Genomic DNA, 108,967 nt, shown 5'->3' on the forward strand with positions numbered 1-108,967 from the left:
TCGTGGGTAATAAACGCCCGTACAGAAGTACTGATATTGACGGCCTACTCGCAAGCAATTGCCAATCAATCGACCAATCAGATCAGAGAAAGTACTCAACTCCAATCGCGACTTGATTATCCATGTTTTCAAGTCTATAATCGTGGCGTTTACTTTCAGCTCTCATAAACCTTTTATGGTTACTTTGTTCCATTTGGGGAATTACTTTACTCTTGGTCTTACGTCACTTGATCAAAAAACGCTGAAATATCAATTGTGTGATTCCAAATGCTGACAAAACATCGTAACGAAATAGAGTACGAAAACTTCACTGATCACGGTTAAAATTAAATCTTTAGTAGGTGGACATCTGGGAATCATTTCACAGAGTATTCTCACCGAAGGAGGGCTAATTCTATTGTAAATTGAATGATTTAATGGTTAAGATCAAACAAGGATGGTGGCGTGGACCGAGTGTGAGCTTGGAACTTGGAACACTAATGATAATAATAATGATGATAATATAGATTTAATCATCGTAACTTCTGATTATAACTCTTTAGTAAAGTTTTGGAGAATGTCTGTGAAAGAGCTTCTACTTTCACATCTTTTTGCTCATAGTTATCCAAATAAAGGAATATTTTCAGGCTTTTGATCTTATTTCCTCCAAAAAATTTCCTCAACGAAACTCAAGTCAGCGCCGTGACTGGGGATGACATATGTGATAACTTCACATTCCAATTTACTCACCACAATAACGATAGCAATGGCCGCGGTGTGCAGACACAAGAGAAACTTCATAATGAAGGTAGACTGGAAGCATTTAGAGAGAATGTCCACTAAGACCGAGCGAAAATGAAAATTCGTGGCACATCTCGAAAAATCAAGATTTTTCATATTTTCTCTGAAGATACCCTATAGTGGCGTAAGAAACGTGATAAGATTTTTTTCTAGTAATATCCTTTAAAACCTCCATAAAATAAAATAAAAAAACCGTCACGAGCCAAAATGTCCTGAAAGGCATCCGAAAAATACGCGATTGGTACCTTCCCATAAAATTCGCCCTTTTGCATTCGCATCATAGAAAGAACCGTTTCGTGCTTTCAACATTGCTATTGAAGTCTTTGCAACTTGACTTAAATCTTACTCCACTTGAAATTGATATTCTTGTGAGAAAAAATGCTGGTCTAAAATGGGGTGGAAAAATTAGTTTCAGGCTTTTTACCAGCGCCGAGTAGGAAGCCTCTTAAAATAGCTGTTATCACAACAAAAGCGTGTCAACCGGAAGTCAACAAATAGCACATTCTCCACACCCGTAAGCAAACGATTATACAATTTTTACATTCTAATTAATCTATGTGGTCGTCAGTAATCCACATAAGATATTGACTTAATATCTGTTTCCGTGACTATTTTATCGCTTGTAGATTAGCCATCTCGGGTAGACATTAGTGTCACCCTGAGCCGGGTCAACTTACATGAGTTTATTCAATTTTCCCAGCTTTTTTTTTTTCTACAACTAACCTATAAGAGCCTTTACAGATCAAAATAATTTGTTTTGCTTCGAGTTTCAAAGCAAAGTCTCCCAAAATGCTCTTTACAGCATTCAAACACCATTTTTGCCGAAATCTCTTATGCAATCGTGATCATATCTGTTAAGTCACACAATGGTTACGAAATAGATTTTGCAACTACAACTTTTTTTTCTTTTCTGTATTAGCCCCAAAAATTTCTAAAAGCTGACTGAAAATGCAAATTCCTACCTATTTAATTGTTCATTTAATTATTATTGAGTAGATGATATTTTTATAAATTTTGTTAGTGATACTGATGTAACAGAATATGGAGATGAAAATGGAACTGAGCATGTCTCTTCAGTTGGTGAGTTCTTTCCTTTTTTAATGCATGAACACACTTTAAGATCTTATAGGCATTCAAGTTATTACTAACACCAGCGTACTCTGGCATAGAATATCACTATGTCTGGTGTCTTTTACTCTCAGTAATCATACAGTTCAGTGTGTGACACAGATTACTTATACTGCCCAGGATCCCATTTTCAGATAGGGCGATAGTTACCTCAAAATTAGAGTTGGGCATGATTAATACTCTTCTATGCCCTTGAAAATTAATGGTGCTTTTGATTGAATGAAAATTCCTGATATTGCAATTGTTTTTAAACATGCTTATACCGACTGATTGAAAAGGCTAATTTACGGAAATGCAATAAAAACAGCAGTGTGGCACACCATTTATGAAAGAGTTCTAGAAACTTACAGAAGAGAACTATCAGTAACAGTACTCAGTTGAAATAATCTGGTCATGTATTTAGCATGTTAAACAACCACAACCCTTTTTCAGATATTAATCTTACATATGTCATACATTTGTTCATTTTTGTTGTATTTTTGCTCTGTCATATAATGATGTTCATCTTTTTTCTTGTTTTTTAAGCTGTAGGAGGGTCTTTGTTGCCGCGTATCCCATTCGAAGAAGGATATCATCGACTTGTTGTACGAATCAACCAGATTGGACTGAAGGATGCCCATGTGTACATTAATCCATTTTTTTACTGTTTCTGTGAAAGGTAACGATCAATGATTATTATAATGCCAAGGTGGAGGGGATGTTAACTAATTCCTTTAACCCCTAAGAGTCACCATGAGCATGTAATTTCTCCTCTCAATTTCATCCCTAAAACACACATAGGGTCACAAGAATAAAGTAAATGATCACCAACAAAAGAAGTTCTTGATTGTTAGGTACATTCTCCTTACCAGCACCTTAGGAAATGTAAGGAGAACAGTATGGAGAATATGCATACTGATATTTAGGGTGTAAAGAGCTAACAAATAACTGCAGCAAATTTATATTGAACTATTGAGTGTTTTCTCTCTACAGATGCCAATGGTGTGAATGTAACCCCAGCTCAAGATACACCCACTTCAAACAGAGTTAATGGAAAGTTTATCAACTTTGATACTGATGTAGAAATTCAAAAGCCTATAGAGAAACTTCCAAGAGGTTAGAGTTGTTGTATTTTTTATTTTGGAATTCCATGTGTCTGTTGGGCTCTTTGTCAAAAAAAACATTGTCAAAGGGAGAACTCTTAAAAAAAAAGGAGAGAATTCCACCAATCACAGCTAAATAAGATTTCAGAAGAGGAAGTTTGATTCATTTCTAACAAATTCACTGAGTACCAAGCCAGTACAGTTTGTTGATTTGAAATTAAAAGCTCTGTTCTGACCAAACTTTTTTTTTTGAATGGTCAGTATTGAAAGGGAACACAGAAAAAAGGCTGTGATGCAGCATCTTCTTCTCCCCACTGTTTCACAAGGGAACACAGGGAAATTTGAAAGGAAAATGGTGTAGTCAATCAGAAGTCACAATAAGGAGCTTTTTCCGTACATCCCTTCAATTTGTCTTACATGGTTCTCACTCTGTACATGTTTGATTTATTCTGACAAATCCAGCCTTATCTGTTCTAACTTCCTGGAAGTTAAAAAATAATGTAAAACTTCTCCTTGCCATGTCAATCGAGCAGGTGATAAAACAAAGTTCTCAGGAGGAAGATGTTACCTTCTAAGGGCCTATTTACACGGTACGACTTTGTCGCATGCGACAAGCTTACGACAAGCTTACGACACTAATTGTTTCGTGTAAATCAAACCTACAACTCGCTTACGACTCTTAAGTCATGTCGTAGGCCTGTCGTAAGCTTGTCGCATGCGACAAAGTCGTGCCGTGTAAATAGGCCTTAATAAAGCCATAATTCTCCTAAAATTTTTTCAAGTTAAAATGTACAGTGACCAGAACAGAGAATCACTTGTTAGTTACTGGGCAGTTAAAACGTGTTAAGACTCCTCGTTGTTTTCACAATACAGGTACCGCAATATTCTTCGAGTTTAAACATTACAAACCGAAAAAGGATATTGTGAGCACAAGGTGCTTTGCTTTCATGGAACAGGACGAGTTTAAACCTGGTCCTGCCTGTATCGAACTGTAAGTAAATACGACTATTTGTTAACTGCATCAGGGACGCTTTCATGGTATAAGCAATCTTAGCAATCAAAGTTGACTAAAGTGTTTGTACAGACATAAGCGGTGGCCTTGAGGTCGTATTAAAAGATTCTGGGTCAGAGCCTAATTCCGGAATACTGTCTTATGTTCTTGGACTGGACACTGACAGGGATTTCAATAGCGTTTGCCATAAGTGGCTGCCGACGGTGCCTGAAGAGGCGGCTGAGCCCGGAAAAGTGGGCGTACAGCAAAACTCAAACACGAGAGCGGTGAGAGGTCTGATTAAGGCGGCGGTAGATCGAGGGTAACTGGCTTTCATTGAAAACCCTGCGCTTACCTTTTATTGACTGTGTAACTGTCTGTCTGTCTGTCAGTCTGTCTGCCTGTCAGCTTGTCTGTCTGACTGCCTTGTCCCTCTGACTTTCTGACTACCTGACGGTCAATGATTTCCTCTTTATCTGAATGTCTATCTTTCTGACCAACTGATTTTCGCCATGTTTATTTGATTGACTTTCTGACTATCTTAATGTCTGTCTGTCTAAATGTTGTGTGTCCGTCTGCTGTTATTGTTATCCTGATACTGCTTTTTCACGGTCTTAAACTGCAGGGTTCCTTTTTTTTTTTCAGCTATCAGAAACCAACGGATTTTAATCGCAAGAGGTTAAATCTATATACACAAAAACCGCTTTATCTTCACCTAACACTCAATGTCCTTGATGACTGATATCAGACAATAGATAGCATGCGAGTAAGCCCTTATTATTATCCAACAGCACAAAGTAAAGTACAAATATCTTGCGATATTGTACGGTCATTTGGACAGATGGTTATTTTGTACTGCAAAAAGACGCTTCTCTATTCACTTTGCTTTTCCCGCCATATAAGAAATGAGCAGAAAAACTTGGCAGAACAAAAAGCAGTTGAATAATAAATAACTTATTAGGCGTTTTGGTGTGTTGTATCGCTGAGTATCGTTACTCGTGGTTTGGGATTTAACTCGCCCTACGGGCTCGATAAAATACGGCATAACTCGTAAAATACTCTGTGATACTACACACCAAAACGTCTAATCAAATATATTTATTGGCGCTTAAGCACAAGCATTTTTTTGCCCGCGTGAAGTATTGAAGCGTTGAGAAAAGCGAGCCACGGAGGAGTCTGCAAGGGATCTGGTACTCATAATACCTCGTACCAGACCTCTTGCCGACTTCTCGCCTTACTCTGGGCCTCAAACGGGTGACGAACGCTTGTGCCAAAGCCCTAACAATGACGACCTGCTCGTGGGCTAGACAAAGATGATTTATTTCATTTTCTGAAACACGAGCAAGGAGTCAAAGGATTCAATATCTTTCTACTGAATCATACACATATACTATTAAAATTTTTAAGCGCAATCCTGATGCTAACCAAAACTATCCAAGAGTTTTTACAAGGGGAAGGAATCAAGCTATTTTTTATTACAAAGTGTGAGTAGGGTTTTTTTTTCTTTCATTGTTAACGCATTTTCGCAGAGAATTATTTTCAAAGTGGCTGTGAGCTACTGAAGCAAAAATTGATATTTGTTTCAAGTATCTATCGATGAGGGATTTAAAATACTCCTTGTCTTGGAAATTGCGTACCATTTGTATTACGGTGTATCAGTATCATAATTAATTACAACACTAAAATATAACTAGTTTACCACGATACAAAAAATCATTACCTGCCAGCGAATTCTAAAGAAATGTATTAGTTTTACAGTGTTCGCCAAGGCCGGGTTGTTTAAAGCTGGGTTAAGATAACCCCGGGTTAGCGTCAAACCTGATTTAGATCTGAAAGCTTTAGAAGAAAATTCAGTCGAATTCCTTTTTGTCTAGAATATGGCTCTTTGATGCTCTTATAAGAACACAGAAAATTATCCTAAAAAGGCTTCTGAATAAAGGAATAAAGAAACCTAGATTAAAATTTAACTTTGGGTTAGCGCTTATCAACATATTTCTTTAAAATCCGCTGGCTCTGTAATGAGTTTTTGTATCGTGGGAACTAGTTATATGTAGCTATTTTAAAGAAATATGTTAGTTTTACAGTGTTCGCCAGAAGAATTGAATTTGCCCTTATATCAAAGTCTTTGCGAGATAAAAAGCAAACTTAGTTTGAAAACAGCGAATTCCACAAGCACAGGACGAAATTGCAAGAATCCGTAAACGGAAACGTGGCGGAAACATGCAACTCCATGTTTCCGTTATGTTTACGTAAAAGTGGTCCGGTTCCGTTGTATACGCAACAACGGAAACGCGAGAAAACGTCACGAAACCGGTAACGGAAACACAGGTTATCCGTCGTATTTCCGGAACGGTTTAACATGTTTCTGCCACGTTTCCGTTTACGGATTCTTGCAATTTCGTCCTGTGAAGGATTATGAATTATTAGAGAAGAGGGTTCAATATTCATTTCTCCCTAGACCTAGAATGTCAAAATTATTATTATAGGTTTCATAAGAGACTGATGTGCTAAGTAAGTGGAACATATTATAAGCTAGAAATTGACGAAACAAATCCTTTGCTTCTCACAGGCTGGTACTTCAACGTGAATTAGTTACAAGTTTTTACACCGTTAAAATATAGCGCAAGTTCTTAGTTTGGGAAGAAACGTCTTGTTCGACATTGGAAAAGGAAATGTTTTAATGTTTTTAACATTTTAAGGGCAATTTATTTGGTAGTGAATGTCAGAGAAAAACGGTAAAAATCACGTATATTTCCTTATTATCTTAAACGTAACTTAGATTTAGAAACTATTTAGTAGATCGATTTATTTTAAAAATTGTAGTTGAAATCTATAATTGTAGATGTCGATGTATTTAGTTAGGAAAGTTTATTTGTTGGAAGAGCTCTTTTCATCGTATATCATAATTAGGGTTCTTATCATTATCATTAGAGACATTTTCGTTTGAGAGTCGAAAGTAATCCAAGATTGCATCGGTTTAACTCTACTTCGTTCTGTAATTGGTCCAGAAGGCTCGTGTCACTTTTTCAACCAATGAGATGCAAAAGTAACACCAATCATGACTTGGCCGCCCGCGTTTTCCCGCGCTTTAGGCAGTTTGGTTGTTTTTACCTCGAGTTCGCAGCGGCTTGTAAAGATCTTTTCCTTTCTTCTGATTGATTGTTGTGATTCCTTTTGTTTTGCTTTAACGACACGCAATCAAAGAGCACTCGATTGAAAAATAAAAGTTAGAAAGTGAGAATCACTCCTAGACTGGTCATTCTGTTTGTCAAACTTTTCATTTAGCTTACGCCTGCAACTGATTCAGTTTTCGTCCTTTGATAACATTGTATGCTTGGCAATTACTAAAGGACAAGACCAAAAAGACAGAGTCTAAGTTCTTGGGGTGTTAGTCAGGACTTAAGGCAAAATTCGTTTTTCATCAACGAGTCCTATCGATTAGCTTTTATCTGATAGAGATTCCTCTGTGAAAACTTTCTTCAATCGTATCAAATTGATCAGAAAGGTCTTTCGAGGAACATTGCAATTTCTCTTTTCAACCATTTAAAGCCACAAAACGTGCACATGAGGTTTTAGAATTTAATAACCACCATTAACGCAATCTTGTTAGCCCTAAATTTCCATCATGACAAAATCGAGTACCGTTTCTTCATTAATTGTTAACAAATTGAATATCTCAGTGACAGGTTTTAAGGAATCACTTTTTGAGGGTTTGAGGAAATACGTAGATTGCTTTTTCAATTGAAAATAAAAGAGAATGAAGCATCTTTGTATAAAACTTTCCACGAAAGATATTTATCCATTTACAGGTTAATAAAGGTAAAAAATTGCTAAGGTCACCAGCATCACAGTCGAAGTCAATTGGTTATTCAATTAGACTGAGTGTAATAAGATGCCATAAGATATCTTCCCTACTACCTTAATGCACATCTTTTGTTTCAAGCAGTCCTTTCAGCTTTACCATGACAACATGGGATATCAAAAGAAATTGAGAGGAAGTGAATCATGAGATCTATTAAGATGCCATGAATTCCTAGGTGGTTTTTGCGAGGATGGCAGATGACTTAGTCAAGATTTTGACCAAAGATTTGGGTCATATGGTTTTCAGGTGGAGCTGGAGGGGGGGGGGGGGGTCAATCATCGCCAACGGAGTGTTGGACTGTTTAGGTTAACTAGCTTGAGCAACTCACGTAAACGGAGGCACCAGAAGTCTTTTCAGGAGGTTCATTTCACTCTCTGAGACTCTGTCTCTCTTCTAATAATTCAACCCTGGGTACACGCTCTTAAATACCCTATCTTAAGCATATTTGGCCGTATGGGACAGCTAACCGTGGCAGAGTAAACATATTTTTTGAACGCTCACCAAAACAATCTCACGAGACATTCGAAATGAGCAACAAAGTACCTAACAACAAAACTCCTTGATTTAGATACGTTGATTCCTTAATCGTGAGGTATTTAAGATTCAGAAAATATGTAAGGCTTTTTGTAAGTAGTTGGAGTAAGGATATAGTGTTCAAGAGCTCCCTATTTCGGATGAAAACATATTACTTAGTGGCCTATTTGTCGGCTGAAAATGTTCGGTTGCTAATTTTTTCACGGGAAGAAGCTAAAACATTTTTGTAAAATATTTCCCTTACAGGTATTTATTAACTAACAGGTTGACTAGGACAAAAAATTTCCAAGGTCACAGCAATAAAGTCGAAATCAACTGGTTATTCAATCAGACTAAATGTAATAAGATACTTTAAAAGCTCTACTTTATTTCCTGTAGGTATTCACATCTTTTGTTTCAAGCAGTCCTTTTAGCCTTAAAGAAAGACTTTTTCTATACGATGACAAGATGGGATGTCAAAAAAAAATTGAGACAAAGTGAACCATGAGATCCATTAAGATTTCATGAATTCCTCTGTTGTAACTGAGGCGAAATAGATTATGTAATGTATTCTATCACAAAATCTTAAAAGCCGAGAAGAACATAACATAGTGAAGAGATCACAACAGCAGTCGAGATAAGCTTGGATAGTTGTACCCCTTTGTGACGATACGGTGAAGATGAACTTTCTTGGTTTTGCTTTCACCTTGGTGTTGCTTGTGGCAGTTCAGCTAACCACTTTTACATGGGCCGCAACGAATGTGACAAAAACCTCAGGAAAAGGTAAAAAAGCGTTCCCTTTATTTCCAATCCCTTTCGCACACGTAAACTGTGTTCATTGGATTAAGCGTTGCTCCCGAATAAGCGCTCTGGGACTATCATGACTCAAACGCGAGCGAGCGGGCAAAGTTTGTCTGAGGCACCCTTAGAACTTATTCTACGCGGAATTTTTTTCTCAGTTTCAAACGCTACAGTTCTTTATTAGACACACATTAAAGGTCGCTGGTTACTTTTACATTTTTGCAAACATAGAGCAAGCCTATTCAAGCGGTGGATTCTGTGTGGGTTGTTAATTCGATTCCGATAATAGATCTAAACTTAAACCTCCACATATTGATGTTTGATCGATAAATTTTGAACCATGTATAGACAAAATGAAATTTTGAGTAACAGTATCTGTTACTTGCTAAAAAACAATTTACAGTAGAACAAAAGAACTTATGATGGACTTCAATTTCAGTTTGGCGGAAGTTTTTTCTTCGAGAATTTTCTTAGTTATTACAAGCAAATCGTTGCATCTTTAGGAGAAAAGAAAAACTGAGAAATTTGGTGTACGCTCGATGGCCGAGCAAAGCGTAATTGAAAACTGACTTTTGTCTCGAGTTTTCATCTTTTTTAATTAATTTTGTGAGGATGGCAGATTACTTAGCGAAAGTTAGATAAACGTTGACTAAACTGTGGAAGGTTACGCTAGTCTTCAAAGACGCAAGTCAGTCCTCCAAAGAATTGAAAGAAAGAGAGAGCTTCCTTCCTAAAACTTTACGGTCATTTTTCAATCTTGGTCTTCATGGCCGATTAAACGTGTTTCAAAGATGTTTTCAAATTTCTCCTAACCGTAACAATACATCATTAATTCTGCATTAGGGACCAACAACTAACATTTATCGCATGGGGGGGGGGGGGAGGGGAGGAGGGAATGAGGGATGGAAGAGGGATTTTGGAGCCAAAGTAATATTTTTTGGGGGGAGGAGGGTTCACATGGTTTTCAGGAGAATGAAAGGGGGATCAGTCGTTACTTACAGAGAACAAAAGGAGAACAATAGGAAATTGATTGTAAATGAGTGGGGATCATTAGAATACTACACTACCCCCCCTCCCTCCCCGTACCCTCCTCTTTGCCAGGCGATAAATGACAAATGACCGGTTGATTGATTCGTTATACGAAAACTCACTTGTTGTAGAGATCATAGAGCTAACATGAAAATTATAAATGGTCCTCTACTGCATTTCTTTCAAGAGTATTTTACAGAAAGACAGATATTCTTACTCGAGGTCTAATTTTGCTCAGAAAAAACAATTAAAAAATACTGATTTATCAAAGATTTAAATATTAACTTTTATCATTACCCCTGAATGAGAATCGAATGGAGGAATAACACACGGATCCCTAAGGAGGTAGTCGTCATCTTCATCCGAATGAAGAAGCTCTATGAAGGATAAGCATCTAGCATGATTTTGAGAAATTTATGATAATATGAATAAATAGACAACCTTTTCTTTTGTCAAAGATTACGATGAGCAAGGAAAACACCTGAATGAACAACCAGTACGTCGCAAGTTATCAGCATGCAATCTTAACACATTCTCGTTGCATAATATGAGACCAGTCTTTCATGAGCAGCAAGGTGTCACCCTTCCCCTCTGCCAAGGCGAGTATTATGCCACTCTCCACGATAATAATTTGGGAATTGCACGTTACTCACTCTACAAGATTACCTCCGAACAAGCCACGGCAACCAAAGTACCAAGACCTGCAGGTGACCCATGGCAACCGAATCAGACGCCAGGTAAGTTAATTAGTGTTACTGTTATAATTTACTTTTTTGATGAAGAAATTTAGGAAAAAATAAAATCGTTTCTCATTCCACTGCTACAACGTCCGTTCGTTCATGTTGTTTTGGTCTTTCACGCACTCCTTATGCCATCGATAAGATGCTGAGATGAGGTTATGTGAATATTTCGTAAATTTAAAGTTCAAACACTTGGAAATATATACCTACATACATACATACATACATACATACATACATACATACATACATACATACATACATACAAACATACATACATACATACATACATACATACATACATACATACATACATACATACATACATACATACATACATACAAACATACATACATACATACATACATACATACATACAAACATACATACAAACATACATACATACATACATACATACATACAAACATACATACATACATACATACAAACATACATACATACATACATACATACATACATATATATATATATATATAAGCAGCGCAGAATTGGTATACCTAACGATGAACTCCCAGTAAGAGGATCCACAGGATACAATGTCTCGACGTGAATTTATAGTTAAGTGTACCATAAGGACGTAACGAAGAGGTCAACTCTTGACTGTTCTGGACGAGTTTTATACACGACGTTTCAGCCGTTCGGCCTTCTTCAGGTTAAAAATTAAAAATCTTTTCTGTTACCTGAAGAAAGCCGAACGACCGAAACGTCGTGCATTAAACTCGTCCAGAACAGTCAAGAGTTGGCCTCTTCGTTACGTCCTTATAGTACACTTAACTATATATATACATATATATATATTGGGTCTATAAGGCCATATTTTTGGACACCATTAGTACTTAGGGAGGGGTGAGGGAGGGGTGGGATGAAGTCTATCAGCACTGAAGGAGGAGTGGGAGGCAGAGTGTTATTACTCAGGGATGGGTGGGGGGTGGTTGTAATAGTAAACACTACTGGTTAATGGAGCTTTTACTCGATCTTGGTCATGGTTTGATGCTACTCTGGTTTGCAGATTTAATGAATGTAACCGAAGACGTTACAATTTATAGACCCAACGTTTCGACACTCCTGTCTAGTGCCTTCATCGTTTAGATCACCCCTGATGAAGGCATTAGACAAGAGTGTCGAAAAGTTGGGTCTATGAATTGTAACTTCTTCGGTTACATTCATTAAATCTGCAAACCAGAGTAGCATCAAACCATGATCAAGATCGAGTAAAAGCTCCATTAACCAGTAGTGTTTACTATTACAACCACCTCCCACCCCTACCTGCGTAGTAATAGTCCGTCTCTCGCCCCTCCCTGGGTAATAACACTCTGCCTCCCACCCCTCCTTCAGTACTGATAGACTTCATCCCACCCCTCCCTAAGTATTAATGGTGTCCAAAAAATAGTCCAAAAAATAGTCCAGTCCATATTTTACCCTATGCCATGTGGTCTTTCGGGAGGTGCCTGTCTACTAGGGCAAGGAATCTGTGTATATAGGTGCTGACGTTTTTGCTGAATGGGGGGTTGTACCAGAGAATGTTGTTCCGTTGTCTGTTTTTTCGGTTGTTAGTCGTGGGTGGTTAGTAGTAGAGTGTATCGGTATCCGCATTCGTCGATATATATATTTCATGTATATATATATATATATATCTTTGTTTTCTCATCAAAAAGAGACACGAATAAGACACTGATATATGTATATAAGGGCGTATATAAATATATACATGTATGTATTTTTATACAGATAGATAGACATAGATAGATAGATAGACATAGATAGATAGACGATAGATAGCTAGATATTAGCTAGATATACATTTCTATTATGCATCATTATTCTATCACCCCATTTTACCATATTAGGGCAACGGTACACGCAAAACATGCGACGGTATTACACTGCAAGTACAATGGAGCAACCATACGGACGAAAACAGGAGAAACTTGTGGGAAAATTCATGCATGATCGATAGTTTAATCATGTTGAGCAAATCAGTTCTTTGACTTAACTGAGCTCTTTCACTTACACATTTCGTAACTAAGATCGGGAGGGTGACAACTTTATTTAACTAGCGGATCATCCGAGAACAAAATTTCTTGACTAGTGAGTGACATCAGTGTACTTTAAAACTCTCTCATGTTCAGGGATTCATCAAGGAAGCAATGCATTGTATCGGGACCAACCAATCCAGGGTAGATACGAGAGAGGCCACCTCGTTCCTGTTGGTATCTTAAGTTACAGCACTGGAAGTGCTCTTGCCACTTTCACCTTCACCAACTGCGTGCCGCAAATTGCAGATTTCAACAAAGGTCAATGGAGAAAGTACGAACGGAAAATAAAGAAATATGCCCAGCAAACTTGTTCTTCGGAAGGCGGAACTCTTTTCCTAATCACCGGCATATCATCGGTTACATTTAGCAGAACAGGTAGTCATCCAGTTAAAACAATAGTCAAGAGGGTGGAGCCTATGAGGTGGTTCCACGACGACGTGGATGTAAACCAAAAGATCGCAATTCCAAACTCAATGTGGACAGTAGGCTGTTGTTTGAACTTGGATAACGAAGTTGTGGGAGCTTTTGGTGTAATGGGTCATAATTCTTTTCAAAACAGGATCTTAAATGTAGTTTTGATGTCCTCACAAACCGTCAAATCTGTTCAAAACACCCTTCGATTAGAGGATCCAACAATTAGGTTGTTTTCTTATGGCTCAGGTTGCTATGACCCAGAAAAAAACGTTAAATTAAATGAAATATGATTTAATTATGTTTCTTGAAAGGAGTATTGCTAAAATCCTTGACAGGAATCTTAGAGGCATCTTGCATGAAATAACCAGATTCATATCAATGCACAATTGTCATCATATCTCAGTTAATACGTCGCTATGATTGGTCAATTAAACCGGTCGTATTTCATCTATTTGAACCCCACAATATAATAAATATCTTAGTAATTCGTTTTCCTCGAGCTGTACTGTTAGTTATGAACTCGGTTAGAAAGAGGTGTTTAAAGCTTGTATTTCCATCCTTTGTGTTCAAAATTTGCGTTCTACTTTATCTGCTAAATAATCTATAGATTGTTACGAAGAAGTGGAATCAACGCGTCAATTCACTGTAATCTAAGAAATTAAACGAAATTTAAGGTTGCCCCAAACATTTTGTCGAAGATCTGATATCTAACTGTACATCATGGCCTTTACTTGTTCACTGGATTTTTTTGAGTAATTTCCCACTCCAGTTAAGAGGCTTCGTTCAAATTCGCAGGGAACCAATCCATATAACTTCCTAAATTAGACCTCTCAATAATTATTCCATTCGAATGAGACAAATCCCTCAGATCATTTTACTTGAGAGTGTGGGCCGTGATAAAATCACATGATCTAACTCACAGCAATCTTCAAATGAGTGCCTTAGCTCAATTGCCCGTGATGGATTTCTTTTGCCTCATTGCACTCCGCGATTGGTTTATAAACTTGTGCGATCGTATCCTACGAGCGGCTGCAGGCGAGCAGGCCCTCGATCATTAATGGCCCTGCGGCAGGTGCGTTTCTCCACCCACAAGAAGATTTGTGACGAGCCTGGGGAAATGTTTGCAGGGAGGGTGTGGCACTAATAATGAGCCTAGACCCCTTGCCTCGCTGGTTTTGTCTTGTTTTGTTTTTTCTCACGGCCTGATACTTACTTTGTCGTGGGTAATAAACGCCCGTACAGAAGTACTGATATTGACGGCCTACTCGCAAGCAATTGCCAATCAATCGACCAATCAGATCAGAGAAAGTACTCAACTCCAATCGCGACTTGATTATCCATGTTTTCAAGTCTATAATCGTGGCGTTTACTTTCAGCTCTCATAAACCTTTTATGGTTACTTTGTTCCATTTGGGGAATTACTTTACTCTTGGTCTTACGTCACTTGATCAAAAAACGCTGAAATATCAATTGTGTGATTCCAATTGCTGACAAAACATCGTAACGAAATAGAGTACGAAAACTTCACTGATCACGGTTAAAATTAAATCTTTAGTAGGTGGACATCTGGGAATCATTTCACAGAGTATTCTCACCGAAGGAGGGCTAATTCTATTGTGAATTGAATTATTTAATGGTTAAGATCAAACAAGGATGGTGGCGTGAACCGAGTGTGAGCTTGGAACTTGGAACTTGGAACACTAATGATAATAATAATGATAATAATATAGATTTAATCATCGTAACTTCTGATTATAACTCTTTAGTAAAGTTTTGGAGAATGTCTGTGAAAGAGCTTCTACTTTCACATCTTTTTGCTCATAGTTATCCAAATAAAGGAATATTTTCAGGCTTTTGATCTTATTTCCTTCAAAAAATTTCCTCAACGAAACTCAAGTCAGCGCCGTGACTGGGGATGACATATGTGATAACTTCACATTCCAATTTACTCACCACAATAACGATAGCAATGGCCGCGGTGTGCAGACACAAGAGAAACTTCATAATGAAGGTAGACTGGAAGCATTTAGAGAGAATGTCCACTAAGACCGAGCGAAAATGAAAATTCGTGGCACATCTCGAAAAATCAAGATTTTTCATATTTTCTCTGAAGATACCCTATAGTGGCTTAAGAAACGTGATAGGATTTTTTTCTAGTAATATCCTTTAAACCTCCATAAAATAAAATAAAAAACCGTCACGAGCCAAAATGTCCTGAAAGGCATCCGAAAAATACGCGATTGGTACCTTCCCATAAAATTCGCCCTTTTGCATTTGCATCATAGAAAGAACCGTTTCGTGCTTTCAACATTGCTATTGAAGTCTTTGCAACTTGACTTAAATCTTACTCCACTTGAAATTGATATTCTTGTGAGAATAAATGCTGGTCTAAAATGGGGTGGAAAAATTAGTTTCAGGCTTTTTACCAGCGCCGAGTAGGAAGCCTCTTAAAATAGCTGTTATCACAACAAAAGCGTGTCAACCGGAAGTCAACAAATAGCACATTCTCCACACCCGTAAGCAAACGATTATACAATTTTTACATTCTAATTAATCTATGTGGTCGTCAGTAATCCACAGCGCTAAAGAACTGCATTTTTAGATCCTTTGAATAAGATATTGACTTAATATCTGTTTCCGTGACTATTTTATCGCTTGTAGATTAGCCATCTCGGGTAGACATTAGTGTCACCCTGAGCCGGGTCAACTTACATGAGTTTATTCAATTTTCCCAGCTTTTTTTTCTACAACTAACCTATAAGAGCCTTTATAGATCAAAATAATTTGTTTTGCTTCGAGTTTCAAAGCAGTTTCTCCCAAAATGCTCTTTACAGCATTCAAACACCATTTTTGCCGAAATCTCTAATGCAATCGTGATCATATCTGTTAAGTCACGCAATGGTTACGAAATAGATTTTACCACTGGACGTCATGATCTTTTAGAAGCAAAACAAAATACCAAGAAGCCACACAAATAGACGAAATCTAACGTCCCATTATGTAGATATACTTCCAAATTATCAGTACACGCAATGGGAATGTACAGCAGTCAGCAAGTGAGTCCACAGGGAACTTTTTCATGCTTTTGAGAAGCATGGAAAACTGAGACAGCGACACACGTTTTCCCAAATGTGAACATAGCAACCTCTTATACTCGTGTATTTTTCTTTTTTCTTTTTCATGGAAGCGGCGTTTCACAATCGAACTACAAAAGCGTATAGAAAAAAGTGTGATTACGCGATTGTTAGACCCCGAGTTTTTAACTGCCCAGTGAGGAACGAGAAGCAGCTAAAAAAGGAAACAGAACATTAAATTACTAATTGTGGGCCATTAGCTGAACTATTTAAGAGGGCTTTCAAGGAAACGAACAAATTGACGACATTTAGGAAAAACGATAGCGACCATTTCATTACATGGACAACCTAGTTCTGAGATTGGGGTGGGAAGAAGAGAAACCCTGGGAACGAGGTTGCGACATCAGTTCATAAATGGTTCCAGTATTAGCGAAACGTATCTCACCTTAAAAGGCTTAAGAGACAGCTACTGGAACAAAATCGGAATCGAGTGAGAACAAGAGTAACCTTTTTTTTCCATCTCAGAAGCACATTTCATTAACACACTTCATTATAATCAGTCGTCGTCGTTAACAATCCTAGAGGGTATACAGGACGGCGACAAAGATTTTTTCCCCATGCTCCCGACGAACTTTACAGCATGACTAAATGAAAGTTCTGTTAGAACAGTTAATTAACATTGGCTTAGCCACTCATCCCTCAACGCTGACATGCGCATTCCTCGCAAAGCGACTGCAGCTTTTCGATGTAGGGCTTGTTGCGCCCAACTGTTACATCTGAAAGGTCAACATCAAAAGAATTCCAAATGTCCTTTAATACAGCAATGGAAAAGTCACTCATCTTCTTCTGGAACGCCAGCTCACACGAATTGTAGGCATCGTAAACAATTGGGTGTTTAGGTGTTAGCTCACAGACAGCTTCACTGACAATCTCATCCAAACCAGCCTCAAGTGTAACAACTTCGATATCGCCTTGCTGCTCGTCATCCACAAGGGTTTTCTTCAAGGCAAGACGTGAAAAAAAAAACCTACTTTTTGGTTAGCGGTCAGGAATTCGTTACTCTTAAACAACACGTTGCCAGTCGAATCCTTGGCACACATCATTGATCGTGCAATCGCTGCTGGATCTGCCTTACTTCTCCTCTCCAATTCTAAACTTTGCAGTCAGATAGGATTTCTGGTTTTGGGTGACTCACCTGACTTAAGTGCTTAGCCCATTACCTGTCTGTTTGTGTCACTTACGGGCGAGCTGACTGCTCCGACAACCGGTACCAGCGTTGGCTGTCCCTCCAGGTGCTCTGCATACTCTAATGCAGCTTTGTCAAAAAGCGTCTCATGCTCTAGCGCACGTTGGTGTTTGCCACAGTCTAAGTGTTACATTATGTAGGAGTGCTTCAGGAATGACTTACTACATCCTTCTTCTGGGCATGTAAACAGTGCCTCGTTTGCTGTTGCAGGCTCTTCGTCGGTTTCCGTCTGGTCTCTGGTGGCATGGGTTTCACTTGGATGTGATGTGGTAGTCCGCCCTTTCTCGACGGAGGAGAAAGAGCTTGGGTGCGCCAGGAGTATACTACCATTGACGGCAGAATATCTGGTGGTGGGATCTCAGCCTTTGGAGCAGATATCAGTTTCCCAGGTACCACGCCGTATGCTCTCCATACACGGATTCCCTCTATGGTGAGCTCTATATTTGAGAGTTTATTCACACCATCAATTTTGCAAGTGACCATTGGAGGGTTTGTGATAGACTCGCAGCGGGTGACACTTACGGATGCCACTCCACCGGAAGAAAGAATAGCCTCAACCATCTGCGCGAGCTTCTCGATATCGATGCCAGAGTGTAAGTTAATGTGCATGTGTGACTTTGTTAAGACTGCCTTATGATCACTAGCTCCTTTTCCACACTAGGGATCTGAAAAATCCAATCGTTGGTAGACCCGCTATGGTAGCAGCCAGCGTTGTCTTGGCTGTAACTGACTGTCTTCAGATCTGGCATGATGGTCTTGAGTTGTTTGATAACGTCCGCCATGACTGCGAGGACCGCACATCTGTCTTGAGTGCACCTCTGGAAGATGTGAGCGAAGGTTAGCATTTGAAGACGTTCGCTAACCTCTCTGAGGGCTACGCTGATGTGCCAAGTAATGCCACGTTTGCAAAACCAACCGGTTTGGCTTTCTCGGTATTTTCTCGGCAAATATTTCATAGCCCAGTATAACTAGCACTGATGACTCTTCTAATGACTCGAGGATATCGATCCTTGCAGCATCTTGATTTGAGGAGCGTACTATGTGAGCCCTCCAGGCATAGATGTTTGTTATAACTTGCTTTACAGTAAACGAAAGTTCCTCCTTGACTTCGGGTAGCAGGTTATCTGTCTGGGTGATCATTGCTGATTCTATTTCGCTGATGAGTTGGTCGTTGCGATCACAAGTGTCGTCATGATGATGGCTGCGCTGAGCTTGAAAGGCAAGCTCCTTTGGGTCGCTCAACGCAAACAATCTGCAGTGATCGGCCACAGTAGAACCCTGACACGTGTGAACCTATAATACACACAAAACAAATTACACACGACAGTTCACCAGACCACAATGCAGTGCTCATACGTTTTGACGGGCCTGGGTGCCATGTAATTAATATACACGAAAAAAGTAGTCATTGCGAAACTCTGAAAAGTAATGGAAAGAAAAAGAAACAAATTTTCCAGCAATATTTGCGATCTAAAAGAAAATTACAGGACAACTTTTTATCTGACAAAAAAATTCAGCTAGGCTCAGATTGAAGCCTACCTCTCTCGTAAAAGGGTATTTTCGTTCACATGGGTGCATGAGCTTATTCGGTAGAGAAGCACCTTCTACAAACGTGTATTCCGCCTTTAGAACTGTTAACGTGTTTGATAACGTTATAGAATGAATATGAAGAACATTTGCCTTGTAATCTCTTTTGAGGTAACGCTTTCCAAGTCGAAGGCGACTCTGTATATCTTTCGTCCAGCCCATCATGCCTTTTCCCGCGTCTCCAAGTCTTTCTTCGACGTCGGATAAGTCTTCAAATGCCTGCGATCCTGCAGAACTAACGTAACCTAAGCTTGAAGTGACTTTCAAACAGAGGCGGGACAAACAGCAAGGATACGCAGAAGCGTACTTCGGCTCAAGGGCTTGAAAAATCCTGTCACAGTCGGCCAAATGCCTTTCAGGAATCATCACGTTTGATATCTTTATAGTTTCTTTGTTGCTAAGCGTTATGGATCTTTCTCCGAATTGTTATCAAGGCCTCACTCGTAAGGACTTTACTGGTCCACCTCTTCCATAATGAGGTAAGGCAATGGCGTTTGGCGTCCGTAAATCGATAGTTGGTCAGACAAGGAATATAACGAAGGAGTTTGGTAAAGCGCACCTTATCTGCCATGATGGAAAGTATTTGGCGACGCTTCTCCCAAGTGTCGAAAGCCTAGTAACATTGGGCAAGTGCCTCCATCAGCGTCACGTCCACGCTGTCTTCATCAGAGTCTTCACCACTGGAGATCTGGCGGCGCACCACATCTGAGGAACACAGTTGCTGGAACGAGGGGCTTGCCCCTTGTGGTGTTGTCTTTTAATACAGCAATCACACCTTTTCCAGCTTTCCGTGTGTAATAACGCTTAGTTCTATCATATTCTTTTGTTACTCATACCATTTGGTTCAAACAATGGCTTAACATCAGTTTAAAATGATAGCATTCTCTTTTTTAGCTACATGCATGTGAAGTATATTGCATACACCTTCAAAACAGGGGCATTGAAATTGAAAACTAACGGTTTTATATTCCTCTTTTTAACTCGTGAATTGATATGAAATCTAGATATGATGTGGAGAAGGCACTCGCCCACTCGCTCGCTCGCTCGCTCGATTGGTCGATCCCTGTAAAATTTTTTTCGTTTTTAGGCTTTTGAGTGCATTGATAGTTTTTGGCGAGTAATAAACAAACAAAATGGCAACCTTTGTTGCTAAGAATGGTGGTGCGGTGAAAAAGAAGCCAGTGATAATCTTAAAAGAGTTTTTTTTTTTTCGTTTTAGTTTCAACAAGCGGCACCGGCGACTGGCAGGCGTGCGAGGATTCACACTGAATTAAGAGAACAACCTTCGTTTTTCATAAAATTGCAATTTACAATTCTAGAACTTGAAAACAATCCGAAGACTCATTAAAAATATCACTTACTCCGAAGCGCTCGGAGTTTACAGGTGTTCAAAAGCTTTTTCTGTTATGGTGTGAGATTGGGGGCAAAATCGATCATTACATTTCGTATCGTGTGTTTTTCTGTGTGTAGCAACAAAAGGTGCCGGCGTCTGACGAAATTACAGGTTAACACGAAAGTCAAATAACACATAAACGATTTTCAGTGAATTTTTAAAGAACAATTTTCTTTTAAGTTTCAAGACAATTTGAAGATTCAAAATAAATATTACATACTAAAATGCGAAAATTATACACCACAAAACTGATAAACAGGCCTGAAATGAAATTCTATCTTGTTCTAGATTATGCATTGCCTAGCACGCGACCAAAATCTACCCAGGCGGAAATCCAAAATGAGGGTGGCAGTCTGTGCTTAGGTATCTCACTAAAAACTCGTTCCCGTTTGTCCCATATGATAGTGAGGGAATCATTAATGTTTTCATAAGGACAATATTGCCTTGATTTTCCAAGATTTACAATGATAGACAGAAAAATTTCACTTTTGACCCACATTTACTTCCAACATTTTCTTTTGAACCAGAAACAAAAATGATGTAAGTTTAAAACACATGACATCATCCACCCTTGTCAAATGTAATAGCATGATCATTTCAGTTGTAATGCCTTCTTATCCCAACATTACTTTGTTTCTTTGCTGCATTAGCGAACACTGAACTACTGCTCGTACTCTAAATATGAGAATCAACCACAAAATTCCCTAAACCAGATAACATTAAACATAATCCAAAAAATCATGTAAGTCAACTGTCAATTCACGAGTTTGCTCACAGAGCACTTTGATTTTTATTTCTTGTAATTTTGTACTTGCACGTAATATACTGTTATTACAGTTGAATTTCAATGTTAAACGTCAATAAATGCCTTCCTATAAAAACACCTGTTAGGCAATAGTTCCACATCCCTCCTCCTCTTATCGTACTATATTTAAAAGACGCCCGGGGCGTTAATTAGGTCGTTTACGCCCCATCTCTCTGACAATCAATATGTTATCTAAGTGCTGTTTAATATCGACCTGTGAAATGGCTTCCTTTTTAAAGGGTTCAGTTTATTACAGTTTTTGAAATTGCGGTATGAGTAAAATCCCAACATTTCAATTGCTCCTTGACAGTTTTATTGACGAACGCTCTAGAAAATATTTATAAACATCAGTTTAACCGGCGAAGCTAAACCAAAGAGTCGAAAATAATATCTTTGTACGAAAACGAAAAAATGAATACATAATTAGGCCTCTTGCCTAAAAGAAAGCGCCATCGATAAAATTTCATGAGATCAAACACTTTAATTATCTTTTTTATTATCTAAGAATTGTTTTCTGTTAAACAACGTTTTGAAGGATTTTAAATAGTGGATTTAACTATCTGTGAAGTCGTTCTTCACCACAGATGCACGTACTTGCAGAATTTCGAAAAGAACATTTATAAAAGTAGGAACCAATCAAAATGCGGGCATGACTCAGTGTATTATATGAATTATTATATCACATAATATAATCACATAATATATACAGGGGGTATGCATGCCGAGCCTTCGAGTGTTGATAATAATGCTTTCGGTTAATGTACAATTTCACCAGGAATTATTTTTTCGCTACAGGCAAAAAAATTTTGAAGTTAATAGCGATGAAAAGACTTGTTTCATGCATAGGAGTGGTCACTTTTCTCAACAGAGTTAATTAGCCAATTAAGTAATTTGGGGCTGCCATTAGAGGAGCTGTCTTATTAATATTCTGCTGTTGATTTAATTTCACAAGGCTTGGATGCCTCTATTGTGGCTGGTTTAACATTTCCCTAAGATCTAATTAGTATTTCTCCCTACTGAGTGTCAAAAATTTCTAAGTAAATAAGTCGGGAGAATTTTTCATATCAAGATAATGCCGTTGAGCTTTTAAGCATATGTGTTCTTATAACCTTTTTACAAGTAACATATTGGAATCACAGAGAAAATTTGAATGGGTTACTACCATTTTGACAAGTATGGAACCTTGGTACGCGCGGGTTTCGCGCGCGCTGCGATTTCCACCATTAAGGATTAATCATAAATGCAGCAAGTATAGCAAGTGCGGCCAAACATTTTCATACCCCAGCAGACGGAACCAAGTGACAAACGAGATAGACCAAGCGATCAGTGCGTAAAATATTGACTGTGCACACATAAAACGTCGATGCGGGCAGGTATGATAAAATAATTCGAAGTGCCGCTACAATTATTATCATATCATTATCATATTATTAGCAACTTTTTTTTTTTTAATTCGCCTGGTATCTTCGTTAGATAACAGCTGCTGCGATTGTGGGTGGCATCTGTAATCCTGGGTTTCAAAGAACACAGCTGTGCCAATGTAGACAATGATAACTATGTGAAGGAGAAAGACAGAGGTGTTTATAGTACTAGCAATCACCACCTTTAAGTTTTTATTTTGATCTAACACCAAATTCTTGTAACTATTATACAAGAAAATGTGTAGTAGTTAGAGGGGAGAATTAGCAACTAGATCTTGGGAGTTCAAGGGTTAACAGCGCTCAATAGCAATCGCGCGTGAATATAACTGATGTGATTTCACTGTACCCCTCAAAAATGGCTCGAAACAGTTTTGTTGGAACAAATCCTACAACAGTCCCAGCGATCGTAACCTTTACATATACCCCGAAAATCTGCTTAATATATTTGTAGAGATACCATACCATTATTGCAGGATAACTGGTGTGTTGTCGTCATAAAATAGTTGCAACGAAATGAACTGAAATTCTGCGAAAAGAAAAGCTTTATTTTTAACTATTTGCCATATAACTCTGAAAATGAGTTCAAATAACGAATTGTTGATAGAGACGTGACACCGTGTGTCCATGTGACTCAAAATAAATTCAGAAGTTCCTTTTTAAACCCTGATTATAAAAGTTACGAGCACTGATCAATCACAACCATGTCAAGCAACAGAGGCCAAATGTTTCATGCAAATCTTGATCCTCAACAACTTTGATCGTTGTTGTTCTTCATACCGTTCCTTTTTTGACTGGCTGTTCAGTCCAGTCCATTCCATACTTTCGTCGGATGGAAAAGCGCGTGTCAAGAACTGACCTATGGCGCTCTTGATAACCAACTCCGGCGTTTGACTCATCATACGAACGGGTTTGCGGCCGGGAACTTCGTCCTCATTTTTGGCTGCGACTTTTGAGTACATCAAGAGGAATTCTCGAAACATGTTCACTTGAGCTAAGGTTTTGGCTTCGTCTCTCTTACGCACAATTTCGGGACATGACATCGCGGAGACTTTGCGCAAGATTTTTCGACTGGTTAAGTTTGGAACGTAACCCTTTGCGGTAGCTGGTCGAATGACTCTTGTCTCGTCCGTTTGCAGATCGACCTTGCGCCTTCTCAAAATTGGAGAGCTCAAGGTTCTCTGCGTCATTTGTGATACTGAACTTGTGCATGATCTTGCGGACGAAATACGCCTTGCAGATATTATTCCTTGCTCTTGGCGTGAGATTTTTCGAGAGCGTGTTCGATTTTGTCTTGAAGTTATTGGACCTTGGCATCTATCTACGCCCGAGGCAAACGTTGCTGCGCTCATTACTGTCTCTTGATTTACGGAAACTTTACGAGGAGTCGCCGATTTCACACTTTGGATTTCGCTGTTGTCCCCGACCTCTGCAACACTTACGCTTTCAGGTACTTGTCCTTCTTCGTATTTGTCAGCTCTCTCTTCAAGCGACTCGCCTATTTTGGGTTCAACATTAACCATTTCGTATCCTGATTCAGACTTGACAAATCTAACACTACTTTTTCTTCTTTTAATGATATTTTGTAGTGACTCTTTTAACTGTGGATCAGTAAATTGATTCAATACTTCCTTTTCATCGCACGAAATCTCTTCGGGAAGCATTTTTCGCTCGCCGACTCCACTATTTTCTGGATCTGAGCAAGTACTTAGAAATATCTCTTCTTTGCAGTTGGACATTTCGAATTCTATATTTGATCTACGCTCGCTGTCACTTTGTTCTCTTGAGCTTAAGTTTTCTGATACGTAAGCTTTCGACTGAGAATTCTTTCTGATAGTCATGTCGGAATTATCCTTACAACTGTTATCAATTGAAATAAGCGGAGTGGAAGTGGTCGTGTATCGGCTATAAACACTGGGCTTATTTTTTTGTGGGTGATTCAGCGTTGTGTGTTTTTTAGTGTTTAATGGAGTCTCTCGCGGTTCCTTCCTACAGTACTTTTTGTCTCTGTCAATTCTCTTGCTTCCTACTCCAGATACAACACTCGAAATTTTACCCGCAGAACATCCAAGCCTTCCTGCATCTGGTTTCTTTGACGTTAATTGACTATTCCTGTCACCAGTCTTGTGGCCTTCGATTTTCAACTGGCTTTGCAAACTTTTGCGCATAAAATTCATTTCATGAATTACTCCATGAGGGTCCTTTTTCGCTCCTGATGAAAAGACGTTATGTCTGTTTCCAACCTGGTTTAATGCCTCCAAAATGGCCGCTTTCTTCGCGGTGTTTGCAATCATCTTTTCACGGGCTAAGTTTAATCTGTCCACAACATTTCCCAATGTAATATTTTCATCCTGCAATTTACACTTTAAAGTGTTGGCAGGCCTTGGCTTCGTTTCCTTACCGTGTGATGTCATGATTTCCAGGAATTGAAATGGTTGAAGAGATTCTTTCGTAAACAGGACTGTTATTTGGAAATATTTATCATTGCCGTCTCGAGACTGAGTGTTAACTCTTTACTTTTCAAATTGTGTCAACCAACATTGATCTCAATCGATAAGTTCAGGTGTTGTAATTGAATGGTTTTTCTTTGTTGTCAGCTTTTACGTCGGTTGCTATACGCTTTGGAAAGGCATAGCAACTAATCTACATCAGCGCTGCAATTATCAAAACGCTTCCTTTTCAAACCAACGTAAATTCCTGACTCGAAAAACCGGATCTTAATCAAAGCTGCACGATTTCCCAGTCGTTACGTCTACGATAAATATTCAATGGCGAAGGAGTTGATGTAAAATTAGCTTCGCCCTTAAAGTGTTTCATCTAATTGAAGCTCATTTGCACTGTTTTTCTCTCGAACCGAAGATTAAGTCATTCAATTGTTCAGACATCGGACGGTTGTTTTCGTCTTTAATGCCTTTGTTATATATTTGCATTATTGGACAATGTGATTTTAGCATCGACGCCTTGAATGCTTTGTTTTCGCCCCAATTCTGGTTGAAAAGCTATTTACAGATGTTGAAACTTAGCATTGTTATAAACAGTTTTTATATACGCACTTGATCTTGCTTTTGAAAGTCTGTTTGAGAAGCTACTTTGCCTGCACTCATGGTTTGTGAAAATGCACGAGATTTTGACTGAATACGGCCCAAAGAAATTGCTTTTGACAAGTTTTTTGAAAAGTGATTTACAAGGTGTAACCGTTAAATAAACAATCGCAGTAATGACAACAACAAAGATGTCTTCGTCAGAGCAAATGGACTGACTTATTAATTTTCTTTTCAGTGACGTATGCCGATAAAAGTCGAAATAGCTCAGCAGTTTTCAAAATGGAGACTCTCCCGATTACTCCGTAAACTTTTTCAAAGTTAATCAGTTCATATTTTCTCTATGCCCTCTCAATTGATAATAATAATAACACAGTCTATGTTCTCGGGTCCTTATATGTTTTGGGCCCTTCTTAGAGCTCATTTTAACCTCCGCCTAACGGCTCGGGGTATGATGACTCTGTGTCGGGAGGGTACACTCAAAACATGTTTATGCCCGCGAGCATAAACTCTCTCGTTTTATTACCTATAATTATAAATACCATAAATATTACCTTCGAGGACTAGTTGTTTACGATATTGAAATGATGAGCTCCTCGGATTTTGGTCCGAATTTTCATTAAGCTCTCTTCTATTTGAAGAAATGCGGTACTTGTCGTTAGAACGATGCTCTGGACTTTTCATAAACTTGGATTTTAGAGCAGAACTGATCAAACCACGAAGCACGATTAACTTTTTATCGGAAAGCTTTGGTCACGATAAATTTTCACTACATGTGATTGATCTAGCTCTTTGCCACACATGGCAAAGCATCCGAACGGCAATCAGGAGGCTTGGGTTCGAATCGTCAATCGGGTTACTTTCATTTCGTTTCGTCACAAATGAATTTACATCTCTCCTCACGGCCAAGTCGTGTTCCTTGTTTAATGAGCGGACACTCGTGGCTGACAATTTTGTCTCCTTTATCCAGAAGTTTCAATAACTTTTTCCATAGGCGGCTACCGGTTTTGTTATAGGCGGCGGTGCAATCAGGCGAAACCCAAACACGGTACTGAGAGGCCTTACAGTCGGCGGTAGATTGCTAGTAAAGCTGGTGTTTCCTACTTTAATAACCCTTCGTTGGCCCTTTGTCCAACGAAGGGCCAAAGCTAGAAATGTCAGATTTGTAAACTCTTATAGTGGCAAATTTACATTATCAACTCAGTTGAGAGAACTAAATTATATTGCAATCACCGACACAGCACCACAGTTTCTTTAGAAACTTACCCCTTTATCTAGTAATGGCGTAGCTCACCATAGAGTTATCTATAGCACAGTGGCAGAGCATTGGGGTGCCAAGGCCGAAGATTAAGGTTCAATTCCACGTGAGAAACTCGGAAATTTTCTTGTCTCAGGTCCGTGTCAAAAACAGTTTTAGCTTTCTCTTTTCGAAGATCGCGCTTAGAATTTTTCAATCTTTCTTATCCCAGTTTTCAACAGATTTGGCCAAAATAGGTTCGAAAAGATCTTAGGACGCAATCAACCGCAATGACCAGCTTGCAAATTGTAAATAAACTGAGAAGTTTAAAGTTGTGGTTAAGTGTTTTGAAATGCCAACTTTTCCCTTTGTAAGAAACTGCCTCTTATTTACCCGTTACCTCGCTTGAGAACTAATGAATTGCTTCCGTTCTGTACAAGGCACTTTATTAACTGTCCAAGCCCTTTTGTTCGGAGAGCTTTGTACAAACAATAGTCGAAAAATCTCCAGAGTGATGCGTGTCAAGTTATGCAAACACGACTCACCATGTGTTTGTTTTCCGTCTGTCGTAGTAACGAGGAGTAAACAGTTTTTTACAATTTAGCAGTGGTTTTTAGAACTGGAGGAATATAGCTAACCTCAGTTTCTTCCTAAATTAAGGAATCTTTTGATCTAAGCTCGGTTGGAGTGGAAACTTTTCAAGATTCGTGTTACAGGCGTGTTTTAATTAATTGTTATTTCGCGTAGTTTGGTTTAAAAAATGTCATTTGACTTGCCGCAGTTTCAGCAAACTTTTGGGGAACAAGTGCGTGAAATGCGAGAGCCCAGTGAATGGATGGATCTTAAAAGCCGAGTTGAAGAGGAGAAATTCCGAAAATTAAGCGCCGACTTGGAAAGAAGACGAGTTCGAAGGTCTGTCTATTATGCCGAGGAAGAGAAAAGAGTTCTCAGGGAACTTGACAACTTACAGAGAGACCAATATCGATTTGAGCGCGAAAAACAACTCCGACTGAGGAATTCAATATCGTCCTTGTACGAAAAAGGGCATCCGGCGAACGGATCGCCAATAGAAGTTAATACTCAACTACCAATGGACCGAAAAGCATTTGGTGGGTCGGCGTCCCTTGCATTTGATCCTGCCGTTGAGAAGAAATCGCGATCTGCCAGAAAAGCAAGAAAAGAACATTCTGTGAGTTACAGCGCGACGGGAAAGGTATCAAAAAAATACTCATTGATCAACAGGTTTCCTTTTATCGAGGAAGGAGATGTACAGCAATTTTACAAGTCCTGCAAGTCTGCTGCGAAGATCGAGTGTCGGCGATGGGGAGAGGCTTGGTTTTATGCTAAAAATGAGCAAGAGGTATTTGTGGATAGCAGAAAACGATGGACTGCTGTTTTACTGAAATCCGAAAGAGAAAGAATGAAAATTTTAAGTAAAAAAGGTGCGGCATTGATGGATTCTGGGACAGGCGTAAAAACCCACTGTGTCGGTGATGAAACAAAAATTTATGGAGATACTGAGACGGAAAGCAATACTAAAAAAAGACAAGGAAGTGTACCTCCTAGTTTTAAAGCGAGGAAAGAACAAAGTTATGACAAGAATAGAAGCGTAGAAATCAAGGGAAACAAAACATTAAACTTTTATGAAGCTTTTAGTCTTCCACAAGCACACACGTTCAACACTGGAGAGAGTTCCGTTGACGAGACAACGCGAAACACAGACAAGTCGATCTCTGAGGATTGTCAAGAAGTTAGCATCAATTCGCTGCAACTGATTGCAGGGGAAAAAGTGGTAAAATGGGCGAAGAAAAGTCGAAGTGTTTCTTGTGAGGAGAATAGGAAAAAATTAAAGGAAACCTCAGTGATTCCGATGCCTGCTATTCACGAACTTGTTATAGAGGGAAAAAATTCAACTTCAGGAGAAAGTTCTAAAACCCTTCCCCGACGTAAACGAACCTTCTGTTTTTTGCCAAAGGTAACGAGGGAAACATGAAGTTTAAACTTCTTGAAAAAGGCGTTTGATTTTCCCGGTTATTTTATTTATCTTTGGCTAACAGGGGATTTTGAAAACTCTGAGATATTTCAGTGGTCTAACTGATAATTAAAAAACTTGACTGGCGTGTTTCGGGCGTACAAAGGAGTTATGACTGTATTCTTGGCTTTTATCTTTCTTTCGATTATTGATAGATACAGGTCAATTGATAGCTAACAGCAGCTCAAAATAAATGGGAAAATTTCCAAATATCTAAAAAGTTATCTGTGTGCGTCACAAAATTTAATGACATCGATTAAAATAAATATTTTTGTCGGAACTTACATAAGAAAGGGGTGGGTTTTAGTGCAAAGTTAATTGAAAAAAGTTTTTTCCCTAAGGTAATGTTTCTGTCAGTTTCGTGCTGGTTTGTTTGTTATTTATTTAGCGCTTTATTTCGCCAGTTCACTTACAGATGTAAACGAAGCGCATGTTAAGACACCTATTAACTTTCCATTCTTTTCAGTTTTCGGCTTCAAATTTTAATTAAAGATTTACATGCCTGGTTCGTAATGTATCTTGACGACGCACAGTTATTTTAATAGCTGAAATTAAGAGACGAAAATGGTACTTGAAATTCTGCAATTAGTTGTCGGAAGAAAAGAAACTGAATTGTTTAAAAGCACCTGCCACAGAGGGGGGCAAAAAAAGAAGAATAATCTACGTTTCCCAGTTCAAACTGAAGCAAGCTCCGAGTTTGCTAGAGAACTCGTTTGTGTACCGAGCTATAAACTTGGTTCCTGCTCATTTAGGGCATATAAATCGTGCAAACTGCTAGGATCACTGGCAGAGCACGCACCTGAAACTGAAATCGGAAAAACGTGGAATCTGTCTAAATCACACACCTGCCACTGAAATCGGTAAAACGTTGAATTTTGTCTAGAGCTTGCTAATATTTGGGTGTGCATATCATTAACAAGACCACGTTCAATTCAGCGAGCCAAGTGAGGCAGTGGTGCCATTCTAGACAAACTTTAAACTTTAAGGGAAAGGAAAGTAAGAATAAATACAAAACAAAACAATCGGCTACTGAAGTAACTGATTAAACGAAGAAGTGCGTCAAAATTCGTGTGTGAGTAATTTAGGCGGAATATGGTTCTTCTTTTCCACCTCACAAGGACATGAGCGTCGAATTTCTAGCATGCAGTCAGACCTACTCTCTTCTTCAATTAAACATTTTATTTGGCGAAGTAAGGTTCGAACCCTATTTCTCGATCAAATTTGCCGTGCCAAGTCTTAACTCAGGGATAAAATGACAAATATAGCTCACTTTTCTAACTGAGATTTTGACCAAATCTTACGTTGCCACAGCAAGAAGTTAAATTATTTTACTTTGCCTTGTTATAAATGAGTTTATGTATTTTCATTTGCAAAGTGCACAATGCAAGTGTTAAAAATCGATTGTAACCAATTTGAAAAAGGTTTAAATGGGCGTTTTCTATAAAGAAAGGTGAGGATTTAGGAAATTATCCTAACACATCACTCTCTTTAATTCAGCAAAAGGAAAACAAGACTTCAAATAATTTTTGCTTTCCATCAGGGATTGTTATGATAATTAGTTTTCTGCACTGGTGGCGCGATAAAAGTTTGTTTACGTCGATGACAGATTTCGGTGCATTAATTTTTTCCATATGCATGGCCTTGTTCCCTTAAGGCGGAATATGGCAATTATTTTATTTTGGTTCTATCTTTACACTTAATTTTTGGCAATTCTCCATGTGAAAAAGCCTTTTGGTTGTTGCCCTACCTTTGAACCAATCATTTAAATTAATGTTCCGAAACTCTGATATAAAAACAAATCTCAATTTATGTATTTTCTTCAGACTGTCATTTCTTTACCAGAGCACATATTGATGTATTCTTACTGTGCTTATGGCTCGTGTTCCTCACAGCTTTTATAGACTTAAGTGACGTTTGCGTTCAATTTGGCTTCGTCGAACGAGATTATGATCTGGAGGCTGTTCAGCTTGATATGAATATTTCGATAGGTGGTAACCTAAATTGGTCATTTGCCGTCGATGATTGATGTTAAGATAACAGAACAATGGGAAGGGAAAATGTTCATTGAAGCAGCTGTTCTTGCGGTTTGTTTCACGAACTGTTTCAACGACACTCTTTGCGGTGACTTTCTGCATCCACGTGTCCTTACACACATATCCGTGTCGATCCGTGGAACGTTCTGAATCAGCGTGAACGTGCGTTACTGGAAAAAGCGTTGAACGTAATACGAACCTCACACAATACAGGGAATGTTACGGTTTGTTTGATTATCGCCTAGGGCGGGTTGAATAAAGCATTCCGACCACAAACCAATCAGATTCTAGAAAGTGCGGAGAAAATGGGGAGGTCGCGAAATTCAAATACGTGCTATGAGTGGTACGAGATGTTAATGACAGTGTGAGTAGCGTTCTGAAAGCGCTCTACAAAGATTAGCTTTTTTTAATATTGTGAACGCATTGCAGCAAAAATGGACTACCGAGCTAATTGTTTAAGTATCTTTAACGTCAAGTGGTAAATTTTGAGTACACAGAAAATATATCAAATAAGAAAATTAAAGAGATTCTATGATCAGTTTTACCTGATAATAAGCTGAACTATTTCCTTTAAGATATTGGACTTTTCGAATTAAGTTTCTTATCAAAAATATCGCATTTTTGTTGAGCTTTTTGAATTATTTTACTTTGAAAACGTTGAAATTTCAAAATAGCCCGAGAATTTAAGCGTCATTCGTTTAAATATACCATGGTTTTAGCTTGAAGCATTTCAAAGGGGTTTGTTGTGATATTGTTGTGACTTGTTTGGATAAAAAACAAAATGAACCAAATACATTAAATATGATTTTTCATTTATTTTCATTTTAAGTTGCTTACGGGCGTATTTTTGCATTCATATACCTCTCTTATGAAATTTTCTGCAGCCCTTTTGTAAGTTTCTCATGTAAATATTTTAGTCCTCCCCGCTAAAGGAATATATTTAATACAAGTGGTAAAATGTAAGAAAAGTTTTTAATGGCGCACGCTGACTGCGTTGAAGCGCCGAGCTGGACCAGCTTACAGATTAAAGTTTCTGTCTCGCTTTCAATCTTTGTTGTTTCGCGGTTGTCATAATAATGAGAGGCATTAAATTGTTCTTCAGCGACAGGGGAGGTTGCAGTTCTTTCCTGCAGAGTTCCACCTTTGTCATGATTGTGAATTAATTTGTGATATCTCATCTAAAGCGGACCAAAGTGAAAAAGCTTATTTTTCTCAATATCCGCCAGAATGCCTACCGGCACAGGCGAAAGTATCCGCATTTGACTCCCCTTTTTAATTGTATCCTCTAGCAAGCCGAAACTGTCTCGAGTATCTCCTATAAACTTTATTTGCTTTGGAAATAACAAAAATAATTACGAACTGCGGGATATAGAGGTTGTACCCAGAAATTACAATTTTTTGAATCACGAGCGTTTGGTTTGTAAAACTTGTCACATCGAGAAAAAGATATCTTAGCTAATTGAAGACATGGTCCTTTTTTATGTATTGCCATCTCTGGCTCCGAAATATTTTAAGTTTAGCTTTAGAGACTATATTGATTCTTAAATGTACTAGCGAGACGGTTTTTCTGAACTTTTTTCGGCATCAGACTTGGCGTTAGTTCACTTTCCAATCCGAATCTGTGTCCTCCACTATGTCAATATATTCGCTTACTCATGATAGTTTGTCACCAGGTTAAAAGGAGGCAAAGTGAAACCAACCCTAAAATTATTCCGTTCGCATGGTGTCTGCTCCATGATTAAGAGAACCGCATTTTGCATCTTTTAATTGATGTAAGAAGCGTAGACTCGCTCTGCGTTTACCTTATCTTCGTCACTATCATAACATTCGCTTCGGCTACATGAAGTTCTGGATGCAAATTCTTGATCATTTTTAAAGTCATCTTCGTTTTCTAATGGAGTAGGATTTGTCGGTCTTTCCAAAGCGTCCTCAGTCGCCGAAAAAATCAACTCGTTACATTCCCCCGTGCTTCTCGAGCGGATGCGCGGGTTCGTTTCCGTGCTACTGCTACGACTCGGAGCTACACGTCCGTACGACGCGCGTGGCCTCTCGCGATCTCGAGGCCGAGCGATTTTTGGCGTGCTGTATATGTCTGGAACTTTTGGCTTGCCGCCGAGTGATGCAGGTTCCTCGAGCGCACGACATTCCTTTCCTTTCAAAAGCGTCGGCCTGCTCAGAACAATGTCGTCCCCCGGCCTGTGTTTTCGCTGGCTCCTGTGTGGGTCAAATTGATCCAAAGAATCCAGCATTTTGCCATTCAGTGGAGGGAGTCTTTTCAGCTTGTCACTGTTAATATTCAGAACCGGATTTGCTGGAGTTTTAAGCAGTCTTTCTTGCTCAATAATCAGCCTTAACACTGCAGTTGATTCTTCGTCATTAAATTTGCTCCGCGGTGGAATTCTACGATAGTTATCAGTTGTATTTTCCATCCTTCATCCGTTTTGTTTTATCACTCATTGCCAGTAAATTTTATTCATGTCGTTCTTTAGCCTGTGAAAGGAAAAATCTTTTTAATGTCAAGATGGTTGAAATATTGACAACCTTACGCCGGCAATTAACACTAATATTTTCTCGTGAAATAAAAAATAAGGAACTACTGAACCAATTTCCATATTTTCAAAATAAGTGTCAGTTAAAGATACCGAAGAACACAAAGTAAAAAACATGTTTTCTTCGTTCTGTGTAAAACTGTCTTATAGACTATAACCTTGCCATCATGTTTCTGTATGGCCCAAAGACAAGTTGAAAATGAAGGCAATTATAACCTCAGAAAATACCTGTCAAGTTAAGCTTATGCTTCTGAAGACGAAATTGGCGGATGAATTAAAAACGTGATGGTGACATTTCGAAGAGGATCTCGAGCACCGGTTTTATTAACACAAGAAATCCGCGGCTACGTGACCGAATTCGAGATGTGTAGTTTTAGTTGCTGTGAAAAGCGTCTCTTGAATGTTACATATCCTTGCTGGCGAATCGACTTTTGTGTGTCTATGGCAATTAGTTTTTCATTTACGCTGCATTCTTTGTCACGTTAATTAGGTGCAAAAAAACTCACCATGTTCAACGCTGTATGCTATTATGATCGAGACTGATCAACTTGACTCTGGATAGGATTCCCCTTTTACCATCATAAGCACTTACTGATAAAAGACGACATTTCTGCCGCTAGATATCATAATGGAATGACTCCTTCGATGTATGCGCTTCTTTAAGGGATCCCCGCAATGTTTTCAAAAACAAGCATACTGCGGACAGGTGCAGGAAAGGCGCCACACTATTTTTCTTACTTGTAACCATAGCGACAAAACAATGAGTCGCCGCTTTTTCCTCACAGAACTCAAAATTTGATCAAATTTTTAGCTTTTCGATAGCTGCAAAAGAGTTTTGTTACCACCATCGGGGGTGAAAATAAAGTGGGACCTGGCGCTGATTTGTACTGTTTTCGAGCGCTCAAAGGCAAGATACTTATGTGATGTGAGAGATTTGCAAAATTCAATTTCTCTCTTATGTCAAGTTTGTGTCAGCTATTGTAAACAACTTACGCAGCTACACAAATTTTGTATTTCTCGATTGATTGTTTGATGGTTAGTATAGCCTCTAACCATTAATTAAGTTCATGAAAGGGGTAAGGTAGTTGGAAAAGTAGATTTGAAAACCGTTAAGTTTAAAGGACAAGTTTCCCATGCATAGTTTTGTCATCTGGCATGTAATTTTCTGCTTCTTTAAAATCGCATCAACTAAAATCATATATTTTGGGAGCAATTACTGGATTACCATAAACGCTTTGTTTATCCTGAAGATTTTAAAATTTTTTAAATTCATTCCTTGTGTGAATTTCTGACGAGATTTCGCTTGAATAAAAATAGAACCTGCCGTGAAAGACTGAATTCTCAGAAAATGATCATGTTTCCGGAAAGAAATGCATTTGAGAAGGATCCAATTTCACTTTATGTCTGAATGGATTGTCTTTCCCTTCTGACAAGTTTCGCAAAAGTGGTAAATGTATATGTGTTTTAAAATAAAATTTGCTAAAAATTAGTTAAAAAAACCCCTGCTAAGGCACTTCCGTCACATAATTTTACCGTCGCGCTGTATGTTGAACAACTTTTCTGGAAGGTTCGAGGTTATTGCGAAATAGAACTTCTCCACAGGACATTGATATATTTCCCGTTGGCAAGGTTAAAAAAGAAAAGCAAAACAAACTAGTGGACTCCTTACCTTCAATAGACTGAGTAAATCAACAATTAGATGGAGCAGCGTGTTGGGAAAATTTTCATAACGTTCCGTCGCCAGCTTCGCAACTCCGCTGCTTCCACTTAAAAATTTCGGAAGACACTCCAAGAATCGGCGACTATTTTAATCTCGAATTGAAAGTTTAGTATGAATACTGTACAAAGGCTTTCCGGCACTATCTGATATCAAGGTCTGACTCCCGAGTTTGTATACGCACCTCTAGAAAGAGCCTCAGTTAAGCTGGATTGGCTTCGAACTACATCTACAGTCAAACAAAAACTATTTCATTGTTAGTTGTTTTGAAGTTTCTTTTGTTTCCACGGTATTAAGCGCTCAAGATTCAACTTCTTTTTGCCAATTTGATAGCTTACACGTAACTGAAGCGTTGGTTCTGGAAACTATTAAAAAAAGCGGAAAAGTGAGATATTCAAAGATTGCGTACATCGCCCCTGGGGTTGCTTTAGAGATCTGAATACATCCGTGAGGAGAATATACACAACATTACCAGCACTCATGAGCTAAAATGTTGTACGAGATAGAGTCGAGTTTGTAATTAAACTTTGGTCAACAACTTTTTTTTTTTACAAATTTTGGTCAATACGCCATTTTATCGCCTGCCAAGAAATACACAGAAAGGCGTTGAACTGAAGTACCTTCTGAAAGTTAAGTGTATCGTAGAATAAAGAAAATTAATTTGTTCACAAGAAGACCTGTTATCATAACTGCTGCAGGTTATTTTTTTCCCAATGTTCAAATTATTGGTTTTTGTCAAAGTTGCATAGATATAAAATATTTACAATAGTTTTTTTGAGATATCTTTTGGTAACTTTTCTGTTCTTTTAACATCGGGTAAGCCTTACCGCAGTCTTTCGTTTAATTTAGATTTTCAGATAGTTGCATGCCGCTTATTTAGTCTATCTTCAGGAAAAACATAGCTTTAGGCTAAGTTTTTCGATTGGAATCATTTAAGTGTACTTTCAAGGGTATTTAGATTGTCCAATCGTAATTCAAAGCACGAAAATCCCTGCTGAAAAATGGTGATATTTTTTTACTCTCACTCAGGATAAAATTCGCTGTCGGTCATTAAGTGGGAGCCTGCGGTTAATGAGTGAACGTGCGCGGTGCCCATATTTTTCTCTTGCTTAAATTTACAACTACGTTCGTTTGCAGAATGGATTATAACGAACAGCAGTGGCCGGCAGAATTTAGTTTGTTCCCCAAGAGGCCACCCATGCGCGGTGGTTACCACAAAATCAAAATAGTGATAGTGGCATAGACAAGGGGTGGATTGTTTTAAATTCTCTTTCAAACGGAAAATTTATGAATCTTTTCGTTTTAAATGTAAACCTAAGCCACTAATATTGAGTGAAATTTAAAAACAAGAAAGGTTATTTGAATAATAGACAATGAGTTTACATATCATGGAGGAAGGAACCAATTCATTTTCTTTTTTTTTTTTGAAGAGAAATCGCTTTTGAGATTTAACATTTGTTTGAAAAGAAAGAGAATACATTTGGTGAAACAATTACGTTTTTCTTAGTCCAGAGTTTAAATCGTATAAAGCGCAATAGCTAACTAGATATGTTTCCGTTGTTATAGAATGCAAATGTATACCTTATGGTATGCGTTGATGTCTGTGGCACGGAAAGCTCTGAAAATACGTTTTTTAGGTCGATGTTTCGAGCCTGAAAACCCACCTTGACCGGTGCTCTAATTTTTATGAAAATTGTCCCTTTTTTTAAATAAACTTTATCTCGAGGCCGTTATACATGACGCAAAAAGTCGACGAATACACTGTTCAATTTCTTGTAAAAATGAATGTGGCATCTTAGAGACACTATTGACGAAAAAAACTATTATTTCTTTGTCAATGAAACATCTTAACTTCTAATCAGTAAGATAAAGTATGTGTGGCAAAGTATTGAAATAAAAGTAAATTCAAGAAATTCCTCAGCTTACCTTAAACAATTCCAAGAGAACTATGTTTCAGCGGACATAAATAAAACCTCCTGAGAGAATTTATTCATTCGCTAAGACCAATCTATCGTTAAATAATTCATGTTGTATTTTCCGTGTCGAGTATGAAACATTAACTCGTATGTTCTAGACGTCAGAAGAGGTCATTAGTAGTGGAAAATCCATTAATTCAGACCTATGTTTATAAATAAAGCGAGGAAATAAGAGCTTCCCTAATGGGCCATCTTTCATTCGGTGACTTCTTGGCGCCAAACCAATAACAAAAACTACTCATGCTGCTCCTTTTTAAGGTTGAAAAAAGGAATATATAATAAAGGATTACAAAAAAAGGCAGACACGGTTTCATCACAGGTGGATGAAATTATAATTGAGTATGCTGGAAAATAGCAATTAGAAATGTTTTGACAACTGGTATGATAATTTGATAAAAGGCATTTTATAGCGGCTAAATTTAACAGCGTTATTTAATCAGCCTCATGAAAATTGTGTAGGAATAACGTTTCTTTTCACGCGGATGAGTTATGAATGTAGTCTCTAATAACTTTATCAACCAAATAGTTCAGACATTATCAAGAGTATTTCATCTGCTTTTGGACATTACCTATACAACCGAAAGACAGAGCAAAATTGAAACTTCTCGCTACTAAAATTTGTTTTATTCCTCTCCATTGCAACTCAAAATTAGTAAGGAATTGTTGTGCTAGAAATAAATTTTTTCATATTTACACTGAAAAGGCCATATATTATTCCAAAATTGTAAAATATTTCCTTATCATCAGTTGCTAATAAATTCAGTACGTTACCCCTCATATCGTCACGATTCACCCCTCTTTTGCCTCCAAGAGAAGGCTTATTTAACTTCTATAAAATTATAGGCTGTTTCAATTTCGAAAACTGAACTTCCATAAAGCGTAGTTTAGTGTGGTCGATCTATTGATGCTGACCGAAAGGAAAGTGGGCTCAGGTGTAAATGCTTCGTCAATTCATTGTGACATCGTGTATCGCGTACTTGAATCAGTTGAAGGAAATAATATCTGGCGTCCAGAACATAACTCTTACACCGTTGAAACTGGCTTTGATTAACTTCTTACTAACCGAGCGTGAGGGCCCTACTGGGGAATATCGTCCCGAAGTTCTTGGCAGTACGGACCGAGCGGAGCTAGGTCCTTACAGAAGCGACCGAGGGTCAACTTTCCCTTGTACGAATCGAGCAAGCGAGGTTAGTAAGTAGTAATATATGGCACTCGGACCAAAATTGTTTATAGTATATTCCGGCTTTTGCCACCAAAAATACACAGCACAGGACCGTTTCCGTGAAAACGGCCCGTATGCCAAAAAACAGACCGAACATGAACCAATCAGTACGCTCGGATTTACCTCAAGACTACCTTGCCAGGTAATAATTTGACTAATTGTATAGCGAATGTTTGAAAGAGTTATATATGTGAAATGGTTACTCACTCGTCCATGATAGCACGTAACAACCATTAAGAAAGGCTTACCAGATTTGATTTCATTTTATAGCGAGCGCTTGAATGACTTAATGGGAAATTGTCAGTCACTTGTCCATTACTTAAGTTTTGCATCGCTAAACAACAGCCTTATTTTGCATCTGTGCATGAAGCCAGCTGCACGTCTTCGACTTCTTTACAGATTTGGACTCGCATGTGGGTAACAATGGATTCGTTCATTTTCGCTTCGCAAACGCATTTAAAACTTTTCAATCAGATAAGATTACTTATTACTCATGATATTTAATCTGTAAATGACGGATTTATTGATAAGAGTTTCTTTGTTCAGTCTTTGTGGAACAGATTATTAAGCAAGAGTTTAAACTAATTGCTAATGTTGTCACATAACAATTCGAACAGCGACTAATCAAACCTTGTAATAAAAGTTTAAGTAGAATTCATTTTGCATATTAACTGAATTTAAAAGTTGTAAATGAAGATGGTGAATTTAAGCCTGGTATTTTAAATAAAATAAGATGATATTCAGTGAATATGCTCTAAATTTTTGACTCTGAATTAAGCGCTCGCTGACATGCAACTTCAAGTCACCATGAATTTTTCCCTAGGTTAAACGGAAATATTGATTAATAGTTTTGCTTATCGTTTTAGGCTCTTTAATCACTTTCAAACTCTTTTCTCGACAGCAGTTCATCCCTACTACCTCCATATCGTTATTTATAGATAAGGGTGGCGTCACAAAGCATGAGCGTCCTTCAAAATTTAAAGTTCACTTCGAATAGATAACCATAGAATTTACATGACTATCCAGCGTTCATCTACACTCAATTCTTCCTAATTGGCACCGAAAAACCGTTTTAGAAACTGTAAGAACGAAATTTTTGATACTCACAATGGTAGTATGACTCTTTTATCGGATAGCCATGAAAGTCCTCCAAAAATTACTAGATTTCCGAGCAAGCTTTCTTGATTGTCGTCCATGTAGACAATTCTCGTAAGTAAGCGCTGCCTTAACCAGAAGAAAACAAAGTTTACCGCCTCTGATGTACACCTGTACTATGTGATTAAAGTTAATCCCTTTGTTGGGATACCGCGTAAGATTTGTTGCAACTTCAATACAATTTTGCGGGCGTTTGCGGTGGGATACAATGAAGTAAATATTTCGAATTTCTTTGAAACAAAAAAGTGATCGCGTATTTGTTTCCCAAAGTATTTCAAGTCTCTATTATAAACGTTTTACCTTTTCACTTGTGAAATTTTTTTTCTACAGATAACGAGTGCATTTAATAACGTGGGGAAATTCAAAATTTAATTTTAATTATTTCCTCTATGACACACCTTAGTGTTAGGTTGTCGTACTGGTGTCACTTCCTACCCTGACTTGTTAACACTTCCCTTTTCTGTTTGTTCGGATGGTTGAATTAAGAATACTGTCAACAAAGTAGATTGCTTTTCGGATAGATATCACTATGCAGGTAACAGTGGGGGTAGCCAAGGAAACCGCCTTAAAAAGTTACACACTTCAAAGCTAATAGAACAATGGTTTTCGGGAACATTTTTTTTCAGTATTGACAACTCGCCGCGCATCATATTCAAAGTCAGCCAGTTTTTTTTTCGCACTGTCTGCTTTTAAAATGTATTTTCTTGGAAGTCATATTTGGAACCATTCGAAACTGTCTGTCACTCTTTAAGTTGTCTGCTGAACGTTATGTTACGTATATTATGCTGATATTTTTATCGAGTTTTCTTGTTATCCGGGAGCTGTAAACCAAAAGACAATAACGGGAATGGTCCCACCATCTTCTCTTTACAACTACATTCGTTTGCAGAATGGTAAATCTCACAGTGACGAGCATTTATCTTTTTGAGAATTCTCATTTTGTGTTCGATTTTGAGTTCGATGTTAATTTTTTTACCTTAGTTGAGATTCAACGTTTTCGCACCTCTATACCCCGGGTATGAATGCCGCCGACCCAATTGTAATGCGACACTGAACCCCCTGGCAACTTGTTTTGACAAACTCCCCACTGGAATTTTTTCTCACGTTTACAAGGCAGTAAAAGTTATGCCGTATGATCGAAAACAGATGTCAGAAGTTTGCGAAGTCGGTTTAAATTCTGCGTTGGATAAATTCGGAACTTTTTTAACGATGCGAGAAAATTATGATGAGAAATTTAATCAGATTTGTTGACAATAACCTTACCTCTACTCACCACATACTTTAATTTGCATTTTTAATCTTAGGAAACGCAAAAGCGGAGCACAAAACGAAAATTTACACAGAGTTCAACCTCCTAGCTTTCACATTTCTTTGACAGATCTTTCAGTTTGACGAAACGGTCACTTCTCCGTAAACTGTTTCCGCAAAATAAGCTGTAATAGCGCGCGTGAGGTCCAGCTTAATCAACTCAACGTCAGCGTTAGCTAGTCTTCAATTTTAATCAAATGAAATTGTCTGTGAATCGGAGTGATCCTGGGTGTTGAGAAAGTGTTTCCGCATAAACCAATGAATATGCAGGAAACTAATTTTGAAACAATAAAAAAGCGTTACTTGGAACAAGGTCGATTTTTGTAGGGGGCTTCTGATAAATCGTAACTTTGCATTCGTTGCCGAGTAATCCATCATTACGATATCTTTTCGTGTATTTTCTGCGATCAGTCGTGAAATTTCGCCAAATGATCACTACTAAGTTGGCAGGTATGCTGTCACTACGGCAATCACGAACAACAACAAAATAATATCTGGCAAAGAAATTGAATTGGCTGAAATAACAACAGCAGCAAGAAATTTTAACTGAAATGTGTATTCCATTGCTTTTAATAGGTTAAGTTCAACAAAATTACGCTCTGCTGGTGACCTTACCAGTATTAACCAAATTCACAGCAGTGTTTTGATAGGAAACATTGCATCCTTCGCCGCCAAGTTTGTCAGGTAATACCGTAATTTTGCCTCACCAAACAATCAGCGACAGCGTGAAAAAATTTTAATGCGGCTCCCACATGCTTCAACATGAAGACTACGTTGATACAACACCACTAGTTTATATAAAATTTAAACTTCCCAATCCGGCCTTTTTGATTTTGCAGTGAGTTTGGTAACCGTTGGGAAATTCTTTTTAAAAAAGTATCTAAAACTCGGTAGTAAGAATAATTGTGCATTGTTCCTTGAAAATGTTTTTGCTTTTACGACAATGTGGGTCACTCTTTAATTTAACTGAAGAGGCTTGCCTGGAAAAAAATCACGCTCTGTTTCAAGTGCTAGAAAAATCTCTGAAATAGACGGAAGTTTTTCTTTCTTTTGAATGCTTTGGCCTCTTCCCACAGCTTGCTGTGTTTGTCCCACAAGTAGAGTTTTTAATTGCTTTCCCAGACGGAAATTGAAAACTGTGAAAGTTAATTGAAATCACAACTGTTGTGAACATACACGCGAAGTCGATTGACAAGATAACATTGAGTTTTTAATTTAGCATTATTCAAACTCACGTCTAGAATCTTGACTTGTCTTTCGCACGTATTGGGGTCAAATGCAACCTTTTATAAATCAATACCTCAGCTCTTTTGTTCAAAATTAATTGTCGAAGCTCTCGAAGCACTCCCTTGAATCACCGTCTTTGTCTTACAGTTAATTGCTCACACGACTTGGATCAAAACAATGGCTTACCTTCGTTGGAAATTATTAACTCTAAAATTCATTAGCACGTTTTAAAAGAATGCAATAAAGGCCGAAATAACGGCAGCAAGAAGTTTAAATTTCATATAATTTTTAAAAAAGTATTTTTAAGTTACTCATATTTAACGTTTTTTTTTTTTTTTATCTCAATATTTAATGTTTTTGATATGCGTTTTAATAAGATACTAGCGCTCGTGGGCCATTTTAGCTAAATTTCTCTGTTATATCCAATCGTTTATAAATAATTTCTTTATTTCTAGATTTATTTCCTTTGGTTTGCGATTCCTATTTTATCATTTATGTGGTAATGAAAAATGAAATAAGAACTTATTACGTCGGCCATCTTCACAATCTTTTCTTTTATCGATATTATCTATACGTGTTAGAACTTGAGATGATCTGGTAAAGTAAACGGGCATAAACCTTTGATCTCATGGTTGGATCAAAAAGGGCTTAAAATGATGTCGCTGAGATTCACTGTGAACTGATATCGTTGTATTTCGGTCGGCAGTTGTACCTGCAAAGCCCTTCTTATTAGTCGGGTCGCTATAGCGAAATGCAATTTCAATGTCCTAGCCTACACTGTGAGCAGATCATGTCAAGATCTTCTCTGACAAGAAGCAAAGTAAGAGATTTTTACTGTCATCCAAAACAATGCAACTGACTCTGTTCACTGTAACAAGTAATATTGCGATGACTGAGCTTTACCTTCCAGGAATTAACGCAGATTATTGGTGACAGGTTCATATTATGAGAACAGGCGATTAATAATTGTTACTTAGCCGTGGAGATTATTATGAAGTGGACCTTGCCCGCTTTAGATTTATAAAGTTTCGAAACCTTAGAGACGCTGTGTGTTTCCAAAATTTTGGGTCTCTCTGGTGAATGTTAACTTAAATTAATCGACCTCAGTGAAAGAAATATATACTCAAACTTACCTCCTATTAAATGACGAATTTTTGCTCCTTTTTTCGCTATTCCCTCTTCTCTCTGGGAGATAGTTGTTTCAATATGCTCGTGTTACTACCTACACTGTCCTCAGCGTGAAGCTAAAATACCCAACATGCGAAGTTACTTCAGATTTTGTCAGAAAAAATAATACTTTTTTAATCTGTTGACTCAGTACAAAGCGGCGCTTGTCAATCTAACCCTGACAGCCAACATAGAGCGAGACAATGGTGAAAAGAAAGGATTTAGGCGGAAACTTTCGCTCTGTTGACATTTTCTGCGCGTTTTCATTAAAAAGGCTATTTTTCGCCCCTATTGTGGAGGGCTTCGAACAGGAATATTAATTGCGACTAAAACACACAATTAGGGTTCGCCAATGGCGAGGCGTAGATGACAGCTGTTGTCAGAGATCAATGGCGTGCGCGTTTAACAGTCAAATCCCGATGTTTTCTTAAGATTGTTGATTCAATTTACCTGCCGTTGCCAGCAGTCATCGTGGAGAGTCCGTGATTAGCAAGCGCTTGTGAAATCCTTGCCGTCAAATTCAAGCGACAAGGATGGGATTTTGAATTTCAAAAAAGACGACAGTTTAAAACTCAATAAGACCTGCTTAGCGTCTGAAAGCCGGGTAACGTTCAAGACGTTGAAGATCGATCAAGCAGAGCTTGATCAAGAAGAGCATTGTCATGGAGAGCGCAAAAATTCCCATGCGAGGTAAAGTTAAAGATGCCGAAGCTGAGGCATTGCTAAAATTGCTTCGACGAGAAAAGGAGTTTAATGATCGGTTCTCGGCGCCGCAAATTCATCAGAGGACTCCTTTACCCGCAATAGGAGGCAGTGGTAACAACACCGAGACACAACAAATTACAAGTTGCGACAGAACAAATGGAGCATTCCTGACACAAACATTTGAGAATGAAACTGGCTTCTCCAATTCCGACATTGGGCATAGCAAGGAGTTGGTTAATGACTCAAAATATTTATGGTCATCAAAACCAGACGTGAACAGTAATTCTCAACCTCCTTCGTCTTCAAAAGAGTTCTACATTCCCCCGTTCACGTGGAAAGGAGAGCAAAGTTCGTGCTACTCCAAACACGAACGACAAAGACATGGACGAACTTTGCCACCCCTTGAAATACCCGTTAGTCCCTATTCTTACCTTCCCGAACGTCCCTCGTGTCCTAGACCAGAATCACCGAAGTTCTGGGAGGATTAATTTAACTTCGATTGGAAACTTTCAACCCGTGCAGACGGTGAGCTTGGGTTAACAAACCTTGACGTGTTCAAATGTGTTTTCCCGATGTGGAACAAGTTTGTAATATGCCTGCTCTTTTGGCGAATGTGTCAAGTTCAATTTCCATCTTTGAATAGAAAATTCCGCTGGATAGATCTCAGCGCTACAACATAGTGTGAAGTTAATAAGAGTTCATTGCGACATTCTTTAAGAAGCAAACTCTCGTTGAAGGAAAGGGAAGGAAAACACCGCTGGGTGTAATTTCGCATATCGTCTTATGGATCTTTCAAACATCTGTACATAGATACATTGATATCTTATCATACGATAAAAAAGTCATATGTTGTGCGCCTCAAGAAGTTAATTAGCTTTCTTGGTCGGTACAATTCAAAACTAATCCAATTGTTGGATAACGTAGTGACATAAAAACATGGAGAACTGTGGTTGGCAAAGAACTCTCACTGGGTTTTGGAGTTTCGTGGGCTGAAATCAATATGACTTTAGCAATCTTCCTCTGGACACTTTTACTTGTAACAATGAATTCAGATGTCAAGATCTGGGTTATGAAATTTGTGGTTACAAGGATTTTGAACATGAAACGATTGACACTAATTCCCAAGAACAACAAAACCCGATAAAAAACCCTCAAACTCAAGTACTTGGAACCAACGGGTTCGCGAGTTTCCACGGCGACGTGATCTTGTTTTTAAACTAATTTTCTGGGATTGATGACTAACAGTGTCAACCGCAAAGTAACAGGAAACTAAAATAACAGGTACAATTTGTCACAAGACAATTCACGCGGCCATCCATCTTAAAATAAAAGTTACGACCTTGCTTTGGTCTCTCTTCAAAACATCAAGGGGGAAAGTTGAATCGGTCGCAACGGTAGTTTGAGTTCAAAGTGGTTAACTTCGCTAACTTTCTGCTAATGTGAAACTATATCCCCAATAAACGGTCATTCATTTCATTTGCTATTCTTGTTTCCCAGCACGATTTTACGAATGTTTACTTTATTCGAAGGGAAACAATTGGATATTTTTTCACTAAAAGGGTTCGATGGTTGGCGCAAGTTACGAACGCTGCACGTAAGGTAGTTAAAAACAAAACAAACAAAAGTTGAAACAAGGAATAAAAAGTCGAAAACTATAAAAGACTTTCAAAATGTGGGTTCTTTCAGTTTTGAAGTCGTGTTTGTGTTACGAGTTTCGTATGTTAATCGACCTTCACACGAGTTTCACATTTGCATAATTGAACTCGAGTTTGTTCGAGATCCTTGTGTAAATAATAAAACAAGTAAAAGCACTTGAGTAAAACCATTAATGGGTTGCAAATTAGTTTGAAATCAGATGTTGCAACCGGATAGACAATTTTAGAAACAGTGGGCAGTCATTTCTAAAAGCGAGACAGCTTTGCATCTGCCCTCACGAAAAGCCCTTCTATTTGCTTCTTCTTATCGTTTGCTTAGTTAATAAAACAGACTTACAGTAAAAATAAAACCACACAAGGTGTTTCTAATATAATTGCAATGGAGTGATACTAATTTACAGTCAGCCCTTTCCAAAAGGACGCGCAGTTTGTGCGTAGAAACATAAGTGAATACTTAAATTACTTGGCGAACACTGAGTGAAAAGAAATATGAAAGAATAACCTAGAAGTCCAATTCGCGTGTTTTTCGAGACGAAATTTACGCTGTCGACTTAAGCTTCCTTTCGTATTTTGTTTGAACTGCGAAATATCTTGTCTTAAACAGAATTAGCGATTTCGTGAGAATCCACTGAGGTTGTTTACTGAACTGAAGCCAATTATCAACATCAACTGTTTAACTGTTTTAAATGTGCCCTTTTTTGATGCCCGTTTTGATGCGCGTTGTGTATCCAGCGAAATTTGCTTGGTAGACGTTTGAAATTCAGTGTTCAACATTAACCCTTTCAAGCTGTTTATGCTGCGAAGTTGTCGCCGGCGTTGGATAGAGGACTTCCACGAACAAGGTGGTGAGAGAAAGAAAAAGTTGGTAACAAAAAAAATTTGATGAAAAGCAGTGTTTCTTTATGGTCGCCTGGTGTTTTTATTAAATAGCAAAAAGGAATGCTACAAACAGAAAGTATGAATATTATAAAGAACTTTGAAACAGTGAGGCCATTATACGAACGATCCGTGAAAACAAATTAAACCCGCCAACAGTTGAAATAATTGAGACGACGAGGGCTGATAACCGCTGATAGAACGCAAAACGGCAATGTAGAGTCCAAAATGAGAAAAAATGAAGCTGTGGACACCAATTTGATGTGGTTATCTTTTTTTTGCACGGAGTAGTACCGACTCTATAATTATTGCACATGGCGATGACCTTACAGCGATTTGTTCTTAAGAAGGTTTATGTATATCTTCGGTTTTCGATTGGCCGTTGACTTTAAGTGTGCATTAGCTAATTGCACTAAAGTCTGATCAAGGAGGCTTTTGTAAACAGTTTAAGGTGACACACGTGGAATTTAAAGTGAAAACATTAACGAACGGCAAATAAGTTGTAACTCAAAGCGCGAAAATAGTTAAATTTCCCTAATATAGGCAACCGTCCTGTGCAGGAAAAGGTGGTCGCAGCGGAAACAGCGACAAAGTTAGTGCGATGCTTGTGGAATGGGGACGACAATATTTCCATAGTAAATGAATAAAGGGGATAATTTCCTAAAGAAACTGTGGTGCTGCGTCGGTGGGAGAGTATAACAGGGTAATTTAGTATTATCAGCTGAGTTGCTAAGTAAATTGGCCACTGTAAAGGGTTTTAGAGCTGACATTTCAAACAATGCTTTCCTTCGCTCTGACGGAAGGCTAACGCTCGAAACGTAAGCTCTAAAACCTTTTACGGTGGTCGTACGTTATCAACTCAGTTGATATTACATAATTACCCTATTTCCGCAGTAACACTATCAACGCAAAATGGCGGCATTTTGAAAATTCCCATTGCTTGTTTTCAGCTTATGTTTGCAAGGGAAGAATCGTGGCATGCGCACTTATTTCCCTGCTGTGTCGTCGCAGCGGTTGAATGCTTGCGCGCGCATATGCGAATATTAGAATGATCGAGAATCTTTCTGGGAGGTCCAATATACATGTAATGCTTTCATGCCAAGCAACTTCACCAATCATTGAGTCACAGTGTTTTAAAAGCGTATAACTTTTAATAAGGCTCAAAACAAAGTAGTTAACGAGCAGAATACATTAAATTTGATAAACTTTGTGCACGAGAAGTCTAAAGTTTTCCTTTTCCCAACTTTTTCTTCGTCTCGCCGATTTCTAGGAACATTCAAAATTTGTTTTGTAAATTTTGGTTAAGGTGATTCCTCAGTTTTGCGCCGCGCATATTCTATTGCGCATTGAAATAACGTAATCAGGGGAATGAGCGCACGCGCATTTCGAGAATACGGTATTGTTTTTCAATCCATTTATTTTTGCGTAATTTCGGTGTACAATTGATCCCATTTAAATTGGGGAAATTAAAAAAAATTATATTCAAAGGGAAGAAACGATAGAGCGTGCATGAAGCCCGTCACACGAGGATACAAATTATGACCTTGAAAGGAACGACTCCAGGAACGTTTTGAGTCGTTTGCTTGACTTTCCTACAACTTAGATATCAAATTACTTCATACACTCGAGACTTTCTACTTATCAAGTTTTTTTTCAATTCATTTTAAAAACTTCCTGCTGCAGCTAATTGTACTCAAACCAAGTGCGTCGCTCACGTGTAAATTGAAAAATATGAAAAATGAAAAAAAAAAGTCTGAGTCAGGGACTAGGACCGGTGATGAAGACTGGGGCGAATTTAAGGCTCGGCAGCTCAGGGACGCTAAAGAAGTAGTTAGATTTGATTTCGAACAAACAAGTCTTCCTTTACTCTGAATAAACAGGTACAAAAAATCAAGGAATTGAAAAAGTGATTTATTTGCTAAAAGGTCTGCTTCTTCTCTGCAATAGTGGGTATCCATGAGCTTAATTGTTCAAAACATATGCAAATAAATGCTAATGTATTCCTATCATTTGCAGAAAAAAAATTGTTCATGGTCAATATTATCCTATCGCAGCAGCAAAATTATCCTATCCTATTGCAGCTAAATTAGGCCTGTTTCGAATTGTTTTATTGCTCTCTGTTGACCTTTGTGACAGATGTAGACCACATGTTCAACATTTTCGTCTTGTACGTGAGAAATGACATTCTACTACAGATTATGTCGGTAATCTATGACGTACAAACTAACAAGTGGCGTGAAATTCACAATACCACTGAAGGCTTAACTGGATCATCTGGTCTCACGTAATCATAATTCCTGGCTTTAGTAAAACACGTACTGGTCGGAACACCCATGCGAGCGCAGCTCATTGAAGATGCGAGTATCGTCTAGGCCTGTCCCGATTATGCTTGTAAAATGCAGGAAAGTTGCTCACAAGAAAGCAAAAATTGCGGAAACCTTGCCAAAAATCCAGAAAGTTTGTACCAATTTTTCAAAAGTTGCCGCCAAAATTTCTTGATCTTCTATGTAAACGTAGATTAAAAATTTTATTTTTCGTTATTCACAATAATTGCTAACATTGGTCTTGAAAAAAAGCTTGAAACTTAGCTTTAAAGAGTTTTTCGCAAATATTGGTGAAATTTAAGTATTCTTAAGTCTAATGGGATAAAACACATGGTTCATTTGACGTCCTGCCGAACGTCATCTTAGCCAATTATCCGCTTTAGTAATAGGCAAAGATCGCTATAGATCTGCGAAACTTTGTCAAGTGACAGATTATATATTAGTTTTTCATGAAATTGTTTACACGCTTGATATGTGCTCTTAACCCATATTTTTCTCAAAAATTGCTCGGAGTTACTGCTATCTCCACTAAATTTGAATCAACAATTAAATTGTGATATCGTCATGAACTGTCTTCCTCCATTATCAGATAATGAAAAGAATAATTGTTTTAGTGATGTACACACTCGCACACGAAGTTTCAAAACGAAGATATAGCGCACAAGATTTAGATTTGAGTGCTCGATCATTTCTTGCGATCAGCAAGCTGTGACCGATCCGTGAAAACCCAAACGGTACATGCGCAAAATGGATTTCCAAATCTGGTCACCATCCACTGATAATCTTGTGAAAAGCTGACGCACATGACAAAAATCCAGGCCCCGTCTTGATGCAGAGGACACAGGACGCGTCACAATAGAGCACCGCCTCATTAACCCATTGTTTACCTCGTTCTTTCGTCTTTTTGTTTTCTACTGGTTTATGTTAATTGTGTCTACTATATTAAGAAAAAGCCTAAATCCATAAGATGTCAACATTGATAGTTAGTTTAAGTTTTCGCAGGAGAATTTTTAGCACATTTTTCAAATGAATGTCGAATAAGCCCAGGATTGCTTCCGTCTTCGGTGTTAAAAACCAATCGCAGCTTGCTCACTCTCATTATTCACACGTGCCTGGAAACGTGAGGGAAAAAATTTTGCATAACAAATTACTTTGTAAGGATGACTAGCTCAGTCTTTTGGTACCACAACGTTCTGTCTGGACAACGTTTGAAAAGTAAATCTCACTCGTCCATGAAAGACTCATGCATGCATGAAAAGTTTCGCTTGAGTTGCATGGGTTGGAGTTTCCTGACTAACTTAAGAAAGACGTCTTAACGAACATTCTCTAAGATTGTAATGTTTAAATATGTTGCGTAACAAATGTTTTGCTTTGTGATTACACATAGATGCTTCTGTACTTTTTGAACGTTGCTTAACACTAAAATGAAACTTGTAAGCTGTAAATATTTTAGGTTATTTAACTCAATTGGAGCTTTTCCTGGTATGATTGTTTTTCACGATTATTTTGGTAATGGTTTATTTCATCGTTCATTGACGTTATTGTGATTTAAAAGTATAGAAGTGAAATGAAAAACAAAACAACTTTGTAACCAGTAAACTCATGCAACAAAAATCTCATTTATTTTGGATATTTTCATCTCTCTCAATTCAAAATAAGATATCTGACAAACAGTCATAATTCCTCTAATCTATAAAATCAGGAGAAACGAATGCTAGTGCTTATCGATACATGTGAATGATACACTCGTTATATTTTACGTAAGGTACATGCTATTTATTTTACAACTCAAAGTTCTTTTCCATTTCAGCAAAAAATATTAGCGTCAAACGTGTCAAAAATTCGCTTGCAAGACTGCCTTAGGTGATTCCTTTATCGAACTGGGTGGCGTGATCTCACATCAGTTCGATTAAATAAGTTGTTTGAACAAACTCGAATCTGTAAATATTTGCTTGGTAGTCCCTCAGTAATGCAATTTTACCATAATCAAACTGCAAAGTCCAGGGTACCTGTAAAGTGGCAGAGATAAAAGTGGCTAAGCAGTTTTTTTTAGTAAAGTCACAGAGTGTTCAAGTCCCGCTTGTGAAAAGCTATACGCCACGTTGAGTTCTCTTTGGCTTCCATAACTTTTAAGGGTCTACTCTGATTTATGATGTCCTGAGTTTGTGGGTCTACACCATTTGAAGACGTCACCATTTCTGCCGTGTTAGCTTGCTGTACCTCCCGTATAAGAGTGTTGTACAGAATTCTTGCCATCTGCTTGGATAGCTGCTCGGTAATAGATGGACTTCTTTTGCGTATTCTTGTCATTTTGTTATCTAATCGTTCTCCGGACGAAAACTTCATTTATAAATTGCCAGATTATAGATTTTTCTTGTGCTCTGTACCCTCGAAGGACTTGAAATTTGATTACCGAGAGCTTGTGTAAGCTGTTTCAAAGTTCCCGATGGAAGTTGTGAGAACTCTACTAACTACGGGCCACTGGTTTTCGGTTTTTATATCTGAATATTCTTCATTAAGCCCGGCCTAGTCGCGGCTCAAAGACATATTGTTGTCCACTTCCTTTCTTCTCTTCTTTGTCTTTACTTTAGAACAAAAGTTTGGACTTTAGACGTAAACAACTTTGCCGCCTGCATTAAGATCACTTTAAAAGGGCTAGCAAAGGACAATTTTCTCCCAGCTTGGAGATGTGAAGAAGCGAGAAAAAGAACCAGTATTTCTTTTACAAGAATGAAACTCTTACGGCCACTGAAATAAACATTGATTCAGTTTGGTACACAAGATGCCACTACAGATAACAAAGGGGTTAGTGAAAAAAACACGGATCACGCACGTGACATTTGCTGGTCATCTACTCTTGGGAAACCCATTGGAAAGATCTAGAGTGACGTGTACTACAATTACCCTCGCAAGACTTTCTTCTGCCTCACCCTGTTATTTTTTTCCTCATTTGCTGTACCGGGAGAAAATGATTTGTAATTACAGTTACCGTGGCATTTAAAGGCTGTCGGAGATTTGTCCCGGTTTTCGTTCGCTAAAGTGACAAGAGGTTTTATTACTTAATTTTCGAAATGGGATGCGATGCTATGGCAGTTAATGTTGCTTTCAACCTTCCAAAATCATTTATGTTTCAATAGGGAGAATACGTATTTACGAAAGCCCCTGTTTTCTGATTGGTTACGACATTAATTCCATTACACGCAACAAAACATAATATTCCATTGTAAACAAAAATTAAGACACGAAAACCTATGCGTCGTGAAATTTCACTTTACGCCTCAAATTTAAAAAAAAATTGCAAACTCCCCCAGTCTGTGGATGCATTGCCACAAAGGCTTGAAATTAAATGTCACTGAGAAAAGCCCTCAAAATGCATCCAGCACCGAGTTTAACCTTATTTTGCGTGGCAATTGTTTACTTCGATAAACAACGGGTGACGTGCGTCAGTTGCAACGTATAAAGCTTATTTTGGATTAAAGGAAAAGCTATCGAACATCAACTCTGCACGATATCATCGCGCTCAAACTGGTAGAACTAGCAGTTCTCATTGTGGTCCACACGCACGTACCAAACGTACGTTCACGACTATATACAAAAAAAAAAGGCAGCTTGAACTCTCTTGTTTAAAACAATTCATTACTGCACAGTGAGACGGTTGATTTTAAGTCCGGTACAGAATTCGAAGTAAGACATAGAGTTATGGATTCCTGAAGTAGAACAAGCGAAATCGAGGTAATATTGTGATGATTTCATAGAAATTATTTGCGCATGCGTAGAGATGTGGTTTTTGTCAGTGTGATCAGTTTTCTCTGGCGATTTTTCTCTCCAAAATAATACGCGTTTGATTAAAACGAATTTGCTAATAGAGATAAGAACAAATGAATTAACCGGTTTTCATTAAATTCCTCTCTTTTCTTATATTTCTTTTTGGAAATTATATTTCTTTTGCTTCCTTCTTGGTCTTTTGTGGTTTGCTTTGTTTTTTTTTTTGCAGGAGAAAAATTCTTATGCTCTTGACTTCAAAGGCCAGGGACTGTTAACACTCCATGGAAAGTGACCGTAAAATCTTTGAATAAACGAGGTAACCTGTAAGAGAACCTGTGGTGCTCCATCGATGAAGGGGGTGGGGGGGGGGGGGAGGAATGGGGGTTATTACAAGACAATTTGGAAAGCGGCTGTTGGGATGAAAGAAACACTCAGTTTTCTACAGTTCCTCCTTTATACAATGATAGAGAGGACTGTTTGCCTCTCTGTTTCCCCTGAAACCTCGTCCAAAATCCTCCCACTTCCTCCACCCCACCTCTAGGCGGTAATTACGATTGTTCCCTTCTAGTATAAATTTAGTCTCATGCGCATTGGATCCATAAATTTTATTTAACCATATTGATTACATTTCTACTTTTAACGTTGAGAGTGAAAAGTGACTTTTTGAAATGTTACTCGATGTCTTTGTTTCTGTTATGTTCATTTTTCACATTTTCTGTTGTTCCTTTTCATTCTCAGTATTTCTTCAAGTGAAGTCACATTTTATGCAATTCTCTTTCTCCTGGAAGTGATTACACGCAAATTCTCCATGCAGTAGCTATGCATCATCCATGAAGCAGGTGACGAGAAAATAAATACTTATCAGGAAAGGGGTGTACTGTTACCTCAGTGTCATACAAATTCTCTCCACTGATTTGCAAGGAAGTGTATAGCAATTATCAGAGAGAGTTACGAATTTGATCTCGGGATCCGAAGAAAAGGGTCAAATAACCGTTGGTAGCCTCTTATGAATTGTTATCTTCCATCGTTGTTTTGATGTTCCAGGCAAATCCGATTTTGTTCTCCTTAAGCCCGGACGGCATTTAATTTTTCTCACCGCCTTATCGTCTGGGCGTGAAGACGGTGCCGCTTTAAAGCTTGGCGCGGACTTTTTAGCATCGCTGATATCTCGTAAACTTTTGGCCAATTCTTGCAAACTCAAATTTGCACGTTTGGTAAACAATGGTTCCTTTATCGAAGGTGTGGGGGGATGCATTGTTGATTCCATTTTAAAAGCTGTTGTTGATTGTTGTCTCTGCGAGTGTAGTGTAGGGTTGTAAATACTCGGTAGCGACTTACACCTCGTCAGGCCGTTAAACGAGAAAAACTTGCGCCGCTCGGCGAGTTCGTGTTCCATTCTCTGGTAGGTCCTAAGCGGATTTGGCTTGTCATCGTCTATCGGAGTTTCCAACTCCTTTCGCAGCTTTGCTTCTTGGAGGTAGATCGAGAACAGTTCTTTCTTTGTCTGAAACGAAGTTTCTGAAGGCATTTGTGTCGTTCTCGAGGGAGCATTACGAGCCTCCACGAAAATGCTAGGAATCATCGCCGGAGCTAAACCATTCCTTGTTGAACACTTGCTAAAAACGAGCGAGTAGTTACGAACCCTCCATATCTGTGTTACCAGTAGGTCAATATCATTGGTATATTGCAGTCGATACGTGTTTCATTATTTAAGTAAACAACATTTACACATGTACCACGTGTTCAATTAAGTTCTCTTACAGGCTGAAAAATAATTGTTTGGAGTCTTAATCCTCAAGAGCATCTATTGTTAAAAACACATTAAATCATCTGCAATAAGTGATGGTACATTACGGACTTCATTCGATCCAGACAAAGAAAGCTATTGCGGTATAGCTATGCCAACGAGTTTTTGAAATGTCTTTGTACGGAAACCTTGCGAAATAAGGGCGGCGAATGATGTCTTCGAGCGATTCTTTGACCGCCTACTTTTAACATAACCAGGGGGTACTGAAATGGAACTACATTTTACCAATCTGTTGCCCGCTCCTTCGGTTATTGAACGAAATAAACAAGCTTTTAAGCTAATGAGTTGTTCGTTAGTGTTTTAGGGCATCTCTTTGTTTATTTTAGTAGAAACGGGGTTGATTATAGCCATTAGAATCCAAACGATAATGGTTTTGAGTAACGGTGGCACTTAGTAGTTTTCAGAGAACTGTTTGACCCAATATTAGGCATAATTATTTCACGGTACTGTTAAGCCTTTTTTATCCGCGTTTTACAAAATTATTTCTAATTTGAATAAATTTGCGGGAATTCAGTCTAATTAGTCAGAAAAACGTTTTAGAGATAACTACAAAACAAGAAGGTTACAAGGTCGACCTGGGATCATGGGAGGCTATGACACGATCTTCATCAAAAAGTCTAACATTTACACATGCCATCAGTACAAAGCTCTTTTTTTGACAACATAGCTGACAACTAAGTGAAATCTTAGCCAGAAGTAAAGATGAAGGGATAAAGATTTTGCAAACAAACCAATCAGGGCGCCGTTCAATCAGAAGAGAGGAAAATGTAAACAGCTAAAAGCCTTCAACCGCGGGAAAGTGCTAGTTACCAGTCGCGATGGGTTTCAGTTTTGAATCTGCTTGGTTGATAAAGTGAAGCGAGTTTTCTGGACCAATTTTATATAGCGAAGAAAAGCAAAACCAAATTAATCTTGGATTACTTTTGACACTGAAAATCTGTGTAATAAATAGTGTCAAATAACTTAAGGTTAATCATCTTGATTTTTCGACCTGATTTGTATTTTTTTCGAAAGGAAGGAGTGAAAGTAAGTGCGTGTTTTGTCAACTGCCTTCGATGCCCATATTGGAGAAGATCAGGTAACGCGCAAAGTGATGACTTCGTGAGCTATGCAATGCCAAAGCTCTCGAATGTGAGGGAAGTAGAAATAGTCTTCTGCTTAATTAAAGGAGAAGTAAGCATAGTTTTTATATTTACCACTAAAAAGTGTGACATCGAACGCGTTTTGAGACCACGAAAAATTTACCACAATTCCAAAATTATTATAACACGAGCTAGAAAACTAGCCCATACAACTTAAACAAGTCTCAATCCACCCTTTTTTTATCCTTTATAGAGCATTTTTGAATAATAAGTAGCCAGAGAAACGCATCCTTAAAGTACTCAAACTGGCGTCTTGATTTCGGCTGTTGTAGCGCGTGTGACCTGGTAACAGAGTTGTTTTCAAAATGGTGGCCTACCAGGTCGGTTCATCAGCACGCTTGAAGACAATTCTTGAAAAGACGATTTCTCGATCTCGGGAGTCTCAAAACGTGATGATAAGTTTTTTTTTAACTTTTTAGCAGCAGATATGAAACCACATGGTCTCTTGGGCATACTTCTTCCATTTTTGTGGTTCTAAAATTGCTATTCTTAAATTGTGGTCCTCAGTGCCTGTGGATCTAATTTTATTTGATTTTCTCAAAATGTTTATATTCGAGTCAAATGATTTTAAAAAAATCGAGAATTTTGGGCCCTCGTTTATTAGTAGTATAATTTCCCATTCCTCATTCCTCAGTCCTCAATCCTCTTCTTACATTTCCCATTCTCCACTACCCATTCTCCATTTACCATTCTCCATTCCCTACTCCCCACTCCCCACTCCCCATTCTCCAGTCTCCATTCCTCGTTTTCTCCACTCCTCGCTATCCATTACCCAGTCCCCGATCCTCATTCACGCTTTTAGTATCATCCCGTTTAAACTTGGGATTAGTCTCCCGTGGCGAAACTTTGAAAATCCGAAATGAAGTTCGAACTTTTGAGTTAATTGAGTAAGGATGATTCATGGCTTGGCTCGAATTATAAATCGAAAAGGGGAAAAATCATAAATGCACGTTCTCTATATCGTGGGCTGGCTGAATTTACGAATCAAATCACCATTGTACGTCATGCTGCTAACCACATGGAAGCTATATTCATTACCTGATGATCTTTACATAGGGCGGCTTGTTCGTCTTGTCGCTCACTGTTTGTATAGATAATAACATGATTTTGAGTGCAGTTTGATTTCAATTCGCACGAGTAATTTTTTTCAAAGACAACACGTAGGGCGAGTGCAATTTGTAGTCTTTGAAACAAGTGCTTATTTATACCAAATTACTCGAGAAATCGCGTTGTTGACCAAAAACCACGTGCAGGAAACCACTTTAAAACTCGCTCGCCGTCTGAATCAGACACTGCGAGCTACATACGTCGTGATGTGTCAGGATCGAAAACCTTTCAATGGATGGGTCAACTTAGAACCTCTCTTCCTCCCCCCCCCCCCCCCCCTCCCTCGAGATTCGCTCCTCAAATGAGGAGGATCATCAAATCTTTCATAGACAAAAATAACGCATTCACCCCTCCCAGCTAACGAGCTTGCTGATATTTTTGCTTGTATATCATTAAACAGGGAATTATATCAAAAACCGCAAAAATCCTAATCCATTTTGCATTTCGGATGTTCAGGTATTGTATCTTGGTAGGAATTCTTTCCCTCGCTACGCTTCAGTTCGATAGGAAGAGATCGCTGAAACATAAATCCAAACATGAAAAGCCACTTGCCACCTCATGTTGAAGGACTCTAAGTCACTCATTGGCTACTGCTTACTGCAAATGCAAGTCGGAAAACTTTAGACGAAAATTTTCAATAGACACAAATGGTGTCATGGCTCCCTTAAAAAGTGAAACACTCCGTGGAAAGCTGTTTTCGTGATTTCAAAGAATTTAACGTGACTTTCTGTCGAAAGGAAGCGAGGCCAAACGTCTTCGGAAGATTTCAAATCCTCAATTCTCCTAAGTTTACTCAGTGATTGAGTAAATTCAATACAAGAAAAGCGGTATGTAAGAGATGTACTTGAAGATTACACCGAAGAAAAGTTCAAACCCTCGTAGAGCAGCCGAAAGTTTCTATTTTGTAATTAATTGAGAGAAAACTTAACATACTTATGAAGACATCTTGACTGGAAAAGTACATCGAACAACAGATTTATGATAACAAATAACGTCAAATTAAAGGTATGTCATACCATCTGTGTTCTGCTAAACCGCATGATATTCTCATTATGAATACATTATCCACATTGAAGGATTACTGACTGTAATCTCGTAAATCTTTTTTTATTCCGATGTTACTCCCAGTTTTCGAATCTACAAGCCATGATCGTTTACACACGGCTATAGATTGTGCAACCTTTTTTAGGTGGTGACAAGGATTTAGAAAAGCTGAATACTTTATAAAACCTTTGAAATTTAATTAAATATCGCACAATTACTTAACGTGCAACTTACTAAACGTTTCAAAATTAATTGGATTTAAAGTTCAAATTGAAATACATCCTCTTTCGTTAACATGGTCAAAAGATTGCACGCTTCAATAATTAAGAATACCATTCTTTACTCCGTTTCAGTAATATACATCGACGGTTATTCAATAGAATTAACTATCTCCCGCAACACCTCTGAAGGAAAACAAAGCATCTTAATTCAAGCTTTGATTGATTGTCCTTTTATCTTGTAAGCCAGTCCTCTCAATTTTGAGGCCTTGTTATGCTACGTTGAAGACTTAATCGTGCAATAGTTGATTTTCAGAAACAAGAGTGTGTCTCTGGTTTTGCGTAATGCTATAAATATTTCTTCGAAGGAGAACGAAAAGCGATCTCTCTGCCTCTAAGACATACGATATCGAAATACTGCGAGTTCTAAGTCGAGTCATTATATTATTTACTAAGATGACTAACAAAGATGTTATGTAGAAATGCCAGGTTTGCCGTAACAAACTGGTTAGGATGAACTTGTTCTTCATGACTTTTCGGTGGCGTTACGTTTGCGCAGAATTCTTGGCTGTCAGAAATCTACCTGCAGACTTTCGGTGGTGCTGAGTTCAAGTTCTGAATATTTCGTATCCAAACCATTTGCTTCTCAAACTGAAGCTCGCCATGAAGCGACCGCAAATGAAGAAGTCATCCACGAAACTTTTGCGAGCGAATATTGTTTTCATAAGCCATGCCATGATAAACAAATGATTTGTGTTTACTCTTTTAATGGTGGTAAGTTGCAACTGTCAGTGACACGCTCATACTCTCTGATTCCTCGGCAATTCGCTGTTTACTGTGCCTCGTATGCATTTTTTTCTTCCATTGCTCTTTCTCCGTGTTCGTTGTAGCGTTCAGGTGGTTATTGTCTTTTAAGCCTACTGACGGCTTAACACATTGAGTCACGCGCATCTTGGCATTCGCATCATCGGACGAGAAGCAGTGTGGCGAAGGTCTTTTAGGCCGATTTGTTTTTGATTTGTTTCTACGTTTCCTTTTCTTCTCGCTCGATAACGGGTCGCTTGTAGCAACTAACTGAACTTTTCCACCATTTATTTGCGGTAATTTAGTAGAAACGTCCTTGTTTTTCTGCGAGTTTCGGAGTATTTCTGTCATACTTAGAGGGAGTTGACTGGAGGGGCTTAATTCAGGTAGACGAAGAGATTCTTCAACCAGTTCTTCGAAAGTTTTCTCAGCTTTCGTTTTAGTATTCTGTTTGATGTCCATCGTCGACAGCCCAGGTCTTGTGTGCTCTGAATTTAAGCTCATGATGTACTCTTGTTCTTTGCCAAGCGTTGAATGTACATCGACGCTGCTCTCTGAAGCGTAAAACTTGGTGGGGCGGTATATATGCAATGTAACTTGTCCCCAAAATGTTTGCACGGTAGAGCGAAATCAAATTGTCAATCTTGACAAATAGATCGCAGTTTTGTGGCACAGAGAACGCTGTTTATCAGCCCATAAAATAAATCTGGTCGTCTTCTAAGCGACGATTGGAGTGATAGTTTTTACAATGGCTGAGACGCGCTAGGATAGTTTCCTCTCTAAAGTGAGCTTACGAGCCGAAACCAAACACCACAAAGAATTTTATGAATTACAATTATTCAGTATTATGATAGTCAACTTCTCTTGCCTCTGACCTCTACATGACCTGTATTTCTAGTGTTGTTTGGGCTTCGGCCGATAGGAGCGTTAATGAGATCGAAATGTTGTACTAAAAGATCACAAAAACTCTAAGCTCAAATCATGTTCTTCGTATAACACAAAATTTGCGCTCAGTGGGTGACAGAACGGCCTGTTTTAATTGGGTGCAAAACGCATTTTTTTGTGTGAAAATTACCCACCAAGAGCGCAAATACAATGACGTTTAGTCTAATGCATTTCCTTATCTAGAATAAACAAAATGTCGTTTGAATGCTGTATGTTTGTTTGCGCCTGTCTAACCTTTTACACGGAGCACATTCACGTTAGAATCGATCACGTAATTTTTTCGTTTCAAAACACTTGGAAAATATCACTTTGTTATGAAGAAAAAAACTATGGAAATCTGGTGGAAGAATTATTTCAAATACTGGATCGTTAGTTTTTAATTGTTTTTATATCTTGCTGACTCTTATCCGCCTGAATGAAGAGGTCTCGGAAACTTGACAGTATTACTTTCATGCGCCATATACAAAAGCTTTCAGTCGTGACTACATTGAAATACATCAAACAAGAAAATGTTTGCTCCCAAAATTGAAAAATAACCCGGCAGGGGGTTGCAGTATTGAATAGCAAATAAGAAACTAGAGGAAGGAAACTATTTATTCCTTTTCGTGCAATATTGATTTTTCAAATGCAAATTTACTCGTAATGTACCCGCTTTGATGGCATGTAGTAGTTCCGAGTGGACGAAGTGTAACAGTTATAAAATTTCTCCTTGTACCACTTAACTTTTAAGTCCAAAATAAATTGTCTATATTTAGCGTAATGAATGCGTCCGAATGATGACTGAAGTCGGCTTGTCACATTTCACAGCTATCTTTCAGTTGATAATAAAATATTTATTGAAAGAAATATTTTGTTTCCGTGCACAGGTTTACTTTTTAAAGTTTTATTAGCTTTAGTTTCCAGTTCTATGGAGGATTGTAGTTTTTTCAAAGCATGCAAATTTTGCTGCGCTTTTAATCTTCCAGAACAACCCTTTTTCAAATTATTTTCATCACCTTCTTCGATTCACTCTAAAAATTTGTTTAATCCCAGACTTACGGTCTTGTCTAAAATGTTTTTCGATGCCGTGGAGCTTTTAACTCGAGACCGTTTGAAGCGGGGTAATTCCAGACAACATAAACACCAACGGCCACCAGTGCATTAGAGTATTTTCTACATTTTTGTTTCTTCTCTCAGTGGCACAATAAGGCTAGAAATTAAAATTCTTATCATTTCATTTCTCTTGCTAATATCTTGGTACTAAAGAAGTATTAAACCAGCTGTCATCGCCGTTGCTTTCTGCCCACTCTCCACGCATTGCACGCCTGCGTGCAGGATTTCCACGCGATGAGACTGTGCGTGTGTATTGCTTTCAAATGGCTTACTTAACAAAAAAATAAAAGGATCCAGTATGTCATTTTCACTTTTCGTAGAGATTTTGAATTCTCTTTGGTTCCGTATCCACTTGCAGCGGCCCTCAAAGGCCCTGAAGACAACAGCTAGCAACAGTAACTTTAGGAGGGAAAAGCAGTCACCTTTGCCAAGTGGTAATCTCATTGACCTCGATCGTAGAAAACAGTTGACACGATTATATTATATAGGAGTGCGTTGAAGAGAGAAAACTTAATGAAGCGAAATACGATCACAGAGAAACTGATCCCAGAGAAAGAGAGAAACAGATTGTTTTATGGGCATCTGTCCAGCTTTCTTGCCCATGCTCTTATACTAATCTAAATGTGTTCGTTTGGTTATTTAGCTCGAGGAAAGTGGCTCTTGCGATGTAACTGAGACCAGAATGTAGCGGAGTTGTCCTTCTTGGCCACAATTATTATGTTGATAGGCAACTACTAGCTTCTGTTAACCAGATAAGATGGTTGTGTATTTAACGATAGCTGATGATAGTTCTACCCTCCGGCAACTAGCTACGCAGCCAATGGCTGAAAAACCTGAGGACATGTCAATTATCACCATATATTGTAACGAATGTAAAATCCAAAGAAAATGATTTAACAGAGACTCGGCGTAAATTTTGTCATCCCTTTGCCTCAGTCTGACGAAAGTTTCTTGATATTTTTTTTTTTCCTTGAAAAAAAAATAATGATAGACGCTTAAAGCTTCAGTAAATCTTGCGTTATTTATGTTACTGATTTAGATTAATGAGACCGTCGTCTGCTACTATATTTGAATATTTATGTCTGGTTTTGACCGGAGCTAAGGATCAAGTACTTTAGAGAACTTTCTCTTTTCTCCAGAGGAAAGTGTAAACTATATGCCTAAATTAACATCTGTCACCACTAAACAGGATACTGCCCAGTCATTGCAAGAGCGCTATCTCTTTAACACTACCGCTGCCTAAAACTGCGACGAGCGTTAATCCCAAAATCCAAAATCACAATTGAGCCATTCCTTTCATGTTTTGAAATTGTGAAACAGATTACGTTTAAATCTCTTTAGAGTGAGAGACTTAGAGGCATTTTCTATCAAGCGAAAATAAGGTGATCTATCGCCTTTTTATGATCAGGTGATCATTGCTTTTCCTTCAATGAATTCAATCCGGACATATACACAGTGCATAATTAAAAAAAAATTTTAAGATTTTAAGTCAGCAAGCACTCGTTAGGCTATTAGGGATCTTAAGCAAACCACGACGGCGACGGTAACAAGGACGCGGCTAAATAATAGCTCAGCACGTGCGTCTTAAACGGCTCTGTACATTTCTTAGCCATCCTCTGCGAAACAACAACGTGGAATCACCTAAAGTTACTTGGTCTGAGAACAGAAACCCCGAAGGCAAATTATATATTTAAGTTTACATTTGAAACTCAACGCTGATCGCACTTATTCCGATAGCCGTTTTCTACATTTTGATAAATATGGAATTTAATCTTCTCCTCCAAGTGTCTATTGTATGGCCTATAATGTATCGCTTGGATGATCAGACTGAACAGATAATCGGGGAAAATCATTTGCTCTTTCTCCTGTTGCTAATATTCTGCGTGTACATTTTTCACCTGGAAACTCTCTTTTTACCCTCCAGCCTGGAATTTGAATTAGTGCCAGAAAAATTGATAGATACAGAGGTAACCTGTAAAGGACTCAGTAACATTTCACGTGTCTTGAGCGACTGGCGGTGCTCCTAGTCCTTCATTCTACCGAAAATGTATCGTATTCAGACCTAGCCTAACTAGCGGTTCCATGTTAGTTCCCCTCCCGTCGCTCAATGCGGCCCCGTTCTCGCTCGATTACCATGAAGGACTGGTGACATTAGCGCGATACGACCACAAAATATTATAAGAAGTCTCAAGAAAAGCGAGCGAAATAAGCTCCTAAAGGTCAAGGTTCGACTTCGTTCGGAACAATAAAGAAAACACGTGACTCACTAGTTAGGCGTGACTCCTTCTCGGAGAAAAACTGGTATCTAGTGCGCGGGAACGATAAAACATAAACTACAAAAGCGACTGCCTTTACACACCCACGCGCACACAATCGATCAAACACTAAGATTGCACTAAAAAGGTGCTCTTACATTCCCGCCACTGGATTCTGAGATCCAGGCTCACTTTAAATCAAGTTGCGATAGTTCAACCAAAAATTAAAGTGAATACATTTCGTTTCCATGGTCTCAAAACTTGTAAGAAGACTTACATTTTGACAGCTACAAGTTTACTAACCTTAAGCTGTATTTTTTGTTACCGTATTTAGGTAAAGTGTTTTTTCTAGTTACTTGTATCAACGTTCAAATTCCCTTTGTTCCCGCATCATTGTACTTGATGTCTGGACGTAAATAACATGGCTAGCTGACATGCGCAAACTGTCCCTTAAGAGATTCCCGTTAATAGCATTACCCTCGCCAAACAATGGTAGTTAATGTGGATGCCTAATCACCCACGAATATACACAAGGGTGGCGCCTCATGTAATCAATTATGTTTACACATTAAGTTATTGTCGACGATAAAGCTTGTGGAAGACACTACAGTTCATCAAATGCTGTGCATCGCAGATTAATAACTTCAGTAGGGAAATTGGTTTTTCAATAAAGTTTGTCAGGGGAAAGCTGCTTTTGACGAAGAGAGCTAGATCAATGCTGGCAATAAAAAATATCCAACGATTTGAGCAAATAGCTAATTACTTGTCAAAACAAATGCCCAAGCAACATAATGGATAATACTTTTGTTAAGTGCATGCAAATTGTTAGCGCTATGGAAAAGGTTTCAAAAAGTAAACAGATTTGGAAGCCTGCAGATTTAACTGTCTAGCATGCACAAGAAAAACAGTCTGCATAGAAATACAAGCTCCATGCGGATTGCTCGAGCAGCCCAGGTGCGTCTAGACGAGATAAGCGACAAAATAGAGCGAGATAAACACAAAAGCATCAAGTCAAATTATCATGAGAAAGTTAAAATATGGAACGAGCTCAAATCGATTCATCGCGTGTTCGAACCACTCTACGTTATCAAAGAAAATCAAGCAAGACTTGCAAGAAATCAGCCTGATCTTTCAAAACTGGACTCAAAAAATCGTGCACATGAAAGCGATGGGATGCGAAAAGATAGGACTGTATCTTTAAAATACCAGCCTAGATTGTTGCAAAGAGCTGAAACTCAGAGCAACGTGACAAAACAAAGACGGAGACATACTGAACCCAAAATAGAAGCATTGGAGGGATGGAAAGCCAAACTCGTTAACTCCACAAGTCAGGATACTGCAGTAGGTTCCGCGCAGTTTAAGTGGAGGTCGCAGAGTTGGTCTTTCCAAGGGTCGTCAAAAACCGAGGCAGAATGCCCACGATTGGCACTACCTCAGAGAACCGAGAGAGAACACAATTCCAAATTCCGCAGCGCTTCAGAGGAGCCTCGTATTTCTAACTCAATGTGCACAGTCGCATTGGGATATATGGCTTTCAAACGCGTTTTGAAAAACAAGAAATTGTGCCAAGGATTGGAACCCAAAGTTGTTGATTCCAGATTCAGGTCGATGTCAATGCATGAGACAGAACTCAGTGCAAACTCGCGGCTGGTCATGCCTGAACACTCAGAGGCAATTAATGAAAAAGAAGACACTTTGAAATTACTATTTCCAGCCACAGAGAAAACTGTTAATCCACACTTGATTAAAAAAGATAACAATGGGCGAAAACCCAATTCTAAAAGGCGTGCTTCGACTTGCATCAACAATAGACGACAACTTATTTCATCGCTATCCTGGCCGTTAGGTGAGTTACCTGTGAACCCTACAGGAGTGCAGAAAAGCTTATTAAGCCCTGATCATATTTCACACGCACACAGCCCAAATGTCTCTCGCTCACGCTCTGAAATGTCTGTCAGAAGTTTGCCACAAGCATTGAAAACGGAACGAGTTAAAACGGGGAAAGCTTCTGGCTCAATTGAACAGGAGCACTCAAGCGAGAGTGACGAAGAAATCAAGTTCGGAACATTTCATGAATATTTTGGTGAAAAACCCATGCATAGCTGGCTGAAGAAACCGCTTAAACGAGGGTCAAAATTGCTAAAACCAGTGGGAAGTGGTTGTTTTAGTGAAAGTTTTCAGGCTTTAACTCACAGCAAAACATGAAATATTGTTTTTCGTTTTTGTCGCAGTGGTAATGGATTTGAAAGGTGTACAGATAAAAAATATCCTCAGTTATACAATAAATGCTTAAGAAAGATACTAAATAGAGATTTTCTTAACCCAGGATTGGGGCAACTCTGAATGAATTATAAAAACCAGTTACTAACAACAAAACACTAAAAATACTCGGAGACGTCGAAGTGTCTAAAATCGGACATTAGCCACCTTCCCTTCGGTAACAAGCTGATATACAAACACACACAGATATATATAACATTTCCGTATCCTGCGTGGCGCTCAGAAAGGAATAAATGTTGAAGCCCTATTGATAGTTGTTAAACAAAAATAATTTAAGATTTATTTCAAATATTACCATGACAATTACTACGTTTCCAAGCGTTTAGGGATATTAAGTCCCTTATCCGAAAAAAAATCACGTGACGAATATTGTTCATCGTGAAATTGTTTATTTTACCAATTTGGTTTTTGAAAAAACTTAGAAATTTTCCCTCAGTGTTACAGTATTTCGCTAAAATCCTCCACAATTTCATTAATTACTTTGCAGAGTCAATCAAGACAGACTCTTTGTGTGGAGTGATATTCTGCATGCAAATACAGGAGATCACAATCACTGCTTAAACTTTCTTCAGGGCTCTGAATTTGTCCCTTTAACTCAGCTAAGGATGGAATTGTACCGTTCGCCGAGAACTCGGCTGATAGACCAATGTTGACGCCCAAATATATAGATTTATCCGAAGGGTTGTATTTTAATCTCGACCCATTTAATAAGGCGATCTGGTGTTCCATTGTTCTGGTACCAGTATATTCCTGTAATTTCCTGACCAGGTTGGAGGTTGTACTTTCCGTTCAAATTACAGTACGTACAATTTTTATACCACCAGGCTCCCTGATGATCCACAGCACAATTACTATTCGCATTACTATCTGCATCTTTATCTTTGGTAGAGAAGGGAGCACCAACATTGTATGAAAACGCATCTATGCATGAACCTGCAAATTTACGTACAAACCAAAAATTAAAAAAAACAGTGAGTAGGGTACTTGGTGAGAGATGGTTGAGCCTTTGGCCTCAGTTTCTAACTTTATTCATTTTGATTCAATTTGAGATACCATTCTCTTTTTTTTCGTTGATCGTTTCCAGGAGAGTCTGGAAGTAACTAATCCTATGTTGCGAATTCTATTCACGTGGGTATCCTATTTCTAAATTCTGCTCCAGAAGAGTGAAAGCAACAGGTTGAGGAAATGAAATCACAGTATTCCAGGGAAGCCACAGTCGAGTTAGGGGTTACCTTTACAAGACGTTTAAAGAGAACGCTTGAATCTTCTCGGCTTGATATTTTTGTAATTAAATAAAGTAATGCCTTTGCATAAGGACTAGTGAAATCACAAAATAGTACAACCCTGACAAGAATGCATTTACCCAGCTATTTATAACGTTAATTAAAAAAACATTTCCCCTTTTCCTTATTAGTGACAAAGTGTAATGACTTTCAACGGTTCAAGACTGACTGTGGACTTGTCAGTAGCAAATCTTGGTGAGAAGGAAAGCTATAGCATCATTTACCGGTGTAAGATCCCAAACTTTGCAGACGAAATCCATCATCTTCTCCACTCACAGTAAAGTTTTCGTATTCAGCCCAGCACCAATTCCCATTGAAATTTTCTATCTCTATTCTCATCTTATGCTGTCGCTGATTGGTCAACCTGTGGATGTTTAGAAGTCCAAGCCAGAATTCTCCCTGCACATTACCAAACCCCTTCTTGTAGTCCATCCAACCGCGGTAAAAATCAACCGAGCCGTTCATTCTCCTCTGAATGACAGCCCAGGGTTCTCCGGCGGAGTAATTCTGATAACAATAGACTTGAAAGGCTCCTTTACCATCTGGATCAATGGTATAAACACCGTCTGATTGACCTCCATTCTTCTTTATTTCTGCGCAGCTCTTAGAAATTGAAACTTCATGGAAGAAAGATGAACAGAAAATCATTTTGATATTTGAAGCAAAAGTTACAGAGTGAAATCATTTTACATGGACCCTTTTAGCCCTTAGAGTGATTAGCATCTAATTTCTCCTAACAGTATCACCCATGAATCACACATCTAGGTCACGAGAATAAAGAAAACGATCACTAGTTAGATAATCTCCTGATCATTAAGCAAATTCTCCTTTTCAGCACCTTAATAAATGTCTAGAGAACCGTATGGAGAATATACATATTGATGTTAGGGTGTAAAGGGTTATCACCGGTGACTGTCGATACAAAATGACACCCACGTGAAGAACATTAAATTTTAATCTAAAAATTGGTTACATGACAAAAGCTAATACTCTTAATTATGGAAATGTGTTGATGAATGAAAAATAATTGTCATTTTTGTTTTATGTGGTATGCGAAGTTTATCCTTTCGTTTCGAGGACTTGAGGTGAAATGCCGGTACACTATCAAGGGACCGGTCATCATATCACCAGTGGGGGGGCAGGGGGAGGGGGGGTGGAGATATAATTTATCTTATCCCCTAAGGCTATCCCTTACTGGCAGTCAATTTTCATTGTCCCCTATTAATACTCTGTTAGCAATGACTAAATAATAGATAATCAGTGGTTGCTAAGATCTAAGATCTGGCTCTTTTATCACGTGGTAAGATATCAAATCTGTTTGCAACGAGCTTCCATTCCTCCATTCTTACCTTGCACTCTTTTATCGCAGTAGTTTCCTGTGTAGCCAAGCCTGCACGCACACCTGAATCTCCTTCTGTCACAGGTTTCTTGGCAGGTTCCACCGTTGAGACAATGAATATTTCCACGACAGCATCCATTGTGGCATTGTAGGCATTTGGTTCCTGACTTTACAATGAAAAAGAAGTTTGAGACCTAGCCAGGTCAGCACAATGACCTGGCCAGGTCTCGAACCCAGACCTCTCAACCCGAAGTCCAGCGAACTAACCGTGATATAGCAGGTAATTTAGTGTTAACAACTGGGTTGAAAACGTAAATTAGCCACCGTAAAGAGTAAAAAAGCTGACGTTTCGAGCGTTAGCCCTTCGTCAGAGCGATTGAATCGTTCTGACGAAGGGCACTAAATTACCTGCTATACTCTCCCACCGACGCAGCACCACAGTTTCTTTAGAAACTTACCCCTTTAACCGTGATATGGGCCACCTCATCTCCCACCGGAAAGGAAAATTCCTTTATTGCATTTGCTTTCATTCTTGCGAAATCAAAACAGAAATGTGTATATCATACCTTGATGTTATACTCAATTCCTATTTCGTGATAGCTAAATCCAATTGTCCTCTTCAATGCCTCAGGTTCCACATATCTGTCTTGTTCATTCAGGTGACAGTTTTTCTGCTTCATTCTTGTTACAAAGTTGAACGACTTACATCGACAGTCCCACGCACAGTTCTCAAAACAGTTCTTGTGACTCTGTACTGTCAGGTTTTTAAAACTGTGGCCATAAAGGGCGTGATTCTCCACACTGTTTCTCTCTCTGGAAAAGCTGTATTGTTTAACTGAACATGGCTTTATTGCGCACATATTTGACTGGCTGCATCCATAGTTTGTGAAAAATAAGCTATACAATATCCAACAGGGAATTTTTATCGTTTGCAAAAGGGGCATCCTATTAAAGATACAACAGAGAGAAGATAAGATGTTTCATCAACTGTTCATGAGGAAATAGTGTCTACGAGAAATAATATATCATCCTTGAATAAAAGTCTCAACATTGGAGATGCTATAATGCTATAAGATAACGTGAAACGTTAGAAATTAGTCTTCTGAAAAAACGAAATTGTGTTCTAACCGTTTGAGGATAAAGTAGACGTTGAACCTGCACACAACGACATCGATGTCGAACATATTTCGGGCGAAGGAAAGCTTGTTGTTTAAGCAATGGACCACACTTCCTATCGTTTACTGGGGTAATAACCCACTTGGGATGTTGGAAGAACATGAGAATTTATGATCTATAACGTTCTCCCCACACCCTAACTGGATTATGACGAAGGTAAATAGGTAGGAAGTGCGGTCTACTGCTTTTGTAAAATAAGCTTAAAATGTTTCGGGTTCACCTGTGCAATAAACGACTGGTTTTTGACCAATCAGGGCACTCGTTGTATCCTAAAGAACTGTTTTGTTATTATCCCTTTCAAACATATGAATTAAGTCTTTCTTCTTATGAGAAGGCGGCTGTCATTGATCTTTCATGTGATAGTGAAAAACGGGGCCACATTGAAAATAACTACTTCATACATGACATTGCAAAATCGTTTTACCTCACCGATGTGTTTACAATTACTGTCATATTCCTAGCTTGCTATCCCATTTTCATAGTCAGTGTCAAACTGTTGGAAAGAAAATAAATACCCCCACTATTTTAAATCACTTTTTAAAAACATGCTCGTTCTTTGAGAAGAACCGAGATAGCCTCTCTCTTGTTAATATTCAGTTGCTCCTTTACCTGATGCAATATGTGTTGTAGTACGGTATATTTTCCCTACGTAGTTTTCATACCTAGACTCATGTCATATTTCAATTTTTTTTCCAAAAACTCATTAATTGTAATAAGTGGTCAGGCATCCAGTCTGTAAGCACCACTTTCCACTTGAATAAACTCTTTTCATTTCTTCATTTGCCTTTCATTTTCGCGTACTTCATCAAAATCCCCCCTAAGCAAATGCAAGTCATGAGTGTTTGCTTTTTCATTAGAACCAAATTTATGATACAAAATATATTTTTTTTATTCAAAAATACTTTCGAATGAACTTCATAACAGAACGATATCAAAATTAACAACAATTTCATCGAGAACACATTTATATATAAATTTGTTATTTCATGAGTCTATTTTGCATGTACTCTTAACCCACTGAAATAAAGGATAAAACATGAATAAAAATAATTCGGCCGGGTATCTTTGAAAATCGATCAGACACTTTTCTCTCTGCTTTCCTCTTACGTATCTTTGAGAGGAAAGGTGTTTCGTAAGCTGGTAATTACAGAAATGACGAGAAATGATGCATTTTCTTGCATTCGGATGGGAAATACTCAAAAAATGTTCGGTATGATACTGAAAATTTTTCGAGGTTCCTGGGAAACGCATTTCAATTCGGTGAGTTCGTATCACATTACCACGAGGCTGGAAAGATTTTGCTAGACTTATGCCAAAGTCGAAAACTTAAGACATTTCACTAAACAATTTGAAACAGGATTTTCGTCCTTTTTAAGGTAATGCTTGTAGAGAGCCTAGTTTCTTCATTGCAAAAGGAAAGTGGTAAAAACCTAGGAAGAATCTCAACGTATGTCGTTGCTTTCTGCGAAAATATACATTTTGTCTTCCCTTTCGAATAATTGTCAGACATCCGAATAAATCAAAACAAAAAATTTTTTACGATCTCCTTCGCTTTGACTCCAATCATGCTTTTAGAGAAAATTTCTATTTCTGTCCTCGCTTTCTTGTTGTCATCGTGTGAAGTCAAGCAGAAGTATCTAGTAATCCCTCTGCCGGTCATTTTTTGATATCTAAATTTCTCCTTACTGACACAAATTTCCGCTATCTTCAACTCTCCTTTGTTGATCACCGGGGAAATTTATCACAAAAAAATTTCATTTCATCGACATATTATTCCTAGATCCTTGAATTTAGAATTCTAATTTTCCTAAATAAAAAAATCTCCCTCATCTGTTACCTTCATTAACACTACTGCAAAATTGTATCTCACTTTCTTAGTTGCTGCCATTCAGTTTGGATTTCCCACAAATCAAGGGAATTTCAAGAAGGAAGGAAAAAACTGACGAATTTCAAATTTGGATATTTGCGGAGTCTGTGGCTTGAGTAAGCTCTAAAGAGTGACTAATAGTGACTAATAAATACTTTTTTTTTACCTCCATTAAACTGGTTCAAACTAGCAACAGGATTATTTAAACTTTTTGGCGTCAACACCTCATCCAGACGAAATGTATGCATTTGTGCACTGAAATGTCTTCAATATTCTCTCTTCAGTTCAGCTTCAAATGATTTGCGCTCAGTTTTATTTTTTAGTGTGATTTAGTGGCTATTTCTTGTCAATCTAAATACTTCTTGAGAATTTAAAAATAACCTAGTAAGCGATATCGGATACTTACGCCTACTAATCCATAATCTGCGGACAACAAAGTAGGTTTCGCGGAGACATCTTGTTCCGAGTTAGAATTAGAACGTCTTTCCGATACGGCGCTGAATTTGTCATAATAGGGTTATTTTTTCAGCTGTAATAAATTTCAAAGTGTGTATTTTTGTGCCCTTGTTTGGGCTGCTAATGGGAAAAGGGTAAACAGAAGCTCTTACTGTCACAAAGACTGATATTCAAACAAAAATGAAATGCAATTTGCGTAACCGGTAAAGTCCAAGAGGATATAAGTTTATGGTCCTGCCGCAAAGCAAACTGCAATTACAATATACGAGGAAAAGTCAAACTTTTCCTCTAGTTTGAACGATGACAAAATTTTGACTTACGGCTCCTTTTCCAGGCTCAGCCGCCAAGCGCACCATCGCCAATCGCTTATGGAAACAGTTTTGAGGCCCCTAATATGTAATGGCATAAAAATGACATGAACAAAATAAAATTGGCGAGACTAATTCGTATTTGATGAAATCTGACTGAAGATAATTCAGCAGATTCTTTGAAAGGAGAGATTTACTTTATTGTGATTTTCAAGCTTTTATCTCGAGTAAAAAAATAGTTGTAAATGCAGCGTTTTTGTTTCGTTTTGTTGGCATATAATGTAAATATAAAACTTACATAATCACTGAAGCCAAGCAGAAAAAAAGTAAGTATCACCACGTGATTTGCACTAAGAACAAGGGTAAGAAGCACCTAAAACTTAACAGTAAACAATTATTGGATGAGGTTAAGCATGATAGCGAGAATTCTATTTCAAGGCCGAGGTTTGTCTTTGCCAAAGGCCTTGATAATTCTCGCTATGATGCAAAAACCGAAAGCGATAATTATTTATGATGGATATTCCGAAGCGCTTGTAAAGATGACGTTGGTTTGGAAAATGTGGTATTGGATCAATTTATTTAATAATTATTCGAATGTGTTATTTTTTAACAATTTCGGAAATTGTATCGTAATAATTGTAAACGAATTTTTAGCAAATGAGTGAACTGACATTGATGTTAATTAGTTCTGGAAACCCCAATTGGGAAAAAAAACCAGTGAAATAATTGTATTGTATTGTATAAAAACTATTGCCAGATGGAAGAACATAACCTTATATTAAATGAGTTATTGACTTAAATAGCACCATTATCAATATAAATTTCCAATTGCGCTTTACAAAGTCAATGATTAAACCACACCTTAATATTAGAGCAAAAGAAAATTAAGATATTGATATTCATGTACAATAATTAGTCAAACTTTATCACATGAAAACACTCTCTTACAAAAGAAAACTAAAGAAATAGCCACTGTTACTCTTAAAAGACAACTTGGTATTGAAAGCCTGAAAGAAAGCTACCTAGCTTCTACAACTACATGCGCAGCCGTTTGACCGATGTAATGCGACTAAGCGAAGATATGTTTTGAATTGGATCTGATTGGTTGAAATGGGGGCGTTAATATTCTATAGTACATAATTTAAGAACTAATGATTTCAAGTTTATTTTGATGCTGCCTTGAGGTTGACGTAGCTGCCTTGCAGTTTGTTGGTCCCTCAACGTTAGCACTTTTCATCAACTGATCATTATATTTTTGCACTGCCTAATGGTACGTGCTCTATTTAACAACTAACATTTTTATTTTTCATCATTTTACACATACTACACTTTCCACACACACACTTCCTTTCCCCTAATTAATCCACTATTTTTGTGAAGATTTGGAAACCCTTTCATTGGGGATTCTTTAACTCTACACCTGCAACACCACAAAGGTTGCTAGATAATTCCATTGCTTTATAGAAAAAAATTGTTTTTTTTTAACTGTATTTTTAATGTTGTTTGAGCTTAGGCCGATAGGAGTGTTAATGAGATCGAAATGTTGTACCAAGAGATCACAAAAACTCTAAGCTCAAATCGTGTTCTCCGTATAACACAAAATTTGCGCAGAGTGGGTGACAGAACGGCCTGTTTTAATTGGGTGCAAAACACATTTCTTGTGCGAAAATTACCCACCAAGAGCGCAAATATAATGACGTTTAGTCTAATGTATTTCCTTATCTAAAATAAACAAAAAAGTCGTTTGATTGCGTTGTTTGTTTGCGCCTGTTTAGCCTTTTACACTGAGCACATTCACGTTAGAATCGATCACGTAATTTTTTCGTTTCAAAACACTTGGAAAATATCTCTTTGTTATGAAGAAAAAGACTATGGCAATCTGGTGGAAGAATTATTTCAAATACTGCATCGTTCAATAGTTTTTAATTGATTTTATATCTTGTTGATTCTTCTCCACCTGATTGAAGAGGTCTCGGAAACTTGACAGTATTACTCGCATGCGCTATATACAAAAGCTTTCAGTCGTGAATACATTGAAATACATCAAACAAGAAAATGTTTGCTCCCGAAATTGAAATATAACCCGGCAGGGGGTTGCAGTATTGAATAGCAAATAAGAAACTGGAGGAAACTATTTATTCCTTTTTGTGCAATATTGATCTCTTTACTAGCAATGTACCCGCTTTCATGGCATGTAATAGTTCCGAGTGGACGAAGTGTAACAGTTATAAAATTTCTCCTTGTACCACTTAACTTTTAAGTCCAAAATAAATTGTCTATATTTAGCGTAATGAATGCGTTCGAATGATGAGTGAAGTCGGCTTGTCATACTACAAAGTCGCCATCTTTCAGTTGATAATAAAATATTTATTGGTAGAAATATTTTGTTTCCGTGCACAGTTTTACTTTTTAAATTTTTTGGTAACTTTAGTTTCCAGCTCTATAGAGGTCTGTAGTTTTTTCAAAGTGTCAAATTTTGCTGTGCTTTTAATCTTCCGGAATAACCCTTTTCAAATTGTATTAATCACCTTCTTCGACTCACTCTCAAATTTTGTTCAATCCCAGACTTACGGTCTTGTCTAAAGTGTCTTTCGATGCCGTGGTGCTTTTAACTCGAGACCTTTTGAAGGGTAATTCAAGACAACACAAACAACAACGGCCACCAGTGTATTGGAGTATTTCCTACACTTTTGTTTCTTCTCTCAGGGGCACAATAAGGTTACAAATTAACATTCTTATTGTTTCATTTCTCTTGCTAATATCTTGGTAAGAAGTATTAAACCAGTTGTTATCGGTGTTGCTTAGCACCCACTCTCCACTCAGTGCACGTATGCGCGCAGGATCTTCCACGCGATGAGACTGTGCGTATGTATTGTGTGTATTGCTTTCAAATGGCTTACTCAACAAAATATCCCTAAAAAGGATTGTTGATGTTATTTTTTTTCCTTGAAAAAAAAAAATAATAGACGCTTACAGCTTCAGTAAGTCTTGCGTTATTTATGTTACTGATTTAGATTAATGAGACCGTCGTCTGCTACTGTATTTTAATATTTGTGTCTGGTTTTGACTGGAGCTAAGGATCAAGTACTTTAGAGAACTTTCTCTTTTCTCTAGAGGAACGTGTAAACCATATGCTTGAATTAACATCTGTCAGCACTAAACAGGATACTGCCCAGTCATTGGGGGAGCGCTGTCTCTTTAACACTACCGCTCCCTAAAACTGCGACACGCGTTAATCCCAAAATCCAAATCACATTTGAGCCATTCCTTTCATGTTTTGAAATTTTGAAATAGGTCACATTTAAATCTCTATAGGAGTGAGAGAATCACGGGCATTTTCTATCGAGCAAAAATGTGGTGATCTATCGCCTTTTTATGATCGAGTGATCATCACTTTTTCTTCAACGAATTATGTTTGGACATATACTCAGTGCATAATTAAAAAAAAAAAAAAGACAAGAAAAAAAGAGGCCGTCGGAACGGAGATTTTAGGTCAGCAAGCACTCATTAGGCTATTAGGGATCTTTAGCAAACCACGACGGCGAAGGTAACGAGCTAAACAATAGCTCAGCACGTGCGTCTTAAACGGCTGTGTACATTTCTTAGCCATCCTCTGCGAAACAACAACGTGGAATCATCCAAAGTTACTTGGTCTGAGAACGGAAACCCCGACGGCAAATTATGTATTTAAGTTTACATTTGAAACTCAACGTTACTCACACTTATTCCGAAAGCCGTTTACTACATTTTGATAAATATAGAATTTAATCTTCTTCTCCTAGTGCCTATTGTATGGCCTGTAATGTATCGCTTGGATGATCAGACTGAAACAGATAATCGGGGGAAATCATTTGCTCTTTCTCCTCTTTCTAATATTCTGCGTGTACGTTTTTCACATGGAAATTCTCTTTTCTACCCTCCAGCCTGGAATTTAAATTAGTGCCAGAAAAATTGATAGAGATAGGTAACCTGTAATGAACTCAGTAGCATTCCATGTGTCTTGAGCGATTGGCAGTGCTCCTAGTCCTTCACTATATAGAAATGGATCGTATTCAGATACAGCCGAATCCAGCGGTTCCTTGTTAGCTTCCCTCCCGTCGTTCAACGCGGCCCCTTTCTCGCTCGACTGCCATGAAGGACTGGCGACATTACCGTAATACGACCACAAAATGATATAAGAAGTCTCAAGAAAAGCGAGCGAAATAAGCTCCTAAACGTCGAGATTCCCGCTAAAAGCATTACCCTCGCCAAACAATATTGGATGCCTAATCACCCATGAGTATACACAAGGGTGAAGCCTCATGTAATCAATTACGTTTATACATTAAGTTATTGTCGACGATAAAGCTTGTGGAAGACACTACAGTTTATTAAATGCTCTGCATCGCAAATTAGTACCTTCAATAGCGAAATAGGTGTTCAATAAAGTTTGTCAGAGGAAGCTGTTTTTGACGAAGAAAGCTAGATCAATGCTGATAATAAAAAATATCCAACGATTTGAGCAAATAGTTAATTACTTGTAAAAACAAATGCCCACGCAACATAATGGGTAATGCTTTTGTTAAGTGCATGCAAATTGTCAGCGCTATGGAAAAGGTTTCAAAAAGTAAACAGATTTGGAAGCCTGCAGATTTAACTGTCTAGCATGCACAGGAAAAACAGTCTGCACCGAGATACAAGCTCAGTGCGGATTGCTCGAGCAGCTCAGGTGCGTCTAGACGAGATAAGCGACAAAATAGAGCGAGATAAACACAAAAGGATCAAATCAAATTATCATGAGAAAGTTAAAATATGGAATGAGCTCAAATCGATTCATCGCGTGTTCGAACCACTATACGTTATCAAAGAAAATCAAGCAAGACTTGCAAGAAATCAGCCTGATCTTTCAAAACTGGACTCAAAAACTCGTGGGCATGGAAGCGATGGGATGCGAAAAGATGGGATTGTATCTTTAAAATACCAGCCTAGATTGTTGGAAGGAGCTGAAACTCAGAGTAACGTGACAAAACAGAGACGAAGACATACTGAACCCAAAATAGAAGCATTGGCGGGATGGAAAGCCAAACTCGTTAGTTCTACAAGTCAGGATAATGCAGCGGGTTCCGCGCAGTTTAAGTGGAGGTCGCAGAGTTGGTCTTTCCAAGGGTCGTCGAAAACCGAGGCAGAATGCCCACGATTGGCACTACCTCAGAGAACCGAGAGAGATCACAATTCTAAACTTTGCAGCGCTTCAGAGGAGCCTCGTATTTCTAACTCAATGTGCACAATCGCATTGGGATATATGGCTTTCAAACGCGTCTTGAAAAACAAGAAATTGTCTCAAGGATTGGAACCCAAAGTTGTTGATTCCAGATTCAGGTCTATGTCAATGCATGAGACAGAACTCAGTGCAAACTCGCGGCTGGTCATGCCTGAACACTCAGAGGCAATTAATGAAAAAGAGGACACTTTAAAATTCTTATTTCCAGCCACACAGAAAACTGTTAATCCACATTTAGTCAAAAAAGATAAGAACGGGCGAAAACCCAATTCTAAAAGGCGTGCTTCGACTTGCGTCAACAATAGACGACAACTTATTACATCGCTATCCTGGCCGTTAGGCGAGTTACCTGTGGACCCTAAAGGAGTGCAGAAAAGCTTATTAAGCCCTGATCATATTCCACACGTACACAGCCCAAATGTCTCTCGCTCACGTTCTGAAATGTCTGTCAGAAGTTTGCCACAAGCACTGAAAACAGAACGAGTCAAAACGGGAGGAGCTTCTAGCTCAATTGAACAGGAGCACTCAAGCGAGAGTGACGAGGAAATCAAGTTCGGAACATTTCATGAATATTTTGGTGAAAAACCCATGCATAACAGGCTGAAGAAACCGCTCAAACGAGGTTCAAAATTGCTAAAACCAGTGGGAAGTGGTTGTTTTAGTGAAAGTTTTCAGGCTTTAACTCACAGCAAAACATGAAATATTGTTTTTCGTTTTTGTCGCAGTGGAAATGGATTTGAAAGGTGTACGTATAGAAAAATACTCTCAGTTATACGATAAATGCTAAAGAAAGATACTAAATAAAGATTTTCTTAACGTTTCAAATTTGGATTGGGGAAACTCTAAATAAATGATAAAAACCAGTTACTAACAACAAAACATTAAAAAATACCCGGAAACATTGAAGTCTCTAAAATCGGACATTAGTCACCTTCACTTCGGTAACAAGCTGTTACATATATATTTAACATTTTCGTATCCTGCATGGCGCTCAGAAAGATATAAAAGTTTACGTTTTATTGATAGTTGTTAAAAAAAATAATTTCAGATTTATTTCAAATATTACCCTGACAACTACTACATTTCCAAGCGCTTAGGGAAATTAAGTCCCATATCAGAAAAAAGTCACGTGACGAATATTGTTCATCGTGAAATTGTTTATTTTTCCAATTTGATTTTTGAAAAAACTTTCTACCTTTCCCTCAGTGCTACAGTATTTCGCTAAAATCCTCCACAATTTCATTAAGTGCTTTGCAGAGTCAATCAGGACAGACTCTTTGTGTCAAGCGATATTCTAGATCTGTTATGCATGCAACTTCAGGAGATCACAATCACTGCTTAAACTTTCATCAGTGCTTTGAATTTGTCCCTTTAACTCAGCTAAGGATAGAATTGTACCGTTCGACGAGAACTCGGCTGATAAACCAATGTTTACGCCATAATACACTTATTTATTTATCCGATGGGTTGTATTTTAATCTCGACCAATTTAAGGCGAACTAGTGTTCTATTGTTCTTGTACCAGTAAATTCCTGTAATTGCCTGACCAGCCAGGGGGTTGTACTTTCCGTTCAGATTACACTGCGTACACTTTTTATACCACCAGGCTCCCTGATGATCCACAGCACAATTACGAGGCGCATAACTATCTGCATCTTTATCTTTGGTAGAGAAGGGAGCACCAACATTGTATGAAAACGCATCTATGCATGAACCTGCAAGTTTACGTACAAACCAAAAAAAAAAGAGAATTGTGAGTAGGGTACTCAGGGAGAGATGGTTGAGCCTTTGGCCACAGTTTCTGACGTTAAACATTTTGATTCAATTTGAGTTACCATTGTCTTTTTTTCGGTGATCGATTCCAGGAGAGTCTAGGGTAGGGGTACTCAGGGAGAGATGGTTGAGCCTTTGGCCACAGTTTCTGACGTTATACATTTTGATTCAATTTGAGTTACCACTGTCTTTTTTTCGGTGATCGATTCCAGGTGAGTCTAGAAATAACCAATCCTATGTCGCGAATTCTACTCACGTGGGTATCGGTTTTTTTTAATTTTTTCCCCAGAAGGGTTAAAGCAACACGTTGAGGAAATGAAATCACAGTACTCCAGGAAAACCACGGTCGAGATAGGGGTTACCTTTACAAGACGTTTAAAGAGAACGCTTAAACCCTCTCGGCTTGATATTTTTGTAATTAAACAAATTAATACTTTGCATAAGGACTAGTGAAATCACAAGATAATTCAAACCTGACAAGAATGCTTTTGGACTCAAATTTTCCAGCTTTTTATAACGTTAATTAAAAAATGCTTCCCCTTTTCCTTATTGGTGACAAAATGTAATTACTTTCAACGGTTTAAGGCTGACTGCGGACTTGTCAGTAGCAAATCTTGGTCAGAAGGAAAAACTTTATCATCATTTACCTGTGTGAGATCCCAAACTCTGCAGACGAAATCCATCATCTTCTCCACTCACGGTAAAGTTTTCGTATTCAGCCCAGCACCAATTCCCATTGAAATTTTCTATCTCTATTCTCAACTTTTGCTGTCGCTGATTGGTCAACCTGTGGATGTTTAGAAGTCCGAGCCAGAATTCTCCCTGCACATTACCAAACCCCTTCTTGTAGTCCATCCAACCGCGGTAAAAATCAACCGAGCCGTTCATTCTCCTCTGAATGACAGCCCAGGGTCCTCCGGCGGAGTAATTCTGATAACAATAGACTTGAAAGGCTCCTTTACCATCTGGATCAATGGTATAAACACCGTCTGATTGACCACCATTCTTCTTTATTTCTGCGCAGCTCTTAGAAATTGAAACTTCATGGAAGAAAGAGGAACAGAAAATCATTTTGACATTTGCCAAGCAAAAGTTACAGAGTGAAATTATTTTGAAGGAACACTTTTAGCCCTTAGAGTGATTAGCATCGATTTTCTTGACAATATCACTCATCAATCGTACGTCTAGGTCACGAGAATTGAAAAAAATGATCGCCAATTAGATAGTCTCCTGATCATTAAAAAAATTCTCCTTATCAGCACCTTAGTAAATGTCTAGAGAACCGTATGGAGAATATACATATTGATGTCAGGGTGTAAAGGGTTATTACCGGTGACTGTCAATACAAAATGACACCTACGTGAAGAATATTAAATTCTAATATAAAAATTGGTTTCATGACAGAAGTCAATACTCTTAATTATGGAAATGTATTGACGAATGAAAAATATTGTCATTTTTGTTTTATGTGTTATCCGAAGTTTATCCTTTCGTTTCGAAGACTTGTGGTGAAATGTCGGTACACTATCAAGGGAACGGTCATTATATTACCGTGAGGGTGGGGGGGGGGGGGGGAGGAGGAGGGGCCGAGATTTAATTTATCTTATCCCCAAAGGCTCTGTAATATTCTAATTATCCGCCTTTACTAGCAGTCAATTTTTAATTGTCCTCCATTTATACTCTGTTAGCAACGACATAATAACAAATAATCAGTGGTCCCAAAGATCTAAGATCTGGCTCTTTCATGACGTGGTAAAATATCAAATCTGTTTGCAACGAGCTTCCATTCCTCCATTCTTACCTTGTGCTTTTTCATCGCAGTACGTTCCTATGTAACCTGGCCTGCACGCACATCTGAATCTCCTTCTGTCACAGGTTTCTTGGCAGGTTCCGCCGTTGAGACAGTGACTATTTCCACGACAGCATCCATTGTGGCATTGTAGGCATTTGTTTCCTGACTTTGCGATTAAAAATAAATAAATAAATAAAAGTTTGAAAAGCAGTACAGCTTTGTTAGTTTTTCGTTCCTGAGTAGAATTCTTAAGCAAATTTCGTGTATTGATTGTACCAAGATTTTACATTCAGTTCCATTTCCATGAAAGCATTTGTACCTGTCTTCACAATAAAAACAAATCAAACAAAACGAAAAGGGAAGTTTAAAAGTTTAAAAACCAATGTAGGTTAAGTCTCCACTCTGGCCAAGTGGCCAACACAACCTCCTATCTCGTTTCTTTTGCCATGAAGCGACCAGGAGTATTACTACTCCCCCCTGGATGGGATGCTATTCCATCCCAAGGCTCCCCCCCCCAGTATCTCCTAAGGCTTCCCTGACAATTTACCTGCACATATTTATATTCCTGGTTGGAGAGAGGCACTGTAAAGGAGTAAGTTTTTAGCCCAAGAACACAATACAACGAGCTGGTCAGGTCTCGAACCCAGACATCTCAACCCGAAGTCCAGCGAACTAACCGTTATAGTGGCCACCACATCTCCCCCCCAAATAAAATTCCTTAACTGAATTTGCTTTCACTCTTGCTTAATCAAAACAGAAATTTGTTTATCATACCTTAACGTTATACTCAATTCCTATTTCGTGATAGCTAAATCCAATTGTCCTCTTCAATGCCCCAGGTTCCACATATCTGTCTTGTTCATTCAGGTGACAGTTTTTCTGCTTCATTCTTGTTACAAAGTTGAACGACTTACATCGACAGTCCCACGCACAGTTCTCAAAACAGTTCTTGTGACTCTGCACTGTCAGGTTTTTAAAACTGTAACCATAAAGGGCGTGATTCTCCACACTGTTTCGCTCTCTGGAAAAGCTGTATTGCTTAACTGAACATGGCTTTATTGCGCACATATTTGACTGGCTGCATCCATAGTTTGTGAAAAATACGCCATACAATATCCAACAGGGGATCTTTATCGCTTGCAAGAGAGGCATCCTAGTAAAGATACAACGGAGAGAAGATAAGATGTTTCAGCAACAGTTCGCGAGGAAATAATGTCTGAGAATGAAATATTTTATCGTCAAAATAAAAACACTTAAATTTGGAGATGCTACTATGTTTTTTCTTATTCAAAAATAATGCGAAACGTTAGAATTTAGTCTTATGAAAAAAAGAATGAAATTGTGTTCCAACCGTTAGAGTACACATTAGACGTTGAACCTGCACGCAACGACATCGATGTCGAACATATTTTCGGGCGAAGGAAAGCTTGTTATTTAAGCAATGGACCACACTTTCTATTGGTTTACCAGCGCAATAACCCACTTGGGATGTTGGAAGAACATGAGTATTAACGGTTTATGAACTTTTCGCGTGTTTTCCCAACATCCTAAGTGGATTATGATGACGGTAAATCGATGGGAATTGCGGTTTATTGCTTTTGTAAAATAAGCTTAAAATGTTTCGGGTTTACCTGTGCAATCAATGATTGGTTTTTGACCAATCAAGGCACTAGTTGTTTCTCAGTCATGTTGTTATCATCCCTTTCAAAAATAATAATAAAAAAAAAGACTTACCTGTTATGAGCAGGTGCCTGTCATTAACTTTCATAGGATAGTGAAAAACGGGGCTACATTGAAAATATCTACTTCATAAGTGACATTGCAAAATCGTTTTACCTCAGAGATGTGTTTACAATTGCTGTCATATTCCCAGCCTGTAATCCCATTTTCAGGCCCAGTGTCAAGCTTTTGGAAAGAAAATAAACACATTACTTCAAAGCACTTTTCAAAAACATGCTCGTTCTTTGAGAAGAACCAAGATGTCTCTCTCTTGTCAATATTCCATTGCTCCTTTACCGGTTGCACTTGGTCTTATTGTAAGAAACATTCTCCCTACATGGTTTCCATATCCAAGCTCATGTCATATTTCAATTTTTTTTCTCCAAAAACTCATAAATTGTAATAAGTGGTCTGGCATTCAAGCTTGTGAACATTTCTGTTTTAAGTAAGTATAACTTTTCACTTGTATAAACTGTCTTTATTTCCTTATTTGCCTTTCATTTTCGCGTACTTCATCAAAATCCCCCCCCCCCTAAGCTAATGCAAGCCATGAGTGTTTGCTTTTTCATTGGAACCACGTTTATGATACAGAATGCCCCTTTTTGGATTCAAAAATACTTTCGAATAAACTTCATAACAGAACAATATCACAATTAACTGTAATTTCACCGAAAACATATGTGTATATATAGATTTGTTATTTCACTGGTTTTTTTTTTGTATATACTCTTTACCCACTGAAATAAAGGATAAAACACAAGTAAAACAATTTGGCCAGGTACCTTTGAAAATCGATCAGGCACTTTTCTTATGTATCTTTCAGAGGAAGCTGGTAACTTTAGAAAATTGCAATCGCATGGACAATACTCAAAAAAAAGTATTGAGTATGATACTGAAAATTTTTTTCAAGGTTCCTGGGAAACGCACTTCAATTCGGTGAACTCGTATCACATTACTACGAGGCTGGAAAGATTTTGCTAGACTTATGACACAGTAAAAATCTTAAGAAATTTCTCTAAAAAATTTGAAAACAAGATTTTCGTCCTATTAAGGAAGTGCCTAGGGAAAGCCTAGTCTCTTCATTGCACTAGGAAAGTGGTAAAAACCTAGGAAGAATCTCAACGTATGTCGTTACTTTCTGAAAAAAAATTTGCATTTTGTCTTCCCTTTCGAATAATTAACAGTCATACGAATAAATTTTAAAAAATTCTTTTTGCGATCTCCTTCGCTTTGAATCTAATGAAATCATTGCTTTTCAAAGAAAATTTCAATTTCTGTCCTCGCTTTCGTGTTTTATTCGTGTGAAGTCAAACAGAAATATCTAGTAATCTCTCTGCCCGTCATTCTTTGATATCTAAATTTCTCCTTACTGACACAAATTTCCGCTATCTTCAACTCTCCTTTGTTGATCGTCATGGAAATATCATTTCTTTAATACATAACTCCTAAATCCTTGAATTTAGATTCTAATTTTGCTAAGTAAAAAAAAATCTCCCTCATCCGTTACTTTCAGTAACACTACTGCAAAATTGCACCTCATCTTCTTTGTTGCTTCCATTCAGTTTGGATTTCACACAAATCAAGGGCATTTCAAGAAGGAAGGAAAAAAGTGACAAATTTCAATTTTGGATATTTGCCGAGTCTATGGCTCGAGTAAGGTCTGAAGAATCGAGAAGTCCTCCATTAAACTGTTTCAAACTAGCAACAGAATCATTTAAAACTTTTTGGCGTTAACACCTCATCCAAACGAAATGTATGCATTTGTGCACTGAAATGGCTTCAATATTCTTTCTTCAGTTCAGCTTCAAATGATTTGCACTCAGTTTTATTTTTTAATGTGATGTGGTGGCTGTTGCCTGTAAATCTAAATACTTCTTAAGACTTTAAAAAGAATCTAGTAAGCGATATTGGATACTTACGCCTACTAATCCATACTTTTCGGACAACAAAGTAGGTCTTGCGGAGACATCTTGTTCCGAGTTAGAATTAGATTGTCTTTTCAATACGGCGCTGAAATTGTCATAATAGGCTTATTTTTTCAACTGTAATAAATTTCAAAGTGTGTATTTTTGTGTCCATGTTTGGGTTGCTAATGGGAAAAGGGTAAACAGAAGCTCATAATGTCACAAAGACGAGTTGTCTCCGTAAATCGCTGAATCTAAGATAAATGAAATGTCTGCTGATATTCAAACAAATATGAAATGCAATTTGAGTAACCGGTAAAGTCCAAGAGGAAACAACTTTATGGTCCTGCCACAAAGCAAACTGCAATTACAATATAGGAGGAAAAGTCAAACCTGTCCTCTGGTTTTAACAATGACAAAATTAGAGAAACATTATATTCATTAGAGCAACCAGAAAGTAGAGAGCTACTCTTGTCAATAAATTGTATTCTTTTTGATACGATTCCATAACACAAAATTTATTATAATAACAATATTTTTTAGACATCTAGGGTTTTTTAGTAAAAGCTGCGGCTAACGGCGGTCTAACTCTGCCCATAAGACCTCTGTCTGTTTGGGTTTAATTTTGACTTACGGCCCCTTTTCCGGGCTCAGCCGCTAAGTGCACCATCGCCAACCGCTTATGGAAACAGTTTTTGAGGCCCCTGATATGTAATGGCAACAAATGACATGATAAAATAAAATTCGGGAGACTACTTCCTACTTGACGAAATCTAACCGTAGGTAATTCAGCAGATTCCTTGAAAAGAGAGATTTATTTTAGTTTTATTTTCAAGCTTTTATCTAGAGTAAGAAAATTGTGAAATGGAGGTTTTTTTTTTGTTGTTAGCATACAATGCAAATATAAAACTTACATAATCACTGAGGCCAAGCAGAACAAAAGTAAGCATCACCACGTGATTTACACTACGAACTCAAAGTTCATCACAAGCAGATAGTCTCCAACGCGGAAAAATAACGTATGTGTCAAGGTCAAAAAAAGGTTTCGATGGGATCTGATTGGTTGAAACAGTGGCATTAATTTTCTGGTCCAATCACAACAGCCTGTGAGAACAAGGATAAGAAGCACCTAAAGCTTAACAGTAAACAATTATTGGATGAGGTTAAGCATGATAGCGAGAATTCTATTTTAAGGCCGAGGTCTGTGTTTGCCAAAGGCCTTGATTATTCTCGCTATAATGCAAAAACCGAATGCGACAATTGTTTATTATGGATATTCCCAAGCGTTCGTAAAGATGATGTTCGTTTGGAAAATGTGGTATTGGATCAATTTATTTCACAATTATTTTATTGTGTTATTTTTAACAATTTCGGAAATTGTATCGTAATAATTGTAAACGAATTTTTAGCAAATGAGTGAAGTGACATTGATGTAAATTAATTGTGGAAACTCCACTTGGAAAAAAACTAGTAAAATAATTGTATTGTATTGTATTGTATGAAAACCACGGCCAGATGGAAAAACATAACTTAATATTAATGACTTACATAGAACCATTATTAATATAAAATTTCCAATTTCCAATTGCTCGTAGCAAAGACAAAAATCAAACCACACCTAAATATTAGAGCCAACGAAAATTAAGAAATTAACATTAATGTATAATAATGTGTCAAACTTCATCGCATGGAAAGAGTCTCTGACGCGGGAAAACGTGTGTGGCTAAGAACACAGCGGTCACACGTCAGGTATGTGCGAGGGGATCGATTTTTAGCTGGCCGTGAACAAAACTTGGGCACAAAATTACAAAAGAAAACATAAGAAACAACCACTATCACTCTTAAAGGAAAAATTGGTATTGAACACCTGAAATAAAGCCACCTAGCTTCTACAACAACATGCGCAGCCGTTTGACCGCTGTGATGTGACCATGCGAAAATATGTTTTCAATTGGATCTGATTGATTGAAATGGGGGCGTTAATTTTCTAGACCAATCACCAGGCGTAGTTGAAGAAAAGCCAACGCCAAACCGGATTCTTTTCGTCACTTAATTGAAAATTTCTCTAATTACTTTTGCCTAATTCACATGGGTCTCTTTGGTTTGCTTCAGTTTTCGTGTCTTCGTTTGAGAGTACAAAGTACACCCCCTTTGGGCCTCAGGGTCAAAGCCTCTTCGTGTTTCATATCATCCTGACCAGGACAGAGTGTCAACTCAAACTGCTGCAGCAGCCGCGCCATAAACACTCGAGCCTCGATCTGAGCAAATGTTTGTCCAATACAAGTCCGGGGGCCGAGAGAGAATGGGAAGTAAACAGAGTGTGGAATTTCACCTTTTACCTCAGGTGAAAATCTGTCAGGATCAAATTGAAGTGGATCTTTCCATGAATCTAAATGGCGGTGCATCAAGAACTGACTGATATTCACAGAGGTACCAGCAGGAAAGATGTAACCCCCAATGTTCTCATCTCTGGTGGTTATGCGCGTTATGCCTCCGATTGGAGGATGAAGTCGCAAACCTTCCTTGAGAGTCTGACCCAGGAACTGAAGGTTGCCAAGATCCTTGTATTCCAAAAACTGATGGGAACCAAGAACGGCTTCAATTTCCTTAACAATTCTGCCCCAAAAAAATAAATTAAAAGACCAAAAATAAATAGAAAAGATAAATATATAAAAATGTAATAATAAAAATTTCAAATGTTTAAAATAGTGTAATTACCAGTGAAATACTTGGTTTAATTTATCAAGGATCTGGTTGGGTTAAAGGAAAATTCAGTTTATTTGGTACTGAAAAATTCGGATGGATAAAATTGCTAGGTGGTATTTAAATGAAGAGAATTAAATGTACTAATTTAATTAAGGGTGTTTCTAACAGGTTAGGTTTTTGCCATGGTAACAACCTACAATGGAAGTCTAACTATTGGCACAGTTGACATAATGAGAACTGTACATCTCCCTTTGCCTCTCCTCCCCTAAAACTCTATGAAAGCTGTAAAAATGTTTGTCTGTGATGACATTATTACTGGGTAAAAAGGGAAGTAGAGGGTCAGCTGCCTAGCCCCAATAAACAACCGTATGCACAGTCTCCATACCGTTTTCTAACCATTGCCTAAGGCCTGCTAAGACAGTTTTTTAAACAGTCAGGAGCTTCTTTAGTTGGTGGTCATTTCCTTTATTCTCATGACCTTAATTTGTAATTCAGAAGTGTTAGTGTCAAGAGAAATTAGATGCTAGTCACTCTTGGGTGTTAAAGGGGTAAAGCAACACAGTGATGGAACACATCTTCTTTTTCTTGAGAAAGAGGTTTCTATAACTTTCCCAAAGTTTTAACCTCTATTCATAGGTAGCAAAGCATGTTACCATAAATGCAGAAATTACAATATTATACCTGTTTTCAACCTCTGGATGCCTCAGTATTTCATAAAGAGTGAAGGACAACTGGTTAGATGTTGTTTCCTGACCTGCAATTGAAGGAAACAGTTATCATTAGACAGCAATAGAAGTATAGCAACATCAATACTACACATGTGAACATTAAAAAATTGTGTCATGAGGCACATTCCTTAAATCAGATGCTACCAAAAATTCAAAGAGAGGTACATTTTCTGTAAATTATTTGACAAAGGACTAGTGTCACTTAAAAACAAGTGCCAAATCTTAGCATTTTAGAAACAAAAAGTTTGAGTTTTAAGCTTTAAGTTTTAAAATATAATTATGACATATAAAGATCCTATAGCATATCCTTTCTTTTGTTTCTTACAGCCTGTTAAGGCAGCCAGACTCATTCTTTTTTAATATCACTGCGGCACTGAAATGTCCAAATTATAATTTCAATTTACCAGGTATCTACTATTGTATCATAATGTTTAATTTTCCCAGATACCCTAAAATTAGATGTTTTACAATCTCTTCAATAAAAACAGGAAAGTTTTTTAAAGATGAAACATCAATAGTCTGTGCTAGGGGTTTTACTGTACATTAAATGGGAATAGAATCATATAAATGGAAAATATTTTCATCAAGCAAACTTGTTTGATTGAGTAGCAACTGTGTAAATATATATGCACACAGTCACCTGCAACAAAAAATGTCACAAAATCATCCACAAGATCTTCATTTGTGATACTTGACTGCTTTTCCTTGACACTCAAAATGTGAGCAAGAATATCAAGTGGTGTATCTTCTCCTTGTAAAACAGCTCCCTGTCTATCGAGGATCACCTTCTTTCCAAAGTTACGGATGAATTTAGCTGCCTCAATCACACTTCTTTGATAAGCATATGTTGACAAAGATATTCTCCAGAATGGAGTTCGCAAACTTTCCAGGACCCCTTTAAGACATTTATAAATGGAGGATGGGAAGGGACTATCAGCATCTTGGATTGTATTGACATCAACATTGAATGCAACCTGTTGTACAAGAGAATATGATTGTTAGACCTTGCAACCCTTAAACAATGGCACGAGACTAATTGTACTGTCAAGTAGAAAATCAAGCATCCACTGATGGACAGGACAGGAAAAGGTACTTGTATAATAGATTTGTTAATTAAACGTTCTATATTAATTGAATGGACATGAAGGTTCACCGTGATTTGTGAATGAAACCAAGCCAATTGATGGATACAGAATGTATTTTGTGCACAGTTACATGTACATAGGTATCTGTAAGCAGAGTACCAACCAGCCTTCACACAGCCAGGGTGGAGTGATGTTAAGGTGCCTTACGCATTAGAGTACAAAGCAATAATTACACCAAGTTTAAAAAAAAAAAACAACAACAACAACAAATTTTCACCCTGGAATCCAAAACACAAGTCTTTGGGGTATTGATTCACCAATATGGCTTGTTTGAGGTTAGCATTTATGGATCAATGTTATCATCTGAGCAACTACACACTTAGTAACTCATTCATAACCCAACATTAATCCCACAACGTAACTGTAACTTGTTATCAGTCCACTGTTGTTGGGTTAAGGTAGGGGTAGGTACACACATTTAGATACTAGATAGATACTGACATTGATCCACCTTGACATGCACTATAACATAAATAAAACCATGCAGCTATCAACTTAGACAGAGTAGAAGAGACACTCAGCTTCCTCATTTCACATTTACTATTCTGCATTTCAGGTATAAAGCATTCTGCGACATTTGCTCTCCTTTTTTTTTCAAATTTTATTGACTCTAAGCGGACTCCATGTCACTGTTTCACTACTGTACCTTTCCGATGACATCAAGAGTAACTCTGGCGAATTCATCCGCCATATTCACAACAGTCTTTCCGTCAGCCATTTCATCCAATTTTTCCAGAAACAGGTTGCAGCTGTCATTAAACGAGGACATTAAATTCATCAAGTAGCGGCGATGAAATGCTGGATTCAGGAGTGCCCTCCGCTTCTGCCACACGCCATGGTCGACTTCGTTTAACACACCGCGTCCGGCTAGACGTTGACCGAACGGGTATCCAAGTTGCCCGTAAACGACAGGATTTTTCGGTAAATTGAGCGTGATGATACATTTTCGTACAAGTTCTGGATCAGATACGAACGTGAATGGGTTATGGTAGACAAACAAAAGAACAACTGGACCGTAAATTTCGTGAAGTTTACCAGAGATCTCGTATATAGTTAGTCCTTTCGCTCTTTCACTTAAGATATAAGGCAAGTTACCGGAGAAAAAGCTGTCCCGTTTTGGTCCAGGTAGATGACAATATTTCCAATGGAGGTATGTCAAGTAAATCGAAAATAATGGAAAAATTACTGCAATCAAAGCAGCAATCGAAACAACACACCCCCAAAGAATAGCCATAAACGTCGCCATTTCAGAAGCAAACTTAGCCAGGCGTCAAAATTGCTTTCCAAGCCTCCGCGGCCACTATGTCATGTCATACTTTTCTTGTTTATCTTCTTATTTGTCTATCTGTTTATTTATTTATTTATTTATTTTTTAGCAGTGCGATGAGAGGTGAGTGGAAGGGGAAAAAAACGATAAGGAGGCGAGCTGCGCTGTTTAGATTTTGAAGTCAAATATTAATTGTAAGGAGAGAAACTCTTCTCCCTCCCACTGGGTCAGTTTAACCTCTTACGTCATTTGCCCGCTGTCATTCCTACTCTTGCTTACTTGGGGCTAGCGTCATATTTTTTGTCAGCTACCTATTATTTTTACATAAGGACAGGAGGTGTCGGAGGATTTTTTGGGGGATCACATGGTTTACAGGGGAGAAGGGGGAGGGGGGGGGTAATCAGTCGTCACTAAATAATATAAAGACGAGTGTAAAGGGGGCACGGTAGAAAACTGGTGACGAAACTAGCTGGTAGGGAAGAAAAGTGTCATGAGATTTTGTTTAAGCTGATTTGAACGAACAAAGTACATTCAATTGTTGTTAATTCACGTCCATGAAAAAGCCCTGAGGCGGTCAGCAACTCGGCTGTGAAATGTATACCATCTAAATAGTTTTTCGATAGTGGTATAAACACATAACCCCTATATGCATGGGAGGGAGTCAGGGGAACATGAAAATTGCAGCTGCCAATGAGGCCAGATCATTGGATTACTACAGAGCCGTATGAGAGAGTCAGGTAACTTTTGTTGTGACTTAAGCAAAACCCTCCAAAGTGTCCCGGTTCTGACCTAAATATATAAAAGGACCTCAGACGCTAATAAGAGAGGTTGCTGCAGGTATTTCACCTGAGGTTTGATCTTAACTGGAGATTTTGGAACCTGAAGCCCAGGCCGCGCTGAGCTCGGATTGACCTGTCTTGAAATCACACATTAGGAGTAATAAGAAGAATAAAATGGAATCAGCTGAAACAAAAACGTTTTGGTCCATAATTTTACTTTTTACATTGGGTCAATGTACATATCTTACATAATGGTTGACACAAAAAAAAAATCACTGGGTTCAATTTCTCAAGATCCCTTCTTTCAGATTCTTTACATAAACGGTCGTTGTGAGGACTTTCTTGTTCACTGAACTTTTGCGGGAACAGAAAGACCCTCATGTGTGGATCAGATACTTAGGTAACGCGTGACATTTGTGTGCCACGAGGTCATATCCAATCTTCTACGGCAAAACCGCTATGATAGCAGGATTTTTTATCTACCGAAAATCAGTCATTTTAAAGGAAAGTTCCTCCTTCAACAACAACGACAGCTTCTAGTCATCAACTGTTCCATTTTATAAAACCTTTATATTAATTAAATTTTTGGCAATTTCAAGTGGTCAGCAGATTTGCCATTGGAGACGGTTCCTTTATCTGGATCAATTTTCGGAAGTTTTGCATTAATAGGAGGCAAGCTGGAGTTGTCTTTCCTTCGCTCAGAGACAGGAACGTTGTACACGATGCGGTGAATTGTATTCGCTCGAGCTCTTCCCGCACTGTCGTTCTCTTCACTTCCGTCGCCATCACATGTTGCTTTACTTTCCCCTTTTCCTTTCTTCTTCTGATCGCCGTCCGACGGATTCAAAGCTTTCACTGCATTTTCAACTGTTGGAAGCCCAAACGTCCACGTGAAATATTCAGACTCGTGTGACAACTTTCGACGCAAAATCATTGGCACATTTTTTTGCGTGCAGTTTATATGCGGTAAAGAGAACTTTTTCTCAAGCTGGATAGCTGTAGCACCTCTGTTTCCAGGATTTGTAACCTTTATTTCTTTTGCGATGTCATCAATACTTTTGTTGTCTCTCTGTCGCTGTTTTGCTTCTTTCGCCAGACTGATTTGTTCTCGTTTGATTCGAAACAATTCCTTCCGTAGTTCTCGCTCTTCAAGCTTGTAAGAGATGTACGTTTGTAATTTGGAGCGGTCCAGATCTTTCTTGAGAAGTGATAACTTTTTTTCTCCTTCGTGGCTTATTACCAAAGCTTTCTCATACACGGATTGCCTTTCTTTTCCGGAATAGTCACCAGAAGGCATTATACCAACTGGCGTATTCTGTAAAGTATAGTTCAAAACCGCTTAGTCGCTTTCAAAAGGCAGAGAGTAGAACTACGGGTTTGACATCTCATTTACGTGTGCTTACACCTTGCATACCCGTCTTATATACTAGCCAAGATAACTCAAACCCGTTGAGTATCTTGGAACTGTTGCTAAACAGTGTTAAGATTCCATAGAGGAAGATATTTGTAAAGTGCAGCTGCAAGAGCACACGCAGCACATACACACAATCTTTATGTTTGTGTAAATAGCTTTCCCTTGATGTTTGTACAGTTCATTACCCTTTGTTTCATTGTCTGCTTATGTTATTGTTCTGACGATTTTGGATCTTTCAGCAATTGGAAGCAATTCTGGACACCATAATCTCGCTAACACGCGCTTCTTGGCTTTCAGTTCCTTTCGTTCAATTGAACATATACCACTCTGTATCGTTCACTCAATAGTTATAATTATTTACTTTTCTTGCTGAACACAATTGATTCCAGCGGCTGTATTTACTTGCTGTTTTCGTGTGTTCTATCAAGTCTAATTCAACAAAAGAAAATAACTTCTTAGTTTGAAAGCTAAATAAAGTAATTAACCAAAGAGCTTTCATTGTCTTTTTCATCTTTTATTGGAATGATATATAGTCGGTACCTTTTGGAGGATTATGTCGTCTGTTGTGTGGTAAACACTAGAAATTGAAATCGCAAGAATTCAGTTCTTATCAGTTGATTAGATTGGTGCTAAAGGTTCCTTGAAAAGTAAGTAATTTCGATCTTTCTTCTTAACTGTTTTGATCTAAAACGATTCTTTCTTCATTTAGAGCAGTTAAAAACTATTTAAGATGATGGTGAACAACAACAAAATTCAGTAAAGCAGATAAAACCAGATTGGTTTTCCAGATTTTTTTTCTATTGTTCAGAATTTTTGAATAAATGATACGCTTGTTCAAACTCTAAGCTTGCATGGGCCTGAAATTCAATTGATCATAGACAAGAGAGGATAGAGAGTGAAACCAATAAATGAGTACTATAAAATACATATATTAGTAACAACTTCTTGTCTCAACGAAACCAAAAAAAAGTTTAGTTCTCAAAATTTTTTCCAACTTTGATTCGGATGTCGTTTCAATAATTTTCAGTTATACCCTCTTTTTTTAGTCATATATCAACATAACAGAAAAAGGGACGTTATTTGATATAAAGATTTTGATATGGGTATTTCATTCTTTAATCTCGTTTTGATTCAATGAAGTATTTGTTTATAAAAGAGCTAACTCACCGTTGGATAGAGATCATGGAACGTTACACATATGTTGGTATTTCAATAAAGAACTGACTGGTACCGCTCATGGTCCATAATGCACGAGCGTACTTTAACCGAGTCAATATTTTCCTGTTTTGTTTACCTTTTGCAGTTATGAGCAATTCGTGTATGTAAATTGTTTTGTGTCTTGCGGAATAGTTGACTTGTAGCTATGGTTACCGTAAGCGCCAATCGAACAAAGATGGGCAGAAGACAAAGAAAACGTGTCCTCAAAGCTTACAATGTCTCTTCTATTAATCTCATTTAATCCTTCATTAAGCCGTTTTTCATCAGTATGATACTCCTTTGGGAATCACTTATGGTTGCATCATTTGAATACATTGGTCTGTGAGTAAACTCATCAATTTGGAAGAAGTCATGTTCAAAAAACATTGGTGCAGTATTTCGGAAATTATTAAGATTCCACGAACGCTGAAAATTGATAAAGAAACTACATGTAGACCAAGAATATGTCTTTAAAATAGTCTTCTTGCACCAGTGTGCCTTTTGCATAATTTGCTTTATTTTGGCATTCTTTAAGAGGCTCTCAACAACGGAACTATAAACAAAGAAAGTTTAAAGAAGCCACAGCTTAAAGAAGTCTGAGAACATCCGTGCAAATGCAACTTGAAAATGATATCTTAAAGCAAACATGAGGTTTAATTTTATATTTTCAAGGAACTTTTGAAGAGCGCACGTAAAAATAAATCACAGAGCTGTACGAACAGTACTTAAAGATTTTGATCTCATTGCGGAAAACCACGTTATAGTTTTGTGATGGCTTCTCGAGATACAGCTTTACAGAGCTCGATTGCCTTTCTTCAAATTCAGAAAAATGCGAATTTAAAGAGATCTACCTCGATGAGTGAAGATGTGTTCCGAATTTTTCGTCAGACAGGGCGACGAATTTCTTTGATTCAGCAACAGGTGGAGAGGGAGCGATGTTCTTACTTAAAGGAGTCCTACACGGAAAAAAACCAGCTTTATAAAGAACTCGCGCATATTTTCCATTCCAAGAGAGCAATCAGGGCTCAACAAGGGACAGATGTTCTGTCCTCGACATCCGCTCCTCAAAAGAAACATTCACAAGCTAGTTTTGGGGAGAAATCAAAAGAGGCAGATCTTGGCAATGGTCACAAATGCAAGTCCGTGAAGGAACTTCGTTCGATTAATGTTAACGTATTAAAAAGATGCGAGTGTTGTCGCCGTAGGGCTTTTCGAACCATTGAGGAAAATGATGACGACGAAGATATTTTTGATGAAGAAGCTTTCCAATACGAGAGTCAGTTGCAAACGCTCGATGACAAGTCAAGCGACAAGGCGAAAACTAAAGCAGGCAGAAAGATAAGCCAGAGTTCTAGGTCTTCAAACGAAAAGAATGAACGTAAATTGGGTAAAAAGAAGACTGCACTGGTGCAGTTTAGTAGGTATGACGATATTCGAATGCCAGCTGCCACTCAGAGAGTTAAGGCAGGAATATGGGCTTTGAAAAAGCAGAATGTTGGGCCTGATGATCAGAAAAAACAAAGTAAGGCCGTGCGTTTTGGAGGAAATGATTCGACGGTGGAAAGTCCTTCAGTTCAAAGAAAGACCTCGTCTGATACTCCTGCTTCGACTGCGAGACCAACACTTAAATCCCGAGCGAGTATAAAATTGGAAAGTCAGAACAACAAAGGTGACAAGCTACACCTTGATGGTAACGCATGGTCCACTCATGTACAAGACATTCATGAGAAAAAGAACAACAATAACAATGCAATTAGCGGCTTGTCGAAGGCGTATTGCGCGTTTAAAAAGCTCCTTAACAAGATGGAGGATGAATATCAGGCAAAGCAAGTGAAAGAGGACGAAATGAGGCCTGAAAGTCGAATTGAACTACCAGGTAGTCGACCAGTTTCGAACATATCAGGGAGCGATTCAAGATGGGCCCCTTTGCGTCGAAGTTCAGACTCGCTTTCTGTTCGTTTGAACACATGGACAACGGGAAGCCTCGAGCCCACCTCCATGAACAGCTTCGAGGAAAATTGCGAGGAAGAAGTCCGGGAAGGGAAAGGCGAGAGTGTGAACATTGGGGAGGATGAGAAAGATGATGGTTCCTTACATGAAGTGTACATTATGCAACACCGTTAGCTGGTAAATGACAAAAACCACAACAGAGACTTAAATTATAACTGGATACTGGTTGAAACTTACAGGACGTGAAAGGCACTTGGCATTGCTGATCATTCAAAAAGATATCTCATTTTGAGAATTATTAAATAATTATCTTTGGAGACTTAATTCTTTGCTAAGGAGGACTTTTATTCTTAGATTTTTCAGGCCATTTTGAATGCCTATAAAAGAACTTTTCAAGCAGTAACGAATGGGTAGATTCATTCAGGAGAGAGTTAAAATATTGCAATTAATTGCACACAATCAAAACCATTGATAACCTTCCTTATCTGGAATATCGTCAGACACAGTCATGTGTACATCTGTACCTAAACTTGGTCTTAGTGAAAGCAAGTAGATTTATGTCCATTAAACTTAAAAAGAAATTTATTTAAGCTTTTCTTTTATACTCTCAGTCAGTGTTATACATTGGTACCCACTTTCAGGATATGTATCTCTGCGTTCGTACCGATAATATTGCCACCATGGTAACTACAGATCTACGTTGGTCAGAAAAAGTTCTTCTTTGACTCCAAGAGGTTATGACATTTACAAAATATTTGCATGACAATGGAGTTTTCGATGTTGGTTTTAACCTCGAGTCGTCCTCATCACTATATGTTTCCGTATGTAAAATTAGTCTCCATCAGATATCGCCTTAAGTATAATCTTCCCTAACAGGTTCTGAATGAACCGATCCCCAATTGACATCGATTAATCGCGAAGCTCAAAACTTAACTTAAACCTCGAGATTGTGAACCACTTTCCAGGTTCTAAAAGTTCTCTCTGCTTTACGGGATTATACGAAAGATTAAAAAAAACGAGATCAAAAATTTTCTCATTCTGTTTCAGTGACATACAGTCATCTGCTCGGAAGACATCAGTCACAAAACCCAGAGGTTAATCGTGGGTGCCAGCATGACTGTTACTCTCCTGTTTCACCATGCTTACTGGAAAGTTATATGTGGTTAACCCATTCATTTCACTTTCCAAAGTTAGAAAAGACTTGACATACTCGAAAATCCAGACGAACTTGAATTATTTCTTGACCTGTTAGGCTCCCGATAATCATCGTCATTGTCATCGTTATCGTCATCTTCTATGTTCAGAGTTCTCCTGTGTAGCCTGGTTCGCCACCTCGACATGTCCTGACAACTACTTGGTCTAGGCTTTCTTCCTGCTGAACACCAACTCGCCCTTCGTCTTCTTGGGCCATCCTCCTCTGGTGCGCGCTGATAGCCAAAGGACCTATCTTGTTCTCGAGGAAAACTACCTCTTTTCAATGATGTATGACTTAGGTCGCGCACATTCATAAGATTGCACTCTGACTGAGCAATTTTCTGAGCATTGTTGAAATTCGTAAAACTCTCCTGAATTTGGGCAAAATCTTGCCTGCTCCCAGCATGATCACTTGACATTCTCCTTACAGGAATCCTTGGAAGTTTTGATGAGGCCAGAACTGGAAAGTGCTGGTGGACCACTAATGAACTTCTTCCTGAATCATACATTGGTCCATCAGATGCTGTTCTTGACAACATTGCATGACCGAAGAGATTTCCTTGGCATGAATGGCGTCTAGGGGTTTTATCTCCATAATTTCTAAACCCTAAGTCAATCTCTGCATAGGTTTCTGAATTCGCACTGGCTGTTACTCCGTCAAGTTCTTTGAGCTGGACTAGAACTTTTTCATGTCTTGTTTCAAAAGCTGAAGCCAGCTCCCTCAATGTTTTGTGCCTGTCATCCATTTCTTAATATCTCTCAATCGTAATGAAGTGACCTCACTTCGTTTCAAAATCGTCTCAAAACACGAGAAACTCAAGATTGGGAACATGTAGTGGTTAGACGAAGTTAGAACTTTCTTTCATGCAAAACAAGACGTCTTGTTTGTTTTTATAAGGTAAAAGACTATCGGTATTGATCTTTCGACCTTTTGCGATACCTTTGTTAAGGTCTGATTACCCGACCAGCTGTTCACCAAAGTAGACGAGCTGTGATTAATAAGCTTAACTAACTGATTTACAGGACAGCGCACAAAGGAAAAACAATAAGTAACCCGTCATGCGTGCAAAGTGCATTTGTATTTTCTATCGATACCAGAGAGGTACGATAGCGCACGAACGACTTTTATCCATAATGTACGTTTTAGAAAACATTCCCGTTTCCCGCAATATTCTTGAAGTTTCATTCCAGATTTTACCCACAGAGTATGCGAAAGAAGACATGCTGTCGGGTTTTGGTTCATCGCTTAATTGCGCAATTCATCCCAGGGCCTGTATGAAACTTCTCTCTCTGCTAAGGAATAATGAAAATCTATGCACATGGTTTTCATTGTTAAGCGCAGTATTCAGAAAAAATTTTGTTCTTTCCCGTCGGAGACTAAGGGTGAGGACCAAAGAGCGCAAACCATATCGAATTCATTTAAGTTTCGTTGCATGACTCTATCCAAAGAGACTCCACATAATGGTTCACGGTCAAACAAAGGGTAGAATGGTTTTAATAGTACAAAACAAGCCATTCTTCTGAAGCCTTAGAGCAACGTGACTGAAATTCTAAGAGGGTTTATATTAGCTTGTACACAATTGTTTGTATAACACGTACAAGACGTACACTGATTACTTTTTTTTCCTATTTCAGCATGCCTTTGTTACACGCGATAAATAGTGTTTTGATTTCTTCTGGGACGGTTGGAGAAGGTTTCCTGGAAAAAAAGGAGTTTTTTTTTCTTCGATGAAGAGCACGAGTCCAAATTCATTACAAACTGATCACGCCTAAAGCGTGCACCTTAGGTTTCAAAACAACAATCGAGTTTTCATACAATCCGAGGTTTCATGGTCAAAGAAGATAACTTTGTTAAAACAATCAAATGAACCTCATTTGAAATTAACCCTTTGACCTCAAAGAGTGACTGATATCTAACTTCTCCTTACATCATCACTCCTAAGTCACGAGGATCTAGGAAATGATCACCAACTAAAGAAGCTCATGATTGTCAAACAAATTCTCCTTATCAGTTCCTAAGGAAAAGTATAGGGAACAGTATGGAGAATATATATACTGATGTGAGGGTGTGCAATGTCAAGATTTTACTAATTTAGATATTCTGTCTTCTTTCTTTCACATATATGATTTCTTGTGCAATTTGTTATAAATAGTCACTTGTAAATTTTTCAGACAGCAAATTTAATGCGCTAATTACAATAAGCATTTATTTCCCATACAAAGCCCTGAACTATTGTTCTTAGCTGACGACTATACTCGGCTCAATAATCTTGACCTGGTAGCTGACGACTATACTCAGCTCAATAATCTTGGCCTGGTAGCTGAAGTGAGAAAGAACAACTGTCAAACTCGGTTTGTGACATACCTTGACAATGATACTTAAGAAAGTCGCCAGCTAATTAAACGAAATATAATCGCTACAAGTCGGATCAGAATTTTTTTCGCTACAATATTTAGTTTAAATTCATTCGTGAAACATCGTTCATTCTTCATCATCGTTTTGCACGAGTGAATTTCTTCTCCCAATTTTTGGAAGTAAACTTTGTTTTTTTTCTGATTGATCTGCAACTGTAGAAAATCCTGCGAAACTGCCTCGACGAGTTTGAAAACGGGAGTATAACCTATCGTCTTCGTCATTAATGTCCAGGCTCCTTTTGTGCACCTGCACGCGCCAAACAGACGGGCTTTCGGCAAATTTCGAACAAGATGGTCTTCTTTGCTTCGTTTTAGGAACAACTGTGCGGCTTTTTGATGGGGCCTCATTACCTTGGGCACCAAGTGAGAACCGACGCCTCCGACCCTCTGGCCTTGTCAGTATATTTGCTAAATGATGAGGCCTTTGTTTTCCTTTCCTGGGAGTTTCTAGTATAACATCTAACTCTTTCCCAGCAATATTCTTAGATAAGTCACCGGGAAATGATTTTGAACTTGGCACACTGTACTGCACGTCTACGGCCACAAGGCCAAGAGATGGAAGAGACTTGCGACGCGTCAACATTGGAGGCGCTCGATTGAACTTACTTATTGCACTACCACTTGATGAATCCACTAAGCTTTGCTGTCCCGAGTCGCCTTTTTCGTTGGAACAAATCGCAGAGCTGTCATTTCCTTTTGTACTTGGTTCGTTTATTTTGTAGTCGGATAAAGCTTCCAACACGGCCTGGAATTCAGAGCTTCTCGAGGAGCTGCAAGAACTAACACGATTAGAAGTTTGATTCATACGGTCAACGTGACTGTGTGCAGCGCCTGACAAGTCAATCTTCAGGGGATTGGAATCGAGTTCGAAACCAAAGTTCATCAGATCGAATCCTTCTTTCCACTGAAATTCACCATTGCTGGCAACGCTTGTAATACTGAAAAGTCAAGGAGGACAGTTAAATATTTTAAGAATGTCAACATCGACGCCTTTCCGTCCTTAACAAATGAACGCTATTTTCTGCTATGCACTGAAAGTTGTTTTTTGGACAAAAAGACAATAGATGCATAAAAGGTCTCCTTTCTTCTCCACGATGAAAAGATAATTACGAGGAAACCATCTAAAGAATAATTGTTACCAAAACAAACATCAGATTTGCATACAACCCTCGGCATATATTTAACTCAACGACGTAAAAAAGCTAGACTACATGGCTATTGCCTATAAACAGTTAAGCCCACTTCAGTTTGTAAGTCACGTTTTGTGTTATTTCTGTACCATGTGGACACGTTTAGGTTTGATCTTATAACCTGTTGGAAACCTGCTAACCTTTTCATCGGAGATTTGATCTAAGCGAATGACAACTAAGATCTCTGTTAAATACTTTTCCGTTGCCCCTTCCCTAAATTTTTTTTTCGGTTTGCAAGCAAACAATTTGCAAAATAATTGCTTTCAGTATTTTTAAATAAAACAGGCCACTTCGGAATTGTTTTAAAGTTTGGCTGAGTCCACGCCCTCTCTTTGCTTTTGCTTCTTTTAATCAATCTGACTCCTAACAAGGACTTTTAAGGTACCAATGGGAAAAGGTTTTGTTCTGGTGACATCAGAAGAAATTTGAAGGGCACCCTGTACCCTTCCTCCCCTCCCTTCTCACTCGAAGATGAACTCATGTTCGCACGTGCGCTTGAGTTATGTAACTATTCTTAGTGCAGTTCCAGGCCAGACTTTTCATAACTAAAATATAGCAATAATATTCGATTTTCATCCCACTTGTTTCTCAAAATATAGCATGAAGCCTCTGACTTCAATTTTTGCTTTTAACTACTAATTTACGAATAAACCTGTGTCTTCTCTGGAAGTCAATTGAATAAACTTATGTAATTAAGGTTAAACAAAGAAAATATCAACGGTCGATATTCTGTTGGGTAAAACTTGAGACCAGGAGATAAACTTTCATCTCCTTAAGCATCTGATAAGAAGGGGTTTTCAAAAAGTTTGTATTTGATTTGGAGGGAGCCGAAATACATTATTTTCAATATGAGTTGCTGATTCGATACACGTACCTTCCTCGCCCATTGCAGCTTACTGGCATTTTCTCTGGTTTCCGATAAATTCACTTCGAGTCCTGGTAAGAAAATAAGCTATAAAGTTACGAAAAGGCACGTTTTCGTGTGACGTTCATGCTATAAAATTTTTCAGCAGAGGCCTCTCTGTATACTCTGGAAGTCAAATTGACGCGGCCTTGTTCTATTAAAACGACCAGACGATTTACCACACAATGGTCCAATTTACAATCGTGTGCTTATTTTAGTTGTAAGGAATTGGCTGAAGGTGACATTTTTTTTAATTTATAAAGCTTTGTCTTTCATATGTTAATTGCACTGTTCATATGCTAACTAGTCTTTCCAGTTTCGACCTAAGCTTGGCCTCAAACTGTGTGGATAGTTAGCTATGCAATGCAAAAATGGCCAACAGTGTCACGGATCTGATAGTTTTGAAACCAAGTAGGTTGCTGATTCATATAGACTGGTGAAATTTAAAAGTGTATAAGTAAAAATGTAACCAAACCAAGTCATGCGCTGTACCCCTATCATGAAAGAATCTGACTTTAAGTTTTTAATGCATTCTTTGCGAAGGCATGGCCTGTTCCTTCGGCGGCAACCTTTTTTTAATCAAAGTCGGGATGCAGTTTAGATAAATCCTCGGTTCCTCTACCGCCGAGAGATTTCCGCATCAACTACTACGACACAGATTGTAATATCACAATTTATCATTAGCATGGGCTAATCTTGGCGAGTATCAGTGACATATTCGTACAGAGTTACACCCAGCTAAAAGATACAATTTCCATGCAGTTACAAGTTATATCAACTAAAACATAAGCAAGCAAAACGTTCAGTTATCCCGAATACATAGAATAACAATATCATGACGGCCAAATTTCTCAGAATCTCACGCCATGCAGCAGTTTATTAAACTAATGAATAGGATCAATGGCTCAGTGATTCAACATTGGCAAATATGCATCGAGTAACCTACCACTTGCTCCCAAACTTAACGCAGAGATGAATCCGTGCAAAGAGTTAAAGCGCTAACGTATTCTCCTGAGGAACTGTTCGATCCTGAAAGCAATTTCTAACTGACTCCCTAAGTGCTATACGTTCTATTTCAACAATACTCAAAGACAAAAGGACACAACAATACTCTTTTCTTCTGTGGGTTGCTCCGGTAATGCGATTAGAAACTATGTATAGAGCTCAAAGGGAAACGTGAAAGGAAACAATAAGCTAAGGCAACCTTTTGTCATGGGAAAACAATATTGATGCCCTACGTATAAACAGATCCTTTAATCAGTCATTAGTTTCAATGAAAATAGAGACCAATGAGTAATTTCTGCTGTAATCAATGGTGGTCACAAAAAGATTCTAAAATTTGGGGTGGGGAGGGGGGTTTGAGTGTAAAACAGGGAACGTATTTTGTTTCTGATCTGGGCTTGCCGTAAATTAGGGCAGCAATTGGGTATCATTATGCTGTATTTCCTAGAGGGACTCAACAATTTAGTCTTTCTGTGGTGCCAATTGATTTAAAATGCTTCAGGGATGCGTAACAAAATCCACCATAAACAAAAGATTACGAGCGGAATGCACAAAATAGCTAGATACCGCCCAGTTGACAAAATAAGATCGAGCCGTGTTTCCCTATGCGTCTTTTAGGTAGAAAGTTCTCGCAATCGTTTTTCTGTAATGTTTCAAATCAAGAGTACATCATCTGTTGTCGCAGACCGCAAAAGTGAGTGTCTTGCCACCTGGAACTACGTGATTTTCTCGTGATACCTTGCATGTCTGTATATTGGCTCAACCTTTCGTGGAAACGTGGCCCCTCAAACCCGTGCGCTTTCAAATCGTGAATTCTTGGCAAGGTTTTTTGCTGTTCTGGATTGATTAAGAGCCAGTCACCGGACTAAATTACTGATGGGCCACTATGATTTAATTTGGCTTATTTTTGTGTAATATTGGCCATCCTTTGTTAATTTTAACCTCTTGCAATTTTCTTGAAATCATTTTTACTTTGCAAATTATTAAGAATTTTTAGAATTCTAATTTGATAACCTTTGTTTTTTCGCTTTCTTGATTGCCTTCCTCGAAGTATAGGGATTGAGATCGTTGCTGTTTTTACGAGTAATCTATTTCTGCTCTGGCCACGAAAGGACGCTGAGCAAGCAAACGCAAGATGAAATTGCGCCCGCGCAGTGCGAAACTGCGTCATGAAAGCGTGCGTTACGTATGTCAAGCCATTGCTATGTTTCGGCTTCTTGTGTATGTGTGTTTTCTGCGATAAGTTTCTCTTTTTGTACTTTGGCAAGGACCCGATCGAGGTCTCTGTCCTCTTCCATTACATCATGTTGATTTCTCGTTTTAATTCAAGCTGGGACAAATTTTTCTGAACACGATTGGTATTGTGCAACCCAATTTGAAAATACAAGTACAGTGTAGGTGTCATTCTTATAAGTGGCCAGTTTAATGGGACAGCTATGTTTGTGTTATTGTTATTGAAGTAAGTATCATTTGCGCATTCTGGTCGAAAGATTTTTGGGTTTAATTCATTTTCTCGTAAAAACGACAAGTGTCGTATTTTTATTTATGCAAACTTTTAAATGCTGAGTATTTTGTTTCTCGAATGTTGTCATAATTTCGACTTATTGGTTCTTTCCTTCTACCTTTCGTAGTAGGACATTGCGTTCGTAAATTCCGTCTGTCGTCGTACTCATGATTACCAAATCAGGGTCCAAATTTGTCATTCCTTCGTAAGGCTACATACTAAATTGGACTCCACTCGGTCCTATTGACATGATTAATCGCTTTAAACAACCTTATGTTCCACACTCCTCCAGATCGTGGTTTGTGGTAATTTCATTATTATTCTTTGTTTCTTTACATTATATTGGCTCAGTAGAGTTTGGTGGTTCAGTCAATTGTTTCCTGGACGACAGCTGGTCAAAAGAGTTATTGACAAGCTTAATTGCGTAGACTCTCTTGTTTACCTGTCAATACTTGTCTCAATGGATGCGAATCTAACAAAGGAAGATTGATTAGGTCTCATTACTTTTGAAAACCAATGAGTCGTATAATTAGCAAGGTTTACTCAGCTTGCTAATTTTAAAAATATATCTAAATCATTTGAACGTATACTCCTTCGTAAGAAGCCAGTAAGCAGGATTTCGTCACGGTTTCAAGAGGAATTACCATTAAAAATTATATTTTAATTAAATCACAAAAAAACACAGAACGATGAATTGGATCAGTACCACGGATATCGTAGAGTATGTTTGAATAACTGGAATAAACAAGGTCATTAGAAGCGAATCGAGAAACACCACAAAACTTCTTCAGTCACACTATTTTCAAAAGTGTTTAGCAGTTGTCTATATCATCCGAAAAAATTGTGAATTTACAATTCGCTTGACTTGAAACTAGTTGTATTTAGTCTTCCATTTATTCATTACTTCCAGGCAAACCACGATCCATACTTTGTTGTGATTATACCCAGCTGTGTCTAAGGAGTGTTTAAACAAATGCAGTCTAATTATTTTCCAAAACTCCTTTTAATTTTGGAAAGCGGCTTCCTCTTTCCCCGCGGCTTTGGGACTTGGCTGTCATTTGAATGGCTCTCTTTCTCTCTCTATGCGATGTGACTTCGAAGTGAGTTTCTGCCGCAGCTTTAGCGTCCTTAAGAGTTAAGGGTACATTAAAAACAATGTTCGTCACTTTTGAATGCCGTTTCATTGCCTTGGTGTCGTTAGTATTAGCGACACCTTTTCCTAAGATTGCTTTCATTTGTTTTGGGTTTCGGGACGTACGTTTTGTAGAAGTGACTTTTATTATCTTTGGAAAGCCAATGAGCCAGTTGTGAAATTGAGACTCTTTGGAGATTGAGCGCTTCATTATTTTTGGTATGTTCGGACCAGTACATGTGATAGCTGGGAATGATTCATGGCTTCGTTCTATTCTTAAAGACCGTAAACGCCTTTGCTTCTCTTTTACTGTCCATCCTTGGTAGACTTTCTCTTTGTCCAGTGGTGGAAGTTCTCGAGATTTTGCTTCCTTAGCAAAACGCTTTCTATCTCTGCACATGTTTATCAGGTCTTCTTTGATTTTTCTCTCTTCAAATTTGTAATCAATGTTAGTTTGAACTCTTTCCTTTTCTATTTCTTGTTCGACGACTTTAAGTTTCTTTATCCGCTCTTGAAAAATCGCTAGAGCTTTATCATAAACTGACTGATGGCCTTTTGATGAAGATCTCTCGCTCATGTTCTATGTATTGAACTAGTTTAAACCAGTTTGCCAACCGCACAAATTCAGAAACACTCTAAATGAACCTCATTTACAACTAATAAAGTTTGTAAGTCTGTTATTCAAAGCTTAAATACGTTGGCAGTTAGATCTCTAGCATTTTCTGCTAATCCACTTAATGTGACGTGCTCAAAGAAAAGACTTGGCTTAATAGCGCGGAACCCATTTTGACAACAATAGATGAGGCTTGACAATAGTTGTACTCCTTTGAGGCGACAGATAAACGGAACTCGTCAGTTAGCCAATCATATCGTTGAGAAATAAACAATAGCCAAACGAAAAGGATCATTCACCCGACGAGATTCAGTCAAATTCAATCCTGAAATTTAATTGCTGAGCAAAGATCTCTGGTCTGTGAAGAAGGCCTGAGAAGATAGTTCCCTTTAAAAAACAAAAAAAAAACCATATTTCTGTAATCATAACCAAGAACCTTACAACAACGAGCAGCTCTGTTGTAGTCAGTCAGATGAACGTGGGATTAAAAAAATTCGAATTATGTTTGAATGAGGTGAAATGAACTCAATGTTATTTTTGTATTTTCATGTGGCAGCCAGTTATGTTTGTTTACTTTACACATTGTTGTGATCTTTTGACATTCTTTTGAGAAAAGTTTAACATCTATCTCGGGTGCTGGCCAATTTCGAGTATTCAGCATTTTGAAGGTTTTATTATTTTATGTCAGTTTCCAATGGCTGATTATTCCTACTTGCACGAGAAGGCAGTCTGAAATGGCAGACTATTCCTACCTACACGCGAGGGCAGTTTCAGATGGCTGACTATTCATACTTTCTCGAGAAGGCAGTCTGAAATGGCTGACTATTCCTACCTGCACTAGAAGGCAGTTTCAGATGGCTGACTATTCTTACCTGCATGCATGCACGAAAAGGCAGTTTCCAATGGCTGACTATTCCTACATGCACGAGAAGGCAGTTTGAAATGAATGACTATTCCTACCCGCACAAGAAGGTAGTTTCAAATGGCTGATTATCCCTATTTGCACGTTTGCCGGAGAAAGACGGTTATGTGTTATGTGGTGAGAACTAGTTACCTTTTCACAATGGAGGTGCGCATGACTTAAGCAGCAGATTTTGATAAGTCTAAGTTCTAAAACTTACGTGGGGGGTTCACGAGTCCGACGGCTAATTCTTGCAAAGCCTTAGTAACTCATAGCTGGAGTTGTTGAAGTTGGACATTGGATTGAATTCAAAGAAGCGAAATCCTTAGGGTGGTGGGGTAGATGCCTACGTCATTCTTCTGTCTATAACCCCTTTCGGAAGATCAATGATCTCGCACGGCTCAATTAGTGCAGGACTTACCGGCAGAGGTGGGCCATAATGCCTCCGCGTCCCAACCTCCGCGCCAAATTCCCCCATTCACGTATCTTTAACTCTTTCAAAATGAACTTATGAAATTGACCTGAAATAAAATTCAATGCAACTAAAGATGCGATTTTGTATCCCACTAAAGTGCAATCATCGTCAAAGCACCTTTAAATTTTCCTGTACTTAGAATGTCAACATACAAACAGGAAAAGCATGAAACTAATAAATACCTTTGCATCTCCACGATATTTACTTATTGGCTCGTTCGTTTCCGATGAACCGTGGCCAAACTAATTAGCCGACCGATGAAAATTAAAAAATACGCCGAAATGTCCACAGAATGGAATGCGTCTCTCGCTTTTCATCACAAACGTTTAATCTGTATTCGATTTTCTTACCTGTTTATAACAGTGTCTCTTGGTCTTCTTTTCTACTTTGGGATAACAGTGGTGTTACCCTCAGCGCAAGCAGGACTTTTTCATGAGACGAGATGTCTCGTAAATTTCAGCGTCTTCGATGGTGAAGAAGTCTGTGATTGCGGAGGCGGTTTTTCTTTGAGTTCCTGCTATCCTTGCCTTAAGATTTATGTAGTATTTAGTACAGAAAATATCTCTACTGGAATAAAAGATACAAAGAGCATGGAACAATCAGTTCTTTACAAAGATGCACTCAACGTTGGCGACAAGGTAGGCCTAAGTGTAATATATAAAAACTCCAATTAAGCCGAATTGAGAAAAAAGTTCGAGCAGTCATTGGTTTTATAATCGTATCAAAGGTAAATGTATCTAAAACATGAGCTACTGTAAAAATTTTTTCAATGTTCAAGTTTAATTCAGTTTGATGAGCGGGCAAGAAATGATTACCTTAAGTTTCAAGTAAGTATATTTTTATTTTTAAAACTGTCGGCGGGGGAGTACTTATAACAAGAAAATTTGGTTTATCAACCGAGTTGATAATGTAAAGTAGCCACCGTAAAGAGTTTTCAAAGCTGACGTCTCGAGCGTTAGCCCTTCGTTAAAGTGAATGGAGAAGGGCTAACGCTCGAAACATTTGCTTAGAAACGCTTTACGGTGGCTAATTTACATTACTACTCAGTTGATAAAACCAAATTATATTGTTATATTAATTGTTAGTTTGTTTTGGAGTGAATTGTTTTCAAGGCTTGATCCTGCTGTGGTCCATACACGGGGGGCTCAGTAGGTGCCAAGAAAAAATCACTTGCGTGCGAAAACTAATTTAATTCATATAAATCAACGTCAAGTCAACCCATTGTGAACGGATTTGAGGTCACGCGCTAATCTTTTAAGTCGCTACAGTTCTTGGCAACGGCGAATATGAAATGTTAAAAATTTTAATTTGTATGGGACATAACGTCAAGTACCGTCACATTGTGCCATGCAACATCTTATCACGACACACAGGATAACATCTCTTCACGTCACGTCGCATAACGACAGATCACTTCACGAAGCGTCGACCCACGCTGGGTGACGTCACCTTACAACAACTAGCGGCAACTAAACACAAGTGTTGAGTTCAAACCTTAACTAAAATATTTCTGGGGCCAAAGAGAAAGAAGAGGTACTAATGAAAAAAAAATCTAAGATTTTGAAATGATATACAGTTGTTCTCTTCTTCTCAGTCTTTTTCCGTTCAACTCTTTTCAGTGTACTCTTAAACCGCCTTCTTGTTGCTTACGCTCAGAAGAGGAAAATCAAAAACAAATCAGAGACTACATGGAATTAAACGGGCGGAATAATTCCTGGATATCTTGCTTCTACAATAAGCTTAACCAAACTGAGGTTATTGCGACCAAAGGAAATTACCAGCTGGATATATTTATGTCACTCTTCTGGCCATTACTAGGAATAGGTATTGGCTTGAGCTTGCTCAAATACGTGAAACGTTTGCAGCCGGGAAAAACGAAGGAAAGAAGACATATTTTAGCTGCGACCACTCTGACTCTATTTCTCAGAGCCGAAGGAGAACCAGCCGTTGCTTTTCAATCAAGAGGCGAAA

The 108,967-nt window shown here is 38.2% G+C and overlaps 8 protein-coding genes, 1 long non-coding RNA gene and 2 pseudogenes across 12 annotated transcripts; 6 read left to right on the plus strand and 5 right to left on the minus strand.

Annotated features, from left to right (window-relative positions):
• The window catches only part of LOC136282229 (axin interactor, dorsalization-associated protein-like), a 5,302-nt pseudogene extending 160 nt beyond the window's left edge, over positions 1-5,142 (plus strand).
• A 3,821-nt stretch (positions 5,143-8,963) lies between these two features.
• Positions 8,964-13,412, plus strand: LOC136282418 (uncharacterized; annotated as a pseudogene).
• A 14,546-nt stretch (positions 13,413-27,958) lies between these two features.
• Positions 27,959-29,191, plus strand: LOC136282230 (uncharacterized). The gene has a single exon (XM_066169558.1). The coding sequence runs from the start codon at positions 27,959-27,961 to the stop codon at positions 29,189-29,191; it is 1,233 nt and encodes a 410-aa protein (XP_066025655.1).
• A 2,867-nt stretch (positions 29,192-32,058) lies between these two features.
• Positions 32,059-34,968, minus strand: LOC136282322 (uncharacterized). The gene is made up of 2 exons (XR_010718198.1): positions 34,319-34,968; positions 32,059-33,753 (listed from the first exon to the last, which is right to left on the minus strand). It is a non-coding gene; the product is annotated as an uncharacterized lncRNA (long non-coding RNA).
• Positions 34,969-38,452: 3,484 nt separating this feature from the next.
• Positions 38,453-46,284, plus strand: LOC131796650 (uncharacterized). The gene is made up of 2 exons (XM_059114247.2): positions 38,453-38,692; positions 44,017-46,284. The coding sequence occupies exon 2, from the start codon at positions 44,247-44,249 to the stop codon at positions 44,775-44,777; it is 531 nt and encodes a 176-aa protein (XP_058970230.1). The 5' UTR covers positions 38,453-38,692; positions 44,017-44,246; the 3' UTR covers positions 44,778-46,284.
• A 17,930-nt stretch (positions 46,285-64,214) lies between these two features.
• Positions 64,215-65,564, plus strand: LOC136282231 (uncharacterized). The gene has a single exon (XM_066169559.1). It carries the CDS (start codon positions 64,215-64,217, stop codon positions 65,526-65,528), a length of 1,314 nt encoding a protein of 437 aa, XP_066025656.1. The 3' UTR covers positions 65,529-65,564.
• Positions 65,565-65,940: 376 nt separating this feature from the next.
• On the minus strand, positions 65,941-71,752 carry LOC131796651 (microfibril-associated glycoprotein 4). Of its 2 annotated transcripts, XM_066169709.1 has the most exons (6): positions 71,675-71,752; positions 69,826-69,894; positions 68,792-69,170; positions 68,236-68,392; positions 67,111-67,503; positions 65,941-66,536 (listed from the first exon to the last, which is right to left on the minus strand). In XM_066169709.1, exons 2-6 carry the CDS (start codon positions 69,852-69,854, stop codon positions 66,274-66,276), a joined length of 1,221 nt encoding a protein of 406 aa, XP_066025806.1. In that variant the 5' UTR covers positions 69,855-69,894; positions 71,675-71,752; the 3' UTR covers positions 65,941-66,273. The 2 variants fall into 2 exon arrangements, with proteins under 2 accessions (XP_066025806.1, XP_058970231.2); XM_059114248.2 differs by lacking the exons at positions 69,826-69,894; positions 71,675-71,752 and adding an exon at positions 69,354-69,452.
• Positions 71,753-78,430: 6,678 nt separating this feature from the next.
• Positions 78,431-84,594, minus strand: LOC136282288 (microfibril-associated glycoprotein 4-like). Of its 3 annotated transcripts, XM_066169710.1 has the most exons (6): positions 84,496-84,594; positions 82,694-82,762; positions 81,632-82,010; positions 80,867-81,023; positions 79,713-80,105; positions 78,431-79,007 (listed from the first exon to the last, which is right to left on the minus strand). In XM_066169710.1, exons 2-6 carry the CDS (start codon positions 82,741-82,743, stop codon positions 78,748-78,750), a joined length of 1,239 nt encoding a protein of 412 aa, XP_066025807.1. In that variant the 5' UTR covers positions 82,744-82,762; positions 84,496-84,594; the 3' UTR covers positions 78,431-78,747. The 3 variants fall into 3 exon arrangements, with proteins under 3 accessions (XP_066025807.1, XP_066025808.1, XP_066025809.1); XM_066169711.1 differs by lacking the exon at positions 84,496-84,594 and having other exon boundaries at positions 82,694-82,878; XM_066169712.1 differs by lacking the exons at positions 82,694-82,762; positions 84,496-84,594 and adding an exon at positions 82,209-82,417.
• A 1,213-nt stretch (positions 84,595-85,807) lies between these two features.
• Positions 85,808-90,305, minus strand: LOC131796638 (cholesterol 24-hydroxylase-like). Its single transcript, XM_059114230.2, has 4 exons — positions 89,706-90,305; positions 88,555-88,888; positions 87,868-87,940; positions 85,808-87,096 (listed from the first exon to the last, which is right to left on the minus strand). Exons 1-4 carry the CDS (start codon positions 90,303-90,305, stop codon positions 86,589-86,591), a joined length of 1,515 nt encoding a protein of 504 aa, XP_058970213.2. The 3' UTR covers positions 85,808-86,588.
• Positions 90,306-91,682: 1,377 nt separating this feature from the next.
• On the minus strand, positions 91,683-92,402 carry LOC131796623 (uncharacterized). The gene has a single exon (XM_059114216.2). The coding sequence runs from the start codon at positions 92,400-92,402 to the stop codon at positions 91,683-91,685; it is 720 nt and encodes a 239-aa protein (XP_058970199.2).
• Positions 92,403-94,223: 1,821 nt separating this feature from the next.
• LOC131796634 (uncharacterized) lies at positions 94,224-96,085 on the plus strand. The gene has a single exon (XM_059114225.2). The coding sequence runs from the start codon at positions 94,488-94,490 to the stop codon at positions 95,838-95,840; it is 1,353 nt and encodes a 450-aa protein (XP_058970208.2). The 5' UTR covers positions 94,224-94,487; the 3' UTR covers positions 95,841-96,085.
• Positions 96,086-108,967: the final 12,882 nt, after the last annotated feature.

The sequence above is a fragment of the Pocillopora verrucosa genome, chromosome 7 (genome assembly GCF_036669915.1).
Source record: "Pocillopora verrucosa isolate sample1 chromosome 7, ASM3666991v2, whole genome shotgun sequence".
NCBI classification, from domain to species: Eukaryota; Metazoa; Cnidaria; class Anthozoa; order Scleractinia; family Pocilloporidae; genus Pocillopora; species Pocillopora verrucosa.

Bases quoted from the DNA above. Each gene is read 5' to 3' on its own strand.
- LOC131796651 (XM_059114248.2), bottom strand. From the start codon at position 69,409: ATGTTCGACATCGATGTCGTTGTGTGCAGGTTCAACGTCTACTTTATC. The intron at 69,171-69,353 runs GTTAGAACACAA...TATCTTTAATAG, and splicing joins GTCTACTTTATCCTCAAACG to GATGCCCCTTTTGCAAACGA. The intron at 68,393-68,791 runs GTATGATATACA...TTCATTGTAAAG, and splicing joins GAATTGAGTATAACATCAAG to TCAGGAACCAAATGCCTACA.
- LOC131796650 (XM_059114247.2), top strand. From the start codon at position 44,247: ATGGAGAGCGCAAAAATTCCCATGCGAGGTAAAGTTAAAGATGCCGAA.
- LOC131796638 (XM_059114230.2), bottom strand. From the start codon at position 90,305: ATGGCGACGTTTATGGCTATTCTTTGGGGGTGTGTTGTTTCGATTGCT. The intron at 88,889-89,705 runs GTACAGTAGTGA...CTTGTACAACAG, and splicing joins CTCTTGATGTCATCGGAAAG to GTTGCATTCAATGTTGATGT. The intron at 87,097-87,867 runs GTATAATATTGT...TTTTTGGGGCAG, and splicing joins CATCCAGAGGTTGAAAACAG to AATTGTTAAGGAAATTGAAG.
- LOC131796623 (XM_059114216.2), bottom strand. From the start codon at position 92,402: ATGCCTTCTGGTGACTATTCCGGAAAAGAAAGGCAATCCGTGTATGAG.
- LOC136282288 (XM_066169710.1), bottom strand. From the start codon at position 82,743: ATGGGATTACAGGCTGGGAATATGACAGCAATTGTAAACACATCTCTG. The intron at 82,011-82,693 runs GTAAAACGATTT...TATCTTTACTAG, and splicing joins ATTGTAAACACATCTCTGAG to GATGCCTCTCTTGCAAGCGA. The intron at 80,106-80,866 runs GTAAGAATGGAG...TCTTCCATGAAG, and splicing joins CTGCGATGAAAAAGCACAAG to TTTCAATTTCTAAGAGCTGC.
- LOC136282231 (XM_066169559.1), top strand. From the start codon at position 64,215: ATGCACAAGAAAAACAGTCTGCATAGAAATACAAGCTCCATGCGGATT.
- LOC131796634 (XM_059114225.2), top strand. From the start codon at position 94,488: ATGGCTTCTCGAGATACAGCTTTACAGAGCTCGATTGCCTTTCTTCAA.
- LOC136282230 (XM_066169558.1), top strand. From the start codon at position 27,959: ATGTCATTTGACTTGCCGCAGTTTCAGCAAACTTTTGGGGAACAAGTG.